Genomic DNA, 107,343 nt, shown 5'->3' on the forward strand with positions numbered 1-107,343 from the left:
TTTGTCAGCAGTGGCGCAGCTACTAAACCACACCAGAATGTCGTGTGAGATGATACTTTGGACAGAACAGTTGTAAAAGGATAAAAGCAACTCCTGGGAGAGGTTAATTTTGTTAAGTGAGACAGGTTGTTAGTGGAGTACCAGATGGAGAGTTTTTGAATTCCATCCCTGTATGCGGACTCATCATTATTGTGAATAAGTCCAACTACAGTGGTGTCATCTACAAATTTGATAAACGTATTGCTTTCATGAGCTGGGGTGCAGTCGTAAGTGTATAAAATGTAGAGTAAGGGACTCAACACACAACCCTGAGGGACCCCAGTGCTGAGTGTGAGAACAGAGGAAAATTGGGAGCCCAGACGAACCGACTGGGGACGTTCAGTGAGAAAGTCATGGATCCATCTGCAGATGTTTGTGCTATTGCCCAGTCCATTTAGCTTGGACACCAGTCTTTCAGGGATGATGCAGTTGAAAGCAGAACTAAAAACAACAGTCTTGCATAGGTGCCAGGATGTTCAAGGTGGGTCAGCACACTGTGCAGGGCTGTGTTGATGGCATCCGCGGTTGACCTGTTTGCTTTATAGGCAAACTGGTGCTGGTCCAGTGTGGAGGGAAGGGAAACTTTTATGTGATTTAGCAGCAGTCTTTCAAAGCACTTCATGACAATGGAAGTGAGGGCCACTGGTTTATAGTCATTGAAGCTACTCACAGCTGATTTTTTCATGATCGGCACAATGATGGCAGATTTGAGGCACTTGGGGATGGAACAGGTAGACAGAGAGAGGTTGAAGATGGAAGTGAATACCTCAGCCAGCTGGCCGGCACAGTCCCTCAACACTCTCCCAGGGATCCCGTCAGGCCCGGCAGCCTTTCTGGGGTTCACGCCAAGAATTGCCCTCCTGACCTCCTCTGCGCTCAGAGAGAGTGTCAGGGCATCTGTGGGCAAGAGTGTTATTGGTGTGGCCGATGTTAACTCAGTCCTGGTCCCATTTGCCTCAAAGCGTGAAAAGAAATAGTTGAGGTCCTCAGCCAAATTGCTACTGGTGCTTGGGTTTTGGTCTTTTAACCTTTAAAATTTGTGAGATGTTGGATTCCCTGCCAAACGCGTCGTGGATCCCCCTCACTAAAGTAACCTTCGATCTTCCTCCTGTAGGCTGCTTTTGCTTCCTTGATGCCTGTCTTTATGTGCATTACTGCATTGTTATGCAGTAATGCATATTATTATGCGCATATGTGCATTACTGCATTGTTTTTGAGTCACATGCTGCTTCTCTCCTCTAACATATGACTTTAATAAAATAATAATAGATGTCAGGGCAGAAGTATGTGCAAAGACTTACTTGACCCGAAAATGAAAACACTGTTGTTATTTAAACACCCTTGTGTCTCCAATCCCATTTGACTTTAAACCATTTACTTTTATGGTGCATGTGCATTAGCCTGGTCCTACCAGACTCTCTTACATTTCATTTGTACAGAGAGTCTGGCCGCCTCCATTGACAAGTGTTAACTTCCTTGAAGGCGGGTACTCTGTTGAAGTTTAAAACTATTGGTTCTGCCCAGAGCCACTCTGAATCTGCCATAACCAATCGCTAACGTTAGGTTGTGATGTACGACTAGCGCACGACCTCAACATCATCGTTCTCAGCCACTCCCTCTGTTCGCTGATTGGACCAGTAACAAAATTGACCGGAGAAAACCCACGAATATACCACATATATATACCACAAACCCAGACGTAGTTCTGAAGGAAAATGAAAATTGAGCGGAAGTACGTAGGAGGGCGGGCCAGGCTACGTGTGCATCACATGTGGACTAATTGCGTGGAAAAGAGCAACTGGAACAAGTTCTCCTCTTGTGTTCCACAGACGAAAGCAAGTCATACAGGTTTTGAATAACATGAGAGCAAGTAATTGATGGCAGAGCTCTACTTTTGGGTGAGCTGTCCCTTTAAAAAACACTTTTAGGCATCGAGACTGCAATTTCAAAAGATGTGTCATGCTGGGAAAGGAAATGGTGAATAACTGACACATAGGAAACTCAGAAAGCAAAGCCCAGGAGACTCGGTGTGTCTTCAGTAGGATTCTTTATTGAGAATAAAGAATGCTGCAGACATCAAGCCCAACTAGGGCTTTACTAGAGTTAGAACTACGATCTGTACATTAGTTTTATATATTTAGGGGGTAGTGCTTAGAGGTGGATACAAAGCACTTAGGTGATGACCTTAAACAATCAGTATAACTATACAATTCAGACAACTTCATAATCATAGAGATAAAGCATTTATCATGATCAACGGCCACCATTTTATTCACATGTAAAGCGTTCATCAACTCACGTATCAGTTCTGGTAAACGGAAGCTCAAGCATGTTCGCTTGATGTGTGTGAACCAATGAGGTTCATTCTCATGTTACGAAGCACATTTGAGCTTCCACAAGAACCAATGAAGTTTCTTCTCTCAAGTCAAACAAGTATGGTTGAGCTTCTGTTTATGTTCGCTGATCAATGTTTATATGTGAATAGAAGCCTATACTCAATCTCTTCATTATAAGGTGATCGAGTCTAAACCACTCAATTCATATTGATTAGTTTTACAGTCTCTTTTTGAAGCGTCATCTTCATATGTGTTCCCAAGATGAAGGAAAGTCTTACGGGTTCGGAACATGAGGGTAAGTGAACGATGCTAATAATGCTGAATACAATGTACTTCACCTTAGTTTTTATTGTGGTGTAATGTCAAGACAGGATTAGTAGATCTTAAAGTGATTCTTAAATTTGTAATCCCAAACACTTGTTATTTGAAGCTTTCATGAGACTAATAGGGTGTGTCTGTCAAGCAGGAAACATTTGCCTGGAAGACACACCCTCCAATGTATGTGAATTATCTCTAAACTCTTAAATACCTTATTACCTTTTGGTTTACTTCTTTGAGAATGAGACCTTTGTACCAGTCGCACTGAGACATTTCAAATGATATCAAACGTGTAATACTGTATGATAATTATTCACATTAACCCATATAGATTTTTGGGTGAATTTCAGGTGATCTCAGCATGATAGTACAAGAGAGAAATTCAATTGTTAATTTTCTTTGTTTTCTCAAAGACTTGCCATATCTTCCAGTTCTACCAGTTTATCCAGTCTTAGAATTGAAAATAATATGTCTCTGGTAATAAACAAAAAGAAAAGAAAAGAAAATTTAATCCATTCCTGCAGCCCAAAATATTTTAAATGCAATTCTTGTGGTTTTAAAAGTGAAATCTGTCATAAAAGGTCTTAAACAGTGTAGCAAAAAAAAAGTTTATTGATGTGAGGTTTTGGTGGTCAAACTTTCATTACACACAAGAAATTAAATATATACCAGCAAGTTTTATTTAATTCGATAATGAAGCCACTAACTGTTGACACACTGAAGCCATTACACATTAGAGCTAAATTAAGACATTTTAATGACAGCTTTTAACATTTGGTATAGCCTACCTCACCGGTCTTTGTTTTTCCTTTTTTTTCATCGATTGTTTATACTGCACGTTTTACAACTTAATTCAATGACATTGGCTTATTAGCAATGCATCGATGACCACAGAGTTAACTTCTTTGTGCAAAGCTGTTGTTTTGTGCAAAATGTCAGAACTGGATTTAACCATTTGCGTGGTTTATATTGAGCCACTGAAGAAAAGATTTAGAGACACACCAACTTAAGGCAGTTTTTTGTCTACAACACAGATCTTGCATGTGCTGGGGAGATTTGTGGAAACAGGGCGCTGTTATTTAATCAAACTTCACACGCCAAACCTCTGTGGATTTGCCAAAATTATTGGAATCCTCCTTGCATTGATTAACGTTTCGCAACAGTCAATCCCTTTTTATTGTCAGTGCAAAAATAATTAAAGATTTGATTATGTGGCTATGTCAATTTTGTATAAAGAAAAAAGGTTTGGCTTTGAAATAGTTTATTAAAAACAATCTATCTTATCGTGGACTAACAACATGTGCCTGCAGCTGAGTACCAGTGAAGTAGACAGAACATCCAGTATTAGTCGGATTTGAGCAATGCAATGGCATTTCTTTGTTTCACTGCCATTTCTTTGTTTACAGTTCTTTGTTGCACTGTAAAAAAAAAAAACTTCAATATGAACTGTATTTATTTAAATCCCTAAACAGAACCAACCACATGCAAGCGGTGTGTTTATAAATGTCTGTAGCAACGTGAGCAAACTTTCTATGACACAAAGTTTGTAACATACTGTAACAATATTCACAAAGACATGCACTTTCAGTTTATTGAACCTCAACTGTTGCTGCTGAATTTAAAGCAGTTGCACAAAAGGCTCACTTTGTGCAGCACCTGAAAAGAGTGCCACAATGCAAAACTAATTTCATAATAAATTCAATTTGAATGTGAACTCAAAATAGAAGCTTTTCTAGGAACCTGGATGTCTCCTCTGATTATTTAATTATTTAAACATCTGTGTCTTATCAGAAAAGGGTGACTTTTAAAGTCCTTTGAGGGTTTGTGTTTATCATATATCCGTATGTTTGGTTATGGTTGTTTAGGCTATCGCATAAAAAATGCTTTGGCCTTAAAATGAGAAGAATGATTTTGAATTTGTGCTCTTGGCATTGGCTCATGCACAGATGAACTATAAATAGGTAATGCATTCAAAATAACATCACAGCTTTATACAAAGATCACTTTCAAATAGGCTTTCGGTGTTTACTACATCACCGTATAGTAACACATGCAGAGGCATTGATACCACAAAGTGGTGGGACAGTGTCAGTGCAAGCTGATGCGATCCACTACCATAACATTAACATTTTGATGTGCGGCATATCAAATATTAAACCTGTAAATATCAAATATTTAAAATTGCATCATACGTGTGGTGGTATTGGGAAATATCAAAGTTCTACTTCAAAATTGTCCTTATAACAATGTTCCAGAGAGATGCGCTCCTGGTGAATCGTGAGATTTTTATTGTCTCCCACAGGGCCTAAATGAAAATTATGCTTGACGTTGAAAAGCAAGTGTCAATAGTGAAGAAAGGGGCATGTTTGTTATCAGGTTACAGCATTTGATGCCTGCACATTTAAATGAGTTATTTATTACTGTTAGACTTTCACAGATGCATGTCTGGTTCCTTCCTGCCAGGATGTGGTGTTTTATAATCTGAAAAATTCACTAAAAAGTGCGGCTGAAAATTCACTGGAAAAAAAACCCTGTCTTCTATCTCTTATGCTTAGGATACCATGTTTAAAATTGTATGTTTTCGTTCTGAAAATATGAACATTTGTAACTTTTTACGCACACCTTTTTACAGAATGTTAAAAGGACTATTAAACTGTAAGATGAAAATCCCATCATGATTTACCCACCCTCATGCTGTTCCAAACCAATTTCTTCTGTAAAACACAAAAGAAGATTTTTAGGCTATTTATTTGTCCATAATATGAAATGTCAATCCAAGCAGTGTTACTTTGGACCCCATTGACTTTTTACTGTATGGGCAAAAATTACTGACACATTCTTGTCATACGGATTTGGAACGACATGAGGGTGAGTAAATGATAATAATTCTAATTTCTGGGTGGGTGAGTGATTCGTTTAAGCCAATTTTTTACAAAAGCTGATCACATCTTTTACTTAAGCCTATCTATCTTAGTAAAGACAACCTTGGTGTAATTCACAGCAGACTCATCGCTTGCATCGCTGCTAAAACTTTTAGTACCGTCATCACAGCTCGCATGGCCTATTCTGTTGATCTTCTTCCGTTGGGACTCTTTAACATTCACATAGTCTATATCCATTTTTTTATTATGAAATTTCACTTGTCCAGGTGAAGCACTCTCTGCAACATTTATGTAGTCAGAAGTCTTAGAACGGTCTTGAAGGCTTACATACCGCTGAGAATTAAAGGAAAGATCTGCCAGCTGACACCCAAACAAAAACAAAATCATATTAGACAAAATTACCATATTATTACCATATTAAACAAAAATGTTAATAAAGAATTGCAACACCCTAAAAATGGGACATGATGCATCTGGAATACATAATGGATGGTATTCAGGTGCTTGAAGGGGAATGGTTTTCAAATGACTTACCGAGCCTTCAGGGGTCCCAGAACTAGTAGAGGATGAACTATCTCCACCTGATTGACAAGGCCAAAGGTTAGCGTGAAAGCCTCAGTGGACAAACAGTAAGATGAATTGTCAAACGTGTTTTTACCGTCACCCGAAGGAGGGGAAACACCTAATGTATTATTCTGACGCAAAGCGGTTGATTCTACCGTGTCGCTGGCTATGTGGATAGTGTCTCTTCTAAAGCCTGAGTTAAAACAAAAATCACACACATTATAGGTTAAATAAAGCTAGATCTTTTGAATTGAAAAAATACTCAATCACTGTTATTTACTATGATATTAAGGTCTAATAAGCAATTAAAAGTACTGTAATGCACTCACCGCTTTGCATCGAGATGGATATTTTAAAGAGAAGAATCAGAAGAATGACAACCAAGAAAACGAGGAAGCAGATGATGCCGTACAATAACGGATGAAGAACATTACTAAAACAATGCATAAATGAATGTTGATAACTAGAATCATCACAAGATTAAGTTGTGTAGTTATACAAAAACTGTTTCAAGTCATTTCTAGCCAATTTGTACGCCATCAACGTGTCACTTCTCACATAAGTCAAAATACAAATAGCTACTGAACAACTCAGGCTAAAAGTAAAATGAATGTGTTACATTGTAAATCTACTAAAAACATTTGTTATGTTTGCAGAATTACCAAATTCCTGTGTCTCCTGTGCTTGAATAGTAAGCTGGATCTGTGTAATTATCTGCGGGAATCAATACATTTAATTTGCATTAAAACAAACTGATATAGATGAACAACTAGGCAATGTGTGCTGATTTTGTATGATCCTATATTCAGTTTCAGATATGTTACAAAGTCACAGATTCATTTTAATATCATTTACATCGATATATTGCATATTGACTCAGAAAATCATTCTCTGCCACATAAGAAATATTTAGTATCTTTTTTTTCCCTTTCTAGGTGATATATTTGTACACGTTTGTGCTTGCCTCTTCATCATTTACACACACACACACACACACACACACAAAGTTTTACTTGATCACAACTTTCAGATCTAAAACAAGGGGGTTAACTGTTCAAATAACAACTGTAATATAGTGATACATATGGTATATATTTAAAAGAGTTTATATTCATTTAATACACATTTTGTATTTTGCACACTACACATTTTCTTTAAGAATTTTACAGTCCCTATGTTACTTTATTGTTATTATTATTATTATTATATAATTTTATATGAAGCTAGATACCCTACATTTCTGGTTTTAAACAATCATCTTATTGAGCATTATTAGAAAATATATTTGAAAGAAAATAAATAAAGTTTGTGCCACGTGTCTTACCTGCCAGCACATTGAAGAGAAACATGCAGAGTGTAAAAATGAATACAGGGTGTATGATCCGCATCATGACTTCAGACACTCGCACTAATTATTTAGTTTTTCAAATTGTTTCTTATAATGGTCTTTAATATTTGTATCAAAGTGCTGATCAAGTTCCCTCTCAAAAGCACAACCACGGAAATGCTCAGTGATTACCATCTATAGAGTCAGTGGAAAGTTGTGGTTGAGCGTCACCAGTTTTAAATAAGGTTATACACTGAAGATACAGCACCAAAATATCTTGCTCATTGAAAGAGATGCTTTGAGTGTTAAAATGTGTAGGCTACTTGAAAATATAAATAAATAAATATGATTTTACAGATTATTTCTAATTTTATTATTATTGATATACAATCCTAGTATAGATCACATACAGTAGAAAAGATAGAAATTTAAGTCCAGTCTTAAACGATGATCAAACTTTGCGCCAATTTGATGATCAGAAACAAAACTAACAAAAATCATAGTATATTTTAATAGTGAGCACTTTGGTTGTAAGTGTTAACCATATAAATACGGAAATAATCAGATAACCTGACCTGATGAGGTTTTGGAATCGGTTTAAGTTACAAGACATAAATAAATGAATACAGTACTTTTTTTTTAACAACTTCCAGATTTTGCTTGATGTGGCAACATGAAGTATTATAACAGTTTATTTGCAAAAAACAAAAACAGAACAAAAACGAATTGTTAGTTTTTGATCATCGGAGTGTGTGAAAAGGAAGTAGGCTATATTACACATAGCATACGCACACAAAAATCAAATCACTTTCAGGGGTGTAACCTAATGTATTGAACCTTGTTCACGATTCTGTCATTTTAAATAACATTTTTAGCATTTATTTTAAATGTCACCAAATAAAATCCCTTTATTCAGGTTGTTTGATAATGTTTTAATTACTAGTAAAATGGAGCTTCAAAATTATCAATACACTTCTTTATAATGAAGATTATGAACTATCCCACTAATCCCAGATAGCAACATAGTGTTGGCCCAAATCCAGCCCACATCTGGGCCGTGTGGAATACACATGTACGAGATGTCGGACTGGTTCTGGACTGACACTATGTTGCTGTCTGGGATGTTCTGTCCACATATCAATTCAATAGTACAATCAATCACATGTGGCAATCAGATAATTGAAGGATCACAAAGAATACATGAAAGAACAATATACAATTGAAAGGTCTACTGGACCTCACTTTACATGTATCTTTTGTTTAAATCCTGCAAGCATGTTCTGTTCTCTCTTCCCATAGCGGAGACCGAAGGAATTGAGGTTGTAGTATGCAACACGCTGCCTTCTTTTTGTGTAAGGCTTTTCTGGAGACAACCACCATGTGCTCCGCTGAGGACCTGCACCCATGGAGAAGTGCACTGAGAGCTTGGGAGAAGGAGATCCAGCTGTGGGAAGAGGATCAGTTCTCCTTAGAACCCGGAGTGATGCTTCTTCAGGAGTTTCATCTAGAGATAGGCGTTTCATTCAGACAAGTGAAACTATGCTTTACAGTGTTAACATGTCCAATACAGGCTTTTGATATATTTTATAATTGAACTTTTTTTTATCAACATTATAAAGTTTTTCCAAAACTATAAAGATAGCATCTGTTACGGGAATAGTAAATGTTATAAAACACACAACCTCATTTAAAAACCTCTTCAATGCATCTAGAATATTCTATGGCTATTTTCTTTTCAGTTGCATTGTCATTTGTTGCCTTAAGACTGTTTAACACATTTTAATATTTGCTATATTTTTGATATACAGTATTTATTAGAAGTTAATTCCAGTAAACACAACATTTAACTTACCTTTTAAGTAATATTGAAAATGCTCTGAAGAGTATGTGTCCTGAATCGCCACTGGCATCATTAAAATGATGGTAAGTAGCATCATTTTGAATGTGTTTTGAACCAAAATTAGTTTCTGTAATAAAGAAATCTAATTAAACCAGTACACATGGTTGAATCATGGGTACTTATTAGAAGACTCATTTATGAGATCACACGTTTCAGTGACATTTATCTGTATCTTTTCATACTCGTGAGCTCAGACACACAATGCATTTTTACATTTTCAAAAACACATAATTCAGTATGATAAGCTTTTTTCCTTACAGGAACCAAAAAATGTCCCATTATTGTATTGCATCCTTGTGGGGACATTTTGTCCCCATAATGTATTGTAGGGTTTACAAATACCACACACACGGTTTGCGCGCACACACACACACACACACACACACACACGCACGTTGGGTTATCATGGGGACTTTCCATATACAAAATTATTTTTTTACTGTACAAACTGTATATTCTATCCCCTAAACAAATTTTTTTTGTTTGTTTTAATTTTTACATTTTCAAAAAACACCACTTGTTTTACTATTGTATGATTTACTATCGGTTTTCCTCATGGTGACCACAAAATGTCCCTACAAGGACAAGAATTTCAGATACTGCCATTTGTCCCCATAATACAAACACACACACACACACGCACACACACACGCACACACACACGCGCACACACACACGCACACACACACACACACACACACACACACACACACACACACACACACACACACACACACACACACACACACACACACACACACACACACACACACACACACACACACACACACACACACACACACAGAAATCAGCCTTTCACCCCTATCCTATTCTGTTTATAGATGTAAATGATAAAAAAAATTTTTAATACAATAATATCAATAAATCAGATATTTTGTGACCAAAATGCTGCTGAGCAATGATAAAATAGCAATGTAAAAGGCACAAAACCACAGGCTCAAATTGAACATGATTTAGCGATATCAAAATGTGCATTCATTTACATTTTGAAAAGCATGGAAACTACAAAAAAGTTTATTCTTCTTTAAAAAGTGTAATTTGACAAAATACAAAAGTGTAATTATGTCAAATACATATGTAAATGTAAAAACGTCAATCAAACCGTCCAAACCCTAGACTTCAAATATCCATCACACAGAATGCATAAATGTGCGCTTACCCTAAAGACTTCAAATAGACAATCACACAGAATGTGCACTTACACACGCACACTAACATGTATGCAACTATCAATGCAAACATGTACATGGGAGTTTCAGTGGGAGAATAAAGTAAATGGCTTACCTTTACACCTGGTGGTATGGAGGTTGTGTTTGGTTCATACAATCTTCAGACACATTTTTATCTTTTTCATACAACATTACCTGCGTCATAGCCTCCCCGGTGGGTAGGAGACCTGCATAACCGTCCCCTCTTTCCCTCTGATCTTGTCTTTTTGCCCCGGGGTGGGTCCACCACCCATCCATTTCACCGGAACATTCCAGAACCACAAAGCCTTTATATATTTGAACTCGATATCATTTGATTTTCTATTTGAGGGTAGGCTAGTTCATTGAAGTTGGGGGGAGCAGACACATGGAATAGAAATGAGATGATTGGAAAAGCACTCCTCTAATATAAATATATTCATAACTTGTAGCGTTGAGAGCAGGCCAAGAAGCTTTACATGATCACCAGACATTTTATTTTTGCTTGTGTTCATCTCAAGTGGGAAATGTAAAAAGTACAGATCAACGTCTTGTGCATATCAAACCCTGATATTGCAGCATATATATTTTTCTAAATGGAAAAAGATATGTTTTTAAAATAAATGAACAAAAAATAACATTAAGTTATTATATAGTAGTTTCTTAAGTTATTATGACATGTTGTTATAAAAATTGACTAAAATATTAAAATAAAATAACCCACACAACTATCCATCATATACCTTAGTCCATATGTATATATATATATATGAAAAAAATCAAAACTTTTAGCAGTGGACTGCAGCAGCACATCCAGATTTCCAACATCTGCCCTCACACCATTGAGGAACTACTTCCAGATAACTTGTTAAAAATCTGAAACAGAGCAAAGAAACAATGAGGAATGTTTAGTCAACCCAATACTTTGGTTGTGCTTAACTTTAATATAGATTTAAGTTTTGATTCAGCTTTTGTTCCATACCGTATTTAAAAAGGGAATGTTCAAGACTGTTGTGAGAAATCCAAAAGCCATTGGGAAGAATGACCTACAAACAATGCAGATTTGTGTTATTTGTCAGTTTAGGAGAGGAACGATCCAAGAATGATGTCAAGTCAAGCAGACAAATAGCATATATTTAGTAAAAATATAAAAGATTTCAAAATGAGATTAGGCTAAATGCATCTTGGTTGGTTTAAAGTAAGAATATCTTAACCAAACGAGCCGCCTGCCCCGCACACATGGACAGGACATGATTTAACTTTTTACTCACTTAAATAGAAGCACAAAGCCATAGGTCTCCACTAGCATGCCAATACGAGGCCATCTGAGTAGAACTAAAGCCACGCCTCCTAGAAAGAAGGCGGAGCTCTTGAGCTTCTGTCTCTGGAAAAAGAAGTGGACTGTCCTCCTCAAGCCAATGATGAAGGCCAGACCAGACAGAAACAGAATCTGATTCAAGAGAAGGAAAATGTTCGGAAAGTATACACAAAACAAAGAAATAAACTTATGTATGTGCACTATACCGATATTGTTATGCTTTTGAAAGAAACATTTATGCTCACCAAGGTTGCATTTATTACAATACAGTAAAAACTATAAAATTATAAAACATTATTACAATTTAAATAACTATTGTCTATTTTATTATTAAAAATATATTTTTATACAGTCATTACTTCAGTACCGCATGAATATGCTGAAAAATTGTGCTGCTCAATATTTTTGTTTGAAATATAGCTTTTATTTGAAATTATGTAACAATGTTAAAAATCTTTACTCTGACTGATCAATTTAATGCATTCTTTCAGAATTAAAAAAAAACACGTAAACTTTAGAACAATATTGTATGTCATTTTCTGACACACTTAAAGTGATTGTTCACCCAAAATTCATGTATTTAGCCTTTTCTCGCTTATTACCATTTCTGGATTTAAAGTTTGCATGGAATAGATTAGCTGTGATCAGCAAAAAAAAAAAAAGCTTTATATTTGGTAAAAGTGACATATGGTTGGGCAGATCTCCCCCATCCTTTCATGCATAGAGGTCACTACAGTGGACAGCTTTTAAAAAATAATTTTCTTGAATTTGCACGGGTTTTGATGGCATAGTTGGACATCAACCTCTACATAACCTCCACATACTTATACTGTGAATGTTGTTTTTGAAAATACTTCATCTGCAGTAACGTTTTTTGACTGTAAATAAATGTATTTGTATTATTCGAATGTAATTTTCATTGACATCAAGAAAGTAATGTGATTACATAATGTATGTGACTTGTAATGCATTACTTTACTCATTTTATCTAAAAAGTAATCTGATTACGTAATGCACGTTACTTGTAATGCATTACTTTACTTGTTCGACCAGAAAGTAATCTGATTACGTAATGCATGTTACTTGTAATACATTACTTGTTACAAAAAAAAATCTGATTACATAGGCTAATGCATGTTACTTGTAACGCATTACTTTACTCGTAACATCAAAAAAGTAATCTGATTGCGTTATGGATGTTACTTGTAATGCATAACCCCAACACTGCTCATTTCAGATGAGATTGAAAACACCTAATCTCTAGGCTTTCTCATAGGAGAGCTATGTTAGAAATGTGTCCATCTTGAACATAATCAGAATTATTAGCTAATAAAGGGTAAATCGACATATTCTGGTACACTGGAGGGAGCATCTGAGTGGTTTCCACAGTTGCACCTTGACAGGCTGTAGAGAGTTCTCATGTTCTGATATCAAAGATCAAAGATACGCGAAGTTCAACTTGTATGAAGTTCAATTGCCCTTGCAATATTTCGCATTTATATTTTTTTGTATATATTTTATAGTTTTCACATGATTTTATACAATTTTATTGATTGGTTTGTTAAATACACACAATATTGCTGTGTTATTATTGTATTATATTTAATACAGTATCTCTTCAGTTTAAACCATAAACGCATGCTGTCCACTCAAGTGGACATCTGAAAATCTTTTTCAAAAATATGTTTAAAAAAAAAAGTCAAATCTTGTTTGTCATGCCTAAGAGTAATAAAAACGCATAGGAAGAAAAATTCTGACTGAGGTTATCATAATTCACGCATGAAAGGGTTAAAAAACATTTCCCATGACCAAAGATCTAGCTTGTTGTGTCATATCTAAACAGCTCATCATAGCACTTACATTACCAAACGCCAACAGGACCGAGTCAAAGTACAGCAGTATTCCAAACAGCACAAAGAACATGCCGAATCCAGACAGACCCACACCGATTTCTAGAATCCAGTTAGAACAGATTGTTTAGCTATATTTTTATTTAGTTAATCAAGCAATTATTACTGTAGTTATTTAAAAGGGAGAACATATTCTCATTCTGTTTCTTAATTTACATAAAAAATCAGAATGAACATACCAGTGTCTCTGTGTTCAGCTGTAACTGTAACTCATACAGCGGTTCATTTATATTCAGTGAAAGAAAGACACTCACTCTGAAACTCAGTGATTGTGATCATGGTTTCCCTCTGTTGTCTTTCTTGGCTCAGATGTCCCGGTTTTGGCTCCTAAGTTTTTACTGGTTTGAATGTTTCCCATAAATACTTGACTTTGAACCCTACCGTAGGGTGAACATTAACCAAACGTATTAGAATGATGATCACTTTATCTCTTTTACACTCTATCACAGTCCATTCACTCATTCATGTGTCCACTCAAACTCTGCCCTTATTTCCTTACCTCACATCCCACACATTTTTTTATTAATCTCTAATATGACAGCTGACGCTGCCAAAAGTACACCCTAACATCTTTTCACAATTTGGTAATATCCCCTGTCCCCCAATCTAAATAATTGGAGTATGTAATATGCTTTATTGGCATGACAAATAATTGTATATTCATATTAGCTGTGTTCAGAAGAAAATAGTGCAAAACAACATGTCTAAAAATAGTCATTTTATCAGAGACCCTTTTGGTAGCTATAGTTAAATAAAATTCTGGCATAGGGCTACTTGATTCTGACTTGTCAAGAGCGGCATTCAAAGGTCAGATATTTTACTAATATTCCCCGCTGCCAATGTATGGAACCTTGTTTCTGCCATATAATAACAAATAAAAAAGGTAAATGTGACTATCTCACAATGTGACTGAGTTAGTGTCTAACAATTCTTACAAGATATAAACTGCATTACAAGATATAAACTCACAGTTTTTACTTTTTTCATACGCTTTCCTAAAACACACACACACACACACACACACACACACACACACACACACACACACACACACACACACACACACACACACACACACACACACACACACACACACACACACACACACACACACACACACAGACACAATATATATTGCAATGAACTTAAAATATTGTTTTTATATAATCAAAATTTGTTTTATATTTCTCCATCGTTTTTAATTCGATTATTCTGTTCGCTATGCTTCATGGGAATGTATTTCTTTCCTTCGCAAAAGCTGTTAAGTACACAGTCTTGTTTCTTAGTCTTTTTTCGTATTTTCAAAAACTTTTTTGCTTCAAATCAAAGTTTGTAATGTGATTCATCTTGTGGCCTATTGGCTTGGTTCATGGCTTATAACGAATACTTTTTTTTAAATACCAGAATGGGAAAAATTAAAGGGATAGTGAAAAATGAAAAATCTGTCAGTATTTACTCACCCTCATGTTGTTCCAACCCTGTAAGACCTTCGTTCATCTTCGGAACACGAATTAAGATATTTTTGATTAAATCTGAGTGCTGGATCACTCCTCCATAGGCTTCTAAGGGATTGACACTTGCCAGCCCCGAAAAGTTATTAAATTCATTTTTGAAATAGTCCAAGTGACTACAGTGGCTAAATCTTAAGTTTATCATGCGACAAGAACGACTTTATTTCAACTATTCATTTCTTTCTCTGTGGGTCTATAGTCAGTTAACGTAGTGTGATTGCGTAGAGCTACGTCACACGTAGGCTCACTATTGGCCGACGCTGGTCATGTGTGTGATGCGTGTGATGTACAACAACAGAAGCTTACGCTATAGTGAACTGATTCGTGGCCCACAGAGAAGGAAATTAATAGTTGAAATAAAGTTGTTATTTTGGTTTTTTTTTGCGCACATAAAGTATTCTTGTTGTTTGATAAACTTAGGATTGAGCCAATGTAGTCACTTAGACTATTTTAAGGATGTTTTAAATAACTTTTCGGGGAACAAGTGTCAATCCCTCAAGAAGCCTATGGAGGAGTGATTCTGCTCTCAGTTTTAATCAAACATATCTTAATTCGTGTTCCGAAGATGAACGAAGGTCTTACGAGGTTGGAACAACATGAGGGTGAGTAAATACTGACAGAATTTTCATTTTTGGGTGAACTATCCCTTTAATGGAAAAAATAAAAGGGGGCGGGAGCTATTGCACTCTGGGAAACTACGTCGTTGCGCATTCCATTTAGTCACCGCTGTCATGTTTTAAAACACACGCATGAAACACATACAATGATATAAAAAAAGTTTAATTTTACCAGACTGAAAACAACACAATGGTGAAAGTGAAAGTAAAACTCAATGAAAAATTGCACTTCATTTGAGATACGTTTTCCACACCAGTCGTGAGAGCGTGGCAGGTCATAACACATCGAGCGTTCACCATTCTAATCCGTTTTTACCTGTATAATATGAATTTTCACATCTCTATTGACTCAGCATTATCTCTTGTGAAAGTGGGAACAAATGCTCGAATGCATTTTGCTAATACTTTACAATAAAGTCCCATTTGTTAACACTAATGAATGCATTGCTAACATGAATTAACAATGAGCTTTTTGAAGCATTTATTAATGTCACATATTGAATTGTTCATTGTTTGTTCATGCTAGTTCACAGTGCGTTAACTAACGCTAACAAATACAACTTTTGATTTTAAAAATGTATTTGTAAATTTGAAATGAACATTGACTAATATTAATAAACGCTATTGTTCATTGTTAACAAATGAAACCTTATTGTAAAGTGTAACCAAGATCTTGGTAGCAAAATATCTCCCTAAAATCTACACATGCACCTCTTTCTTCCTCTTTCCATCCTGCCATTAATCTCTTTTTTTGTACTTCAACCATAACCCGTTCCCCTCCTGGCATCTATTGAAACAATTTCCAACAATCTCTTTATTTTCCATTACACAAATCCCTTCTCAGTCCGTGCACTCATTTGTCCTATCCTCGGTTTAACAAATGCAACAAAGTGAACTGTCCTTTAACCAACTGATCTTCACAACATATTACTTCAATGTCTTAATACTTTCCATTAGAGTGTGTATCATAAACTATGTCATTAACATACTGTTTGCTTTACAGCAGAATTTGAATTTGTCTCACATTTGATGATGTTTACATCATTGATCACGGTGAAGCTGCTTTGAAGCAATCAGTATTGTATAAAGCACTATAGAAATTAAGATGACTTGACTTGTTATATTTACTGGCATTAAATTCCCCACTGCTGACACTGCAGGCTTTCGCTTTGTGCTTTTGTTATTGTCAAAATAATTTATAGTTGCTTTCAAAATCTCCTCATCAAAATTAAAAGCAAGAAGTTTTGATCGAAATTTGATCCAGCAAAATGTTCAGCACTAAGCTTCATTACTTACAACTGTAACAAGTGGTTCAGGACTGATTGTGGTCCTGTGGGATGATGGGATGGTATGATTGATCATATGATCAAATATGATGGGATTTCTATGGAAAAAAATATAAACATGTTGGAAAGATGCATTGACTGGCGTCTGGCTCATTATTATGGGTTTCGTTGTGGAGTATTCCATTTACAGCTGCCAAAAAAAAAACTAAGGCCCTCTGTTCACCAAAGTATTTTTTTCACGTGGCTGGCATATTTTTCCAATTGTTTTCAATGAGAGTGCTATTAATTTACCTCACAAGTTGCAGCAAAGAAATTATGTTGTCTACCTCTAGAAAGATTTCCATGTTTGCGAAAGTATGAATGAAGAAAAGTGTCGTGTTTAAAGGTGGGTTGTATGTTTAAGGTTCAAAAAGTGATACGAACAAATGAAGAGTTTTAATTACAAATGAGGGGTTTAAATACATTCGCTTTATTGCATGAGGGTACTTCTAAAGCAAGCACATGAAGTATTAATTTGTTTGATTTGCATAGCTCAAGCAGTCTTGTTTTTTCCCCTTAAAATAGCAGTAAATATGAAGACATACAGTGTTTTGATTTAAAAATATTTACACAGAACAATGTGCTTATTTTGAATTAGATATTCCCACTTTATACGCTACATATTTTATCAAATATTAGACATATCTGCTTTGACTGTCCAACTGCGACTTTTGACCATTTTGTCCAATTACATACAAAATAACACTTAAACAAGGCCTTCAAAAAGATGCTGTAAAGTTTCAGTCAATAAATTAAAAATATATCAGCCTCAATTCCCCATTATATATCAGATCAAAACTCTCTTTAATCATTTTATAAATGTATCCAATCAAACCCTTATTTATACATCATAGAAAAATATGCAATGCATTCTTCTTGTTTTTCTCTTTCTGAAAAATGATAAAAATAGATCTCTGTCTTCCCCTTCAGGGCTGTTTTTGCTTAAAAGTGATGATGAGTAATCTGTTAATCTGAAACTTGACTTTCATTTCCAGATCTTATACTGTGTTTTTAGCTTGATTCAGGATTTTTTGTGTGTGTGTTTTTTGGAATAAGAACAAAATTATATCCATGTCTTCACCCGATGGGAGAAATAATAATAAAAAAACTAAATTCTAAAAAAGAATCACAAAATATCTCATACACAAGCGAAGGCCAGTGTTTAGTTAAGAGTTAGACCTAAAACAGACTGATTTCATGTAAAAAAAGAAAAGAAAAAAAAAAAAGAAAGATAAAGACAAGCAGAAAGCACAGTATGGGCTAACAACTTGCATGGCATTTCAGAGGTTTCGATATGGTGAAAGATCGAAGTACAAAAAAGGATATTTATATTGTTTGGCAAATTGTTCTTTACTTTACGATACATTATAATCAAACTGCTTGATTACAGAGGTAATTACCAGTGATAGAAAAATAATCCAAAATATTGTTCCATTTAATTCCATGTCAATCTATATTTACACAAAAACTGTGCCACAGCAGAAAAAGAAAGCCAGATGAATCTCTAAATGGCACACTAATCCACAAATAAGGGCTTTGATATTCTGTTGGGGCAACAGGTTACATAATTTAACGTCAGTACTGTATATACAGGCTGTAATGCAAGTTGCTGGCCCCGCATGAACACGCATCGTTTCAACAAGCAGACTTACAACTCTAAGGACACTTCCAAAGTTTGGGCTTCTTTTCTCATTAATCTAACACACACGCTCACAAGTATTTAGGTACCATTATTTGGTAACAACTGTCCTAGCAGTAATAGCACTATGATGAGTCCACATGGCTTTGATGCAAAGATAGTAATAGTCATATCAATATATATGCTTTCTTTATAGATACACACGGTACTTAAAGGCCTGACAATGGTTTGAGAGACTGCAATGTTGACGGGAAGAGGGTTCTCAAACCCTATAGTGAAACCAGAGAGGATTGTGGGAAAGAAGGAGGCCAGGAGGAGTCACAGTGAGTCTGGCCTAAAAATTGATGGAGGGGAAGTGCCCAATGCCAAGTCTTCTTGAATAAACAACATCCTTTGGATCAAAACAACAATGGATTCGTCCAAGGTCTGCGATTGTTCCAAGTTTTGAACACAAATAATTATCATACCAGCGGTTCCAAATCTCTCTCATAATGACTTGCTGATAAACTGAGCTTTGACAACTTTGCTGTAGTCCTTGGTCTGGTTTTTACAACTTCCTCAAGCATGGCTATTTTCCTCTGGTCACATCTCGTTCTCCGTCGCGCTCTTTCCTGTCAAGAACGTGCTTTTGTCTGCAGAATCCCCCCTGAGCAGCTGTAGCATGAATTTGCCGTGTGTACTCCAATCACTTAATGTGACCGAGAGCAGATATGAATCTGTAAACATCGTCCACTTCCTGGCTAGTTTGTAGCTTTTTGTAATATGACTGCCATCCTCCGAAACCAAGTCAAAACAATTGATTAATTCAATTACGTAGTTCAGCCGTCGGTTACGCACTCTGAATGCGGAGTGTGCGGAGATGTGGAGGCAGATAACCTGGTGAACAGCCCTCCGCAGACATCCAAACATATTGAAATATTACTCTGCTTGGTATTGTGTAAGTAATCAAAAGAAATACAATGTTTGACGAAGGCAAAACATATTTTCTTGGTGTTCAGTGGGTTTTTTCCATCTTTTCGTTGTCTGCTGGACACTCAGAAGGGCTCACCGTCAAATTTGACAGCTGCAAGAGCTTGAGCTGGGAAAATGTGAGATGCGAGAGAGAAAAAGAGAAGAGGAGAATAAATGTATTGTAAGACACTGTCATAATTCTTTAGTTAAAAGAACTTCAGCTGAACGTTTTTCAAACACAAAAATTACTAAGGCCAAAAACACTCTGTGGAAGTTCACCAAACAAACGGAAATTCTGTCATCATTTACTCATTGGTCCAAACCTGTATGATTTATGATTCACACTCTCAGTCCAAATCCGATTATTTGTCTATCCAATTGGAAACTGATCTAAAATAATTGACTGTCCACATTGTGTATCACAACTGTTCAGATCTGATTTGTGTGTCCTGTTGTGGTCTTTTATTTGTGTTGGTAGGTAAACGCCAAAAACAACAACCACAACCACAACATGGATGGGTTTGCAATACAGATGTTGTCTTATTTACAACATGCCGTGCTGGACTACTGCTATGAGGCAGCAGCAGAAACATAGAAGGCTGGTATGTTTGGCTTTTTAAAATATTAAAATATTTATGCATGGCTTTATTATGTGCCGATATCACCGCCGGTTTCAAAACACTTCTCCGTAATATTGTCATTTTCTGCTCGTCCGACTCTTTGCAACAACACAACCTTGTTTCTGCAGCGACTTTCGGCATGTTTCCTAGAACAACGTCTGACATTTATGTTTTACGTGGTGTGAATGTCACATAAACTACGCGAAATATGATCAGAGCAGTTGGACTGAAACAGATTTCCAGAAATGCAATTTGAATAGGATTTCAAACCGGAAACGGATTTGTAAAAATCGCATTTCATATTTTTGCCATTCACACTTGCTAAATCTGATATGATTTCAATCGGATATGCACACAAAAAACGGATTTGGAATGAGTCTGAATGAGGCTTTAATTTCTTCTGCAGAACACAAAAGAAGATATTTTTAAGAATGTTTCAATTGTTTTTTCCATAAACTAAAAGAGTCCGAAATAACACTAAACCCCATTGGCTTTCATTGTATGGACAATTTTGTGTTACACCGAAGTCAACGAGAATTTTCAGTTTTTGGTAAGAAAATACTGTATCAAACAACAATTTAAAATGCAACACAAGTATGTGCTGCCACTAGGGGAACATTATAACTCTTCTTATATGGACAATTATTCATGTGAGTTACAGTAATGCCAGAGGGACATTTTGAAAAGAATGAGTCAGTCTTACATGCAACCTCATCCAATGCTGTCTACACTTGGCCACACAGTGTAGGGTTGGGAAAAAAATTCATATTGACGATGTATAGCGACTGCAAACATTACAAATTACATCAGTGGTTCTCAACCTTTTTGACTCCAAGGTCCCCTATTGTTCACAACAATCTCTGAGGGCCCCATGACTTTTTCGGGATTAGGGATAAGGATTTTTAAAACTATATTTTACTCAAAATTTCTACTCCATAAAATATTTTAGAGCTTGGCTTAACTAGAAAAATGTATAATGTATTGTATTCATTATAAAAATGAATGAGTTAAAAGATTTTATTAATGTATATGAGGGGGAAAAAATTGTTAAGGGTGGGATCTAAAATAAAGCAAAAAAAAAAAAATTTTTTAAGATATTTCTTATTGTAATACTACGTTTGTCTTTTAGTCATCTTGAAGTTTGCTTTAATGGGCCCCAGACCCTTGGTTGAGAACCTCTGAGTTACATTAAACACACCGTTTATGGCAGGGCCTATATAGTTAAAATTGACTTATGTTAATGTTTATAGATAGCTACTTGAATAATAAGGTCTGGCTTAATGGCACTTTTTTGTCTTTTGAGCTCTGAGGTTTGCTACCATCGGAGAAATGCTAGAAATGCTAAATACATTCAGAGGGATTACACTTTTGCAATGCATCTGGTTAAACATTCGCATCTGCGTTCGCACGCTTGTGTTCAGTATGTTTCTGGCCTAGCAGTTAATCAAATTTCACAACAGTTGAAGCCAAAATATCAGCATCTGGTTTCCATGTGGATATAGCAGGTAAAAATGCTCCTTAATGAACTGTTAATGAACCAAAGGAGAAATTTAGGGTTTGCAAATGTCGACTGTAGATCATAATATGATCAACATGGTCCAAATGTGCAATTTCAAACACCAAGCCTTTCAAAATTCTTGTCACATGGTTTTTATCATCACTGACAAATGCTGATTGCAGCTTTTAGGTTTACTGTCTGTTTACTATTGGTGTCAATACAACAAAATATACAGAATGAAAGCCAGTCAACACGATTGGAGGATGTGTTTGTCGAGTAGCCATAAATCCTGGAATAAATATGCAGTTAATCAATTATTTTCTTTTAGAAAAATACCAAAACAGGGTGGTGTAAACGCACCAATATTCTAAGCGTTTATATTTCTAGCTCTACTGAAAGTAAAATAAAGCAAAGACAGTAATGAGTAGGACTCAGGAAGAGAGTTTGTGTAAGGAACTGGAAGTGAAAGGAAGGGGCGGGGATTGTTGTGCAGCGGGCGGGACTCACCTTCACACACTCATGATGTGGGAGGAGTCAGAGTAGTCAGCAGAAGGGGGAGGGACCAGGCTGGTTGGGGAGGCAGGGTGACTGGGGACGCACTGGGCTGCAATGCAGTGGAATAATGGGGGGAAAGTATCAAAAGGAATGTATGCCATGAAGCAACTGAAAAAGGATTTGTGGGACAGAGAGGTGATCATATACTGTCCTCTCAACACAGAAGGTAAAATGAATACATGCTAATTGTATTTCTGACTTAAAACAATATGGAATATAATGAAAGAAAGCTATGAAGGAACGTCCAATGCATGATCCTAAAATTAGCATGAATATTTGCATTTTGGCTGCTTTTAAAAATCTCAATCTAGCAATTGAGATCAAAGGCATGTTAAATTGAATATAAATTATGTTTGTCCTCTCTGCCTTTGTCAATTCATATGTGTTCTGATGTTTAACGATTTAGTCAAGGTGACAAACCTGAATATAATCATAGTCATTAAACTCTAGAGCAGTTTCCCAGTGAATCGTAATGGAATTAGACAGTGTAATTCAGTACAGAGGTCACACATCTAGATGTTATCTAAAAGCTTCATTAATATATTGCAAATGCAGATTGTGATAATAAAAATAAATCACATTATCATTTCCTTTTGCAAAATAAGAAATCTTAAAGTGCATCCTCAGCACTGAAGTGTGGTGAAGTGTACATTGAGGACATTGAGGAGCATGTGACATTAGAAGGACATGAGGGTCAGACAGTGATCAGACAGTAGGGGTCACAGTTCGCCAGGCTCCTCGGGGCGGCTGGCTTCCTCACCGGAGAGCAGCCGGCTACGGCGGGACGCCTCGGCGGCCAGCGCGCAGGAAATCTCAATGCGTTTCTCCTGCTCATGAAGCTGCTGCTCCGGGTTACAGGATCCCTCCACCGGCCCGTCCAAAACTGGCACCACATTTTGCAGGCTGGAGCAAAGACAAATAATATACAATAAAGGAGATATATATCCACAGATGTGATTAAAGTCGTATTTCGAATTTTCAAGGTTTTCCCTAAGAGGGAAATACTATCATGATTTACTCAATGTTGTTCCTTTACCTATTACATTTGATATTTTCCAAAAAACACAAAAGTTAAAAAAAAAATTGACTTTTATGGTGTGTTTTTGTACTATTTTCACAGCTTGACCTTGTTTTAAAAGTTTTACAGTCCCATGTTGTTAGGCAAGTGCTGCGTATGGTTTATGGCATTACAACAAATGGATTTGGACCAAACAGAACAAAAACAAAACGAAGGTTACTGGGTGAGCAGTGGATGAGGACATGATGTGGATCATACTTTGATTTGGCAATCAGTGTCTTGATTCTTTCAACTTTCTTCTGTTTTTCCCGCTGCTCTTCTGGGCTGAGCGGTGTACTGGGCTCGATGTCCAAGTATCGCTCAGGGATCAGGACTTTATCTGGCATTGACAACTGGAGAAACAATGACACAAAAGTCCTTGCATATCCTACACATCAGCCATTATTAAACAACTGTAAAATTGCTGGATGATGTAAAAATAAATTTTTGTTCAAGTGCAAATCAGTGCTGCCATGTGTCCTCTAGTCTAACCTCTTTGTTGAGATCCAGATCATAGTGTTCAGGCTCCACGTGTCGTCGCAGGCGAGCAATTTCTTGCCTGGGTGACTCCACACCACCTCCCCTCACAGCTGCCTCGAGATCCTTAATATCCACCTCATCAGCTGTTACTCTCCTCCGCACCTGGATAACAGGAAGAACAAGTGGGTCAATGCTGAGCATGACTCAAAGTACACTGCAAAAAAAAAATCTATTGTTTTCATATCTTGAATTAATTGTATTTGTCTTACACCAGTGGCAAATAATTTCATGTTTTAAGCATATACTTTATGGAACCCAATTAATGTATTAATTATTATTAGATCTATAATATATCAATTTACTTAATTTACTACACTCTTAAAAATAATGGTTCTTTATTGGCATCTATGGTTCCATGAAAAACCTTCAACATCCATGGAATCTTTCCATTGCACAATAGGTTCTTTGCGCAGATTTTTAACCCTTGAACGCATACCTCTGGTCTTTAGTGACCCAGGACGTCATTCACTATGCTCATCCTCCTTCATTTTTTAAAGTAAGACATCAATCTTCTTAGTATTCCTCAATTAATTCATTATAAACAATATAACAAGAATTAAACTATAAATTATAAAAGAATGCTTGTTTTCCCATTTGGTTTTTGTAAAAAATTGTATAGGGTTGCTAAGGACCTGAGGTATGTAAGTGTAAGAATATTTTTCCTGCACAATAATAATTGAATCTTTGATGACTGAATAAGTGCAGTTCACCTTTATTCCACAAGGTGGCAATGTCTGATACACAATGATGAAGTGACGTTTCCATCGTAGTTAGCGCAGGCAGAAAACAATAGAATACACAAGTATCAGCAAAACCTGAAATGACTCAGCGATTTACTGCAGAGCAAATACTGAACGCAATGAAATACTAGTGTCACTGTCACTATTGATTTTGAAGGTGTTGAAAATTATAGTTTTGAGAATATGTTTGAGATGGTGAATATGAGCCAGATGCTGAATGTACTGGGAAATGAGCTCTGACAAGGGCAGTGATGATAACATCTTCTCAAACTAAACCCTTCCAAGCTCCAAAAGGTATCAAAGTGTACTTTATTTTAGTCTTCTGTAATTGTTATTCTAATATCAGAAGTATAATAATCGAATATATTATATATTGTCACGACAGGAAGAGATTCATCCATGTTAGATATAGATAAGCATTGCTAAAGACCCGAATATGCAATAATGATTGGCCAAACAATCATGCATTTAAAGGTTAAAATGTTCTTCACACTAAGACAAAAAAATGGTTCTTTTAACTGTTCACTGAAAGGTTCTTTGGGGAACCAAAAATGGTATGCCATTGCTACTTTTGGAACCTTTATTTTTAAGTGATTAGTAAAGTCATTTTATTTCATGTTGTGAAAAGCCTAAATTATCAAAATTCCATATGTAATAAATCTGACCCATATAAAAAGTGGGGGAAAGAATTCAACTTAAAAGCATAAGCTACTGTTAATAAGATGCACTGGTAACCAGCTAGCCTTGCATTAACTCATGATATGTTTAAGAGTATGATGCAAACCACTCTGTAGTTAGTTGAGGTTCTGAAGCCATCGATGTGCTGGTTGCTGGAGAGGTTGAGGCTGCGCCTCTTGTCTCTGACGGAGCTGCTCTGATTTCTTCGTATCCTCTCGTTCTGTTCCTCAACGCTCATTTTCGACTTCACTTCTGCGGGGAACACTGCACTCTTTGGCCTCTCCTGGGACACACATCAAACACCATTACAGGCTGTATTTATAAAAGACTACTTGTAATGCGACATAGTCCTATTCATACTGTATCTAAACATATATCTGTAACCAATTTATGTTGATAAAACTAATGGGACCTGCTGAATTGTATAGTTCATTATACTTGATCATAAAATGTATATCTATTGTTGAAGAACTTTTAAATTTAACATAAACAATTTACAGATTTAACCTACCCTGGAAATGTGACCGTTGGACACCTTCCCATTTCTACGTTGGACGGCATCAGAGTTGTTTTTCTCTTCTGAAGGCGACTTGGTCCTAGGTGGAACAATTCCAACTGCGAGGAAAAAGTCAGTTATACACTATATTTTAGACAGGCGCCATTGTAAGGCAATAACATTTAGCTGGTTACCTTTATTCTGGTTGGATAGCCGATCTTGCTCTGTCTCAAAGTCGCAGGTCTTTTCTCCCTGTGAGTTGTAGTTGTGCTGAAACAGAACATAGCAAATATAAACCCTGATAAAAATATCCTAAAAGAATTTACAGGATTGCTAATGGAATTTCTGTCATAATTGAAACCAGCCACCCCAAAAGATCCTGACAGGATTAAAAAAGAAAAAGAAAAATCCTCTAAGAATCAAATTGAGAATCTAGTTGTTAAATCTTATTTGATTCTTAGCAGATGCTTAATGTGATCCATTTAGATTATATTCATATTATGATTTAAAAAATGTCTTCCCATACCTAAATTTATCAACTAGGGAACCATTTCCAACAAAACCATCCCCCATTTAGCACAGCTTTTAGCAATCCTTTATCCTAACAGTTTTCTTAGCATAGAGAAAAAAAGTATGAAAGAAAAAAAAAAACAGTCGGCAGGGTGCACAGTGGGGGCTTTTACAGATTGCTCAGTAGCGTGATGAATAGCATCCTGTAAATGCATGAAGCTGTTTGGGCGAATATGACTATAGGTAAAAGCAATGGAAGGATTTTTACAAACCACAGCACTGATAAACGCAACACTAGCACTGACACAAGCAGGCACAAATTAAAATGGGTATTAAGGACAAAAATGGTGCAACTACACAAGTCTGTATATGAGGGAACTTGAGCTGTCTACCAGCACACACACACACACACACACACACACACACACACACACACACACACACACACACACACACACACACACACACACACACACACACACACACACACACACACACACACACACACACACACACACACACACACACACACACACACATTAGAGGGAGAAAATGGAACTGTTATGGAAGACAATCAGCTACTCTGATTCATTTATTTCAATATTTTCTATATCTTACAACAGATGTTATATTTGTAATGGCGTTTCGTTTGAGATAAAGTGATAAACGACAAAATGATAAATATGTAAAAGCAAACAGAGAGGATATAAAGTTAAATAGTACAGAAGAAGGAAAGGGGAAGTTATTAAGTTAATGAGTGAGCGTGAAAAGGAGATGTTGTTGAGGTTGCAATAATGATGATGGAAATGGACACAGTGGAAGTATGATTCCTTGTTCTCGTAGTACGGCCGCCTTCCTGAGGTACCTTTCTGCTGCGGAACTCTTCCTCGTTCTTGTAGCCTTCCTGCTGGATGCCTGAATGGGGGCCCATACTGCGCAGCCAGGCATTGCTGTCTAAGGGGAGGGGAGGGACGGAGGGGGGAAAGGACTGGGAGGACTCCAGGGGCTGGTAAGATTTAGGAAGTGGAGGTCTCGGAGGACCAACCTCCTGTAGTGGAAAGGCAGGAGAAAAACAAACAAACAAAAAAAAGCAAGGTAGTTGGGAAAAGAAAGTAAAGTTTACGGAGAGAAAAGGTATTAAGCAGAAAGGAAAGAAAGGCAGGGAGGAGGAGAGAAGAGAAGGAATGGAGAGAGATACCACTGCATCAAGAGCAACTAAGCCAGGTGGAGGGCGGAGAGAATCATGGGAAGCATATATGCATGGATCCCTCACCACAAACACTAAGCAACACTGACCTGCACACGACCCACACAGTACTTTGCATTTTGATAAATCACTGCTAGCAAAGGCAACTTGAGTGAGTTTAAGAGGCTTAGGCCATTTGTTTTAACATGGAAATCCTTTGTGACCTAAAATTTGAAAAGTCTGAAAATGTGCAGTTCAGTCAGGGGCTGATTTTTCTGAATAAATGGTATGTGCTAGAAGCCAGAAAAGGCATACAACTCTGGGAATATTTTGGTAACGTATCACTGTAGGAGTGGGTCGCCTATGTATACTATAAAACACGCACAACCAAACGTTTAAGAGTGACTACAGCTAAGTAACAACAAAAAACAGAATCATACAGCCAGAAAACAGGTATTAGACACAGAAATAGTTTTTGAATCCCATTTCAGGCCATTTAATCATTATTCAATTACATTAATTAAATTCCTGATTAAGCTCATTGTGCTTTATCTCATGCTAACAAGCTAATAGAGTGCAACAGTGCCCGTCCACATTTTCAGCAGGCTTAGTTCCAAGAAGTTTTTCATTTAGGAGTTATAAGCCATGGACCAAACCAACCAGCTATGACAAAGGCTCAATACTGTTTATTTAACAGCAATCCCGTAAAGGATTGCGAATTACACAACTGAATTGAAAACAATGGAGATTTTTTTTTTTGTTTTTCACTAGGAATTCCACCATTGAGCATGATTATTTAAAAAATACATTGAAATAATGCAGGCGGATGGCTTCAACAAAAACATATACCTTTGATTTACAAAATTCCCTATGGACAAAATAAATGGGATTTTTACTTCCGTAACCCCACTGTTGCACTCTATTACAAATCTTTTAAAAATAAAAGTCTTTTGAAATTATTACCACGACTCCACGGCATTTGACTATGGTTAGGGGTTTTCTTTAAATTAGCCCAGTACAGAATTACTGGGCTAATTTAAAGAATACAAATATTAATTATTGTGAATAAGGAACAAATCATGCTGTCCTGAATTAAAAAAAAGCAAATCCTTCGAATGTAAAAGCTTAGTCCTATGACCAGCCTTGATTTAATTAGTGGAAACAGAATAATTGAATATCCCCTTCTTCATTTAAATAAAACGTTTTGGTACTAGAGAACTGTATTGATTTCTGTACACTGTAATGAGTAATGTGTCTTTCATTGAAGAATAATGGAGTGTGAAATACCTCTGTGGCCAGCTGTTTAGTGGGAGAGGCGTGAGAGCCAGGAACAGGAGAGAAGGGGCTGAGAGGACTCGTCAGACTCACTGAACTCAAGGGACTTGCAGGACTGTTTGTGCTGAAGGAGCCGGATGCTCCACTGGCTGCTGGAGACAGAGAAAGATAATAGAGTTAAGGACCTATGTCAGGACGTCAAAACTAACCTAATATTCTTCCCTGTAATGTGCTCCACTTTGCTGCTGTTGTATTCCAATAAAACATAATAAAATCATAAAACTAATGATGTTTTTATGTTTCCCAATTAAGTCTGTTTCACAATGTATGCACAAAAGGTATGAAAGTGCCGCAAGATAAACATGGAAAATAAAGTGATTTCTGATTTATTGTATTGAGAATTTCCTTTAAAGGGTCACTCCACCCATTTGCATTAAGATTTCCATTGTTAGAAATCCAGTCATACTATTGAATGGTCGTGCAACACTCTTTCATTTTCCCCTGAGACGAGAGAAATCCTCTATTTACCTTTTTCACTTCCTCCTACAATGACGCAAAAATCGTCATTTTACGTCATTGTAGGAGGAAGTGTAAAAGGGGGGGATTTCTGTGAAGACTACAAGCACTAGTTCCCGCCCTTTCAAACCCGCCCATAGGGGGTTGGACCTAATGCGCTAACAGACCTATCACAGATCAGTGCCAGTGCGTTTGATTTCACCAGCAGAAACTTTTTGAAAATATGGACGAAGGTACTGAATACGCAGACGGATGCATTATGGAGGATCTGGATTTTGACGAAGTTATGGTAGAAACGGATGCTCGTGGCTGCCTTTATGAGCCACAGTATAGCGACGAGCAGCTGAGGGCTATGGAGGAACCGGAGGCGGCTGAAGCTGCTGTCACCACGGCCGACGAGACGAGGACGAGGAGCCCGCAATGGCTCGAGCTGGGGCAGATTGGTGGTGCCTGTGCTCTCACTGTGCGCCAATGGACACAGAACAAGAGTGTGTCTGCTGCCGAGAATTCCAGCGGTGCTACGGAATCGGAGGATGACACGGACGTGTGTGTTGTTGCTCACCCGAGTTTCGCACCCCATATGGATAGCGGCGTCCTGGAGACCTACTTTAGAATACCTAACGTCAACTGGCAACGTCAGCCAAAGCCTACAGGGTCAAATGGTCGTCTTTCTGTAAAGTACGTTTATTTTCATTTTGTTAACACGCTAACGTGGCAGTTTCATTGCACAAATATCTTGCAGTTAAGCTAACTACTGTAGTGGGAGTGGTCTGCGGAGCTGAGCATTGCAATGCACTATGGGGATTGTTGTCTACATACGAAAAGTCATTTTCTGCCTTTTATCGGCCAAGAAGGTCCCAATTTAGAAATTTATGATACTATTCTACAACATATATGACCCACTTTCAATACATATTCATTTCTCCACCGGTGGAATGACCCTTTAAAGTCGTCATGAAACGGAAGTAGCAATAGTTTTCTCTTCTCTTTTGTGACGTATATCCGAGTGAAACGGCTTCTAGAAACAAGAAAAAAATGTTGGATGGGACTAGATTTTGCTCCATCAGAAATTGATTGAATCGTTACAGGTTGCCTCAGGCAATTTTGTGAGTCAAGCATTAAAAGTAACGTGAGATAAGTAATTAGATTACTTTTCCAAGTAACTAGTAAAGTAACGCATTACTTTGTTTTCCCATTTCTTGACTGACAACTCTCTTGTCCCCATGTTGATTGAAACTGGGAATAAAAGTGTAGAGGTGTTGTGTACGCTGTGTAAGACTAAATGTTCTAGACTAAATGTGAAAATGCATTCACATATCTCACTTGCACAAAAACTGAAGTGAGATGCACAAAGATTCAGTATTCCTCAAAATAAATAAAAACAGTGAAACTCAGAATATGAAGCAAACCTGAAATAATTAAATATGTTAAATAATACAAATATACTTTATGTATTTAATCTCACTTTATTACCCAATGTCTTTGCTGCTGACCTTCAATGATCCCATTGAACCATGCTAATAAGCAAAAATGACTTCAGATAAGAAAATGGAGGGGAGGGACTTGGTTCTATCCATTGATTGTTGATTGGAAAGAGGAAGATCTGAATGTGTACTTTCAGTTAATTCTAAGAAAGCTTTCGGGTTTAAACTGATTAAACTGAACTGATTAATGATTGGAGGAGTCCGGCGTACGTCACCAGAGAGAAGTCTGACTGTTTCACTGGAAAATTCAGATATGACTTTTTGATTAAATTACAAGCCAGTTTTACAAAATTAAACATACGCATTTAGAACAATAAGAACAAGGTGAATTTTCATCTCATGCCGACTTTAATATTCTTCTTCTTTCTGACCAATTTTTTGCTGTTATTAATGTTGCTGAGTGCAGAAATAAATATGCAGAGTTTATGTGTGACGCCAGCCAGTATGGAGATCATCTGACCTCTGTGTTTGGCCGTGTCCGTTCCACGAGACGGGTTGTTTTTGTGCAGCCCCTCCAAGACATCCTGAACCCTCCAGAACTCTTTCTGAATGTGCCTGTGTACCAGCTCACTCTGGGAGAAGAGATTCTGTTAGACAAGCTATTCATTGAAATCGGAAAGACATATGCATTATTGAATAGTGCCGCCAGGATCATTATAAAAATGCATTTTTATTCTCATTAAAAAATAATAAGAATCACAAGCCATTAAATTATTGATTGCACAATTAATTTCCATTTAAATAAATGTGAGCAGTCTTTGCATTTGCATTACTAGCAAATAAACAGGTAATTGCTATGGATCTTAATTTAGTATACTAATTAATTCTGTATCATCAAGTTCACATTTTTTTTACCATGATAATGCCCACATCACACCACCCATGACACAGGTAAATCAATCATGTGAAAAGGATCATACTGAATGCATGATGCAAATGAATAATTGCATATGCCCATGAATAAATTATTTGTCTAAATGAAAAGACGGCAGAAGTCATTAAGGGTTTGTAGTTTAACAGTTCAAGGTTTCCAAGTAACTAATGATGATTTGAAAACATGAACGCCGCTGATAATGATGACAAATGTGGAAATCATTATAGTACCTGCCCTCCAGCGTTCAGCTGTTCCCAAAGGTCACCATGGATGCTGTTCACATCATCCTCTAGTGCCTCGAACTCCATCCGGGTGGTGGTCAGGGCCTGTAAAGAAACATGCAAAGAATATTTAAAATATATATATTTTCAAAATCATACAATTTAATATTTATTTAATCAACAACACTAGCTTTGATAATGTGTTTTCATAAAATTGTCTGTTTTCTTACACTGGAGGCCTGAGACAGCTCTCCTCTGATGTTTATCAGCTTGTTTTGTAGACTCTCCTTCTTCAGCTGAAGTTTCTCCATAGCCAGCGGCTGGTTCCTGTACAGCTCCATCTCCTGATGTGTGGCCACCAGCACCCCCTCTAGACTATCCTGGAGATTGCAGAAGACATTCAAGTAATGTTTGGTTTAGTATTTAAATATTTTATGGTTAAGTACATCATTTAATCAGAAATTACCTTTTCCATTCGCAAACGATGAACTACAGTCTCCTGCTCTTTCACAAGACGAGTCTGCTCACACAGGCGGCCCAGTAGTTTCTGCACATAGACAAAATGAAAGTTCATGGGTCTGTTATAGGAATGACAATGATTTATATGTATGAGTTATAGGAATGACAATGATTTATATGTATGAGTTATAGGAATGACAATGATTTATATGTATGAGTTATATGTATGACAATGAGTTATAATTTATAACTCATTGTCATACATATAACTCATACATATAAATATGTATACACTTATAAATGTATGCACCAAAAATTATATCTTTTTATCATACAAATTGACTTACACTGGTTTCAATCTCATTTAGCTTCAGAGTGGGATGTAGGTCACCGTACACATCATGAAATGGAGGCACCTATAACCAGATAAAATAAAATAAAATGGAAATATTAGTGAAAATGAGTCTTTTGAATATATATATATATATATATATATATATATATACACACATACATACTTTTGACTGGTAGTGTGTATGTATGTATGTATGTATATATATGTATGTATATATATATATATATATATATATATATATATATATACATACATATATATACATACATACATACACACTACCAGTCAAAAGTTTTAAATTGGTAAGATTTTTAATGTATTTAAAAGAAGTAACTTCTATTCACCATTTATTTGATAAAAAAAGTAATATTGTGAAATATTATTACAATTTTAAACAGCTTTTTTTCTATGTGAATAGAATGTAAACTGGAGTAATGATGCTGAAAATTCAGCTTCGATCACAGGAAAAAATTACACTTTACTATATATTCACATTGAAAAAGTTGTTTTTAATAATAATAATAATATATTGTAATAATATTTTACAGTATTACTGTTTTCTTTTTGTATTTTTAATCAAATAAATGCAGTCTTGGTGAGCAGAGGAGACTTCTTTTAAAAACATTAAAATTCTTACTGACCCAAAACTTTTGACTAGCAGTATATATATATATATATATATATATATATATATATATATATATATATATATATATATATGTATATATATATATATAAAATCATTTAGTCAAGTAAAATCATTAAATCAAGTAAATAAATACCAACACTTTATAATACCAACACATTATAAATAAATAAATAGATACATTATTTATTAGCCATTGCAATGTGCTGTTTGCATTATTCAGCAACAAAAACCATCCCAAATGCTGTGTCAATGATAAGCCCCTCTGTGTGAAGGATATATACAATATACAATGGCTTTCTTGCTGGATGATGTGAATGGATAAGACACATACACAGAGGACAACAGCAAGATGACACGATACACAATGACTAAACAATGGAGGGTGTGATATTGGGTAAACAAGCATGGGAAATGGTGGGATTCTGGCACATAAATAAAGCAAAAAGGCTGAAAACCAAAGATAAACTGAAGATTGCGGCTTATCACTGAACTTGAAAACTATCACTTAAACCTAAAGCACTATCAAAACATCCAACATGCCACATCGACCAGGAAGCACAGAGAGACAGGCTCCATTACAGCCTCAGAACAGCCTCGTTTGAGCCTAATTTTGCCGGAAAGAGACTGAAATGAGGTTTGGTGGTGCAGGAATGCCAGGTAGATCAGCAGCCTGCCTCTCTAGAGGACTCTCGACTCTCTTACTTGTGAGAATAGCTTTGTTCGAGGAGAGGAACGCTCAACCATTCTGGTGACCATGCCGATTAGGTGATCACCATCTGTCATCTAGGGCAGAACAAACCATCATTCATCTGGCTATACACCTGACTTTGAATATGGCCGACTTCGATGGAACCTAACTTATACTTCACAGCAGGTAGAAGGGAGACCGGGGCTAGTTGTCACATTTTTTGTACTCCAGTGAATATTTCTCAAGTTGGATTTTTTTTTCTATAAGTCCTTTTCTATATTAGGTACACTACCGTTCAAATGTTTTTACACTACAGTTTAGGTCGGTAGGATTTTTTAAAATGTTTTTGAGTCTCAATACGGCTGCATTTATTTGATTAAAAATAGAGTAAAGATTTGGAAATGTTCTTTATTTCCACGACTACATCTTCTTGGAGATAAATCAGTGGTGAACAGACAAAAAAATAACAATTAAAGACAATTAAAAACCACTGCTAGAGAAAACAGATATTGAACTCTTGGCTCGAAACCTTTCTACCTTGTTACAGCTTTCCCATGTGAAAACTACGAAGGAGCTATAAATAGCAGTTGCTGCTGTGAAAGTAACATGCAACTGTAATGAAATTAGAAAACACTTTCAGATCAGTGTGAGAACTAACACAGGGGAGAAACGGAGGAGAAGACAGTGAGAGCAGAAGGTGGTGCTTTACAAAACATTTGAAAGGACCATGACTACATTTACGACATGGTTGTTTATGTTATCTTGAAGTGGGCAACCAAACATCAGTCAGTCTGTTCTTTATCAGAACACCTTCTTAATGTGAATCCAACAATCAAAAGCTCTGTTTGAAAACCTTCAGTTTATGTCTAGGTTTGAATACCAGATTTCTAATGTGATCAAAATGTTTGTGGTCAAAAAACGTCAACATGAAATGGAAGGTGTGATAGTCTTTTCTTCCCCATTGTGACATATATCAGAGTGAAACGGCTTAAAAAAAAAAAAAAAGGTTGTCCCGCCCTCACGACAGTAAACTGGTTGTCAGAGAAGAGATGTTGTTTGAAAGAGGGAGGGAAAGCTATTTTGACTAAAGATTATGAGGGCACATGAATAATAATAAAAATAAGATGTGCACATATAAATCATTTATAATAAATACAGCAATATTTCAAAAAAAATTCTTGCCACTGTGGGTAGATCTAGCTCGCTCGGTTTTGGAACAGAGCATGTGCTGTCAGCATTGAAACTAAGTTGTGGTTTTTGGATCAAGCCTCCTACCTGCTGATCTAGGTACTCCAGGTTCCTCTGAAGCTGCACGTCTAAAATGTCCTCCTGATGTGTGTCAAACCCAGCAGCAGCAGCATACAGCACGCAAAAGCATCAGATGGAGAGATGGAGGCCGGGACACAGGAGAGGACACATACATGCTGATCACGGCATTGCTAATAACAACACAGCGTGGTGCATCACGCTCATACTCATAAGAACAGACAAGTACATGCTCTCAATTACAAGCTATTGCACATACAAATGATCAGTCACATGATTTGTTGATTCTCAATTGACAAGGCTGTAATTGGCTTGCACCAAGCTAAATACATTCACAAATGTTTAAAAAGTGTTGACTTACCATTTTACTGTGGAGCGATGCTGGGGATGCTGGGTAGTTATAGTGGTACATTCCTTGGCTGTAAGAGCGACGATCTCCAGGAAAATCGTACTAAAATAAGAATTAAATATGGTAATTTAGTGTATGCTGTATATACATTTAATATACACTATTTTTTGAAATAAATACTTTCATTCAACAAGGATGCATTAAATTGATCAAAAGGTAAATGCTACAAAAGATTCCTGAAAAAACTGCATTACGGCTTCGGAAAAAATATTAATGAATATTAAGCAGCAACACAGCAACATTTATGATTTCTGAAGGATCATGTGACACTGAAACGCCTGCTGAATTTTGACTGCAGGATTTTTTGGATAATGTGTTATCTTAAATAATATATTTTGTAGTGCAAGTGGGTAGTTCTGCAATGAGGCAACAGGCTGCAACGTATGGCTATGGAAAACTAACAGAAGTTTGACAGCATATTCACATAAAGAATTAAAAAGTTTAAGAAAGTTGGCAGTCGGTGCTCTGGTTATTGTTGTCACTATGGATGCTTAGTTGGTTGACAGGTGCTTTACCTTAGGTGAGCTCAGTGACCTGCGGAGTCCGTAGACCGAGGGGTCAGCATAAATACCCTCCTCTCTTATTCGGCTTGGTCCCCGATCAAACCTGGTGCTGGGCGATCGGGCAGGAGAGGCGAAGCTGTGCGGAGAGTAGGGTCCTCCCGATGAGGAACAAGGCGAGCGAGGGACTGACCGTGAGCGTGGCTGTATGGAAAGCCGTCTCATAGAGTTCTGTGCTGAGTCCAGCTGGGGGTAATAGGCAGGACCTTGGGGTCCCATCATCCACTGAGGATCTCGAGGTTGACCGTATATGGGTCCGTCTCGCAATGACCTCCTTCTCTCTTCCACGGTCCAGCGAGGAGATGGTCTGTTGTACGCAGCCGACATGGAGCAAATGCTCTCGGGTCGGACACCGGGTGGGTAGAGGGGATATTCATCCATATACGGAGGCCCGCCGTACACGCCGTAACAGTCTGCTGACATACCGCGGTTCACTGTGTAGTACCTGGATGGACTGAGAAGCAGAGTGATTATAAGTAATAACAAATTAGTGAAAATCTAAATGAAAATAGACTACAGTTCAGAAGTTTGGGGTCAAAGTCTATTAAAATAACTGTTTCTATGTTAATATATTCTAAGTAATTTATTCCTTTTTTTTTAGCAGTCATTACTCCAGTCTTCAGCATCACATGATCTTTCAGAAATCATTCTAATGTGCTGATTTGGTGCTTAAGAAACTTTTTATTATTATTATCAATGTTGAAAACAGTTGTGGTGCTTAATATCTTTGTGGAAACATTTTTTTAAGGCTTACTTGATAAAATTTTTTTTTTTTCACAATTTAACACATTACACACAACACAATCACAGAAAACACCAAGAAGAATACCGCTAAGTATATCGACAAGACACACAACAACCAACAAAAAAAAAAAAAAAAAAAAGGAAGAATCTACACAGTCTGTGGGTTATCCATTATTCCATTTAAGTTGATAATTGTATAGTCTCTATATAATTTAATACTAAGGCCCATGTGGTTTGGAACTCTTGCAGTCTTGAATGCTGTTTACTTGTAATTTCTTCAATGGGCAACAAATCTATTATCTGATCCAGCCATTGACCCAGTGTGGGTCCTGACTGGGATATCCATGCAGTAAGTTTGCATTTTTTTGCAAAATAAGAAAACATTGTAAACACACATTTTTTTGTAAAGGGAAACTTATTTTCAATATCATAATTCAATAAATATAACATAGGGCATAGCTCAAAAGTACAGTTACACATATCTTGATTTACTTTATGAATCTTCTCCCAAAATGAAAAAATAGCTTTACAATACCAAAATAAATGCATGAATGTTCCTAATTCAATTCCACATTTTCTACACATAGGATAGTTTGTGTCATTAAATTTATTAAGCTTCACTGGAGTTATATAGTATTTATACAAACATTTATAATTAGTTTCTTTAACTTTAATGTTCACACTCAAGGGTAAGGTCAAATTGATACACAAAGTTAACCATTCTTTTTCGCTGAACTTCCTTTTAAGCTCTAATTCCCAATTTGTTCTCAGAGAAAAAAAAGAATTTGGGGATCTTTCTAGCAGAATTTTATACAAATGAGAAATCTTCCCCTTAACCGAAGTAGCAGAAATAATAAATTTTTCCAACTCTGTAGGATATAATCTAAGTTGTCCCTTTTTATGTAGAGATGTAATAATGTGACGAACCTGCAGATATTTAAAAAAATCTGTTCTAGGAATTTGATATTCAACACAAATAGCATTAAACGATTTAATAGACTTAAAGTCTTCATCAAACATATGAGCAAAAGTTTTCAGCCCATGAAATGACCAGTTACAAAAATAGAAATATTTTGTAACATTATGAAAGTATTTACTGTCACTGTTAATAATTTAATGCATCCTTGCTGAATAAAAGTATGAATTCCTTTAAAATGTATTGACCCCAAACTTTTGAACTTTTGAACAGTAGTGTGTATATATATATATATATATATATATATATATACTGTATATATATATATATATATATATATATATATATATATATATATATATATATATATATATATATATATATACTAGCACTACTTAAAAAACTGAAACTAAACTAAAATAATTTGTTTACAACTCCAAAAAGAAATTCCCATAAATTCAAAATTTTAGTTCCCTTTCGTTGACACTCCGAGTTACGTCGGATGACAACGAATGGGGTTTCGCTTAGAAAGCCTATCAACTTCGAGTATTACAAAACGAGCCAATGGCAAAGAAATTTACATGGCGTAACTCCGCCCCACCTCGTGGGTATAAAAAAAGGGGGTAATCCATCAGCCGGAAGTTGAAGCTGCCTCCGGGGGCCGCCATTGTAGCTGGCTATCACCTACTGTTAGCATCCCATTGACTCCCATTCATTTTGGCGTCACTTTGACAGCGAATAACTTTACATCTGAGGCGTCCAAAGACTCCATTTGTCCATTTTTTATTTCTAAAGAAACACGACAATGTATAAAAGGCTCCATTACTTTGTATCTTACGTTATGGCCTCGTAGAAGCCATTCTTGTAAAAATAGACTAGAAATTGCGTCATAACCACGCGACTTTATGTCGCACAATAGAGACATTACCGTATAGACAGGAGGAGAAGCTCGCACAGTCTCGCAGGCAGGCTTTTACTGTCTAAAGTTTTCAGCCCATGAAATGACCAGTTTCGAAAATCAGTTTGGGAAAGTGCTAAAAAGTCAGGGTTAAATGCAATAGGAGAGTTTTTACTTATATGACCTTTTGTGCTCAAATACCTATTACAATCCTGCCAAGCTTTCAGCGTGGCTTGTAAGGGGGACAGCCCCTCTACACTCATCAGAAACTTCAAGCTATTAACATAAAGTGTTGATGTAATCTCCAATGGATAGCATGCTAATGATTCCAAAGTTACCCACAGGGAGCTATTTTCCAGCTTCCAACCTATGATATGGCTTATTTGATTTTAATAGAAAGTTCAAAAGAGCCGGATTTATTGGAAATAGAAATATTTTGTAACATTATGAAAGTATTTACTGTCACTGTTAATAATTTAATGCATCCTTGCTGAATAAAAGTATGAATTCCTTTAAAATGTATTGACCCCAAACTTTTGAACTTTTGAACAGTAGTGTGTATATATATATATATATATATATATATATATATATATATATATATATATATACTGTATATATATATATATATATATATATATATATATATATATATATATATATATATATATATATATATACTAGCACTACTTAAAAAACTGAAACTAAACTAAAATAATTTGTTTACAACTCCAAAAAGAAATTCCCATAAACTTTAGTTCCCTTTCGTTGACACTCCGAGTTACGTCGGATGACAACGAATGGGGTTTCGCTTAGAAAGCCTATCAACTTCGAGTATTACAAAACGAGCCAATGGCAAAGAAATTTACATGGCGTAACTCCGCCCCACCTCGTGGGTATAAAAAAAGGGGGTAATCCATCAGCCGGAAGTTGAAGCTGCCTCCGGGGGCCGCCATTGTAGCTGGCTATCACCTACTGTTAGCATCCCATTGACTCCCATTCATTTTGGCGTCACTTTGACAGCGAATAACTTTACATCTGAGGCGTCCAAAGACTCCATTTGTCCATTTTTTATTTCTAAAGAAACACGACAATGTATAAAAGGCTCCATTACTTTGCATCTTACGTTATGGCCTCGTAGAAGCCATTCTTGTAAAAATAGACTAGAAATTGCGTCATAACCACGCGACTTTATGTCGCACAATAGAGACATTACCGTATAGACAGGAGGAGAAGCTCGCACAGTCTCGCAGGCAGGCTTTTACTGTCTAAAGTCAGCCCATGGCATAGATAGAGTCCATAAAAGCAACGCTACAAAATATTTAAACAACGTTTTTGAGGAATTGGAAATAATTCGATATGTGGCAAGTGAATACATATGAAGTAACATTTACCCACGAACTTTAAATTATTTATCTACTACTACACCTACGGGGGATGGGAAAATTAATTATCAGGAAATTATACAGGCAATGGAAGAAGAAAAAAAACATCTCAATGTCTATCGCGGTTAACGTTGTTCCTTTATTTATTTACAGATCTATGCTTGAAGATGAATGTGATCCCGTTCGGAATCCATATGTACAAAATGCCTACATAACGTGAAATAAAGAAAAACGGTTTTGTTCAAGTGTTTGTGACCATGATTTATTAGCCAAAACTACACGATTTAACACCTAGCTCACAATTCTTTATATATTGGAATATTATATGGTCATGTAATATTGAATGGATACGAAAATAACTCGAGTGGACAGTATTTTATAGTATGGTTCCTGGGCTCATACTAAGAAGTATTTTTTGGATGGGTTATTATTCTGTTTGATGTAGAAGGAAATGAGGGAAGGGAAAAAGTTATTTGCACATGTGCCTATATTTGAATCATTTTTAATAATTTTGGAAGATTGTGCTGTAGCCTACATGCATTTATTTATCTGTTATTTTTGATTGTATTATGTGTGTGTGTGTGTGTGTGTGTGTACTAGCCAAATATTTAAATCTAATGGATATATACATAAACATGTTCAAAATAAACTAAACTAACTAACTAAAATGACTAGAACTGTAGATAGGCTACTCAAACGATTACAATCCTAAAGTAGGCTATTTTAAAGTCGATTTTAGCCACTTCTTTTATCATGTCATATTGTAATTATATAGCGTAATATGTTATATTAAATTACTTATTATAATTATTAATAGTATTGTAATATATTAATAAACATTATATTATGTTTTTACAATACTAAACGATTTGATTTCCAAAACACACACACGCACACACACACACACATTAATATGAGTTTACTCTTTACTCCTATGCGTCATTGACCGTTCGAGATTAGCTTGCTTGCGCCTGCTAGTCAAAGCCCTTATTTCTGGAGAGCCATCATACTTCGACCTTGGAAACTTCTGATCATCATTCAAGACAAGTATTGTGTTATAGGTGGTATTTTGTTAATTCAGTGTGATAACTTTTTGTTGGCTTTTTTCTTTTCTTTTTCTCCACACAGCTACTAGAAGATTTACAACTGTCAGTCAGGTTGCTCACGTGACATCTACGTCATCAAGCTCAGTTTGAGCCTGCGCAGAACGCTTGGCTATCAGGAAGTGAGTGCCCATGTTGGGCTTCAACTCTCTCCGTTGAAATCAACGGGGTCGCTGTGTCCATTTCTTTTACTGTCTATGGTATAAAAGGAGGAAGCAGGCAACATGCAGATATGTTTTCGCTTCGGAGCCAAGTGTATTCTTCTCTCCACAAGCCATCTCTGAATTGTCAGCTTTACAAACGAGTACCTTGAGTGTTGGTGTGACGGCGATCTACGGCGAGAGCGTGCTTCCTGCTGATCTGTTGCAGTGGTCTGCCAGACGGTGTGTTCTCCCCGGGTGCTTCAACACTTGAGTTTTCTCTCACTAAAAGAGCTTACACGTGGCACGTCTTTTTAAAGATGTCTCGCCCGTGTACTTCTGGTTGCGGCAGATTGGTATCGGACTCTGATGGGCACGAGCGTTGCATAGTATGTTTGGGCATTGATCATGCTAGAGCAGCGCTCGTGGATGACTCATGTTCTCTCTGTGGGAACATGACCATCGCGTCATTACGGTCGAGACTCCGTGAACGTGCAAGACTGAGAGTCCCCTCATTCTGAGGCTGGTCGCCAGGGTGACCTGAGGGTTACGGTCTGGAACAAGGCGCCGACTATGTGTCCGCGACCCCAGCCCCCCTCTTCAATGACGGTGCCCGCTAGTGAACTGCTAATTCCCGCGGGTCTACCCTCTGGTGGCCCGCGTGTTTCAGTTGAAGCTACAGAGGAAGATGCCATGTCTGTTGCAGCATCACTAGGTGGGTTTGAGTCTTCTGGAAGTGAGGGCTCGTCACAGCTGCCACCTTCCGGTGTGCATACGGCTGTGCTCGAGTCTGATCCGGAGATGACGGCCATGCTTTCCCGGGCAGCCGCGAGCATCGGACTTGAGTGGAGGCCTCCACCCTGTCCCGGGCGCTCGTGGCTGGACGATTGTTTTTTTGGGTAAGGCCGCCGACCCTCGTCCTCGGCAAACCCCAATACCTTTCTTCCCGGATGTGCATGATGAGATCTCGAAGTCCTGGAAGACCCCCCTGTCTTCTCAGTACCGCTCGCTGGTCTCATCCGCCTTTCCTCCCCTCGATGAGGCAGTTGCCCGTGGATACACTGGGCTTTCCCCGGTTGAACGCTCTGTTGCCATGCAACTATGTCCTCAGAGTGCTTCTTCTCGGGGCGAGCCTAAGCACCCATCCAAAGACTGTAGATTTTCGTCGACCCTGGTGGCGAAGTCTTACAGAGCGGCGGGACAGGCAGCTGCTTCACTGCATCCTATGGCCACTCTGCAGGTCTACCAGGCCCAGATGCTCAGAGACATGCACAAGGGTAGGACAAACCCAGGGCTCTTTGATGAGCTGCACAACGCGACCGACCTTGCTCTCCGGGCGACGAAGGTTACCGCGCGCTCCCTGGGTTTGTTGATGTCCACACCTGTGGTCCAGGAGAGACATCTGTGGCTGAACCTGGCTGACATTCGGGACGCCGAGCGGACCCGTCTGCTTAACGCCCCCTTGTCCCAGGCCGGCCTCTTCGGCGGTGCAGTTGAAGACTTTGCCCAACAGTTTTCAATACGTATTAGCTCTCACGGCTACAGCCACTCCCTGGAGAATGGCGACTCCATCCCCAGTTGGTTCAGCTGATTTGGTGCGACCAGTTCGGGGACGCACAGATAGATCTGTTTGCCTCTCACGACTCGACCCATTGCGCCCAGTTTTATTCCCTGACCGAGGGCACGCTCGGCACAGATGCTCTGGCGCACAGCTGGCCGTAGGGCCGCAAGTATGCGTTTCCCCCAGTGAGCCTTCTTGCGCAGACCTTGGGCAAGGTCAGGGAGGGCGAGGAGCAGGTCATTCTGGTTGCCCCTTACTGGCCCAACCGGACCTGGTTCCCCAAACTAGTACTCCTCGCGACAGCACCTCCCTGGCCAATCCCCCTGAGGAAGAACCTTCTTTCTCAGGGACGGGGCACCCTATGGCACCCTCGTCCCGATCTCTGGAACCTCCACGTGTGGCTCCTGGATGGGACGAGGCAGGTTTGAGTACCCTACCACCAGCGGTGGTGGCTACCATCACTTCCGCTAGGGCGTCGTCCACGGGGCCATTTGAGCCCCTGCAATCAGTCGAGCTTAAATTCCTGTCTATGAAGACAGCGCTCCTGGTTGCACTGGCCTCCATCAAGAGGGTAGGGGACCTGCACGCATTCTCCGTTGACGAAGCGTGCCTGGAATTCGGGCCGGCTTACTCTCACGTGATCCTGAGACCCCGGCCTGGATACGTGCCCAAGGTTCCTACCACTCCCTTCCGGGACCAGCTGGTAAACCTGCAAGCGCTGCCCCTGGAGGAGGCAGATCCAGCCTTGGCACTGCTCAGTCCAGTACGCGCTCTCCACGCCTATGTAGACAGAACGCAGTGTTTCAGGACCTCAGATCAGCTCTTTGTCTGTTATGGTGGGAAGCTGAAGGGAAAGGCTCTCTCCAAGCAAAGGTTGTCTCACTGGATAGTGAACGCCATTGCTTTGGCATACCAGCAGCAAGGTCGACCGTGCCCCCTTGGTGTGACTGCCCGCTCCACCCGGAGTGTGGCGTCCTCTTGGGATCTAGCGCATGGCGCCTCGATAACAGACATCTGCAGATCTGCAGGCTGGGCGACACCTAACACATGCGCATGATTCTATAATCTCCGAGTGGAGCCTGTGTCCTCTCATGTACTCGCTTCAACCAGCTAGTACCGGACCCGCTCAGGTGTCTTCGCTTGCTCGCCATTCCATTCCACGGACTGGATACGTGTGATATTCTCCTAAGGTGAGCTTCCCCGAAAGCCCTGAGCTCCTCCAGCACTCCTGACGTCGGCGCCAGTGTTTATTGCCTGCGCGTCGGCTAGGTGCCTCCCATGTGCATGGTCCCTCCTCTGAGCGACCCCCACATGTGTATTTCCACTGTAAGCCTCTCTGAGCATGTATCTTTCCCTCGGCAAGCCACCTTGCCACCCCTGGGGTTGAAATATTCAACCTGCGGCTGGACACCCCAGTGTTTTCCATATGCTTCTTTCGGGTCATATGTGTATTCTCTAAGTCCCCCCCCCTCCGGGTTGGCATTAATTGCATACTTCCCCTAAGCTTGGGATATGCTTCCCAGTGTACCTTGGTATTCCTGTGATAAATGGAGTCCTTCGTCCAGTCTTGACAGGGATCTCGATTTACGCAGGGCACTTGAAGACAGCTGAGAAGGTGGCGTGATTAGACTGGTAACCCCATTCGTCGTCATCCGACATAACTCGGAGTGACAACGAAAGGGAACGTCTATGGTTACGTATGTAAACCTCGTTCCCTGAGTAGGGAACGGAGACGTTACGTCTGCCTGCCACTTTCCGCTGTACCGCGGGGATCGCCTGAGCTCAGTCTTGGCTCCTCAGCGAAGAAACATATCTGCATGTTGCCGGCTTCCTCCTTTTATACCCACGAGGTGGGGCGGAGTTACGCCATGCAAATTCCGCAGACCCATGGCATTTCTTTGCCATTGGCTCGTTTTGTAATACTCGAAGTTGATAGGCTTTCTAAGCGAAACCCCATTCGTCGTCATCCGACATAACGTCTCCGTTCCCTAATCAGGGAACGAGGGTTACATACGTAACCATAGACGTTTTTGCTATCTACTTGCATTATAAACAAAAAATATCAGAGAATTTAAATCAGTTTAGTAATTGTACCAGTGTAGTTACATTAAATTTAACATATTAATATTAAATACTATAACTAAATTTTAAAAAATCTCATACTTTAAAAACACTAAAACTAAAATAAAAACTGAAAATGACAAACCTAAAGTAGATCTAACAAAGATAGATTGAAAAGAAAAATAACAAAAAACTAAATCAAAATCCTTCATTGAAAATCAAATAAAAACTCCCTTAAAAACCCCAACTATATTAACCCAGCTGAGAAGAAAAGGATGAGGTTGTGACGCCTCACCTGCGTCCGTCGTCCTGAGGCACCATTGCCCGGCGCTGGTTGACCCACTGCTGCAGCTGCGTCATGGAACTTTTCCTCTGGGCGAGTCTCTCTGGTGCCGTCCTGGGCACAAAGCCCCTCCGCATCACCACATTCTCCTCGTGCGGCTCTCGCAAGTCCCTCACATTCTCTTGGGACTGGTATCTTGAACCGTTGGGAGGACCATAGTTACCCCAGCCGTTGGGGTGATGGGGTACCAGGCCTCCTTTCTCCCCCATCCTGCTGTCTATATTAGGGGTTACTGGGGTGCTGGGTGTGGTGTCTCTGGACTCTACTCCATTTGGCTCATGTTTGACAGGCTCGTGAAAGTCTGGCCTCTGCCCGTTGTTCTCCGCATGAGAGTTGGGTTCCAGTCGTTTGGCTACCATGTCATTTTGGTCAGCTGTAGGGATGGGCTCAGATTTATTTCTGCAGGACAGCAGGAGAAAGACAAAACATCTGTTAGACACTGTCATAAAACAGAGTGATGCCTTTGATCTTCTTTATGCAATGTTTTTTATAAGGAGTGCACATGACTGTTTTTTTCAGAATATCAGGGTAGCAGTACTAAGGACGCACTCTTGCATTCCATTTCTGCTGTTTTTTAGCATCTGCTGTTTTCACTCCACAAGAATCATGTTTTTAAGACGCTGTCCAAACCCATGACTTTTTTTCCTTCTGTGAAACCCAAAGAGTAGAAATCTTGAAGAATGTACTCTTTTGTATTTTATGAATGAAGATCCATAAAAGCACCAGAAACGTTTAATAAACGTAGTCTATATGATTCATGTACTTTATTTCAAGTAGTGGTTGACCGATATATCATCAAGGTCGATATTTGACATTTTTTAGTTATCGCATCGGCCAGTAAGTTATCCTGTTTGGTCGTGAGGTGTCAAATGTGGGACTTTTATTTTGACAGAGTGCAGACACACAGGAAAAATGCATGTACTGTGCGTTTGGGTCTGTCTGTGCAAACTATCCAAGTGAATTGAGTTTGGCTGTCACTAGATACACACAAGGGAGCAACTTCAAACTATGGTGCACTATATATCTAGTTGACCACTATGTGGTCATACTACTTATGTCATATTCATTTTGTAGTGTGTGTAAAAATAGCATTTCCAGGTCTTTGAGGTTTTTTTTTATTTTTATTCCCATTGCACACAGATTTACAGTACTAGATTACAGGTATGTTTTACTGGTTACAGTGATATATTTAGTGATGTTTTTAAAAATGTCTTTATTTTCGGAAAGGCCATAATATGATTACAAAATCAAGCATTTGCTATCTAAAGTATAAACGTGTTTATTCAACATATTTTGCCAAAACACATCTTAATACAAGGTGTAAACAGGGCAATATAGTGCATTTTCGTCCTCAATCACTTTATATGGGAAAAAGCATTTCTCCTTTTGTGTTACACAGAAGAAAGAGAGTCATAAGGGTTTGTAATGACAGGAGAGAATGCAATAATTATCTCTTACATAAGAATAAAAAAAATATATTTTAAACTAGTTTTTCACTTTGTCAAGCTGTTTTTGAATGCAGGACCAAATTCTGTGTGAATCAGTGTGTATTATAGATGTGTGTGTGTGTGTGTGTGTGTGTGTGTGTGTGTGTGTGTGTGTGTGTGTGTGTGTGTGTGTGTGTGTGTGTGTACCTGGATGTGGGTAGGATGTGGACCCTGGCAGCCTCACTCATGACTTGGATCCACTCCTCTTGCTCTTTCTGGCTATCAGCACTAAAGTAATATGTACGAGTTCCTGCGTGCTCAACCTGCAAACAGAACGCAATACTTCCCTTTAAATCCTCACTTTCCTCCTCCTCCTCCTCCTCTTCCTCTGTTTCACGCCACACCTGCAACAGAAAGAGAAAGAAAAGGAGAATATTATAGCACTCTCTTATAGCCACTCCCATTTCGCAAGAACTTAACTGTAAACCTGATATCACAGGAACAACAGAGCATGCAAAAAAAGACTCAATACAGCTCATGCAAAATTGTGCATTCAATTGCTCATATGTACTTGAACAGGTATACAAATAACAGCCTGCAGATGAAGGACATGCTTAAAGTTATAAGCATAAACACAGCACTATTATTTGGAGAAATATTTGGCTTAAGGGCTTTCAGAGCTGGAGAGATGTGGGTAGTTGAGGTTGCAGCGCATGCAAACGTGCAAAGACTTTGTACATTTTCATGTAAATTCATATCCTTGAATTTAAGAGGGCCAAATTTGTTGATATTTAATACCCAGCATAACACGGGAGAAAATAGCAGATAGGACATGCAGATCAGACTCACACATATAGTAATTGAAGGCTGACAGGTGAGCAATTTAGTCAGGTTTAATTTTTCCATTTAATGACCGACATTTGATTTAAACTACTGAATATAAACGTGTGAAGATTCTTATAAAGTTTTGTCATCACTATCATTACTGTTAGCTCATGTATGTTAGGAACGTAAGCAGGTGAATCTGATCTTGTCACTTGTCATGCAATATAGGAGCAAAAAGAGGTGTTCTGAAATACCTACTAAATGGGGATCATCGACTCATTGGAGAAAACTCACTCAGGGGTCCTCAGAGATGGGGGGGGGGGGGGGGGCAGAGGAGAAAAGACTACGTAAGGATGACTAGATCAAGTATACAAATCAACTTTAGGAGGAGGTTAGATAGGTGTGGCCAGGTTTATTGTAATGGAGTGGATATAGTGTGCTAATATCCAGAAAGAGATGGCGGTTAGTAGAAATGGGGCTTTGTTGTGTTTTTTCGGACACAATACATCAGCTATATGAAACACATAGACACCTGACAATGTAAAACCTTTGTATAAATGTGCAAGTATAGGATAAATTAGGCTACATTTAAAAAGTAAAACTAGTTTAACTTGTGCAAAACACTGCAGTAGACAACTTCACCACAAGAGGGCGCTACAGAGTTAATTGTGGACAATATGCATTCAGTGGTCATTAAAGTGGCAAAGAAAAGATAACTAAACAAATCAGTTTGATTTAAATTGTAGTAAACAACTACACAGCTAAAAACTAAAATACTGAAGCTATTATTTCTCAATATCTCAAAAGAACTCAGAATCTACAAGCAAATTTTACCAAATGCCTCTGAACTTATGTCTAGTCTCTGTAATCAAGTTTCCTTATTAAAGGACACTATTTGCCCTGGAATATTTTCTCTAAGCACACAAAAACACAGTGTGTTAGTCCTTTTATGCCAAATACTTCATTCAAGTCAAAAGAGAAAAAATAAAGTAGGCTACATAAATTCAAATGATAGCTGTTGTTACTACAAAATTAATAACCAATATATCTGTAAAATGTACAGGATATAATAAATATTACTAAGGGGGCATTACTATAAGGGGTATTTTATGTACACATTTTAAATATCTAGTTTTTCAGTTTTCAACATTCAGTTGCATTTTTGGTCAATTTATGATTGAAGAAACCTCAGATTTCTATAACATACATGACAGTTTCAGGAAACACAGCACATATAATAAATGGAGAGGGTGTGCTACCACTAATGAAATCTGACAATCACTGGAAGCTACAATAATCTGACCATAAAAATATAATGATGTAATTGAGCATCTCATCGCATACCATTGCCAAACCTCTCAATTAGTCTTGCTTAAAACAAACACCTGAACTTTTAGTCATCCGAGGGTGTGCTACTGCTAACATCAGTTTCATACAAACTAATAGTTAACTGCTCTACAGGACAGGTAGCTAATTGACAATAGAGATCATTAGGGAACTAATTGTTTTTCTGAACAGACAACACCTGATGAACAGGATTTGTTGTACATCCACAAACAAATTATAGTCATATACTGTACAGATGAACGTGTTAATGTGAAATGTCTAGTAAGGATAAAAATCCAGGGAGACCCCTGAGCTTACATGACTTCAATTTACTGGAATAATAGACCTGGACTAAACTAAAGAAATCATTTATTTTCTTGTTTATTCTCTTAATAAGCTGAATGTTGTTTGCATGCCTAAAATTATCTTGAAACTGAGACAGTCATTTGTTTCACAGGAAGTGAAGTATCAAAACAAAAGTTTGCCTTAAGTTCTGCCGTCCGCATTGCGGAGGTTGCTCAACTTTAGAAATCTGGCACAGAAACCAGTAATGCCGTCCCAATCCTTCGCTTACCTTTGTACCTGCCAAAATAATGCCTCGTTTCCTTTGATTGAACCTCTCCCTGAGGAAACCGTAAAACACTCCCGCACTATTGATTCATTTCAGGGCTTGGCAAATTCTGTGATTACTGTTTGCATTTAATTTTTACAGGGAAGCCACTAGCCTTTGTTTAAACCTTCATTATAGTATTATAACCAACCTTCTAGCACATCTTTATGTAAGGTAAAAGTGCAGGAGTAAGAGGTGTTTGGCAATTTGTAAGTATGTAAAAGATATTTGACATTGCTTGACAAATGAACCATGTTAAACTGAAGTGACATAATTTATCTGGTACTAATTTGACAAGTTGTCGCTAACATAATAATTCAAAGTGTAATGTTATTATGTGAAGAGGCAATGTAAAGTTCATACTGTAGGTTAGTTATAATATGGTGTTGAATAATATGGCATTCAGTTTTGTTTTGGACCCCATTGACTTTCATTGTATGCAAAAAAAAAAAAAAAGATTAAATGTTCTTAATAAAACAAATATTTAAAAAAATACTAACAATAAAAATGTCTCATTTTGTGTTACACAAAAGAAAAAGTAGTAAGGCAGGTTTGGGATGACACGAGGGTTAGTAAATAATAAAAGAACTATCGCTTTATATAAACCTAAACAGGTTTTTAGTGATGCTTCATTGCTTGTAAATCACTTCCTAAAAGGTGAATCCTGGAGACATATTTATGTTCCAGACGAGGCATTTGAGTTTACATGTCAGACTGATCTATCTTTACAGACCTTCCCTTAACTACCAGGTACTCTTCTACCCAAAAAAAAATTACAGGGGCCTTCTTTGCTTCTTCACAAATCAGAAAGAAGAACTTCCCATCACATAGTGTCAGTGCAAGACTAAATTTAGTCAAAGCTTAATTGCAAAAGTTTGTCATCATTGGTCTGTGAAGAGAAACATGAGAGCTCAATCTCATCCTCAAGAATTCCACAGGCTCAGTCAGACCACAGACGAGAACTAGCACAAAATCACTTCTATTGCAGCTAGCCTGAGGAAATAAGCCTACGCATGTGAAAAACGGAAAGTATGTATTAATATCCTGATCTGTGTACGATTTCATATTATAATGACGCCCTCTTTTTGTGCATTTGCTGATGCAAGTGAAGGCAATACACTGGACTAGCAGGTGATCTGATAATGTTGACATACATGTGACCCTTTTATTGCAAATGAAAGAAGGTCAAGCTAGATAGTCTAGTTGTAATCGGAGTGTGCTTTGATGTCTGTGACCTGAGAACCATGTTAACTAGGTGTGTAACAGTACACAAAAATGACGGTTCAGTACATACCACAGTTTTGAAGTCACGGTTCGGTACAAACATGAGAAAACTAAACATAAAATAGCTTCTTTTTTATTAAACAGTGGTTTACTGAACAAATTGTGTCTCTGTCTATAAATAAATTCAAATATAATTACAATTTTCTGAAGGATAAAAAAATCTATCTCTGCTAATGCTCTAAACTATATATAGGGAGCCCTTACACATTACTATAATATTAAAGGTTACAATTAACAACAGAGCCCAAACTATTAAATTCAGTTGTCATTTATTTTTAGATATAGCCTTTATTTCTCTAGCGAACTACCAAGCTGTGGACACTGAATGTAAATGTAGTTAGGTTCTTACCTGAGGTAAATGTAATGACATTGTTTTCAAGCTGTTTATTGATGGCTTTCTGCCGTCGAAACACTCATTGTTGAGCTATTACACAAGATACATTTAAGTAAGTTGTACTGTATACTGTATCTTTTATCATACCTTCAAATGTTTATTCTGTAACTATAGCATTCAATTTCATTATGGAAAATCATTCATGATAAAAACAAAAAACCCGCCACGAATCTGTGTACCGTTACACCCCTAGTGTTTACACCGTAGACTTACAGTAATCAAATGTCCAAGAGAGACAAGATACAGGCAATGCTAGATCATTTATTTCAACTGGCCACAATGAAAGTCACTACAGGTTATTTCCTTTGAGTACAATATCCACTAAACATAGTTTCCCATCTCGGCAATGACCCACAGCTGAGCCAACACACAATCTCTTGCTGAGTTTTAGGAATTATTTACTATTTTGTTCTGGTAAATCCCTAAATGGCCTCAGAAATCCTCTTGTACATTATACATACTGTAACTGTATTCTTCCATCTGTATCTTACAATGATGTACATCTCAACATCTGAATAGTAATTCTGTAGCATCTTGAAGAGAATAGAATACAATACAATAAAACAGAATATAATAAATAAAGAACAAAACTAATTAAGTAAGTTAAATTACGTTATGTTACGTATGTAAGTTCGATTAAATAAAATAAATTAAATGTTACACTTTATTTTATGGTGACGTAGTTCCATTGTATTTACTCAGGTAATGCACTCAAAAAATTAAGCCTTTTTTAAAGATTTGCGTTTCAATTAATGGTAATATTCCATCAAATTTAATTGAATAATCCTAACATATTTTAATTGAATAATTGATTAAGGATCGTTCAATTATTTAATTAAAATATGTAGGGATTATTCAATTCAATTTAATGGAATTTTACAATTCATTTTAAGGCTTAAATCTTAAAAAAGGTTACATTTTTTTGCATGATATACTGAGTAATATTAAAGCTGCAGTATGTAAGCTACTTCCGAGTCACGCAGGTACTGGGCTACTCCGCATTGGTACGACCCATTACAGTCTAAAAGAGTCTGAATATAAAAACCTGTTATAGGTGTACCATAGTAATTCAGCATAAGACAAAAACAAAGAAAACGGATTCATGATGTACTCGCTCATTTAAATTTTGTACATTTTGAACACAAAAAGATACATACTCCAGCTTTAATTAACCATATGTACTTACTATAGATTTACAGTTAGGGTTAGGTTTTAGTTTAGGGTTAGTTACTTGTAATTACACATAATTTACTGTTATTGCTGTAGTAAGTAGATGTAGTAATGTGTAACTAAGGTGACCTTAAATTGAAGTGCTACCAAATAAAAATAAAATGTGATTTATCTGGGAGAAAAATGCATAGAGAATGAGCAATTCACCAGTCTACAAAAATTACAGCAGGTGCCGATGCCCAGAGCAGCTCAATGTAAAAACAAAGGAACAGGGCAATTCTGCCTTATTTTTTGGAGTGCCAGACGGAAGAGGAGCAGACAGTCAAGCTTCAGCGGATATGGAAATGACAGCCCTCTACTTTCCAGTCTCCCTGCTTCTGTCATTCTGCCTGTCTCTTTCCTTCTGAGCCTCTGACACAAGTAGTTGTAGACTCTCAGTCATGCGGAGCTAGGCTGAACTGTCTTGTTTTTGATCCTTTTGTTTGCTGATCCTGGAGTCCAGGGGGCAGGGGCATGTAGACATGCTAGTGTAGACAAACATGCTTTCAGAAAACTAGGAGACCAAATAGGGTTGTCAAAATACCAAAAAGGTCAGTAGACAACAACAACAAAAATATAATGTACACTACCAGTCAAAAGTTTTGGATTGGTAAGATTTTCAATGTTTTTAAAAGAAGTCTCTTCTGCTCACCAAGTCTGAATTTATTTTATATTTCTATTTTGATATATTTTAAAATGTGATTTATTCCTGTGATCAAAGCTGAATTTTCAGCATCATTAATCCAATCTGTAGTGTCAGATGATCCTTCAGAAATCATTCTAATATGCGGATTTGATGCTCAAAAAACATCCATTATTATTATTATCAATGTTGAAAACAGTTGTGTAAAATTTATTTTCAGGATGAATAGAAAATTCAAAAGAATTCTTCAGTAACATTATAAATGTCTTTACTGTAAATTTTGATCAATTTAATTAATCCTTGTTGAATAAAAGTATTTATTTCTTTAATTTTTCCCCCCAAGCTTTCTATTTCAGATAAAGGTTGTTCTTTTGAACTTTCCATTCATCAAATAATCATGAAATAAAAATGTAAAATAACTGTTTTCAACATTGATAGTAATGAGAAATGTTTCTTGAGCATCAAATCATCATATTAGAATGATTTCTGAAGAATCATGTGACACTGAAGACTGGATTAATGATACTGAAAAATTCAGCTTTGATCAGAGGAATAAATTACACTTTACAATATATTCACATAGAAAACAGCTGTTTTAAATTGTAATAATATTTCACAATTTTTTATCAAATAAATGCAGCCTTGGTGAGCAGAAGAGACTTCTTTTAAAAACATTTGAACAACAAAACCTTTGACTGGTATTGTAAATATAAATATAAAAAGTAATTGGTTCGTATTTATATTATTGTATACTATTTAAGTAATGTAGCCTTTCAGCTATTTTGCAATTAAGTTTACATTCCTTTAAGTTAATAATATTATCATAATCAACCGTACTGTACTCAGCAACACATTCGGGTGAAGGCAAACAGCTGGAAATAACACACATGCAACATTGCAGGAAGGTTAAAACCACAGCAGTAGTGTGATGCTCTCCATGTTGACAAAGCAGTTAACAGCACGAGCTCAAACAACAGCATAAATATGGGGGAGAACTGCAAAATGAATGATTGCAGCAACCTTTAATGACTAGGCGTCAAACAGGGCTGGACGGCTCCGGCTACTACCGTACTTTACAAAGACGCACACACTCTCTGGATGGCGTCTGTCTGTTCTGAACGCTCTGATGTGTACTTCATACACAGCGAACAGACAGAGTTCACATGTCTGATAAGAGAGACACCTCAGCCCAGCACGCTAGGACAAGGTAACCAGCTCAGGGCTGCTGGGAAGAACAAAGTGAACTCAGGACAGACAATACCGACTGCAGAGACAGGTGAGAACGAGAAATTTCATCCAAATTGCCATCAATACCTCTTCCAGATTGGCTGCAAACCCTGTTTTCATAGGGAAATATGTCTATCACGAATCTATTACAAACTATATGAAAGCTGTCTGGCCGTATCTGTGCATCCCACATGCCAGTGGTTCAGCCGCTGAGGACTTTTCCCTCCAGAACAGATTTCTCATCTCTAGGTCTGATGGTGTGAGTCGGTAGACTCACCTCATGATCTTTCATGTTTCTGCCGTTCATCCCTCAGAGAAAAGATGAATCTTAGGCTAAAAATGTTCACACAGCAGTTACACAACCAGCACTCATTAATATTGCAGCGGCTCTATACTGGGACATAAGAATGAGAGAGAGGGAGTGAAAGAAAAACAGCTCTCTTCAAAGAGAACATAGTAGCAAACACACATACACATTTATGTAGCCATCTAAAATAAATTAGGCTGAGAAAGAAATAATATTACTGTTGGAAACCAAAGAATTAAAGGGCAAGTTCATCCAAAAATTAAAACATTGTCATCAAATACTCACCCCCATGTCGTTTCAAAACAGTAAGACTTTCGTTCATCTTTGGAAAAATATTGTTAGAATATATTTTTTCCAGGTGATGAACAATAAAAGAACTGACAGCCAAGTATGTGATTTCAGATGCAGCCAATTAGAATCCACATAACTTTAAAGAGCTCAAGCTTTTAAAGAAACTGCTCTGTGCGCTTAAAACAAACAGAACGTTACCGTCCATTGGTATGGCTGATATAGTTATAATTATTTATATAGTTACAGTTATCGTCCTTGGTGTGAACAGGCCCCAACTCCAAATTTAAATGGAATTTTGTCAGATTTAGTGTATTTCTGGGGAGCGTTTTGTCCACAAAGTTTATCCAAGTGTCCACACACATACCCGTACTTGTGTGTGTGTGTGTGTGCACGCGTAAGGCCTGAAGCAACACAGAGCAAGAGAGTATTAGACTCCCCTATGTGAAACTGAAGAATATCCTGTGCCCAAAGGCCAAACACCAGTTTTGATCTTTGCACACAGGAGAAGAATTTCATAAAAGAATTGGCAACCCTTCCCGGGGAAGAATCTGAATAAAAAGACCCAGGGCAAGGTGCACTGCATCGGACATGTTTCAGGTTCTTTTGTGAAGGCAACATGATACATGTAACCATTCACTGTCACCGGGCATGATGAAGAATGGTTGACTAAAGACACCTTCCTTTCTCTCTCTCACACACACATGACAAACACATTTCAATATCTCCTGGTTAATTATTAACACCAAGCTAGGTTATAAGTTCAAAACACGCACACAGGTATTTTTAGAGACATAGTGTGACATATATGATGGTGTCATGATTTTTATTATGGCTGCCATAAAAAAGAACCTGATCTACGCTGACGGGGCTCCACACCGAAACTACACTATAGGGGTCTCTGTGATATGAAAAAGAAACACTGCACACCTTTGCCTCAGGGTGCAGATGTAAGAGGCTACTGGATCCCTCTGACTGTTGGTTTGCTTTGTTCTGCAAACATATCTCTGGAGTATAATATAGTCTCTTTAGTAGAAGATTGAACAGCTTTGGATATGTTTTCAAAAACACGTGGATAGGCAGATATGGGTTTTAGTAAAGCTGTGATGGCGGTGTGTCTAAACCTGCCATTTCCACAGGGGATGAACATTAGAAGTATAAGTGTGACGTAGAAACCAAGGTAAAAGACAAAAAGAGATATTTGAGAACTATAAAGAAGGCTTTGAAGTAAATGTGATCTTACAGTCAAATGTTAAACATGCTTCTTAAAAAATATACTTTAATGGACAATAACAATATTATACAACAGACATGTTACATTTATCAGAAAGGAGTTTAAGTCTAAGATTATAGAATTTAATCCAAATAGAACGGGCAAATATAAAATAATGTCTCAATAAATCATAAAGGGGTGGTTCACCCAAAAATGAAAAAAAAGAAGATATTTTGAAGAATGTTGGTAACCAGACAGTTGATGTTAGCCACTGACTTCCATAGTAGGAAAAACAAAATGAAGTTTAAGTAAATGATGACAACATTTTTGGGAGAACTATCCCTTTACTGACACCTACACTGACACCACTGACATGTTTACCTGTCACCCCTCCCATCCCTTGTCCCGACAGCACTCAAAACATTTATTAATTTGGCGCTGATTATAGCAGCCTCAGTAACACCTTATTACCAAAGCAAATTCCTTGTATGTGCACAACACTACTTGGCAATAAAATTGATTCTGATTCTGATTAAGTCTATCCCCGAGTTATTTTTTATTAAACACAAATACTATATTGTAAATATACAAAATTATCAAAAGTGACAGTAAAGACTTTCATGATACTATAAAATATTTATTTTTCAAAATAAATGCTGTTCTTTTGAATTTTCTGTTTATCAAAGAATCCTGAAAATATATTAAGCAGCACAACTGTTTTTAACATTTACAATAAAAAAAAATCTTGAGCAGCAAATCAGAAAATTAGAATGATTAGACTTAAGTAATGATGCTGAAAATTCAGCTTTGCCATCAAGCATAAATGACCTTTTAAAATATATTCAAATTGAAAACGGTTATATGACATTGAAATAATTTTTCACAATATTACTTTTTTTACTGTTTTTCTGATCAAAATAATAATCTCTCTCAACATAAGAGACTTCTTTCAAAAACTTCTTACACTTCTGAATGGTAGTGTATATAAATTATATTTTTTATTGAAGTCAAATAAGCATTAAATAAAATGTTTAAAATATAAATATAATTAAAGCAGTAGAACTGAATAACAAGATTATTACTATAAATATTCCAATATAACGCAATTTTCAAATGAGTTAATTCTAAATAAGTTAAATAAATAATTTTGCCTAAAGCATCATTCAAATATAACTAAACATTAAAAAAGCTTATTTCAGAAATGATTCTTAATAGAGCTCTGACAGAAGCAAAGCTTATTCCTCCTTCCTGATTATTTTTAAAAAAAGTATTGCCAAAGGTCCTCAACGGCTCAGCTGTGCCTCGTTTGTTGCTTGCTTATTTACAATTGGTCAGTTTAAAAGCCAGGTGCTATATAAAAAAAGAAGTTTTACTAGAAACCTAACAAAACCTGCAGAGACACGACATCAGATTCTTGAACATGACCATCCCAGCCCTTAGGGGCCCCGTGGAGCCAGAGGCAAGAGACATAAACACATTTACCAAACACATAACGGTCTCACATTCTCCACAAGTTGAACGAGCACACCTACAATCGTATGCTATAAACACAGCTCAAAACACATCTTCACATGCTACCCAGCGTGCACCCTGTCTAATCTAATAGAGCCTCACACACAGGCTAACCACAATCTTATTCACTAAATTATGATAACTCACCACAACAATGTTCTCTCACAGTGGAACCAGGGGTTGCATACACTCAGAAATACTGTGATCTGTCATATATGTTTGCTCTAAAGGTCTATGTACTCAAAGCCAGTCGCCTGGGACCCTGATTAAAATATAATCTGACATTACATTTGTCCTTCTGGCACATGGTGTGCAAATATATTCGGGAACGCATGCAAAGATGCAAAGTCCACTGCATGTGTGGGTGTGCAATCAGGGTAAATATAGAGTCAGTAGTTTTGACTAAAAAAAGATACAGGTCATTGAATCATGATTAATTCAGAAACATCACTTAAAGTTTCCTATCATCATATGACCTACACTGACACCGAATACCATGTTTACCTGTCACCCCTCCCATCCCTTGTCCCGACAGCACTCAAAACATTTATTAAAAATGCACAGAGATCACCAACCTTAAAGGCAAACTTGCGGGTGATGTTGTCCAATGCCTGAACTGGTCCAATCTTGAAGCTGAGAAGAGGAAGGCTGCCCAAGACTCCTTCTTCTTTATCGTCTGGATGGAATAAAAATGAAAAAAATTATAATAATATGTCAAAGACAAACATAAACAAAAAAATTAAATAAAACATCTGTATTATATCATTCAAACCTGGATTAAAAAAAAGGAAAATTGAAAAGCTGATGAGAAATCAGATGAGAAACAATTCTGTTCTAAATCAGAAAAGTCCAACTTTCTGTTGTGTGCTGCTACACTAGTGATGATAGGCAGCGGTAATGGAAAAGCAGGTAAACGGCAGGTGAATCCCATAATAGATAATATCCATTTTTATCCCAGCGCAAAGCAACGCTAATGTCACTGAAGCAAGCAGCGGCGCACAGCCTGGGAAAGAAGCGCTCGGGCTGGTTAAATAATGGAGCACATCGTTAAATTTTCATTGCAAGGAGGGCAACGGAGATCCTGTGTTCTTGCTCTCGATCTCCCGTACTGAGAGCTGCTGCCGGGGAAATGCAGTGAACCCACCCGCGCTCGTGTGTGTGTGTTTGTGTGTGAATGAGAGAGACAGGGAGGGGTGGAGGGAAAGGAGGAGTGGAGCAGGTTGTGTTTGTGCTGTATAGAAGAGAGAGAGAGAGAGAGAGAGAGAGAGAGAGAGAGAGAGAGAGAGAGAGAGAGAGAGAGAGAGAGAGAGAGCGAGAGAGCAAAAGATAGCTATCATCCCTCGGTGACTCAGTGCTGCAGGTATTCTGGCTCTCGACCAGCTGTACCTGCACTGAACAACCAATCAGAGTCTATTATTCTGTCAACAAAAAGGCCAGGCAAAACAATTCTGAATAAGAACCGTATACTGATATGGAAAAGCATGATCTCCACGACAAACCTAAAAACACAATGAAATACATGAACTCGGTTTAAATGAGCGTTACATAGCAACAACAACAACAACAACAACCACAATAACAACCACAATAACAACAAACACAATCTAAACCTGTCTGTCAGGGTTGTAATCATTACAGACATTGACAAGAAATGTCACTCCCAATTTACATATTTGTGGTTATGAGTTTAGATAACTCATGGAGATAGTTTTTTCAAAGGTTGATTCTTTAATTTATTAGCCTTAGTCCTCTCCAATCCTGAAAACTGGTTGTCTGTATAAAATCTATCCTTACTTTACTTATTCACTCCCTACATATAGCATGTGTATCTTATTTTCCAGTAAAAATGTCTAAATATCTTAAAACAAGGTAAATCTACATGAGAAGTAATTGCATAATACATAGTTTCAGGGAATCAATTATATTTGTCTTCCCTGTTGGCATATTGCTATATCTTGTGTTAAGCATAAATCTAAGAAACTTTTGTTTAAACCAAGAACATGATATAATAATAATAATAATAATAATAATAATAATAATAATAATAATAATAATATTAATAATAATAATACAAATAATAAAAATATTTTAATGAATAAAATAAGTGAGAAACATAAGATATATCCAAGTCCTACTGTCTGATCATGTATATTTAGATCACTATAAAATAAGGTTTTTTTTTTGGCAGTCACCTTTTTTTATCACTCTGAAACTGTGAAACTCATCTTAACTGTGTCCAAGTGCTTTGACATGCTTTTGTATACTTTAATAGATAATTTTACACAAGAACTGTTACACAAAATATGGGCTGACATTTCTCTTTTCAAACAGTTTATAGTAAAAGCCTTGACAACAGGTTTGCCTGAGGAGTGAAAGATTTCGCAACAGGTTAAAGTTGGTCATGCAAATTTGCTATGTTGACCATGAGAAAAATGCTTGGTTTGAAAATGACTTCTCTGTGCTTCATACATCGCTACATCGCAATGGATAATGGAGCTTTTAGCTTAAAACATTTTTGTGAAGTACTGAGTGAAGCTGCTTCTCGAACAAGAAAAATTGTAGGCCGGGATTGATTTTGTTTATCGGGAATTGATTTGATTGTGGCTTGCTATCGCTGTGATCTCGTTGCAAGAGGGAGGGGAAGTTATTTTGATAGAAGATTAAAAAGGCATATGACATTTAAAAAGAATAATGATATTCACAGATAATTTATAATATATTCTGCAATATGCCATAGAAAAACAAGAATTATCGATTTTGATTTCATGGTGACATTTCATGGTGGACAACTCATACAGGTTTTGAGGGTGATGACAAAATTTTCATATTTGGGTGAACTATCCCTTTAAGGGGTAAACAATCTTTTTATCCAAGTTCTCTTCTTGTTATTTGCCATAATGTACAGCTCTTATATCTGCAGTGACAACAACAGCGAGCCAATTTTCAACGTCCCCCAACGTTCAGAATACCAATTGAGGCATTAAATTGCTCTGTCACATTCTCCAACTCTTTTGCACAGCACAGTTGGGTAGATGGATGCAGGGTGATAAGAGGACATAGGCTGTTGTGCCTCCAAACACAGTGCGGTCGCCAAGATATTGAGGGCAGCCGTGGAGACGTATGGGACACAGCCAGTTTCTTAGTGTTGCTGATTGTGATTTTTAAATAAATGACCCTCTCACCCCAGTGAGCCAATCAAGGAAGGAAATAAACTTCCTGGTGTTCCTGGAGTGTGTTTGTTAGGCCTTTGACAGTGACTCTCATTAATATTGTTATGTTGTTAGGCGTTACATTTTTGAATATACAATGGTCTTTGTGTAAAGTAGTTGCAAAGTTTATTACAATGCAAGTGGGATGACATTACGTTTGTTGGCATACTGAAACACGAATATCGCTTTGACATTGCATCTAATATCAGATTTCTGCAGACATTGAGGTCAAAAGTACGAATAGTTCTATTAAAAAATTATCCGAATGCACTTCCTTGCTCACTACATTGGCAAGGAAACTTACTATTCATTTCAATAGTTAGCATGTTGCTAAGCTAACAACATGCCACACTAATAATAATAAAATACAATAATAATTAAAGCACAAACCTATCTCAGCTCATCTGCGATCTTGGATTTTTTCATTTTAGTTTTTAGTTAGAGTTTAACAAGCTAACAAGCAATTCCCACAATGGCATAAAATGACAGAATAAAAACTAAGATTGGGTAAAAAATAAACATTACCGTTTAAAAGTTTGGGGCCAGTATGATTTCTTAATGTTTTTTAATTAAGTCTCTTATGATCCCTCAAGGCTCGATTTATTTGATAAAATTTTTTGTAAAAACACTAATATTGTAAAACATTATTGAAATGTAATCTAATTTTATATTTTTTTAAAATATACTTTATTCCTGTGATGGCAAAGCTAAATTTTAGAACAAAATTTATTTGAAAAAGAAATGTATTTATTCACAAAAAAATCTTATTGACACCAAACTTTTGAAGAGTAGTGTATAATAAATCATTTTATATAATGAACTCACAGAAAAATTGTATTGATATTTTTCAGTACTGAAAGTTTATTAATAATCAATTTATCTTGCTATCTCGTCCAAGATTTTATTTTCATTGAGCTGCCGCAATGCATTCTGGGAATGTCTTCTGAAGGATGAAGGATGTGAGGAGTGCTCATATAATGCCTTAAAGTCCCTCTGTGGTGAAAATCAAGCTTTTAATGTTATTTATATGTCTGTGTTTTTAATATGCTTTAAATCAACACCATTGCTGAGTATTTTCTCCTTAAAATTGTAGAGAACTAAAATGTAGTTTGAAATCGCTGGTGTTTCTGACGTCACAAACTACTATCACGTCAACGTGTGGATCTATTAGCTGGTGCGAGTGATTGGAGGCGTGGTTAATTTGCGTATTCATAGAACCTCGTATACTAAATGAGGCAAGGGTGTAGAGTTACATGCAAGGTTTTTTTAAGGCATGAATATTTTTTCCCAATTAAATATGTCATTTTGGTGATCAAATAGTTTTAAGGGATAAAACTATTGACTACAGGGGGACTTTTTACGTTTTGATGTTGCCTTCAGTATATGAGGGTAATGGAGAGGCAGTGTGAAGTAATTAGCCAGAGAGACATGGGCAAAGTCAACAGGGTTGAATCATGCAACTCGTAGCCCCACAGGCCTTGCCGCATTCACCGATATAATTAAACCTGCTGCACACAGAAAGCTTGATCCAGCCAAGAACCATTACTGTAGACCTCCTCCTCAGGGTAGACGCATGCACAGATGTTCTTCAAGTTTATGATTAAATTGCAGCCTGAGCTGGGAACATTTTATGATCTAATGTGATAGGGCAATGGAGCTCTAATGGGTCTCAAATTTACACAACAAATAGGCATTACGGAGACCAGTGAGAAATCAGGATTTGCTCATCTGATCAGCAGGGCTAAATCAATCAATCACCAAACACTGTCTCTGACCAGAACACACATGTGTGAATCCAAATATAAACTTAGGAACGTTGGATGTGTGTTGACAGCTTTATCCTCCATAGGCTTTGTGGAAGACAACAGCATTTAAAGCTTTACTTATTCTAGCCCAAACAAACCCCATGACATGCGTATCTGAGAAGAGCCGGGAGGACGTCTAGCGTCTACACTCCCTTCAGAAAACCTGAGATCAAATGCATGGGAGAGTCCTGTCAAAGGGGGATGCTTGTATGAAGACAGTGAGGTAGTAGTTTAAAGAAGGAAGCACCACAGCCAATAACACAGGCCTGGAAGACTGAAGAGACGAGGAAGTCTTCAAGGAGAGGAATGATCTTCAGACGATGTTTGTGAAAGTGAAAAGACGTGTAGGTCTAGTGGTACAATTTTGTTTGGCATGGAATTTGTTAAAATCCCTACTTACAGGGGCATTCGGCAACTATTTCAACTTAATAAAACCATTTAGAAATCATTTGGATGGTTTTAATAACCTGTTCTGGTGACTTTCCCCGCTCCCCCCAGTGTTCCCAGGCGGAAAACCAACCTTGCAACATGAGGACTAACGTCCCAGTAAGTTGGAAATAGGAAGTCTCGTGAGAAGCGAGAAAGAGCGAGAAACACAAACTGCTTTACGGCAATTCGACATAACCACACACGCCGCCCTCAATGTATATGATATATCACCCACCTCGGTAGACATAGCTCCACACGATAAAGTTGTCCGGCTCCAATAATAACAAATGCACATGAGCAGCGGTAGAAAGGGGCATTACCTCATATGTGCATTACCTCAAACAGTATCACTGTCATCTATGGTCAGGTGCACACATAAACACACAAAATCAATGGATCTAAAACCAAAACTATGCGTCTGAATAGTAGCACCAATGTTGTTTGCTTTTAAAACAATGGACAATGAATCACTGACAAGAGTATTGCCATAAGATTACATAATAAGATGGGGGGGGGGGGGGAGAAACCCACTATGATTATATAACTTAATATGTTTTGATTTATATTCTTCTTAAGGATTAACTAGTTATACATTCTTTATCAAATATGTAGACAAATCACTGACTGATATTCCAAGACAGTAAAGTATGTGGATTTTAAATCACTTTAGGAAAGGAATGAGGGACACAGAGGAAAATATGCAGATTAAAAAGTAAGAAAGAGAGAGTTAAATAGGAGTGCAATGAAAAATACATTTTCCTCAGCATTTTTGTCTTGTTTTCAAATAAAAGTGTCTAAATATTCTGAAGATAAATTTACTGCAAAAATTTCAATAAAGAAATAGTTCACCCAAAAATGAAAATGATCCCATAATTTGCTCACCCTCAAGCCATCCTAAGTGTATATGACTTTCTTCTTTCAGCCGAACACAATCAGAGTTAAATTAAATAATATCATGGCTGTTCTCAGCTTTGTAATGGCATTGAATAGCGCATCAATCCATCATAAAAGTAATCCAACGCGCATATGGCCATTGCCGGAAGCCAATGATTATAGTTTATAAAGTTTTAAGAAAACTCGGGCACTATTCAATGCCATTAAAAAGCTGGGAAGAGCCAGTATATTATTTAATATAATAAATCTGATTGTGTTCGGCTGAAAGAAGAAAGTCATATACACCTTAAAGGACCCTTTAAACCTTAAAGGAATAATTCACTCAAAAAATGTAATCATTTACTTGTCTTCCTTCCTTTCAGAAGACTTCCTTATTCCGTAGAACACAAAAGTAAATATACTGTAATGTGGTCATTCTTTTCCATGCAATTACAATTAATGGAGAATGAAGCTCTAAGCTTTGAAAAAACATGCTAAAATAGCATAAAAAGTATCCTAATTTGGCAAATTGTGTAAAAAAAAAAAGATTTGTGAGGTTCATGCATTAGAAAAAATCAAAGATACCCAATTCAAGATATATTCTCTGAAGTGTATATAAGCAAATTAACTTGTTTTAAAGATTTCTTTACTGGAAAAAATGCCAGTGAGGTAGTGTGTTGCTGTTGACATGATATGACATGAAGGGGACAGGACACATGCTGGACATGCAGTCAGCTGATGTGCATCATCCACACCTGCAGGCAACCTCTCATATGCTTATGTGTCTAATGCAAACCCACTCTTTTTAGAGAGAATAAAATAAAAAAACATTTTTATAATAATAATTCATAATAATTTATAATTTAGAGTATAAAGCTTGGAAATAATGTTGGTGTGTCTGAAATATAAATCAGGTCCTAAAGGGTTAAAACCTCAGATGCGCCCAGTGTCTTAAGAACTGAACAAAAGGAGATGAGAGAAGAACATGAAGGAACATCTGGGCGAAGCTTCATACCAAATATCTTAACACCCTCCTCTATCCCACAAAGCCTCTGGATGATGTTGATTCTCCACGCATGAGCTGTGACTGACCTTCACGGCTGGTCTAAAGGAGACGTCATATATTCTCGTCACGCAGATCACAGACGCCCGCTTTCTGTGAGTGCGTGATTGATGTGTGGGAATAGTGTGGGAACAACTCACTATAAATTTGCGTCACACTTAATTTTGTAATGTGTCATTCTTGCACCAAACTGATTGGCAAAAATGTCTTCCATTGGCCAGACAAACAGATAAGCAGTGGAAAATCACATCCCAAACTCACACAGCTGGTTGAGCAAATGTCGGGATGCTTAAACAGAACAATGTTCAATTCGCTAGATTTTACAATTTAATTGGGGTATTTTAACTAACGCTGAATCTCAAACACATTATGTATATTTATGTAAACATTTAAAATACTTTTAGGCTTCATATAAAACCTATTTCCTTAATCTTCAACATTACACACTCTTTAGGAATCCAGCTTCACTTCATTTGCTTCTTTCCAATATGGGAAACTAGCTGAATATTAGTGCAAATTGAAATGTCATATAAAAACATGCAATTACCCCAAAGCAAATTAAAGATAATTACTAGTCTTGTATATGCCTCGGTTGGAAGGAAACCACAAGTTAGATGCTTTAGGTTTACATTATGTAAAACCATGACGACATCAGCCAGTGTGGCTGTCAAGACAACATCATGAGCAAGTTCATGAGAAATAACACACAACAAAACAAACATGTCTAAACATGTAATCCTCTATTTTCAAGGCATTGTTTCTAAGATTCGTTTAAGTATTTTAAGTTCAAGTACTACAATTTCTAAAACTAAAATTGAAATATTTACAGTGCTTTAAAATATGTACCATGGTACTTTTTCTGTTGACACAACATAGATAATACAGTTTTCTAAGGCCTTCTAAGGCCCCATCCACACTACTACGTTTTGCTTAAGAAACGCAGACCTTTTGCTACGTTTGCACCTCACGTCAACACTAAAACGGCAAAAACGAAGATCTAAAACGGAGAATTTTAGAAACGCTGCCGACCCCGTTTTGCGTTTTGAATCTCCGGAGGGCGTTTTAGTGTAGACGGGTCAAAACGGAGGACTTTAAAAACGATGACGCAGAGGCTCACGCTCGGCTCTCTGATTGGATGTCATACAATGGAAGAAAACGCACAACAACAGCCTGGACTACCAGTTACGTTAGTGCAAGTAAATTCTGCATTTCACAATGCTATAACTGCCTACATGCGCCAGAGGCAAGCTATTATTCCAGCGATCTGTGACAGTTCCCGTGTGCAGCGGCGGTATCGACCGTACATGGAGCATCGGTTTTGGGTTAAGCCGGGAAGAACCAGCGCATGGTGGGATAATTTTATCAATGAAGTTGTAGTTCCTGAAGAATGGTGCGAAAACTTTTGAATGTCCAGATCGGCACTTATCAACCTCAGCGAAATCTGAGGAATAGTCAGTCCGTTTCCTGTTTACACCGGCACGCGCAGTGTAGGTGAATGGTGACGTGATCCGCGTTTTCAGTCGTTTTAATGTGGACGGAGATCAGTTCTAATACGCAGTTAAAACGCTGGTGTGGACGGAGATCATATTCGTTTTAATCCTCCGTTTCTAAACTAAACGCAGTAGTGTGGATGGGGCCTAAGAGGCTTCATACTGTAGTATGCTTCTGCTAGACTGTCATTATAGATCTACTTTTATACTTCTCTTCTTTGGTACTGGCAGCACACAGCCTGTGTGCTGAAACAATGCCATGGGATAAATTCAAATAATGTTTTATAAAACTGGTTTTAAAAAATACATTCAAATCATTCAACTTTTGAGCTTCTGGGGAACTCACTAAATTCACTCAACCAAATTCACGAGGCCTGAACTTATGCATAAACCAGCATTTACATACACAACCTACCTTTGTAGTAGAAAAGACATCGATCTGTCAGCACAAACCAGCGCTTGTTCCACTGCTTCACACCACTGCTTGCCTAGATTACAGGAAAAAAAGAAAAGAAGAAAAAATCAAGGCCTTGAAACTGCATCTAAGTGCCTAGACGTTTTTGAAAGAGAGTGGCTTAAGTATGGATTATAGAGACATGGCTTTAGGCTGTGAGAGCGTGTTTGTTTGTGTCTGTGTGGATGATGGTGAGGTTTAAGGATGAGCAACAGTACCTGCTTGTGAAGCCAACCCTGCCGGGCCACCTCAGCATTGGGGTTGCGCCGCATAGAGTTGGAACGCTTCCCAAACGTGGCGGTTCTCTTGGGTGTGCGCGTGCCCTGGTGAGAGAGTCACGGAGGAGTGTTAACACAATAACACCAACGGCAAACGCACACAATCTGGGTAATGAATGACAATGGGAATGAATTATAAAGGAAAGACATCCACCGCAGCCAGACCATTGTTAACTAAAACTAAAACCATTAAAAATAAAAATAAAGGTAGCATTTTATTTTACAGTCCTGTTTCGCATGAACATACTATGTACTTATTGTAGTAATGACACTAACTGGGTAATACCTAAGTACTAACCCTGAACCTACCGCTAAACCTAACCTTAACCCATTTAGTTACCTTTTATTACAGTACTTTCTTGGGTAACTACACTGTAAGTACAATTTAAGTGCATGTACTGTAAAATAAAGTGCAACCAAAAAAAATAAATAAATGTAAACTTTTTTTTATTTTAGTAAGATGCTAAGGCAAGTTTCATTTAAGTTTTTTAAGTTCAAGTACTAAAATTTCTAAAACTAAAATTGAAATAAATATTATTAAAGCACATAACATTGCAAAAATAAAAGCTAATTTAAAATATTAATCCAAATGTTCTAATTAAAAAAATCTATAATAACATAAATAAAATATTAATATAAATAATATTAAAATAAAGACTTTTAATAAAATAAAGTTTAAATAAAATTATATCTTTGTATCTTCATAATTAATATAATATAATATATAATAGAAATAACGTAAAATATGATCAAAAGTAATATAATAAAACAAGTATAATATTTGTTTTAAAACTCATATTTAATAACCAAAAATTTAATATTATTCATATAAAAAATAATATTAATACAAATAATAATCATTCTAGAATAATTCTATTTCTAGATACGAGTTAATCTACAGCAGCTGTACTGACCCGTGCGTGGTTTTGGGAGTCCGGGGGCATCTCAGAAACCATGCTGATATTGTTGGTGTTGCTGTTTGCTTCGCTGGCTTTGTTCACGGGCCCCCTGCCACCCGCCTTGCCGTTCATTTCCGAATCAGAGCTCCTGTGAGCACACACACAAAGCCATTGAGCCATCCCAGCCTTTGATCCCATAACAAACTTCTCATCTGCCGGTGTTCAACGCACAAATGCAGAGAAATCATTTTCAAACTAATACACTAACTCAAACTGGTGGAAAACTGAGGGATTATGGGAAGGAAGCACACAGGCATTCGGGAGCAGCTATTTTTATTCTCAACTGGCCCCGTCGTAAGGCCGCACCCCTGAGGTTGCGCTTTAAAAACAGGCGATGGTTCACAAAGAATGTGATTGGAGTGACGAACAGAGAAAAGAAAGAAAGAAAGAGTTGGTGGATTCAGGCCTGCAGTCTCAGGTCAATCGTATTGATTTCCTTACTGGGCCGCCCAGGCCCTCTCCAACAGCCTTCGATCCACGACCAGCAAGATGAATTTACAATCCCCTAGAGCCGCCCGGTGGCTGAAGCTTCCATCTTGGAAAGCTCACTTTAGTGCATGCTAACATCCACAGTCAGTTTATAGCCATACGCAAGTCATTATGAGTCTCTGAAGCAAAGAACATTACATAAACACATATGGAACAGAGCATGCACATACAGATCAAATAAGGACATAAAAACACACACAATCATTAGCGTAAAGTGTGAACACACACACGACAGTAACAATTACTACATTAGGGCACGATAGAAACATCTCTGTGCTAATTATCTAGGCTTTATTTAGCTATCGTAGCAAACAGCGGTAATGTTCCAGCAGCTTCCTGCTTCGTAAATGGGAATTAATAAAATTAAATCCTGGATGGATCTCAGCTTTAATGGCATCGCCTCTTATTAATGTGCTATTGGCTTTTGACTCATTATATTGATCCAGAGGAGAACAAGAGGTAAGTGCAGTCTCTTTGTCCTGGAGGAACATTTTACTAAATTTATAGAGGAAATCAAGGAAATTCTGACACGTTTATCCTCCACCTGTTATCTGATGCAGCTTAAAACTAATTAATAAAATGCTCTCAGCGTAATTTATCCTGACTTCGCCATTTGTTTGTATTTATGTTTCCGCAAGTGCACAATTATTGTATAGTGACTATTATAAAAAAAGCCAGACAGAACAGGGCTGGTCTGACAAATAACTGTTTTTCTGTCTCCTCTTCTCCTTTGTTTGTCATGTCAGCGTTCAAACTGATGTTTCCGGCAACAACGAGCCGGATGTTATTCATTTTCAATGAGAGTTGATAATTTACACCGACATGAGTGACAATGAGTGTTGGGAACACCATGTTTTAGGCAGAAAGTAAACTGACTTCTCAAAATAAAAATATATTTTTATTATACAATATTTCTACAATTTAAAATAACTGTTTTAATATATTTAATATATTTTAAAATTGCATTTATTCCTGTGATGTAAAAGCTGAATTTTCAGCATCACACAGTGTCACATGATCCTTCAGAAATCATTCTAATATGCTGATTTGGTGCTCAAGAAACATTTCTTATTATAATCAATGTTGAAACCAGTTTTGCGTTCTAATATTTTTTATGGATTGTTTTGATGAATAGAAAGTTAAAAAATAGCAGCATAATAAGAAAAAAAGTAAAAATTTTAACTCGGACCCTAAAATTTTTTTGATGTTGCATTTACAATCTATCATGGGGATGGGTACCACTGTGCATTATATAAAAAATAAATTAAAAAAAATTCACATAGCCAGACAAAAATGTTACATGAATGAGTTCATGAGTCCTTTGGACTAAAGGAATGGTCTCTTTTGAAAGAAGACCCTAGGTTTGCTTGTTGTCAGAAATAATAAGGTATGTATCCAATCTGAAATGCTTCTCATAATACAAGCTCTTATTCAACATGTCACAGATTCAGCAAAAGCAGTATAAAACTAACAGCATATTTACAAAAGAATTAACAAAAGATCACTCACAGCAAGGGTTTCAAAGGTCTGTTATCTTCCAGGTGCGTCTGGATCACTTGCTGGTGTCCAACTGTTCCGTTAGGTTCATTTTGACTGAAAAGATAAAAAAGACACCTAAGATTTCAGACTAATTGACAAACACATTATAAACCAGCCAAAACAATCTTTCAAAAACTGTCTGGAAGAATATCAAGCCAAAAGCAGCTAGAACTGATTTTCCATTTGTTTAAGGTGCTCCAAAACTCGTTCTTAAGGCTTCAAACCTGTTTCACAGCAGGCACAACCCTTCGTTATTAATAATTCAGCATTACAACATCATGTCCGATCAATACAGGGCCACCTTCTTTGTAAGTCCACATGAGACAACTGCTGTGGAAATGAATGGCTGTCAGAGCTTGTGAAAGAGCGTGCTAAGTGTGGACAGATTTGTGCTCAATGCAAAAATATCAACAAGAACAGTTTTTGAAGAATAACATGTTCATATACACACATATATTCAGTCTATATTCAGAAAAGACATGTTTTTTTGTCCATATAAAACTGAAGCCTGGAATTCAACTTCCTGTCACACTTTCTCTGACCCCGGCTCGTGTGTTCTCCCTGTGGATGTGCGCTTGAACCTTGTCTCTCGGGTCTAAATCCTACAAGTGTTTTCATAGCTGCGTGTCATTTTTCTGGCTATTGATTTTATAACTGCAGAAGAGGGAACAAGCAAATACATTTTCTCTGGGTTTGGTTAACCTGTTTCTCTCAGAGAACCATGGATACACACACATCAAATCAAAACTAGCATTTAGAAAGGATCCAGGCCATAAGATATAATTTTAGTCATGCTAAAGTGAGGGTCAAATTTAGACTTGTTTTGCATCAGGAACCACATAACAAAATCAGCTACTTAAACTTAAAATAAAATGAAAACTGAAAATGTAAAAATGAAAGCTAAAGTGAATACTATAATAGTATATAATAATAATAAAATAACACTAATTAAGTTGTGACCCAACACAGTACCAAAACATCCTAGTTATACACCCTAGTTATGCTGGCATCCCTCTAATTTAGCTAGCAAAATTAGCTAAAGCTAAAAGTATTAGATACGCAGCCTTTGACACCAACAGTAAAATATATAGGAAATATTTTCTTCACCCTTTTAAAAGTTTATAAGCCTAATTATTTTGCCTATTATAAGTCTATTTACCTATGGTTAATCACAATATATGGCTAATTGTATTTCATTTTTTGCATTTAGTATTGATTTTACCTGTCTGCAATGGTAAATGTAAATACGTAAAGACAATTCATTTAATGCATTTATTGTTTTGCTTGTGAAATGTAGTCAGTTTCACATGAAGATAACTATCAACTAGCTACAGTTAAATCCATATTTAAACCAGACATGATTGCTAAGCTAACATGAACCAATAATGGCTTTTCATGGCATGCTTAACCCGGGGTTAAAAAGAAGTCAACCTAGGGTTAAGAATACTTTCAACCTTGGGTTAATACTTCACACTTTGAAAGGGTGTTAGCACCGCTTTTAACCCTAGATTAGGAAGCCCTGCAAAATGTTGTGCTAACTTGATCCAAAGTGCCAAATATCTAAATTTACATAACTGGGAGATGTTTTTTCCGTAACAACTTACACTTACATCAATCCTTGCAGTTGCTAGCTACTGTTTTAGCCACAGACTACATAGTGAAGGTGCTAACATGTTATGCCGTGTCAGATAGCAACCGATTGCTACATAATATATATATATATATATATATATATATATATATATATATATATGCTGTGAGGTTTCACAAATGTTCATACTCTGTTTAGTTTCACTGTCTGAGATAAAAAGTTAAATATATTGCCAGCAGTATTAGCGAATTTATGCAGGGACATTTCCACAAGTGTACAAGTCACATGCTTCACTTGTCTAATGATATAAACCTTGTAAATATGCAAATAAGAAATTGAACTCCTACGCTAACGCATTTACAATGAGGGATATGAAAACCTGACTGCGCAGAACCAATTCATGCATTATGATGGCACAAGATAACCCAACATTAAACATGGGCTAAAAATCAACCTTGTTTAACAATTTCAAGTGTGAAAAGCCTGTTTCTTGGATCTACTGTAAAAACACTAGACTTAAGGTCCTTGTATTCATCTTGCTCTTGTCCTATCTCTTCAGTTTGATGTTTTTCCTACATACAGCAGACTCACCTCTTCAGTGTTGTTTAAGTGCACTCGAACAATATGCCAAATTCAACCACTTAAGGATAACACAAGCAGAACTCAAAGTCTGTGTAGCCTCTGTATACACTGACACACAACGCATGCGGCCTGATAGGTCGGGGACAAGAAGCACAAGCCAAGAATACACTCATGCTGAAGGCATCCACCTCTTGACACCAAAAAGGTACACACACCAGAGCTCTGTGCTCCATATAATACCAGAGGACAAACGTTTAAACAAATCTAGCATAACAGCCTAGCCACTGAAATCAGGTTGAGGTGTGTGAGTGCACGTGTGCGCGCTTCGACGTGGTCTTGCCACTGAGCACGCTCGCTCGTGTGTAACCTATAAACCTACATAGAGGCACAAGACATTCATCTGCTCATAAACGTTGCTAATATGATCACTAATCAATGATTGAGTCGTTAGCAAACAAGAAATGATTTAGCAGCATCGGAATGGAGCATGTAAACGGAACCACGCTGGAATACAGCAAGGACACAAATGAGGTGTCAATGCATGCACTGGTAACAAAACACGCAAACTTTACACGAATAAATTCAATATCTTGTAAAGATGGTCCATGAGAAAGCAAGCACTGCATTGCAGTCCTGCCTGACCTCCAGCTCAGAGTTTCCCCTCACAAGGCTGTCTGCCGCTATAAACTCTCTCCCAACATCCTGCCTTACCTACCTCACTCGCCGGTCCGCGCGGAACTTCAGCATTTTCCCCCGGATCAATCATATAAGTCAGTGGGATGAGGCCAGGTGGAGAGAATTTCAGGTTTGTGATGCCGACAACAGCGAGCCTTTATTGCAGGAGCTGTAGGGTGTTGGATACAATAATTGCTGTCCTCTTTTCTCTCCTTGAGCATGTGTGCTGTTGCCAGCCAGCTTCTCTCTCTCTCTCTCTCTCTCTCTCTCTCTCTCTCTCTCTCTCTCTCTCTCTCTCTCTCTCTCTCTCTCTCTCTCTCTCTCGCTCAACCTCTATATCTCATTCTGGCTCTCTTGCCTTCTAGATCTGCTCAGCTCAGCTTATTTGGTTACTGGTTTTGTCGAACTCTCTCTCTCCCTCACACACGTGGGGCCTCCTATCACAGATCAGATTGAGATGTAGATGCTACCCCTAAGCCTACCCGAGGAGAAATCATGACCAGAACTCCCCTGGGACGGCCATGACAGCCTTGGATGTGGTGAAGGGGAGTGGCCGAGGTAAAAAAATAAAAGTCGTACCCACTCAGGTAGACGGCTTTGCATCTGCAGCCGCCCCCTGCCGAGCCTTACCCAGAGATACACACATCACTCCCACACCAAATCATTAGATCTGTATCTCACACTGAGACAAGCTCAACATTAAAAGCACTAAGCAAGAGTCTGACATATTAAAATGTCACTTTGTCATATATATTCACGTCAGATCCCCTTTAATATTGTCTATGGATATATACCCGGTGATATTCCCCCCACTCTAATGACTCAATGATTTATCTCTGAGTAAAGCAGGATTTCCGGGTAACTACTTTCCGATATTTAATTGGCAATGAGGCAAGTATCACTATAACTAATACAGGACCCTTACCCCAAGTATTGAACTTGACTTGTATCTCATCATGAATGACACTTTACTGTCCTAAACGATCAGATGTTTTTCATATGTTGGTGGATTTTAATAAGTCCCATAGACTTACAGAAAGTGTTGGACTTAAGCCATATCTAGAGACCAGAATAATCCCACCCTTTTTTGACTTGACCTAGTAAGCAATCACTAAACAACCACCTAGAACACCCTAGCAACCACCTACAACCATCTAAATCACCCTGGCAACCATCTAGCAACAACCCAGCAAACCACAAGAACATCCTAGAAACCCCCTGGAGACCCTATAGCAGGGTTCCTCAAATCCAGTCCTGGAGGGCCACTGCCCTGCATTTAGCTCAAACCCTGATCAAACTCACCTACCTGTGATTTTCTAGTGATCCTGAAGACCTTGATTAGCTTGCTCAGGTGTGTTTGATCAGAGTTGGAGCAAAACACTACAGGGCATTGGCCTTCCAAGACAAGATTTGAGGAACCCTGCCCTATAGCAATAATCTAGAACACCCTATCAACCCCCTGAAGACCCTTACAATCATCCAGAACCCCCTGGCAAACACCCAGGAACCCAAGAACACCTTAGCATCCTCCTAGAGACCGAAGAGTCACACAGACAGAACACCCTAGCAACTATCCAAAACACCCTAGAAAACCCATGTGTATACCCTAGCAATTACCCAGAACAACCACGCAATTGCTCTGGACCACCATTAACCACCTAGCAACCATCCAATCACTTACAACACCCTAGTAGCCACCTATCCTATGGCAACTATCTAGCAACCCTCTAGAACACAATAGCAACCCAGGAGAACCTGGCAATCACCCAGAACCCCCTGTCAACCATTAATAATTCATGTAGCAGCTTCCTAACATCCCCCTGGAGACCCTAGCAACCATCAAGAACACCCTAGCGACCACTTTCCAATGCCCTGGTAACCATCCACAACAGTCTAGCATTGCGGCGCTAATTTTTATACAGGCAAGCAATTTCCTTCATAAAATGTAAAAATATTGTTAAATCTGTTTCAAAGTTAACTACTTCTCTGCTAAATCTGTTTAGTTTTTTCTTTTAATCCTTTGATATAACATAATAATCTTTCCACGGTCACTATCACAGTGTACATAAACGTAAACTAGATCAATAAATGATTTGTATCCGCCAATGTACTATATAAAAGAAGCAAGCGGCATCTACTGAGGTCAGTCTTACGCTTTACCTCATCGAGGTGTGTCAGTGCTGTCAAGTCTGCTGAAAACACATGGCGGTCATCCCAGTTCTTCTATCAGTGGGCTTCCATTATTTGTGGTCTCACCAGATGGTCTCCGTACCACGTCCCCCACTGTTAACCGATATGACAGGGACACATACAAATAGAAGGCTGCAGCTTACCCGCCCCTCAAAGGGGATTACCTACATATTGATACCCTCTTTTTACCCTGGATTTCAAATCCAATCTCCATCTCTTGCTTTCTTTAAACCATGAGTTTTTAATGTTTTAATTTAACTCTTGAATATTTAAACTAAGCCTACAGCTCATTTGCATTTCTGCTAATCCATATTGTGCTTTGAAAGACGTCAGCATTTGTTCCTCTGCCATTATCCCTCCTTAAACCTTGGATATAAAGAACAAGCATTCATTTAACACTAAGACAGAGCTGGTATGGAATGTACCATACAAGCCTGTAATGCGTCTGGTTTTTGCTGTACAGGATGAAACGTGGCATGCTGAGTCTAAACAGCACATCCATTTGCTAACAATTTACCTGCTGCGTTAGTGCTGTATAAAAATGTCCTTCAGTGCTGTGCTTAGTATTGAGAGCAACACACTCGAACTAAAAGCGTCCTTGTGGTGAAAGAGTGAAGGTCAGCCAGAGAGCCTGTTTGTCATCTGCGCTTGCGGGACCCAAATGGTTCGTATGACGCGGTCTCCACTAACAGCGCCCACTCAGAGATCATCTGGGAACACCGCAGACAATATGCGGTTTATGTTTTGTGCAGGGGTGGAATTATGATTACAGTTAAGAATAATAATGTCTACTCATTTCCAGATTGGCAAGTGTTATATTTGTTAATTATGAGGCACAGCATAATATTTGCTGTCAACACTAAGGTTTGAAAATGTAAATAAATAAATAGAATTAAAATAGTGTGTCGTGAGAATATGGAATTTATGAAAATATGGAATTTAAAATCTAAATCAAAATGCAAAATGATAAAAATAAAACGGGTTTGCAAAATCTAAAACAAAGAATCATATTATTGAACTGAATAAAAAATATCTATTAAAAAATCTAATATATATATAAATAGTTCTCTGAACAGTTTTGAAGTATTTTTAAAAATAATATTAAAGGTTTTATGCTATTTCTGTCACGCGTGGATGTAGAGAATGCGCATGACGAAGGAGTACAGGAACGTACTTTAATAAATCCACAATGGAAAAGCACAGGAGATATCAGGAGTTAAACTTGAACAACCACAACAACCTTGATGATAACAGATAAAGAACTAAGAAAAACTCAGGGCTTAAATACATGGGAAGTAATAAGTGTGACACAGAACAGGCGTGATAGATTTATGAATTATGGAAACTAATTAACATACAGGGAATCTAACTTAGAACTCAGGCAAACAGGAATAGTGCAAAAAGAGTGAAAACTAAACTAAAACTGAACATGCACGTTACAATTTCAAGGCCACTAATTACTATTTGGACATTGATCATTGACAGTCAGGTGTTCTTGGTTCCACTGAACCAAAAAAGGCATCTAAAACCATGCAGATTTTTACACATCATTAAAGGTTCAAAACAAATACAAAAAAAAAGCTCTGAAATGAATGTAAATGTCAAAGTTTCATTCAAATTGTCCAGCTGATAACATTATTTGCAATGAAAAACATTGCATCAAATTAAAAACATGCAAAATAGAAGACTGTATTCTGTCACATTTGAGTATTTATTATATTTTTGTATGCTTAAGACCGTTAAAACACACCCAACTACATGTTTGACAAGCTAACCATGAACATCACTGCTAGTATTTCATGCTGTCAGGTTTACCATGCTCCTGTAAAAGGAGCCACCGTATTCTGGCTACTGGTGTTCAGCACACTGACAGGTTTTCAGGTTTCAACTGAGAGCAAAATCCAGCATTAAACCTGACAGTCTCTCGTTCCCCTGCCATATAGAGAGAAACGAGAAGCATGGCACTGCAGGCTTAAGCTTCTCATCTCCCTGTCATTGCATCAGACAAGTCAGATAAAGCAAAAAAAGGAGTGTAAGGAACTGTCTGCAATCACACTAGCTCGTGGACTTCCATTAAACCACAAAGGGAGGAACAATTACACTGATAAATGCAAGGGCGTAGGTTTAGGGGGGGACGCTGGGTACTAGTCCCAATCAATATTTTGAGATGACAAATTTGTCCCCACCAATATTTAGCAAGCTCCTTTGAACTGCTAGTTTGATATTTGCGCTGCATTTGGATCTTTGCGCTGCATTTGGATCGATTCCAACGGCCAGGACGACGACAGTACAAGATACGCCGTAATTTGATTGGCGGCGGGTTATCTGACGGGCAGGCTACACGCGCGGGCCGGGACTACTTTTTGTGCTTGCACTCACTGGCAGCGAGCGGGTGGTTTATGCGTGTGTGCGAGCGTGACGACGCCGATGGTAAGTTACCAGGGCTGTCTCCCTGCCTGCCATATACAAAGGCCAGAGTAAAACATTTTAATATTCCGTTTTTTTGCCCCTTTTTGTACTTTGTAGATCAGCTATGTCACCCAAGAAGAAGAAAGGGGACATACGAAGCTTTTTCATAAAGCAGAGTGTAAGTAGGCAAAAATAACTAGCCACACAAATAACTAGCAGTAGCAGTGACTGACCAGGCTTTCAAATGCAGATTCTACTGTGGAAAATAGTATTAACTGGTGATCCTGGTTACCCAGGATATTGTTACAGTTAAACCTAGCTTCTGCAATCTTTCAAGGTTAGGAGCATTAATTAGGGGTGTGCAGCACGGATAGACTCATAGAAGTTGCGCTATGATGATAGAATGCTACGAAGTCACTGAATGTTAATTAGCCTACCTTAACTTAGAATCTTGCAGTCATAAACAGTGGATCATCTGAGACATTTTTCGTTTCTACATTCTGTTTATGTAATGTATTTGTGAGTGTAGCCTACTTGCTAGACACATGTGCTGGAAAAATATGTTGGCAATGTTAAAAAAGCGAAAGTGAACACTGTTGGTTATTCAAATATAATGAATCATTACTTGATTGATAATATCCAAATAACAATATCTGGTAGGAGGGTTAAACTTGCTAGCCATAGGATAGACTACAAAATTAATTAACCATTTTGTATGCAGGAAAGACCGCATCAAACCACAACCGATTTACATTTATTCATTTAGCAGACACTTTTTATCCAAAGCGACTTACAATTGAGAACAATAGAAGCAGTAAACCTAGGATAACAATATGCAAGTTTTATGACCCTTCCCAGTTTAATCTAATGGACTTTTTTTTAAGAATAGAATGGGGGGGAAGGGGGAGGGGATGTCCCCACCAAAGCTGAGACCAAACCTACGCTCATGGATAAATGTATCTGTGATGTCATTCTAATGCAAATTGTTAAAAAGATGCTAATTAGACAGAGGACAGTGATGAATGGGATGTTCGTGTATGTGCACATATAAATATGCCCACGTGTGTTTTCATTTTTTATGTCATTCTTACGAGATGATGCAATCGCAAGCCAAACCTCTGACCTCAGCATCACCAAGATGGTGGCGGCGAGCAACATCACAATTGCCACATCACAGGGACCACATCCTCACCGCCAGCCCGCTTGCCAGAGGATGAGTGGGAAGAAAGACGAGAGTGGGTTGGAGGGACGATGGGAGGAAAGGAGGGAGGGATGGGGGATGAATAATTACACTTGAGTGCTGCCTCCATTCAGCTTGCAGGGGCAGAATCGCACAGCGAACCACAAAGCGATGCGCTGATCATTGGCAGTTTTCTGAAGCTCACAACAGCAACATTTCCGCTGAGTCTATTTTAACGATAAAGATGGAGCTAATGGCATCCTAATGTCTGTAGAGAGAATATGTACGTGAATAGAAACAGAATGATATCATAGACTAAATGAATAATGGATAATAATGATGTGACACTGTCAATTACTGTTTTAAATCACTCATGGTCATTTAAAACTCCATTTGTATTCTTGGAGAAGTGAGAAAGAGCAGATGTGGTTTTTCAGCTGTTTTCATTGCAACAGCAATCCTGAGATTGCACACACGTGTTCACACTCACATGCAATAACTTATCCCGCACTGAGGATGTCAGAGACAGAGCCCTTAAACGTTAGCAAAACGTGTGGCACAGGATAAAATAGTGTTGGACGTGCAAGATTTAACTTTTTAATTTTTGCTATTTTTCTATTTCTTGTTTTTGTTTTATTTTTCAAGCAATAATATTGAAATGTCAAAATAAATGTATTGCAATCACTAATCTTTTGATAAATAATAAATTATACGAAGGTGGATTAGAACCCATAGCCTCTGGCACGTTTAAAGGCAGGCTAGGTGATTTGTTCCAGATTATTATTTTTTATACTGGTTGAAAGTCTCTTTACATCCTGATAGCAATCACTAAGTTAAGTGGTATAAATGTATTTATATGTATATATATATATATATATATATAATGTCTGTGGCAGACATAGGACCATAAAATGTTCGCCCAATCATTGCATTCGGACCGAATGCAATGATTGGACGAAAATGTTATGGTCATACGCCTTCCATACAATGTCCTGCCCTGTCAGCGTATGTATATCCATACCTCCGTACACCCTGCTCCCGCAGACATATCATGTCATCAGCGCATTTTATTCTATAAAGAGTTACACAGACGTCAGTCACCTAGCACCACAAACAAACAGCAGCCTCCTTTTACAGTTCCTCTTAAACACCATAACTGCCGTAATTTGAAAGATATGTGTGGTTTTTGAGACGCTCTGAAGGGAGGGTGGGATCTTACGTTTTCAATGCTAGCTAGCTATTGCTAACCTCTCCAAAAAATACCTACCTTACCTTTAACAAAATATCTACCACCACTCCATTAGGACACACAAACACTAACTGTGGATATATATATATATATATATATATATATATATATATATATATATATATATATATATATATATATATCACTGATGTAAAGACTTAAGACTAACCATATATTGTATTAAATACTTATATACTATATTGTATTATAGTAGATGTAAGGACGAAACTAAACATGAGATCTACTTTATGTTGATAAATTAAAATAATGTACTATTGAAATTGATTTCTGGACACCATAATGTTATTGTGGGAAGCAGGACGAGGTCAAGGGACGTGAGAGCAGCACGAGGCCATTGGCATGATTACTGATGAGCGCCACCTGCGTGAAGCCCCAGGCTCATATCTCTCTCAAAGGAGCGGAAGCATAAAAGGAGGAGCGACGACAGTGGAGATCGAAAGTGTTTTGTTTCTGTTTTGTGTGGGGCTGCTGGCTTATACTTTTGTTTTTGCATTTGATTTATTTTATTAAAAGTGTTAAATGTTCGCCGGTTCCCGCCTCCTTCTTCCCGTAAAATATAACCGCATTACACTGGTGGCGAAACCCGGGAAGAAGGAGGAACGTGCTGTCAGAGAGCCCTCGCCGCTTTGGGGAATCCGCGGTGCCATCGAGCATGGTGAGCAGAGTCCGTCGAGGTGCTGCGCTGGAGTGAGTTGCCAGGGGGGCGGTCGAGCTCGCTGCCAGCCACCGGGATGCTGGAGGGGCGGCTGCCGTCCGTGAGGGAGCGGAGGAGTCAGCGCCGTTCGCCGTGGGCCGGAGCCTGCTGAGCCGCCATGATGGGGAGGAGCAGAGAATGGGGGACTCCTGCCGTCTGCCCGAACCCGGAGGTGCCGTTGCGTCCACCAGGCGGAAGAGGAGTGTCAAGCCTTCCACCAAGGGCTATCCAGCGCCACCGCTAGGCACTGCGGAGAAGATCGCACAACTGGTGGAGGACCAGATGGCAGCGCGTTGTGAGAACGGACCAAGACTATTTTTTTCTTGCTCCCCTCTCTCGTCTCTGTCGCTCCTCATGCTTCCATCTCCTTTTCTCTCGCCTCGTCTGTCCATACCCCCAGGTACTGCAGCCGCCATGTCCGGTCCCCCCGGAGGAGTGTGGGGGACTAGAGCACCGTCCCGGGTGTATCCCCCGCCCTGCGAGGGCGGTGATGGGGGTATGTGGCGAGCAGGAAGAGCAGGACGGTGGCGTGATTACTGATGAGCGCCACCTGTGAGACGCACCGGTCACGTTTCTCTCACGGAGGAGCGGAAGCATAAAAGGAGGAGCGACGACAGTGGAGATTGAGAGAAGAACAGGCCTGAACTTGTGTTTTGTTTCTGTTTTGTGTGGCCAGCAGTCGTCTGTGAGGGGCTGTTGGCTTATACTTTTGTTTTTGTATTTGATTTATTTTATTAAAAGTGTTGAATGTTCGCTGGTTCCCGCCACCTTCTTCCAACAACTAAGAACTGCGTTACAGTTATATTATGTGCATTTGTTATTGTACATTTCTGATAGTCTTGTAATAGCAGACCCCGCCCCCCCTCCCCTCCTGTCCCACCTACTTTTTAAAAAAAAGTTACGCTACTGGTATTACTTCACTTTTAAAAAAAAAGTACTGCCATCAAACTTTTGAATAGTATAGTGTACATATAACAAAATTAAGTGAGGATAATGTTTAAAACAAGAACTTCAATTCAAAACACATTATTTGAATACAGCTCTTATATGAGTTGAAAGGAACATGTTTCCTTTCAAGGTTGGGATATTAAAGCCAGGGGCTGTTGGGTACAAAAGAAAAAAAGGGATACTCCTCAAGTAAATTTATCTTGTTTTAAGAATAGATGTTTCCAGAGAAAAACAAGACAATACTTTTTCTTTTCTTTTTTGCAGTGAAAAAGTGTGGGTGATTCTAGAGCAGCTTATAAATTTGCTCTCAGTGGGCTGTCCTCAGGGGAGGCATCATGGGAACTGAAGGGAGTTTCCCACTACTTCCCTTCATGTTCTTCAAAGCTAAGGTTACATTTTCTGACTGCCAAGAGCTGCCCAGGGCTCTCTGCCTTCAATGAGTGTAATCTCATAGTAGAGAGAAAGAGGAAAAAAGACAGTGAGAGAACGAGAGAGAGAGAGAGAGAGAGAGAGAGAGAGAGAGAGAGAGAGAGAGAGAGAGAGAGAGAGAGAGAGAGAGAGGGGAAAGCAGCAGTAATAAAAAGAAAAGAGCAGAGGTGGGGAAATTTACCTGTGTCTAATTAATGATGGGACTGGGGTGAGTATTGATTGTTAAGACTCACCCAAATGGATCAATGCACAATGTGGAAAAGGGCTGCTGACAAAGCTTTCTCTCAAGACTATCCCATTGAGTAGTGCGCTCAGTGTGGCATGAGGCCGTCCATTAAACTGCTTTTCACCTAATGTAAAAGCATTTAATTCCTGAATTTAAAGGAATAGAATTCACCTAAAAATCAGTCATTATTTACTCACGCTCTCTGTCATTTACTTACCCTCATGTCGTGACAAACTCATATGCTGTTTGTTTTCTGTGGAACATGAAAGTAAAACATTCTGATCTTTCATACCATACCTTGACCATACCGATCAAATTCCAAAGAATTACAGAGGATAAGATTACAATTTTGGTTTTGTTCTCCCACAAAACAATCACTTAGCGCACAAATCATACAGACCATATTTTTGTGCATTTATGGCGGGGTTTTTTTTTTTTCTTTAAAATTTTTGTTCAGTTTTCATTTTGAGATTGACTCTTAATTCCAGAAAAAAATAGTTTGGAATGACATGAGGCTAAATAAATGAACAAATGTTCATTTTTAGGTGATACATCTATTTATTGCTCAGGTAGCCCTGTTGCAATGAAAAGGTTTACGCTGTAAGCTATAAAGTAAGTAATGAAATCTTAAAGCTATAAAATTTCCAATAAGCACATCACTCAGGCTTTATCACCACTGTCTAGTTTGTTTATTAGTTTGATTGTAAGTAGTTTCACACAGCCTGCCACAGACTCAATAAATCATGAAATATTAAACGTACAACCAAAGGAGGGATAAATCACATGGGTGAAACTTGCTCGGAGCAACAAAAAGCTTAAATGACCATTTGGTAAAATGATTCACAGATTGGTCTTCCAGGATGAGACGAATATCCCTCTATCTGTCCAGCAGACGGTAAATCTGTTAGACACGCCCAGATGACATCACAGCAGTGGAGATTGTTTAGTGCCCACTGTCAGGTTTGCTGGCCGAAGCTCAAATCCATCTCCCCCTCTTCTTCATACTCTCTCTCTTTCTATTGGAGATATAAACACAGACGGGCACTGTGCTCTCCCTGACCAAGTTAAACAATACCTTCCAGAACATTGCTGAGCTGTACTTTCTTTCGTAACTGTGAGATTCATCGCTCAGCAGTGCTTACGATATTCCTGTAAGTTCAGGTGTGTATGTTTACGTAAGAAGAGACCTGGCAAACGTTCAGACTCTGCACTGATATATGCGCATTTATGATTCCAATAAAACACGCTTCTTTAGGATAACACTCATCATTATGTCATTTAGGATTTTAGGCAGATAGTTGTGCCACATCCTGCTGCTTCATTTAAACAAATAATAGGAGCTTCATTACAAAAGGAGGACACAGAGGCTCACATACACCTCAAAAAGGTCTGTGAGTAAAGTTAGATTTGACTGAATGAATAAAGTTGGCATTCGCTGCCCTGACTGAAGTAGAAATCAAGTGTTGATGGAGGTGCAGGTGCTACAGTAAAATCAGATCAAGGGGAGATATGGGTAATTTAATCCCTCTGCTGGCAAAAATTCAATTCCGCTTTTATAAATGAGAATACTAGCATGTGTGTAAACTTACTATGTCCATAGGTTTTTCCTTTTGTAACATACACTACCATTTAAAAGTTTGGGATCTGTAAGATTTTTTAAAAGTTTTTGAAAGAAGTCTCTTATGCTCACCGTGGCTGCATTTATTTGAGCAAAAATACAGTAAAAATAGTAATATTGTCAAATATTTTTTACAATTTAAAATACCTGTTTTCGGTTTTAATTTATTCCTGTGATGGCAAAAATTTTATTTCAGCATCATTACTCCAGTCTTCAGTGTAACATGATTCTTCAGAAATTTTTGATATGCTGATTTGGTGCTCAAAAGAGATTTCTTATTGCTATGAATGTTGAAAACATTTGTCCAGTTGTTATTTTTTTACCCCCAATATTTTTTGATGAATAGAAAGTACAAAATAACAGAATTTATTTGAAATATTATGTAATATTATAAACGTCTTTACTGTCACTTTGCTGAATAAGAGCAAAATAAAATTAACATTTTGAGAAAAAAAATTATCATCAGAATAAAGTATTATTTTGAGAGTAATGTCCAATGGGCATTTTACAAAAAAAGAGTCAAAATAAAACTGCAACATTATAATTCATAATATTGAAAAAAATAAAAAATAATAGAACAATAAAAATGAATAGCATACTGTAAAATTAAAGGAAATAGGACATTGGGGTCAAGTTAATGCAACAGATTTGTTTTGGAAAAATGTTCTCATTAGTCCTCTCGTCACCTCTTGTGAGTTCCAGGATCTTTCAACTTAACCAGGGTCCATCAGGACCTTGTACACTTGAGACAAGAGATTAAGAATGAGGCAATATCCTTTTAGGAACACAAGGGAGTTAGCAAATCCCCAACCACAAGACATGGCTTAAGACTGAGACTGGGGTTAAGGCAAACAATTTAAGCACACACGCCAACACAACTTCATACAAAGAATGTGCCCTTTGACCTGCATCTCAGAGAGACAAACACAATTACAACTTCAGACAAATCCAGATTTCAACATCACAATTTTTTTAGCAGCAAAACAACAGTGCAGGCGATCAATAAAAAAAAAATTCAGTTCAATCAAATAATATTGTTGGAAAGTGCACAGTTCCTGTTCCCCAAGGTGAGGGAAGTTTTTACAGTTTTTAAAATGCGTTTGGGACCAAATTTAGTAAAGCGACAGATTATTAGGTTTATAAAAAGTCATCCCTTTCACCTGTCGATGCTAATTAGTCAGCATGTACTATGTAGACAGTACAATATACAGTAGCTTAACATAATAGATTAAATATTAAACAATTTTAAAGATGAAAATCATAGGCGAAAGAGTCCATAAGCTAACATAAAAAAAATTATGATTCATTTAAGGTGCTCTAAGCGATGTCACAAATTTTTTCACATACAGCAAACAATCTCCTCACTATCCGCTAGCTGCCTGTCCCCTGAACACACTGTAAAAAAAACAAAAAAAAACGTGGTCTCTGTAGACAGCCCAGGCTCCACAAACGGCAACAAAAACAAACTGGTCCAACCTGGACCACGAAACATAACAAACAGTGTTCCAGCCAATAACCGACAAGAATGATTCGGGGGTGGGGGTTGGGGGGTTAGTGCGCAACGGAAGGGAGGGAATGGGATGAGGAGGAGGAAGGGTCGAGCTAGCCTCCGTTTTGTTTGACAATACTTCAAACGTCAACAAGTGACGTCACCCAACATCGCTTATAGCACCTTTAAGAGAAAATCCAGGTGTTTTTCTCCTCCCTAATCTAAATTAAAAAATAAATAAATATTTTTTTATTTTAACTTACATTTTAATTATTATTTATATCACATTATTTCTTTATATTTTTCTTGACACTGTGTAAATACTGTTATAATTAATAAAATGTTTGCGGTGGATCAGAACATTCACAAGTACATTCATAAAGTTACAGAGTTCAAAAACTACACACATGACCTGTAGAAAGCATTTTGAATAATTATGCACTTTGCATATACAGTGCCTGACAATACAGCTATTTAACAATATAATAATATAATTACAATATAATATAATAATCTCACTGCTGATGGATACTAGAGAAATTATAGTTTTTCTTAATTTATTCAGATCCAAATTTGCACGTGTGCTTTAATCCAAATGACATACACTCAAAATGTTTCCAGAGCTCTTTGTTCTGTGGTGGGTTTTATGTAAACACAACTATAATAATTCACAGATAAGAGTAGGAAATGTGCTGTGGTATTTGCTTGAAAAGGATTCAAATACACCCACGGCCTCGATAATTATTTCAAGTAATTTTCTCCTTGAGCTAACACAAAGCATTCTCACTCTAGAATCGAGGCCAAATTGAAACTGTAGATAACGTAGAAAATTAATTTCACTTTCCAGAAACTGTGTAGAAATAAATTCAATGTAGTGCAACAGCAATACAGAAAACATACAATTCCAGGTTAACTAGGGTTTATGAAAATTTGTTTGAAAAAGCCCACTAAGCTTAATTAATCATGTGAACACAAGCACACAAGACATTCCTTACAAAATATTTACCATGGTAGCTGCCAAAATCGTGAAGTTACTACTGTTTACTACATTGGAACCATAACACATTAAAATGTGATCCCCTTCAAACTGTGTATGAATCTTTCATATGGACAGTGCTGGCTAAGAACAAGTTTCCACAGTTTTACTGCAGTACAATATTGTGAAATAAACTATGTTTACCATGGTAAATTTTTCTATGCAAGTGCAATAAGTGAGATGCAAAAACATAGCACCAGCTTCTATTTACAAACTAATGTTCAAAACTCCAAGGGTGATGACATCAATCTAATACTGAAAACAAGTGCTAATTAAAAGTTTCCATTACCTAAGCACGAATAAATTAACACATATAGATGTATTTTTGGTTTGAACAACTTTTTCATTCAATTACTTGCAATTCTGGACTAAGCTAAGTAATTAACATGCTCCCAGTGTATAGCACATATCAAACGTTGTAAAAACAATTCAATTAGCTATCAGAGGGAGTCTATTGGGACCTGTGTGAAATAAGATATTACAGAGTTGTAAGTGCTTCTTAGAGGACACTTGCAATAAAACGACTAGTTGGTGGGTTGCCTGAATGACTAGTCAGCTAAGGAGTCCCTGTAATTAGGCTGGTTTCGGGTTCACCTTACCCTGAACAGAAATGTTTCTCAAGAGACATTTACAAAAGATGCATTATTGCATTTAACAGTGAACCAATTTTAAGTTTTAATGTTTCAGTCAGCGGTGATGTTTTAAAGGGGAACAATTTAGTCGACCATTCACATCTGTTGGTATATGATTTTTCATTTCCTGCATATTTAAGATGAGTATTGTCATTGTCCTAGATCACTCACAAGCCAATGAGATTGGTCTTGGGCCATACAGCAGAAGTCCTATTTGTGCATCTATTACCTTGTCAGGTCAGAGAAGAAATAGGCCAAGCTACAACAGAGACAACAGATGCCCCTCCTAGATAACCTACTATAGTAAGATTGCAGTGGAACATGAGAGATGATGACACACTTGTACTCAACAAATATGCATTACTTTTGTTTTAAACCGGGTAAGGACGTGCATGTCCACATTTCACGTGAGATATGTTGATAAGACTGCAATGCCTGTCATGCACCTAGTGGGTAATGGCATTCAGACACGCACAATACGTACATTGAAATGATACGTTCCTGATACTCCTGAAGCCTTAAGCAGCACTTTAAACCACCTGTGGCCCTGTCCACACGGAGACGCGTTTAGCAGTATACGTACACATTTTGTATCGTATTGGCGTTTTGTCCAGACGGATCCGGCGTTTTGGGACACTGAAACTGCTATTGTTTGAAACCGGGTCCCAGAGTGGGTAAATCTGAAACCGACACCTTTGCGTTTTCGTGTGTACGGCCAATCCGTACATTTTGTGAAACGATGATGTCATCACACCTCGTGTCAGCATTAGTCACACACCGCTACGTCACACGTAACAGCAACAACAATGGCGGACTATATGCTGCAGAAGCTACTGAGCCTTTTAGCTTTACTAGAGCAAAATCTTCTGCTCCTATGCTACTACGGTGAGCAATCTTCGTCTTCACCTTGCTGTCGTGTTGGGTTCGTATAGAGCGCGCAAGGTTATGAGCATGCTTCATATCTTCTTCTCCTTGTTTAGTGTATCACTGTAGCAGAATTACAGTGCCATATACTGGTCTGGCATGTATACCACATCGTTTTCAGTCGGTTTCAGTGGTTTCGTGTGTATGCAAATATTTCTTGATACAACGCCGTGTTAACGAACAAAAATTCAGAACGAGGAAAAAAAAAGATCGTATAAGGAAAGCTCTGGCTTTGAGTGGATGTGGCCTGAGTGTGCACTTGTTTTTTCCACTGACAAATCCTTATTGAAGGATGAGACCTAGTCACTCGCACACACTCACACCAGCTGGAGAGGGGCGTTCCCAGAACATTCCAGAGCACAATGCCACCTCCAATGGGCAAAACACACTTCTTTCCTTGCATACTTCCTTGTTGGTGAGGGTTGAGAACAAAAAACAGGCTAGCAAGCTGCAATCTTTCAACAAATAGGATGACTTGTGCTAACACTAGATCATTTCAAATCAACACAAATTCCTGACAATACCTCTTAAGTCTTGCCGAACACTGAGCCTCAGGGAATGCTGGCCTTTCCAGCCTTACAAACACTGTCATACTTGTATTTAACTATAAGAGAACAGGTAACCTGGGTAGTTGTCAAAGGATGGGTTCCACTCATGGCATGATGGGAAAATCACATTAGCAGATACGGGATAGGTATAGCACAGGGGTGTCCAATGCTGCGGCTGGAGGGCTACTATCCTCTAAATTTCATCTCTAATCCAAATCAAACAGACCCGAGCCAGTTAATCAAGGTCTTCGGGGCTGCTTGGAACTTCCAGGCAAGTGTGTTTTGGGCAGGTTGAAGCTAAACTCTGCAGGACATTGACCCTCCAGGAGCAAGATTGAACACCCCTAGTTAAGCATTCTGAACCTTGCAAGTTACTGAACTTTAAAATCTGAGGTTCTTCTCATAGTCTCACAGACTGTTCAAAAACACCACGTACTTGGCTTTATTTCTACACCACCAGCCTTAATATTTTATGCTGCAAGTTATTGTTCTTGCCTGACAGAACTTTCACACTTTGAACTTTACTGCAAGCGAACTGTTTAAGTGAGAGAAATTCTTCTAGTCAAAATACTCAGGCTGGCCCTAGGCTATGTTTCCCAAGATTAATCAAAACTTGGAGGTTCTCCTTCACGTCTGCAAGCAAACTCCCCCTTTACACAAATTTCCCATCTGGGAACAATGAGGAAAAACTCCATTCCCACTTTGTTCACTAATCCTTGCAACCAGACATTTTATTGAAGATATACCCTTAGTAAACATAGAGCTGAGCCATTATTGATAATGTTTTACAAGCAGGTGAAGGGTTAAGGATAGTAGGTGGTTCTTAAAACTGATAACCTTCCTAGCATGAAACACTAGAAACTCATTGTGAGTGTACAACTTCTACCAGTTTCAGTATAAAGATACGGCTTAAGCTGGTAGCTGTGTTTTAAAAGCATGCAGGCTGGTATTATTAGTTGGTTGAGGCTGGTTGACCAGCCACCATGTTCCAAAAAACACCTTAAATACATCAAGGTGGCATGATGACTGATGAGCTGGTTTGTTCCCGGTCCAAGACGACCAAAGGGAGTGTTCAGGCAACACAAATAATCTCAGGTGACCTATTTTAAAAAAGCTATTAAGGTGATTCAATGCTTGAGCTAGCATAAAAACTAAATACGCTGAGCAAATAATCCATGGGGCACATTCAGAATCGAACTGGTTATCTAATAACAGAGAGACCAATGCTAAGTTTACTCCAGAATGAAAAGGAAAGGAAGTCACAGAAGTAAAGCACACATATGAAAGAAGTTTATAAGAACCAAAAGAGTTCAAACTTTGCAGAAAATGCCATGTACCAACATGCTGTAAGATCATATGATTTTTTCTGTGGTGCTAGATTCCAGGCTTCTGGATCCTTCAGAAGTTCCACGCCCCCATCTATCCATCGATCCACACACATACATAAACACATGGTCTCCTCTTGCTTCCTATCCAGAAGTAGCCCAAACAGCCCAGCAAAAAGTACCACCTTTGCACCTAAACCAACATTAACCCGAAAACAAAACCAAAACTTTAGATGACCTACCTCTCTACGCCTTCCTCCTGTGTGTCCTCTTTCATTCTTCGTCCGGGTCCCTAATCTGAATATTGTTCTCTACTGTTCCTTTTACCTTCGTTTTTATTCTCTCCAACTTTCTCTCAACTCTCACTTTGTCCTTCACACTATACCTCTCTTTTTGTGTCGGAACCTGTTGAACCAGAGCCAGGGTCCAGGGGCCAGAATGAGTGGAATTTAAACAAGAAAAACAGAAACAATCGCTTCTTTGCGGGTAATATCTTTTCTCTCTCCTGCATCTGAACTCACGCTCACATATGGATTACATTCCCAGGGAGGCAGCCAGCTGGATTTAAGCACTGTGGCTCGCTCTCTCTCTCTCTCTCTCTCTCTCTCTCTCTCTCTCTCTCTCTCTCTCTCTCTCTCTCTCTCTCTCTCTCTCTCTCTCTCCTCTCTCTCTTTCTCTCTCTCTCTCATACTCCCCTACGAATCCCCCCACAGCACAGCCCCTGACCGCTCCCTCATTTCTGCGGTGCTGTTTCTACTCTAATCATTAACTCTGATTGGGGCGGCACTACGTCCTTTAACCCTTTCGGTGGCCTCCTGCCACTCATTCTTCATGGGTTATAAAAACAGACTGTTCTTACTCCTGGAATACTTCGTAACATCAACTAGGATAGTGGAAATGAACACGAGGGCCACTGATTCAGTACTAATGGGCTGCAGAATGTTACATAACATGGTGAAGTAGGGCAATTCATCTGAGGTTTGGATGGACAATAATTCTAGGGCTTCCCTGTAATCTGTTGTCATTGGTTTGTGGGAGCGTAATCATGTCCTGTCCAAACTGCTCAGTCTGTCCGCAAAAGGTTGAAGGGAACAAGCGATTAGACATACTAACGTTTGCTAGTTTGGATGTTACAGTTGCACCACTTTAGCAGTATTTCAGCACAAAAAAAAATGGTGCAGAGAGCGTAGAATATATAATTTAAATAATTCTCATTATTTTTAGTGCAAACATGCAATCTCAGTGCTATTTGCCTGAAATTAACACCACACTAAATAAAATTTCATTTTAAAGCAGCACTATTTGGCTGCTGGAGTTAATGTTGAACTGAACGGCAGTAAATGCAACAATATTTGCCTAGTGAAATTAACACTGCACTAAATGACAGTTAACATTTTTTTTTTACTTTTGCTTTGTGCAATTAATGTCACACTAAACGACACAAACGCAGTGCTATTTATCAAGTGAAATATCACACTAAACAACAGTAAAACATTTTCTACAAGCAGTTTTGCATATGCGATACAATCCCAAATTATGCCAAATTGCGGTACTCTACTTTTTCCTCCACAACCTAGTGCTCAGAACCAGCCTGCACAAGTTGCTTTCAGAAAATTTTATTTAGCCGTGTTTACACCATTGACTTATTTTCTATAATTCCTTTCATGTATCAGCCCTAGTTAAAACAATTGTTTACTAATTAAAATAAAAAATCTGCCGATATCAACTCACTTTACAACTCACTCGTTCCAAGTCCGCATGACTTTTTCTTCTGTGGAACAAAAAAAGAGATGTTTAGCAGAATGTTCTTTTCCATACAATAAAAGTGAATTGTGACTAGGAGCTGTTAAGTAACAAAAATTACAAAAAGCATAAAAGTAGTCCAAATAATGTGCACTATATTCCAAATTGCGTGCTCCATTGCTCCTGAGTTTGCATAAGCATACAAAAACCCAGACAGATCATACATACAAACAAACAGCGCTACAAATTAGCACAATTCATTTTTAGTCATTTTCCCCTAATTCAACTTTGCTTAATGACAGCTTTTAGCCTCTATAATAGCTTCCATCTCTGTGCTTTCTGCAAAGCCACATTGTTGTCATGTGCATTGAGATATTTGTAGTCAGAGTAGAATATTAATGATAATGACAGAGAAAAGGTCTGTGGAATGACATAGGGATTATTAGTAATGTTAGGCCACACATCTAATAATTATGATCATGAGTTGATTTACATTTTTTGGCCTGCAATTTTCAGTTATAATCCTATAATGTTTATTTCATTAATTTGTAATTACAGGACCAGAATGGACTGATTTGTGCGTAACAGGATGTAATGTTCTTGAGGATTGCTCCATAACTTCAAGCCATTACCAGCTACAGTTTATAAGCTAATGAGTGGTTTTGGCAACAAGCACTCTGGCCTTTCAAGCATTCCAAGGTCAAAGCACAGTTTATTTACAACTGTGCAGATTGCGACATTAGTATGTTACCATTGTATTCATCTTCAATTGGTTTATCAGGTGTGTACAAAGCAGTTCTACAAAATGTATCTTCCCCTGCTTCTAACATACTCAGCCCTAGTTAAATAGATATTTCACCCCAAAATGAACATTCTGTCATCATTTACTCATCCTCAGTTGTCTTGTAGACAACTTTTATGGTGTTTTTAGTTACTTTTGAAGCCTCACAGCCCCTGGTTACCATTCACTTTCATTATATGGAAAAGAGCACCATGAAAATCCTGTCTATTATCTCTATGCTATGAGTTCTATAAAAACATTTGGATTTGGAACTACATGAGGATTTTTAGGTGAACTGTCACTTTAAGTCCATCTCTGAATCCTATAAGTGGTTGCAATTTTCACATACAAGGCCTCTGTCCCAGCCATTAACTGCCAAAACAAACTTCTAATGAAGACTGTCCTCATAACTTATCCTGGCATCTGATGGCCATGCATGTCCTATTAGTGCTTGGAATGTGGCGACTTGTTTTCCAAAATTCTAACACTGATCTGCAGACAAAGCTTTCCCAGTGTCCATGTCGTATCATTGCTCATTCTTCAGTGATGCTCCTTCCATCTTATCAGACACTCTGGCTGCCTTTTCACAAACACTTCAGGTTCAAGACCTGGGAGGCAGGCAAAACACCAAAACCCAGCTGGCTCTCTTTTTAATGGATTCTTCTCATGAAAAAACATCTGACTTATGTAACTTTTTAAAGCATAGGAATATGAAAGATGGAAAAAACTGTAGAAAGAAAGAAACAATAAAAATAAAAAAAATAATATTGATTCTGTATTTTTAAATTGTCAGGGTTTACACTTGAGGTAGGCAAACATACTACTCAATAATAATAATATAATATATGAAAAATGTAATGTGTAAAATACCTGTTTTACTGGCTTGATCTATCTTTGTCCATGGGGTTTGAAAGCTTCTCAGTAAGATATTAAGCATTTATTCAACTCCCTTGAAATCTTAGTAATATATCAAGTGGTGACATGATGCAAGGTCATATCCATTTCCTGTTCCATTACCACCTCATTCACACATTATTGTAAACCAGACTGGTAGTACACAAATGGACCCATGGGTAAAGTGTGTTCTGGAGCTCTGGCACAAACTTTTTTTCATACATGCAGATGGTTCCACTTACAGATGGTTCTACGTTCATGTTAAAAAAATATATTTTCAAATGTATGGCTTAGAGAATTGGAATCTTCATAATGTAACAACATTTAAATATAGAAAATGCAATGGCAACAAATGGATGCACAATTGGAACCACAGTGATACATACAGCACAGACCTGATGCAAATAAGAACTATATATATTAAAACAAAGATTAATCATAACTTACTCTTATGTTGTTCCAAACCTCTAAGACTTCTGAGAAAGAGAAACACAAAAACCTTTAAGAATATCCAGACCAGTCTTTTCAATATTAATAAAAATGAATAAGGATGTTAAGCTTCAATATGACAAAACTAAAATTGTCCATATGAATCGAATGACATCCATTTGACAGTCCAATTTGTGAACAAATCATTGCTTTGAATTGGATCACAGATGGGGACAATTTACAATAAAAAAAGCAACTTAAATTTTGGTGTTTGTCACAAAAAGCTATTGTATGACTTTATTACTACCGGAATATAGTTCAAATGTCATATGGTTTATTTTGTATGGAACTTTACTTCCCTTTTTTATTATAAGGAAAAGAGCAACCAGCACAGCCATTAAAATATCTCCTTTTGTGTTCCACAGAAGAAAAAGAGTAATATGGGTTTGGACCAACATGATGATGAGTAAATAATGACAGAACTTTTCTTTTTATGAACTGTCTTTTTCTCTACATGTGAGAGCCCACACAGACTGGCTTCAAAGCGTGCACTCTGTCACATGCTCTGCAGAGCTTTTAGACAGGTGGCTTATTTATGCTTCCCTGGTCACCATGGAGTTAGTGCCAGCTCTCTAGCCTTGCACAAACACACACATTTATACTGGAAATGGACAGTGTGTGTGTGTGTGTGTGTGGGTGGGTGGATAAGGGGTGCGAGGGAAACCAACAGAGGGACAGAGCAACAGTGCGAGGACACTTTGTTTGCTCTGGTTACATAAGCATAACCACATGCAAATGTCCACACACACAGTCAACATACAATCTGTTCATAAGGAAGAAAAGTAGCTGGACAGGATCAAACACAAGGGACTCGACATGGCTCTAGCGTACAGCTGAAACCCTGCAGAACATTTTATCTACAGTACAACCAGAGGCAAATATTTGAGGACACTAGGGGGAGGTTTCACTGAATTGATGTGGTCTGGTATTCCAGTCCACTTCTTGTCTGCAATGTCTCAGATGGCGGAGTCTAGAATGCTTTCAACTTCAACACTAACCAAGGTCAGCCTTCGACCTGGCATGGCTCTTGGCCATAAAATCCAGCGCCTTTATCAAGAGCGAGTCAACACAGATGGCCGGCCTACCGAACCTACTCACGGACACAAACAATCACACACACGTTGAGTCCTTTCGACACATTAGATAATCTGAGGCACACGCATGCTCGGGCGAGGTCCATTGGGGAATGTTCTTTATCGCTATTTGTCTGACCACACAGCAGCTTGATTCATTGCCTGGGGTCCAATGTCTCGTAAGACCCACAAATCTCCCCCTTCTTGGGCCACTTAAAACATTCCAGCAGCACAATCCCTTGTTTTCATTGAAGACTATTAACATGTATTTCACCACTAATCTGTAAACCAAAACGACCACAAGCATCTCTTCTCAAACCGTAGGGTATTAAATAAAAAAATAAAAACACCTGCTCTTTTTCAGTTACAGTTGTCGAAATAGAAAACAAGAACGGTCTAATGCCATTTGTGACAAGTTTGGTTCTCATTAACCATTTGAGACCGCACTTTGATAGGATGGAGGGATGAAACAGGCCACAGAAAGACCCATTATTCTCAGTCTAAGCAAGACTAAGATGGAGCAGGTACTGGCAGGTTCCATGAACAAGACGAATTTAAGCTATTTGTGGCTGTATGCCACTTACCCTGAGTGGACTAACCCACTAGGCAAAGAGCACAAAAACGTTTATCTTGTCAATGGTGGTGCTAATTTTGGAATCTTTAGTGAGGTGCTAATGCTGATAACCAGCTAGAGATTTAAAGAGCATGAGAGAACAGAATGTTACTGGCCAACAATAAAATTTCATATTGGTTATCTTCAGCTTCTCTAGTTTTAAATTAGTCTTAGTTTAGACACACAAACGACCATCTAGTGACCAGTCTGCATAGAAACTCCAACAATAATGTTCCAAAAGCATCCAAGGAATAGAACCTAAATTCCTTTTAAAAATAAATAATATAAAATATATATTTTTTATTATTATAAAAAAGGGTATATTTAAATATATATATATATATATATATATATATATATATATATATATATATATATATATATATATATATATATATATTTAAATTAAATAAAATTCATAATTTATTCACCTGGTTTCAAATGCATTTCAGCAAACTGATTTTTTTTAAACCTCTTTTAAACCTTGCTCATTACGCTTAACATCGACACCCTGTGGCCATATTGCAAGAATAATTCAACTGTCTCTCTTGATAAATAGAGATCACATAAACTACATTCTGTTTTCATGAGGGAAAACCATTCCTTGGCAACGATTCAGTAACAACAAGTGGTGAGATAAAAAAATAAATAATAATGAGCTCTCTGTAACTTTTAATCCAGAACCCTTTACAGTGACCAGGTCAGGTTAGTAGCAGGTCATAGGAAATGATTAAAAGGATTTCTTTATGGACTGGAAAATTATTACAAACAGTCATGTCCAGATGGATGAGGTTCCATCTCGGGGTGTAGGTTTGTTTTGGCAAGCACATGTTTGTCTGTGTGTATTAGTGGCTTGTATGAGTCTTGTGTGCAATTTAAAAAGATGTCAACACCTCTTCTCCTGATGACATCCGACCATGTTTAGACAAAGGTGCATTCTATGTGCCTGATGTCTCATCAGAGAGGAATTTAACTCTGTCCTGCTCCTCCTCTTGCCGGAGGCGAAATTCTGGAGGTGTGATGAACAGGTCTCTACAAGCAACACAACGATATTCTTCCAGAAACATGTCATCTTTGTTTTCTGATTTAGGACCAGGTTCCACACTAAATGTTACTGTAACCTCTAATTAAAGAGCTGACTGCAGAACAGTGGAAATGATTGGCTCCAAGTTGGCCAGACACATTAAAATTACTTTCAATAATGCCATTGTATTTGTCATCTGGATACTGTTTTGCCTACTGTTTTAGGAATACGTTTTATGAATAAATTTGTACATAATTACTCTTTTCACATACTGTTTTTTTGGCCAACTTTATAGTAGGGAAGAATATTCGGATTCAGCACTGTAAAAAATTATTGACCCAAGTGGTTTAACCTCAATTTTATGAAGCGCAAGTGCTTCGTTTGCGCAAAAAAACAACAATCCATAACTGACCACTTTATTTACAAATTATTAATCTCCAACACGTTCATGCAACAACTTCTGCTCTTGCGTCAACACAACACGCATGCGTCGTGGTGCTCTCGTAAACACGCCTTGGAGATAAATATTTTATAAATAAAGTGGTAAATTATGTGGGTTTTTTTGCGTAAACAAAGCACTCGCATGTCGCATTGCTTCATAAAATTGAGGTTAAACCACTGGAGTCACATGGATTACTTTCATGATGTCTTTACTACCTTTCTGGGGCTTGAAAGTGGTAGTTGCGTACACTGTCAATGGAGGGACATGAAGCTCTCAGATTTAATTAAAAATACCTTTATTTGTGTTCTGAAGATGAACGAAAGTCTTACAGGTTTGGTTTGGAACGACATGAAATTTCATTTCAGGCTGAACTATCCTTTTAATAATTATTGCATTATTTTGAATTTAGTGTCATGTTTGTTACCATAATGATAATGTGTATTTGTGTGTATGGAACCGTGCACCTTCTATATATTAGAATTTACATCAGCTTGTGGAAAAGCAACTTGTGATGAGCTTTGATTCTTTGCCACCTCTGTTTTATGGTGGTTGTCAGTATTATAAAAGGTACAAAACATATTTTAGCACTTCAGTACGTTGGTATATTAGCCTTTTCAGTTAATGAGGCATGTTTTAAATCGAGGCACTTTAAGTTCAATTTGTAAAACCTAAAAAAAACTTTGTCAGGGATAGTGTACTATGAACAAGCATTCATTTACAGCAACGCTCTGTGTAGCATAATAGTCATAACAGCTCCCCCCTGGACACCAGCCAAAAATATCTCCATATCAGAAGAGCAGCCCAGCAGAGTACGAGTGCAGGGCCCAAAGAGCAATTAAATTGGCCAAAGTGGTTCAGAGAACAAAGGAACCATAACACTAAAGCACCATGTCAACCCGCTCTCCAGCATCCATGTCTGATATGACTTCCTGTGCCCCACCTCGTCTTCTGCTCTCTCTCTTTCATATTAGCCATCTAAATGATACTCCAGAGACAGAGGTGGGAGGAAGTGACTTGTGCAGACAGCGCACAGATACTAAAGCCTCTAATTTACACGGTGTGTGTGTGTGTGTGTGTGTTTGGGGGGGCGGGGATGCTATATGGAAACTGGCTATTGCTAATAATGCTGTGGCTAATTAGGACCCCAGATGGCCTTGCACAGTAAATCAAGAACAGACAATACAAGTTGTCATTTCATCACACAACATCAGCCCTTTATTAGGATTGTGTTCTTTGTTGAACAAAAGACTTTTGCCTTGTTATTTAGTCCTATTTTTTGTTTTTAAGGATAACTGTCTGGAATCTTTATGACTCATAAACCTTGCAAACAAATACTGTGGTAGTGGTACATTGGAAAATTAATGGTAATACTTATGGTTAATATATATAATATAATGGTTACTTTTAAATGTACTGCATGTGTTCATTTATCTACTATGGCATTACATGGTACTTCAAAAAATGTTATGGTATTTTTCCACCAACATACTCCTTCTTAATTTGTAAGAATATCATCATGAATAAATGTTTTATAATAATAATTGTTTAAATATATAATAATAATTATAATAAATATATTACTATATGTCACCTCAAAATAAAAATAAATAAATAAAAAATATTATTATTAATATTACTATTACCATTATTATTATCATTATTATAAATCATTTATTCTATTACTTTAGTATATTTATAATTGTACTGTATAAATGCTTACTGTATTATGGAAATAGTGAATAATTTTAATTTGTGTAGGTTTGTTAAAAAAATGATTCTTAAATAAATCGCATTTTAATATTATTTTTTAGGATGCATTTCTTCCAACATTTTTATTACCATAATGCATTTTTAATTTAAAACTGCAATAAATTCAGCACAAGAAAAAACTTAAGTACTTTTAATTTCAGTATTTTTTTAATTTTTTTGGTTTGCATTAATGCAGTAAGCTTAAAATTGACCAAAGGGAGTTAAATGTCCATGACTGTCATAAAAATAATGTCACAATGAAAATATATTCTAAGTTACTAGTTTTAAAAACCTTTAGAAAAATATTTATGCAAGAAATAATTGCTTATTACTTTTTTATGTAATATGACCAATATATTTCTTTTTAAGAGATTCATATAGTTATTTAACAATTATTGTTTTCTTTTACTTTCTTATTTATATTTTCTTGCCAGCTCGATATGCTTAAACATGGGAATTTCTTATATATTTATATTATATATATTTATATATGTTTTTTTTTTTTTTTTTAGGGTAAAGACTTTTCTTAAAATGCAGAGACTATCCTCAAACATTATGTGCTGCAAGGGTATTTTGGGGAAAGGTGTGTCTAACTGAGCTTTTATCTCAGCACAAACTCAGATAAACATCAAACTCCCACACTGAACACTGAAGAGCTCCTTAGACACTGGACACAAGTGGGGTATTCTTCCCCTCTCCCGTCTGTCATCTTCCAGCTTTTTGTTCACCTCTCCTGATCCGTCAGCCAGTGCCAAGTCTGTCCATCCAGAGACCGAGGAAACTATTCAACCTGTGCTAGTCACGTTGAGGGATGCCAGCCCGGTCCAGAGAGCGGCCAATCTCACGACTGCCAAACCAACTTCTGCCAACTGACTTCTGCCATAGCAACAACTCTAAAAAAATCATATATTAACATGCAACTACAGCAAGGGTGGATCTTTGAAATGTATGCTGTTGTTTAGCTTTTCATTGAATGTGGATGCAAAAACTAGGCATTATAACCCACACTACATTGCAACTGGTTTGCGGGACGTTTCATAACTTTTAGCACAGTTCTCAATGTTTAATCTATGTCTTTTCTGCAGATGATGGCAGCCTGCCCATCACAAATTAGCATCTTTGCATTTCCCCTGAAATCCAAATATAGCATAGAAATTAGCAAGTCTGAAATTCGCACCAGCACCGCAGTTCCACCGCGTGCCACTAAGCTCCAGATTTTAAACTCTGTAAAATTAAGCCCAGGAGTTTACGGTCTCCCATTAAAATTTTTAAGCTGCCTCATGGCTTCCTCATGCTAATCAGAGGTTTAAACTCGGAATGGCGGGATGTATATCAACAGCCTACAGCAGCATAAACCAACTGCAGTCTTCAAATCAGTTTGTTTTCCCAATTTCGGCATATACCGCAGGCGTAGGTATACAGGTACTCTGTCCTCGCCAGAATGAGTAAATCAAGAAGCAGGGGATGGTGAAACACCCTCCAGGAATGATCCACGTCTATAATTATCTGTTTTTGCTTGGTTTGAGGTGATGAGGGCATAGTCCTGTTGAATGCTATACACCTGGGCATCTGGATAACCTCAGACAACATCTGTCTTAGCGTGTGTGCATGCGTCTTTGCTGTATGTCATCTGTTTTTGCTGCCTTTAAGCTAACATGATGAATCATAACTTCGTCAGTTCATCTACTCATGTATGTCGGAGGATTATTATCGTTAACTAAAACTTTTTTTGTTATTTGAAATAAAGTAGAAATGGAATAAAATATAAACATTAGATTAAAAACTTAAACTAAACAAAAGTTGGAGCAATACAATTACTAACCGGGAATTAATATTTTTTATAGCATTTATTAACCGCCGTTGATGCTAGTTAATAAACATCTAATTGTTCATTGGTTGTTCATGTTAGTTCACAGTGCATTAACTACTGTTAACAGATACAAATTCTGATTTTAATAACGTATTAGTAAATGTAGGAATTAACATTATCTAAGATGAATAAATCATATGTATTGTTTACCGTTAGTTCATGTTAACTAATGTAGGTAACTAATGCTAACAAATGAAACCTTATTGTAAAGTGTTACCAATGCAACAAAAATGAAAATGAAAATAGAACAATAAATGCCAATTCAAAATCTTTGAAATCGTGGTATGTTGGATCTTTTCGAACTCTTCAGAAGACTAGAAAAATTTCGTGTTCTCATTTACACTTGATCTTAAGCATTCAGATCACTCCTAAAATGACCCCACATATTTCATATTTACCCTAAATCTGCAAGATATGCTATCTGTAAGACAGGAAACATTTGGTCTAGCGTCTTCTGGTCTTTGGACAATGCATCAAAACCCCCTTCTCTGTCTAGACACCTTGTATCAAATATCGAACACACACACACACAAGCTCACATGCATCCATTGATTTCTTCACATCTGTGCTGGAGCTAGCAACAGAGAAATGACAGAACAGAAACCAGCGGTTTGGATGAAGAAAGGAGGACTTTCATTCTCTTTTCCCACCCAGCTGGAGATTCCCCAATGGAAAGAAGTGATCCTACCTTGCTGAGAGTGGTTTAGTGTCTGAGAATGGTCTCGGTTAAGTCCTCGCGGTGCGCTTCCTTCACTGCCTCCCTCTCTTCTCCTTGTTACTGTGCTCCTGAAGCGTGGTGGTGTGGTATGAAGGGGGGGTGGCTGGCGAAGAGAAAGAAAGGGAGAGGGTGAGTGAGCGAGAGAGAAAGGAAGAGCAAATTATCAAATGCTCCAGGGTAAAGACGGCGAAACTTGAAACCACCGGTGGTTCTCAGACAATCATTTCCCCCTCTCCTTTCTCTCTACTCCACTCATCAACCTCGAAGTAAATCCCTTCCTGGTGCGTAAGAACAGCTATTTTTTCCCTCCAATCCAGATTCAATAAAGAAAATGAATAGGAGAATTCTACATCCAGCAGGGCCGTACGTCAAAATATAACCTGTCAGTCGACTTCCTTCTTCAAACCACACACTCGCATTCAGAAATGCAGCGGTTTTCATTTTCCCACACTCGGGTTCAGCTCTAAAAAGTATTTTTGTTCCAGAGAGGAGAAGCCATGGCAACATTTTCTAATAAAGGGAAAGGGCTGAGGTCAGGTGCACTGTGGCTGGCCATGAGAGTGTCTGACTGAGCATTTGGGAAAGGCTAACAACCGTACTAGAGACAGCGGTCTCCTGAGAGGCAAGGAGAACTATGGGATATAGGTGGTGTTTACACTGCACAATTTTCATCTTCTTCTTATTGCTCTCCCAGCGTGCTTCTCCTTGTTCCTCACGTCAGTGTTGTGCCGGAACGCGTTTATTGAGCGATAGTTAATATTTTGGGCGAGCGTGAACTGAAGGTACTGTATTACTGCCTGATGAACGTTACTGTGCACTTGTTCATTCTGGTGTCTGTGAACGGCACGCTCTCTCAGTTTAACTTCGTTCAATAGGGTGCCAGATTTCTATAGAGCCTTACAGGCGAAAACCCGGATAAAACACACCGGAAACAGGCCTTAATACGTAGCGGAAAAACAGTAATCTGTCAACACCAGCCACCAGTGTCGCACCGCCGCATGCGTCATCAAAACAAAAAGCATCAAGGAGGCGTCGTATGATCATTTAAACAAGTTCTATGACAAGGTCGGTGAGGATGGGAAACATCGTACATTTCTGTGCAAACTTTGCCCGACGATAAAACAAGTGCTGCCTGTGGTTCTGTATGGGCTGTGGCAATCATTTTGAAAAATAATAGCTCGCAGCAACATATGGAAAAAAAGAACTATGAACTAGTTCAAAATTTAGAAGTATGAACTATGAACTGAACTAGTTCAGTTTCAAATTTGTGAACTGAACTTTGAACTAGTTCATGTAGAAAGTGAACTTTCCCAACACTGCCTCACGTGCCCGTGCACGTACACAAAGACATGTACTGAGTACACAGACACATATTTATGATGTCATATAGGCCCCTGTGCAGAAACACCCAAACAGATCTGTGTGTATGTGCAGTGAGAATGTGCACAGCAAAATATCACAGAAAAAAAGCTATATATTTTATCCAGCATAAAGAGAATCCCAAATACAGGGACATTTGAATCTACATTTAGACAGAAATGCAGCAATATTTAAATGCTGGCTGATAATGATAGGCTGGCAATTATTTTAATGTTACAGCCAATAACTGATAAATGTCTGATAGAAATTCTATTCCATTTTGTCAAATAAAATAAATAAATTAAATCAGTCATTTTAAATGCAATAAGTGAGTTTAGGTATTACAACAAGCCAGCCAGACAGACAGCCAGACAGCCAGACAGCCAGACAGATAGATAGATAGATAGATAGATAGATAGATAGATAGATAGATAGATAGATAGATAGATAGATAGATAGATAGATAGATAGATAGATAGATAGATAGATAGATAGATGATAGGCAATATCTATAAATAGTCTTTATATTTCCCTATAATCACACAAACCCACAAGACTTCCCGACCCTCTCCACGCTTGTACTCGTGTTTAACCCTACGGTTTTCGGCAAGGTCGGAGGTTAAGTGTTGTCAGACCCACTACTGTAGCCGTGTTTGCAGGAAAATGTCACTAATGGCCACATACACAACGACTACTGCAGGCCAGCTGGGAGTGCCGTAACACTTTTTCATATATTATGAACCTGTTTTTCAGAAAACTGTGGCAAATAGCTCAACATGTGAAGCTACGAAAAAAACCTCTCATATATTTCTCTGCTGCAATAAACTGGGCTTTGGATTTTGCTGTTTTTTGTGTAAAAAGGATATTGCTGCTCTGAATACAAGTTGCTATCATTGGGAACAAACAAAGCTTCATCTACCCAACACATCTGTATATGGTATAACTCTGCTTTGTAACTAAATCAGTGTGTTCTGCCCAAGAGAGAATGGTGGGATAATACCATGACGACTTCTTTGTTCAAGTAAAACAAGTCTATTGTTACCGGATCTTCGCGGCTCTGCGGAGGTTGCGCGTTCCTCCAGCTGCCGCTCCTCTAATTCTCTATTTCTCATCTGGTTTTTACCTGGTTTAACAGAACAAAAAGACGCAAGAAAGACCTCTTTCTCCCAGAGCAGATGACCAGGTCAACCGTACCGCAGTCTTGACATTTATCGCCCTTACGAAGGCGATACATTTAACTTAACATTAACATTAAACATTAGAACATTAAAACAACCACGTGTCTCTAGTTGGAGAGAAAACAGAGCAAGAGAGGTTAGGGTGTCCTCTGCTTTGACAGTATTATGACCCATGAAGTTTAGACAGTGTCCAGATGCTGTCACTTACAGCACATGTGATCCAGAGAGGTTAGAAAACTGAACTTTTGAGTTGTCCAGTGATCATTAACCAGGTCATACAGGGTACAGGCTGTACATGTCCATGATCAACGTTGCAACATGGCAAAGTTTAAAGGTTTATCAATGGAAACGGCTTAGTCTTGACCTGAGAGACACAAAACTCTTAGAGACACAGAATTAATATTACCACATCCATTTCTTTTTTCTCAAGTGTAAAGCTGAAATTAGCTTTATGAACATACCGGTATTGAGGAAATAAACAATTAAATATTTGTTACAGTATAATAGTACCAAAAGTTTAGGGTTGAAATGTTTTATTCAATATTTTTGAAGGAAGTCTCTTATGTTCACCAAGGCTGCATGAACTTGATAGAAAATTCAGTAAAAACAAAAAATATTGTAAAATATTATTACATGTTAATATACTTATTTATATTTAATACATTTTAAAATGTCATTTATTCCTGTGATGCGAAACGGAATTTTCAGCATCATTACTCCAGTCTTCAGTGTCGCATGATCCTTCAGAAATCATTCTAATATAATGATTTGCTGCTCAAGAAACATTTCTTATTATTATCAATGTTGAAAATGGTTGTGCTGCTTAATATTTTTGTTGAAAGACTTTTTCAATTCAAAATTCAAAACATCTTTTCATAAAATTATAAATGTCTTTACAGTCACTTTTATGCATTCTTGCTGAAAAAAAGTATGAATGTCTTTAAAAATCTAACTGACTCTAAACTTTTGAAAGGTTGTATATAACCTTTTTTTATTATTATTTAATGCATTTTCACATTAAATGCCCATTGTAGTCTACGCAAATCTATTTTATGGGAAACATTGATAATCATAAGTCTAGTACTGTATTGAGAAGACAGAATCTAAAAAAACAAGTTTTTTTTAATACTAATGATTTTATTATTTATTTAGCATGGAAATTAATGTGCATCAACAGCTTTAAAGTGGGGGGAAAATGCAATAGCAAATACTTGTTTTTGATAGAAACTATGTCTCCTTAGCGAAAATGGAATGTATTTCACATCACCACTCGTTTAAAAGGGACTTTGTTTATAAAAGGGGGGGGGGGGGTATCTATCAATTATATTTAAAAAACAATGTTGATCTAAATAAGAGAGTGTGGTTTCGTTGGAAAAATACAGAGGCAGTGACATTACGTTGGAAATTTGTCCATATTAGGAAGCCATCCTTTGACTTTAATGTCTCCGAAGACGTGAGAGCAGGCTCTTTTCCCATGCCATATCAGCGGAGCTGTGCTAAATCAGGACAGAAGAGCAGAGACCATTCAGCGCCTGACAGAGATGAGTCTGTAAGCGAGAAGGACATGGGCTGCAGGACATGTGCTAACTGCATGCTAATAAAGCTGACCGTCAATGTCCGTCACTGGACTGCAGTGCCATGACTACTGCTGGCCGCAGGGATGAGGGCAACGTCAAGGGCAAGAGATCTCGGAGAGGACAGAAAACACTAACATATAAGCATAAAAAAATCATAACCAGCAGATATCTCATTGCTGATTTCTCTTAGTGGCAGATTTTTTTACAACAACATAATATCCAACCTGGGAGCCATATTAGCAATGGAAGTCATATTATGCCACAGAACAAAAAAACAACTGTGCAAATGAGGACAGATGCATCTGGAGGCCAAAGCAAAGAACGATTAAGCAAATTAACTCTTGAAATAGTTCTTCAGTTCACTGCTGCCTCAGACATTTGGATAGTCTGGTTATATCCATTTGAAGACAGATAAACACTGCATGATTTTTTCTGTCCTTTACAATTGTTGCTTTACAAATTGTACGATATTAGCCAGATGAGATCTTGCATAAAAGCGAAAACGATCCAAAACTAATGATAATGTCCTGGTGCTGCCTGTTTTGGTTTCATTTTCATGAACTTTCTATTTGTTTTTATCAGTCACCTGTTTTTCTTGGTTCCAGTTTCACGCTCCTCATTTGTAACTATGGTTTCTGATTAACGAGTCACCATATGTTCATCATTTCAGCTCAATCACCCCGGTGTATTTAAGTTCCTCCTTTTCATTCAGTTGTTGTCTGGTATTGTTTGTGTAGACACTCTGTTACGTCGCATGCTTGCCTTTGGATTACCTGAGTTTGTTTTATTAAAATAATTTTTGTTTGTAGGTGAAAACCTATTTGGACCCATTTCATCTGCTTCATCTGAACTAACCGTGACAATTACAATCTTCTACGAGGAACCCCCTTTTTAAAATATAACAGCAGGTACATATTTTCATGTAAATTGATAGTGTGTATGAAAAATATTTTGGCATAATATAATGACAACAAATTTATTTTCGAAAGTAAATAATTCGCTTTTATTTTATTGTTGCAGAATGTTAAAATACCTTTATATTAAGTTAGCTTTTTACAAAAGCAAAACATTTCCATTCACACTTTAGATTAGGGTCCAATTCTCACATTTGCCTCAATAAACTCATAATTACTGCTTATTAATAGTTAGTAAAGTAGTTATTAAGTTTAGGTATTGGGTAGGATTAAGGGATGTACAATATGTTCATGCAGAATAATGCATAAATGTGCTTTATAAGTACTAATAAACAGCCAATATCCTAGTAATATGCATGCTATAAGATAACTAGATAATAGTGAGAATTGGACCCTAAACTAAAGTGTTACCAAATTTCCTATTGTTAAAAACGATTGCAAAAAAATCATGTCATGGTTGCACCATTCTTTAGAAGTAGAATAAAATTATAAATATTATTGCGTGAAAAAAACATCATTACATCAAATTGATTTATTTTTTTAAATCGTCCGGCACCCCTTTGCGTGCTGAACCCCAGTTAAAAACACTGCCCTAAACGGCACCTGAAATCTCTTTCGGGTCCTTAAATTTGTTTTACACAGCAAAATTGTGCCTTAAACCTCACAGT

At 37.7% G+C, this 107,343-nt stretch overlaps 4 protein-coding genes across 53 annotated transcripts; all 4 read right to left on the reverse strand.

Annotated features, from left to right (window-relative positions):
• Window positions 1–3,282: 3,282 nt before the first annotated feature.
• Window positions 3,283–7,649, reverse strand: LOC143712088 (uncharacterized). Its single transcript, XM_077204302.1, has 6 exons — window positions 7,464–7,649; window positions 6,802–6,853; window positions 6,469–6,572; window positions 6,234–6,332; window positions 6,110–6,156; window positions 3,283–5,935 (listed from the first exon to the last, which is right to left on the reverse strand). Exons 1-6 carry the CDS (start codon window positions 7,528–7,530, stop codon window positions 5,645–5,647), a joined length of 660 nt encoding a protein of 219 aa, XP_077060417.1. The 5' UTR covers window positions 7,531–7,649; the 3' UTR covers window positions 3,283–5,644.
• Window positions 7,650–8,704: 1,055 nt separating this feature from the next.
• kiss1 (KiSS-1 metastasis suppressor) lies at window positions 8,705–9,403 on the reverse strand. Its single transcript, XM_077204303.1, has 2 exons — window positions 9,319–9,403; window positions 8,705–8,970 (listed from the first exon to the last, which is right to left on the reverse strand). Exons 1-2 carry the CDS (start codon window positions 9,401–9,403, stop codon window positions 8,705–8,707), a joined length of 351 nt encoding a protein of 116 aa, XP_077060418.1.
• Window positions 9,404–11,053: 1,650 nt separating this feature from the next.
• Window positions 11,054–14,156, reverse strand: golt1a (golgi transport 1A). The gene is made up of 5 exons (XM_077203395.1): window positions 14,057–14,156; window positions 13,753–13,844; window positions 11,846–12,024; window positions 11,557–11,620; window positions 11,054–11,450 (listed from the first exon to the last, which is right to left on the reverse strand). The coding sequence occupies exons 1-5, from the start codon at window positions 14,079–14,081 to the stop codon at window positions 11,409–11,411; spliced, it is 402 nt and encodes a 133-aa protein (XP_077059510.1). The 5' UTR covers window positions 14,082–14,156; the 3' UTR covers window positions 11,054–11,408.
• A 3,506-nt stretch (window positions 14,157–17,662) lies between these two features.
• On the reverse strand, window positions 17,663–101,995 carry plekha6 (pleckstrin homology domain containing, family A member 6). 50 transcript variants are annotated; one of them, XM_077203351.1, is made up of 27 exons: window positions 101,618–101,706; window positions 91,983–92,022; window positions 70,456–70,539; window positions 68,413–68,545; window positions 67,439–67,543; window positions 67,182–67,254; window positions 58,473–58,573; window positions 47,267–47,463; window positions 45,585–46,031; window positions 36,437–36,935; window positions 35,874–35,963; window positions 35,522–35,575; window positions 32,902–32,970; window positions 32,562–32,642; window positions 32,326–32,475; window positions 32,105–32,200; window positions 31,461–31,572; window positions 29,013–29,152; window positions 27,405–27,587; window positions 26,224–26,299; window positions 26,045–26,148; window positions 25,640–25,816; window positions 24,068–24,217; window positions 23,795–23,928; window positions 23,279–23,421; window positions 22,471–22,567; window positions 17,663–19,972 (listed from the first exon to the last, which is right to left on the reverse strand). In XM_077203351.1, the coding sequence occupies exons 4-26, from the start codon at window positions 68,527–68,529 to the stop codon at window positions 22,473–22,475; spliced, it is 3,393 nt and encodes a 1,130-aa protein (XP_077059466.1). In that variant the 5' UTR covers window positions 68,530–68,545; window positions 70,456–70,539; window positions 91,983–92,022; window positions 101,618–101,706; the 3' UTR covers window positions 17,663–19,972; window positions 22,471–22,472. The 50 variants fall into 50 exon arrangements, with proteins under 50 accessions (XP_077059466.1, XP_077059467.1, XP_077059465.1 ...); XM_077203352.1 differs by lacking the exon at window positions 91,983–92,022 and having other exon boundaries at window positions 29,013–29,149; window positions 101,618–101,995; XM_077203350.1 differs by lacking the exon at window positions 91,983–92,022 and having other exon boundaries at window positions 101,618–101,995.
• Window positions 101,996–107,343: the final 5,348 nt, after the last annotated feature.

Source organism: Siphateles boraxobius, unplaced genomic scaffold, assembly GCF_051911475.1.
Source record: "Siphateles boraxobius isolate OS27281-9 unplaced genomic scaffold, OSU_SipBor_1 5, whole genome shotgun sequence".
NCBI classification, from domain to species: domain Eukaryota; kingdom Metazoa; phylum Chordata; class Actinopteri; order Cypriniformes; family Leuciscidae; genus Siphateles; species Siphateles boraxobius.

Bases quoted from the DNA above. Each gene is read 5' to 3' on its own strand.
- golt1a (XM_077203395.1), bottom strand. From the start codon at position 14,081: ATGATCACAATCACTGAGTTTCAGA. The intron at 12,025-13,752 runs GTAAGTGCTATG...CTCTTGAATCAG, and splicing joins TCCTGTTGGCGTTTGGTAAT to ATTCTGTTTCTGTCTGGTCT. The intron at 11,621-11,845 runs GTGAGTAAAAAG...CATTGTTTGTAG, and splicing joins GGCTTTGTGCTTCTATTTAA to GTCATTCTTCCCAATGGCTT.
- LOC143712088 (XM_077204302.1), bottom strand. From the start codon at position 7,530: ATGATGCGGATCATACACCCTGTATTCATTTTTACACTCTGCATGTTT. The intron at 6,854-7,463 runs GTAAGACACGTG...TGATTCCCGCAG, and splicing joins TCTCTTCAATGTGCTGGCAG to ATAATTACACAGATCCAGCT. The intron at 6,573-6,801 runs GTAATTCTGCAA...GCATTGTTTTAG, and splicing joins ACAGGAGACACAGGAATTTG to TAATGTTCTTCATCCGTTAT.
- kiss1 (XM_077204303.1), bottom strand. From the start codon at position 9,403: ATGATGCTACTTACCATCATTTTAATGATGCCAGTGGCGATTCAGGAC. The intron at 8,971-9,318 runs GTAAGTTAAATG...GCCTATCTCTAG, and splicing joins TTTTCAATATTACTTAAAAG to ATGAAACTCCTGAAGAAGCA.
- plekha6 (XM_077203335.1), bottom strand. From the start codon at position 90,528: ATGAAAGAGGACACACAGGAGGAAGGCGTAGAGAG. The intron at 67,255-67,438 runs GTACTGTTGCTC...CCTGTAATCTAG, and splicing joins AGGGTTGGCTTCACAAGCAG to GCAAGCAGTGGTGTGAAGCA. The intron at 35,576-35,873 runs GTAAGTCAACAC...GACACACATCAG, and splicing joins CATCGCTCCACAGTAAAATG to GAGGACATTTTAGACGTGCA.